Source organism: Acomys minous (assembly GCF_964271855.1).
Source record: "Acomys minous genome assembly, chromosome: 2".
Lineage (NCBI taxonomy): Eukaryota > Metazoa > Chordata > Mammalia > Rodentia > Muridae > Acomys > Acomys minous.
In genome coordinates, this window is record NC_140484.1 from 117,023,753 (window position 1) to 117,167,931 (window position 144,179).

Here is a 144,179-nt window from a genome sequence, read left to right on the forward strand (position 1 = left end):
AGCAGCTGCTCCGTGATCGCCCTTAGCAACACATTGGTGGCCAAGGATGGCTCAGTGAGTAAGGGCTTGTTCCTGCAGACTGCATAGATCTGGTTCCCAGCACAGCTGTAAGTCTAGCTCCGAGGGATCTCACATGCTCTTCTGGCTTCCATGGGCCTCTGTATGCACATGGTGCACAGAATTCACACAGGCCCACAGGCAAACATACACATTAAGTATTCATCAGGCCAGGTGAGATGGCTCAATGGATAAAGACACTCACCATCTGAGTTCAGTCCCTGGAACCACATGTGAGAGACCAAAACAGAAGAATGTACCTTGCAGGTTAGGGGCTCTGTTTGCAGGTAAGATAGTTAAGAATAAGTTCTTGTTTGTCCTGTGCTGGTCAAGGTTTCTGTTTGTAGTTAAAAGGATAAGTGCCTATGATAAGTCCTTGCAAGCTAAGGTTTCTATGTGAGATTAGTGAATTCCTGTTTCAGGGCCTGGAGAGATGGCTCAGAGGTTAATAGCTCTGGCTGTTCTTCCAAATGTCCTGAGTTCAATTCCCAGCACCCACATGTGGCTCACAACCATCTATAATGAGATCTGGTGCCCTCTGGTGTGCAGGCAGAATACTATATAAATAATAAATAAATAAATCTCTTTTAAAAAAATAACAAAATTCCTGTTTCTTAACTCTGGTGTAAACCACATGTTTCCAACCTACACTAAACTTGGGACCCAATCCATTTGATGACTATCCTTAATGTTGTTCCTCCCCTTTCATCCTACCTACCTAACAGTGTGTAACAGCCAACTCTGGCCCCTGGGAACACTTTCTCTCACATAGAAAAAGGGCATCAAGACACCAGCAGGGACTGCTTTCTCAAATTCTGACTTAGGTGAGACAGCCAGCTGGGAAGTCCCAAAATACATACCAAAATACAGCTTGCTTTAGTTGGACAACCATGGATTTGGTCTTTTTTTCCCTCACACGTCTTGGGTTTAACACATGGCAGAAGGGAAGAACCAACTGCGCCAAGTTGTCCTCTGACCTCCACATGGGCTCCATGCCATGTGTGGTCCATCCCACAAAAAGATAAAAACAGAGAGAATTAATAATAATAAAAAAAAATACGACCACCACCCATAGAAGTGAGGGGACTGAGGTTAAGGCCAGGCTGGGATACTCAAAACTCTCAAAACAAAATCCTGTTATGTGCAGTAAGTGTTAGAGAGTGGATTTTATGGGAATTTAGCCTGGGCCTAAGAGGAGGAGAGGATTGGAACAGAACATTCCAGGATTCAGGAACAACATGAATAAAGGACAGAGAAAATGCAACAGCCAGGCCTTTCCAGCATGAGCTTATGGTAAGGAAGAGCCTTAAGAGCTAGGACTGGAAGCGGATCTACTTCAGGGTTTTGAGAGAAATCTTGGGCAGCTCTGTGTAAGAGCATCCAGGAAATGGGAGGCGATCCTGGAGTGAGAGGACCGGGAGGAGGAAGGCAGGGATGGTGTGGTCACGGCAGCAGTGAGAGAGGGGATGGCAAAGTGTTAAGTAGAGGACCGCACCTCACTGTGTAAGCTGTGTAAGGGAGGCAGAGGGTGCTAGCGGGGCCAGCCTTGGAGTGAAGGTGGTCAGCATATACAAGTGAGGTGGGGCACCTACCTCAATGTGCCAGGTGCAAGCAGCCATTGAAAATTGCCTGGTGAGATCTCCAGGTTGCTTGGGGAGGAAGAACCAAAGGGCAGTGAGCTAGGACGGAGCGTCGGAGCCCCAATAAAAACGAACCAGAAGAAGGCTAGAGAAAGAGTCAAAGAGGCCCTACAAGAGCTGGGAAGGAAAACCAGTGTCTATCAGCTGACTGTGAAGGCCTGCTGCTGTCTCTCCGCAGACGTGGAGTTCTTGCCACGCCCCTCCCTGCAAACAACCCAGGGAAGACCTAACCTCCCCTCCCCCCAACCATCGAAGACTCACCTCAGGAGAAACACAGACCCAGTGAGCGTTGCATGAGCCCGGTGCAACAGGGCTTAAAATAGAAATTAAGTGAAGGCAGAACGGGTCGTATTTCTTCTATTCCTGAGCTGAGGGCTGGGATTCACACCTCCCACACATTTGGGGAAAGGTGGTTCTGTTCCTGGCACAGACTCTGCTGTGTGCAAGCCTGTTGAAATGCTTCTGGAAAGGTCTGCTCTAGCAGGATGTGGCTCTGAGGCTGGCTTTTTCTCCTGTATCCAGGCAACCGGTGTCCATTTTCACTGCCTCTCTCAGAAAGCTAGTCCCTGTGCCTACGGGGGAGAGGAGCCATGGTGTGGCCCATACTGGCAGATGTGGGGTAGCTATCCATCCCCTAAGCGCCCCTATGGACAAGGCTGGCCCCAAGCAGGAAGTGAAAATGTTTGCACGTTCAAAGGAACCTTTGTTGTGTTCTAAAGCTGGGGAGCCTCCCCCAACACTGGCCCCTTGGTCTGATCAGCTAGGACCTTGGCCTGCTGGGGGTCATCACACATTCCCAACACACTTCTCAAGGCACTAAGGCCTCCAAAATGTTTCTGTCAGCTTAAAAACACACAGAGAGAGTTTACTGAGCCGTGTATTTCTACAATAAACAGCTCTATTACAATAAAGCCAGATAAAACCAAGGGATACAAGTCTTTAAGGAAACAATTTTTCCCTTAAATATAAAAGGGTCATTTGTCTATGGCAAACAGAAACACACAAGCAGAAACTGTTAGGTACATAAGAGAAAAGGACAGACAGACAGTGGTAGTGAAAACAAGTCTTTCTTCAGTCTTTAACAAATCAAGAAAATAAAGTTGAAAAGTTCATAATAGTATATTTAGTAAGGTCAAATCAATACACATAGATCAAATATTGTTGCTTTCAAAGAATGTACCTTCTTCAACTTCCTGGGGATCTTATTAAAACTTAACAAAATGTTAATGAACTCCAAAATGCACAAATTGTACAGGCCACACCCTCTTTGACAACAAGGTAATAAAGCAGAGGTCTATAAGAAATGTTAAAAGCAACAGCAACACATATCAAATGATCTGGAAATCTAAAAGTATAATTTAAAATAAATCCTCAAAGGTAAACTGCAATCTGAAATGATAAATTATTTATAACAACCATATCATACATAAACATTTGTGCGATACAGATGTATTCAGAATAAAGGCCACAGGCCTACAACAGGAGTTACTGTGCCTTTCGCTGAGCAAGAAATCAAGATGGCCTTTAACTTGAAAAAGTGAAAAAAAGAAAAGAAAAAAGAAAAAAAACCCCACCCAACACTCATAAAATGATAAGACTGGAAATTTACATATACATTTCAAAGCTGATCCTTTAAAAAGATAAATAGAAATTGACTAATTATTGAAAAAATTAACCAGAATAAAAACAGAAACCACACACACAACATTAAGGCAAAGATAACCTAACCCCAGGTTAACAGGCCCCAGGAATCCTACAGACAACCATCATTTGGGAAAACTTAACGTGTCAAAGAATCCTGAAGAATAAGAAACTTTGAAGAGACCAATGAGCATGGAAAAAGTTTTAAAATTATCAAAGGATTATTTCTTTAAAAGGCACTGGACTTGGACAGTTCTATACGTGTTATAAAAACTTCAAAGATCAAGGACTTCTGAATATTATTTGAACTATATATTCCAGGGCATAGAAAAAGATATAGAAAGTGGCCCGATATATTTTGAAGGAAGTTCACATAAAAAAAAATACCTGACAAAGACAGCAGGAAAAAAAAAAACCCTACAATTACGCATCTTATTAATAAGATATGAAATTCCAAAATAAAAGGAACTGATAAAGTCAAGAAGAGCATTTTTCTCGTTGTAAAGCTCTTAGTTTTACTATACAAGTAATAGGCAACTTTTGTAGAAAAACCTGAAAGCACAAATAAGACAAAGTAAAAATGTACCAAAGACCAACCAATCATGAGTAACCACTGTTAACCTGGACAGGAGATGTGCATTAAAAGAGTAACAAACCATGACAATATCAGGGTTTTGGGGAAACGAGGGAGGGCTGAATTGATATTAGCAAACCCACTACACGGTGGTCATGATAGAGAAAAATCATTTGAACAGCTTGACGGAGGTTAAAACTTCATTCCTAAAATCTCAGTACCCCTTACTTGTAAAACTGCCAGCAAACTACAGACACGGGCATGACCTGAATACACAACACAGGGTCACACTCATACTTCTGTAAAGACACTAAAAATGTCCCCACCAAGGGGAAGGAGGTGTGTGGGGAAACGTGTCCAAGGCCAGCACAATCACAGACAAATCTGTCACTGTCGTAGGGGCGCTGGTCAATGTGGGAGGGCAGGAAAGTGAAAAAACTTGGACATAATATTATCACCAACCAAAACTAACACCTACAAGGAAGGCAAATGAACTTCGGGACAAAAGCATTAGAGTGAAAAGAATCAGTGACTGTCTGAATACAAATGATGAACTCGTTTGCCGACACACACTCTTCTCTGCAGATAAAAATGAGGTAGATTGATTGATGCTTCCTGATGGCCAAGATCTTCTGCCAAGAAAAGAATGCAAGTAGTAGAGGGCTGTATCAAACTGTCACATGATAAAACACGTGAGTGTGTGTGCGCGCGAGCGTATTTGTGTGTGTGTGTTTGTGTGTATTACATAATTGTTGAGTATCTTAGAGGGAATTTTGATTTTAGGAGACTTTGATTTTCTACAGTTTTTTTTTTCATGTCTAAATTTACATAACTTTTATTTGGTCTCCTCAATTGGAAAACCAAAGGGAAGGATTTTCATTAACGAAGAAGTGCTATACCTATACAACAGTAAACTGTTGGAAAAGATTTCATTTATAACAGTAGCCACAGTGAAAACCTTTATAAGAAAAAAATAGACCAAGGGACAGAAAACCGAACATTACAAATTTAGTGAAAGAGGTTATAAAGATGTTACTTCTCCTGCAATATAGAAATAGTATATAATCTAATTTCCAATTATTCCAAAATTTATAAAATGGTCCCTGAATTTCTTTTGGAAATATTAGTATATAAAATAGACTAGGAAATTTAAAAAAAATCATTAGTGGGACTTTTAAACCTAAAGTTAGGGTTACCAAACTGTACAGTCCCAACACAAGAATATACAGGCAGGTAACTAAGTTTAGCATCCTTACAGCCAAAGCAAGTGTTGGTGCAATTTAGAAATACACTAGGAATAGAACAGAAAGGCAGTTTTTGTTTTGTTGTTTTATTTTGTCTTGGAGACAGGGTCTCACTGTATAGCCCTGGCTGACCTGGGGTTTACTATGTAGACCAGGGTGGCCTTAAACTCACAGTCAGCTCCTGCCTGGTTCTTCAACTTGCTATGGAGCTCACCCGCCTGCCTCTACCTCCCAACTGTTGGGATTACAAGGATGCCCACCACGCCTGGCTTAGACCCGAGGCTCAAAAGCTGAATAAGAGACAGTGAACGCACAAGAATGATGTACTAATGGGCAGAATGTGCTGGAATTAGAATCTGGAAAGCCTTCACCATCACGTCAGCACAGGAGTGACTATAAAAGAAAAGACAGATTTGACTAAAAACGTTTCTTTTTAATGTGCAAGCCTTTTTTTTTTCTTTTTCTTTTTTCTTTTCTTTTCTTTTTTTCCAAGATAGATAGGGTTTCTTTGTATAACAGCCCTGGCTGTCTTGGACTCGCTTTGTAGACCAGGCTGGCTTGGACTCACAGAGATCCACCTGCCTCTGCTTTCTGAGTGTCTTCTTCTAAAAGCCATAATACACCTTTAACTTTTGTGATATATATATTTTTTAATTTGAAATCCATGTGGTATGTGGTGGAGCAAGCCTGTAATCTCAGCACTTGGAAGGCTGAGGCAGAAGGATTGCCACAAATTTAAGGCTAGTGTGGTCTATCCACATAAGAGGGTTACAGGCTAGCCACAGTAAAGGAAAGGGGACTGGGTGCTGGAGAGATGGCTCGGTGGTTAAGAGCACTGGCTGCTTTTTCAGGGGACCTTGGGTTTGACTCCCAGCGCCCACATGGCTGCTCACAACCACTACAGGCCTTATAAGAAAGCAGGCCAGAAGCCAGGTGGCGGTACATACCTTTAATCTCAGCACTTGGGGGCCAGGGGCAGGCAGATGGCATCTGCTAATGAGAATCATATTTTAATTAAAAAAAATGTAACTTTGTTAGCTCCTGCCTCCATGTTAGTGACAATGCTACTGCGGGAGCAGGGTCATCGGACACAATGCTGGTGAAGGCGTAGCTGGAGGGAAATATTCTAAAAGGCAGTTTAAAGTGATATGTTTAGTATACTAAAAATGTGCACGCCCTTTTTCCTACTAGTTGAGACAGGGCTATGTTATGCTGTAGTAAAACATCAGCCCTGAAATGCCCATGGTAAACCCCGTGAGGTCTGTCTCTATTCACGCTACATGTCCATCTGGCGGGTACGGTAGGGTAGGGTAAAGGAGCTGCCCCATACAGCCACTCAAGGACCCAGGCTGGGAGAAGCTATCAGAGACGCTGGAGTCAAGTGCGGGGCACTCTACAGTCCTGGCTCCGCCCGCTCACGTCTCATTGACCAGAATTACTCCCAGGGCCCTGAACAACCCACCACAAAGGGCCTGGTGAGTTGGAGTCTCTCACATGTCTGAAAGGGAAAGGAAAACGGGGTTTGGAGATCAGAAAAGCCTAAATTGGAAATGTATTCTAAGCAAATATTCTGAACAGTTTACAAAGATGTCGGAACAGTGCACAGAGATGATGACAAGAGTAGAAAACAGGAAGCAGCGCCACTCTCCCAGGTCTGACCTATACGGCTGTTAAAAAAGCGGTGGTCACACACTGACCGATAGAGAAATCCATTTGCCATATAGTGTTCAAAGGGGACCAGAGAGCTGTCACAAGAGTGTGCATCAAAGGAGGAGATTTCACGGAAAAGGATGAAAAGAGCTGTGTGGGGAAGGCCAAGGACCACGTGTGTTAACAGTGGTTACAATCAGACGGTGGAACAACAGGTGATTTTTTTTTGTTCCTTTTATATTTAGATTATTTTCTTTTTTTAAAAAGTATCTATTACTTATATCCCAAAAAAGCATTTAAAAAGAAAAAAAATGGTACTCATGAAGTAATTTGCTTATCCAATCCATACTTAGGATTATGTTCTTATGAAGACGTAAGAAACGTCCTCCTGCTGTCATATTGCGAGACATCACACAACAAACTGAGGAGTCAGGCCTTCCTATCAAAGGTGGTGCAGGAGGTTGGTGACAGAAACGTGTCCCCAACACCCGAGAAGCATCAGTTTTGCCAATCTCCTGACAGAGCGGGCAAGCGTGGACTCTGCTGTGGTCCACCTGGGTTTCCGCAGAGGTCCCTGGTGGCCCAGAGGCCGCTCTGCAGCCAGTGTCACACTGTCAAAGAGAGTCGGGCACTGTACAACTTCACAACACTGAAGCCCCACAAAGTCCTGGGAGCAGATTCCAGAACATTCAGCATCACCACCAGGAACATTCAGACTCCTCCTGGTTATGGTGCTGTGGTTGAACTCTTCCCAATCGCTCCTGCGGCTTTCCCTGATGTGTCCTCCCTCAACAGGCACACGCACACACTCACACCCACACGCACATGTCACACAGCTCAAAATTCCTACCAAAGTCGCCTTCTTTGCCAGAAGTTTTTAAAGAGGGATTTATAGTCTTCAGAAAGGTGTAGGGGAAAGACATGTAAATAACTCACACTTCTGTTTCGGACTCTGCCTCCACCCGTCACCCCCACTTGTCCCCAGAACATAGTCTATTTCTTTGGGAGAAGCCATGTCCTCAGAAGTCACGGTCTATGTAAGTCATGGCTACCATTCAAGACAGGTGTGGACGTTGATTTGAAAGCTTCTGGTTTGTGCTGCAAGTGCTTAAAAATCCAGTGATGTTCCCATGAATCAAAGGGTTGTAACTTCTATGACCCACCTTCAGTTATTAGCGAAGAGCTAAGGCTGGCGCTCCCTGAAGGGCAGCCTCCCTTGTGTCAGGCTGCCCTGTTTCCAAGCACGCACTTTGCTACATGTGTGGTCCAGGTTGGGTCTCATCCAGAGTTGCCCCTGGGGTCTTGCCTATAGAAAGAGAGGCCCTGAACAACGGGCTTGGTTTTCGGGCTGTGAGTGAACAGTAGCACGAGCCACAGTTTAAAAGGCAGGGCATGCACGCTGCTGAAGGCTGGGGCTGTGCTGTGAAACTTGCAGGCTGCAGCGTGTGTGGACCCATGTGGACAGCCCGCCATGCATGCGAACGGCTCTAAGCACTGGGTGAGTCTACACCTCCCCAGCTGTGTGTGGCTTATCTGGACCAGGCCATCTCTGGGCCAGAACACTGTTTCTGCCATCAAAGGCCTTCCCTCTCTTTAAAAAGATGGCCGAGCCTCCATTAAAGCCACCAGTAAAGAGTTTAAAGGCCCCTCTGAGCACAGAGAGGACTGAGGAGAGCCCTACAAAGCAGAACCAATCAGCAAGGACCTTGCCTTTTATGTTGAGCACAAGCATGGTTCTGCCTCAGCCCTCTGTCAGCCCTTCTTGCTGTGGGCACACACTGAAATGCTGTAGCTGCAACATGTTTTTAACAGGGCGTAAGAGTATCAATTATTTTTGCCATCTAAGGGACAGCAAGAGAACAATATAGCTCAAGGTCCAGGAGACCCACGAGTCTATGCTGCTGGTTATAGCCGGGTTGGGTCGCCCTGCGTGTGCCACTCTGCCTCCGCTGCCTTTGATACTCTGCCAAGTACTCTCATCCAATTAAGGTCTAAAGTGACACCTCCTGGGGAGATGTAACTGAAGGAAGTGATGGGAGGTCTAGCGCTGGGCTCCCTTTTTCTCTCCTAATCCGCCCCCCTAATGCTTTGACATTCCCTAGGCATGAGAGAAACATCTCTCCCCTATCACCCCCAAGTTAGAAACCACCAGGGTGGTGGCTGAAGGGTTCTGAGTTTCACTCGGCCTCTTTCAGGACCTGTGTGGATGGCTGCAGAAAGCGAGCTAAGCAAGGTGCAGATGCCAAGGCCAGGAGACCTCACGTGACACCAGGTTCTGTGGCCAGAGCTGCTGGGAGGGCCCACCCACCGGCACAGGGTCTGAGGTCCTGACAACAGTCTCAAGACTGGGCTGGCCGTCGTGATAAAGGAAGTAGCACTGTGAGTGGACACTGAACTATTTCAGCGGGTCGTTTTGCTCTGTAGAGTCTACCTTTTGCGGGACCAGAGGCTGCAGACAGGGATAGCCTCGTGTTGACTGGCCGTCCAGGCTGTTCCTGGGCCGAGATTGTTCTTTAAAAGGAAGCAAATGAAGAAATGCAAGGTCTTCAGAGGAAGCAGATCAAAGGGAAGTTCAGTTATAAGGTTCACGCTTTCACTGTGGAGCCTAAATTACCCTTGGCTGCGAGACTGCAGAGCTGTGGGGGAGGGGGTGTCCCTTGGCTGCGAGACTGCAGAGCTGTGGGGGAGGGGGTGTCCCTTGGCTGCGAGACTGCAGAGCTGTGGGGGAAGGGGTGTCCCTTGGCTCTGAGGCTGCAGGGCTGTGGGGGAGGGGGTACCCCTTGGCTCTGAGGCTGCAGGGATGTGGGGGAGGGGGCATCCTGAGGCTCTGAGGCTGCAGGGCTGTGGGGGAGGGGGGCATCCTGAGGCTCTTAGGCTGCAGGGTAGTGGTGGTTTGGGACTGCTTGAGTCTAACACCAGAAAATGTCTATTTTCCCCACCTACAGGTTACAAGAAGCTTGTCAAAGACTTCAGTGGCTAACCAGCCCTCTATGGTAATGATTTTAGCACCTCCATGGTGCTAGACCACACTCTAGCCAGCCAGGAGCGCCCCTTTCTATACAATGTCACCTGCAGAGAGAGGCCATCTGAACACTGAGCTGGGGAGACCCCAGCGTCTACTGCTCCTGTGAACCATGTGCCCAGGCTGCTGATAGACAAAAGGGCCAGGATGGCCTAAGAAAGAGTGCCCGGTACTCCATGCTGGCTCACAGCCAACCCAGCCTCTGTGTTCTTGCTTGGCGCACCAGTAGGAGCTGCTGATGGTGGAGAACTGTGCAGAGCTGTGGGGAATGCAGGGCCAGCAGGGCCTGCGCCGAGACACACCAGAGGGGCCACTCTGGTTGCGCAAGACACCTCAACTCGACGGGTCCCCCTCACATAGCTCAGCGTTCCGTGTCTCCACCTTTCCTCCCTTATTATCCTAGTTGACTTTCTTGCTCAGTGTCTCCTCAGCTAATGCAAGGAAAGATGAGGCCTTGGAAGTCACCGTTGGGCCTGTGACTTGAACATGGCAGCCCCACCCAGCCCCTTTCCTCAGGCTGTTTTCTCATTCACACAAGGTGAAGAGGAAGAATTTCTAAGCCCACGTGGACACAGATCTAGAGGGTTCCTAGAGGGGTAAGGAATACCAAAGTTTTCCTTGCCTCGGGCATTTAGAAGTGTTGGGGGCCTGGACTTAACGCATCTTTTCTCTATGTGCAGCACACATCTTAAGGAGAGATGCCTATGGCCCTGAATGCCCAGTGCCTCCACTAAGAAGTTCTCTGAGAGTGGAGAACTTTATAGCTCCAGGCCCTCCCTTAGCAGGAACTAAGAAAGGAAAGGCAGACCTGGGCGGAGCTTCTGTCACTACTGCCAAGGGATGCCTGAGGGGCTCTCACCCTCCTGGCTTGTAGGATAGCTCAACTGTTCAAAACCATTATAGGAGCCCAGCCTAGCTTCTGAGCCCAGGGTAGCTCTGATTCCCCGAGCCCCCAGTATCCGAAAAGCCTCAGACTACAGGCCCTCTGCCTGAAAGAGAAGATGGTCCTGAAGGCCATGCCCTCAGGGCATCCTGGCTGGGCTCCCCGCAGCAGGGCCTCTGAGCAGTCCAGGATGCACCCACTGCCACAGTCTGCGCCTCAGAGACAAGTCTGGGTCTGACTGCGGTAAACTGCATCCACTGCTCATCACTGCAGCACAACTAAGATGATGCAACAAGGGTCTGGACTCTGCTGAGGGGTTTGATTAAAACACTAAGTTCTGTTTGTATATTTAATTGAATAAATGTTTATTAAACACCTATTATGTGCCCAGACTGTGCTAGATACCTTCCCTGCACACTGTTCCCACAGCATAAGCATCTGTTCTGAAGTTAAAAACAAATAACCAAAAACCAAACAAACATACAAACAAACCAGGAACATAACAAATCAGGGGAAGATGGGATATGATGGGTACAAGTAATCCCGTCAGTAAGCACACCCCAAAACACCTGCGTTTCTTCCCTCTGGATAAGTCTCCACTACACAATTTGGTTTCTTTCAAGTCGGTCTGCCTGACCTACAGCCCCGAGGCCACACGCAGCTGAGGGTACTGTGAATATGCTCCAATACCAAATAGTAAATTTACTTTAAAAACATTGTTAATTTTTTTTGACAATTATTTCTTTTTGGGTAAGCCAATTGTGCAGTCTTTGAGTGTAAACTGTGTGGACGATGACATCATGTCACAACATCAAAAGGTTAGATATATCTGCTGACACAACAAAATGCATGCTTGGAAAAGATGTGCGCTCCCTCCGCGTGCCAGCGGACTGGAGTCTACTAGAGTCACACACTCTGAATGCTACTCAGTAGAAGGGCGCCCAATGGCCTGCTGTAAAGGACATCGATACTTGGATTAGAAAATACTCCCTATCCGCCCCCCCCCCCAGTTCATAGGGTTACAACAGCCCTTAAAGAAGGATATAAACACCCCAGCGCCGGCTGCGTACACGGCTAAGGTAGACCAAGTTCTGGATTCCTGAGTCAGAAGCTTTCAGCTGTCCACAACCTCACAGGGCCAGAGAAGGGAGAGATTTCCTGTTCTGGAGGAGTGAGGGGACGGCGCACCTGGTCTGGAGACAGATGCGCCTGCATTCACGGAAGCAATGCGAATGGAGGCCACCCTATGTGTCTACTTCATCTGTCACACACACACTTGCATCTCACGACCTAGGCTCCACCCACTTCATCTCTCTCTCTCTCTCTCTCTCTCTCTCTCTCTCTCTCTCACACACACACACACACACACACACACACACGAACGACACTGGCCATGCCTGGCCCTAGTTATCTGAGCCTAACTTGGAGAGTCCTCGGCGGAAGTCATGTAGGTCGTCGATCTTTCCATCCAGCACCTCAAGGAAGCTCTTCAGCTCGCTCTTCAGGTGGCGCTGCCGGAATTTACTCTCCTCAATGTCTGTCTTTAGAGACCGTACTTTGTCTTCCAAGTTCTGGTTGTCTCTTTCTGCGGCCTGACAAGACAAAAGGGAGAGGTCTAGAAGGCCAACACTGAAAACAGATGAACCCTGACCAAACATTTGCCACTGAGGTCAGAAAGGAGAACACCCTGTGGTCGCATTCCTCTCCTGAACACCCCAAGCGGCAACCAGAAACGGAGACAGTGGAGGCTCCAACAGAGATGTTCTGAAACCCGAGACGCAGCCCTAGCGGAGACCTTTCATTTATACCCTCAAAACCAGAGCAAAAGGGACAGTGAACACACTTGCTTCCTTGGCTTCTAGCCAACCTCTCTCTTGTCCTTCGTGAGGGAGGCCTCTTAACGCCCTGTAAGAGCTTTATTCTCCTTAGTATGGCTAAAAACTGGCACCAGTACGGTTCTAGGGTCGTGTAATTCAATAAAGCGCTCCTTGTGTTGGCCACGGGGCCTGAAGTGAGGAGAAGCGCTAGGGAGGAAGAAAATTCCTCATTTTGTAGATGCCAGTGAGGAAGGCCTGTCTAAAGTCAGCAACCAAAGTCAGGAGCTGGGAAGAGCCCAAGGGGGACTTGTCCTTAACCTTCTTCCCTCCCCCCCCCCCGCCCCCCAGGCCGCCCACGAGCCCCTTCCTTACTGGCTGGGGTTCTGCAAGGGGTTTTCTATAGGTGACCTACACTCTGGTTGTGCACAAGGTCCTTTGTGTAAGTGGGACACCCCAAACCCAACACTGTTGAGGCATCCCCCAGGGGTGCTCACAAAAGGCCATTGCTAACATTCCATAGGCAGACCCCCCCATCCCCCTCTCCCGTGAGCAGCCTAGGTGTAAACATGAGAGGCAGGAAAGAAGTGAGGGGCGTGCCGATCACCTTAGTATATCCCCAAACACGTGCTCTTACCTCCAACTTCTCAGAGACATATTCACACTCGGACATGAGCTGAGGTATGATTTCACTTTGTTTTCGAAGATCTTTCAACTCCTGGGGGAGACAGACATTTTATTTTATTATTTTTGTTGCTGTTGTTGTTTGGGACAGGGTTTCTCTGTGTAGCCATGGCTGTCCAGGCTGACCTCAAACTCATAGCGATCTGCCTGCCTTTGCCTGGGATTAAAGGTGTGTACCACCATGCCTGCCATGAGGCAGACCTTTTTAAAAAAAAAAAAAAAGACACACACTATACACACACACACACACACACACACAGTCAGATTAAAAACATACTCTTGAAAAGTGCTGCCTTGCACGTGCACTGGTGGGTGTTATTCTAGGAAGCTGCCTTGCTCACATGACACTAACGGTGCAGTATATCAGACGAATCATCTCATGAAATCTGAGGCCCAGGGAGGTTTCACTGACTTGCCCATGGCCCAGTGTCCTGGGCTTAACTTTCTCCTGCCCAGAACATAAACATCTGTGAGGATGAGGGCAGAACTCCTCTGTGGCTGGCAGCTGACCGGTCAGACTGTCCAGGGCTTTTGGGAAGTCTCCTCTGTTTTTTTTTGTTTTTGTTTTTGTTTGTTTGTTTGTTTGTTTTTCAGATAGCATCCTACATATCCCAGGCTGGCCTCAGTGAAGATGACCTTTGAACTCCTTATCCTCCTGCCTCTGGGATCACAGGTGTGTGCCACCACGGTGAGTTTACATGGAACTGGGGACCAAACCCCAGCGTTTCATGAATGCTGGCAAAGCATTCCACCCACCGAGCTACATCCACCCCCCCTCAGTTCACTCTAGGGTGTCATCAACACAGTGCTGCCGAGTCCTGATTCTGTCCTGGAGTCCAGGCGGTTGCCAGGGCCCTAGGTCGCCTGTCATATCTTTGAACAGAGGTCACCACACAAGGCCAAGAGGATCCAGGGCCCTGCTCAGAGGTCTTTACTCACCGTCTCCTTTTCTCGGAGCTCTGACTCCAGGTCCTCGATCCTCCTCTTGAGCTGCGTGTTGCTCTCCTTTTCCCTGTTTATCTCACTGCACTGCTCTTCCAGCTCCTCGATCTTAAGGAACACAGCCGTTAATGCTTTCTTTTCAAATAAGCCATAAACTGCCGCACTGCTATATACCCTCCCACAGACAGGCACCACGCGGCTCCCATGTGCTGCTTGCCCCTGCCTGCCTGACCTTCCTTCCTTAATCCCAGGAGGGCCAGTAAGTCATGAAGGACTCCCAGCCTACACGCCAGGCTTCTGGATTCCTTGTGTGGCCACGTGGGAGTAGGGTCTATCACAGGCCAGATGTCCCCTGAGTTGATCCGCTTTCCCCAAGAATGGCTTTTACATCGCTTTAATCATGTCCTGACTTACTTATCTAAAGGGTTTAAGATGGCTGAAGTAGAGATTTCAGCTGCGCTGCTGGGCAGGAGCTACCATGTGGAAATCAAAGACAACGATGCGCATTCGCCACGTACCAAGATGACCACCACCCATGGACGCACACAGAGGGGGCCTGGCTGGGGAGCAGTGTGAGTGGGGTACCGTCTTGGAGGCTGACTGGCAGTGCATCCTTTGCTGGGTCTGAACCCACGACAGGGCTAACCAGGCAGAGTGAGAGTGCAGAGCCCTCGTACACTGATGCTGTCCTCAGTTGCTCAGCATTTCTTGGAAGCCAAATGTGTGTGCAGCGTGGATGGCGGGAGTGGAGCCATTATGCCGCCCAGAAGCAGACGCAGTGCACAGGCACACTCAGACAACGCCTGCCTTTGACATGAGGCCTCGGGTCCTAAACCATCCACAGAACGACAGGACTATCCCAGCTCTACCTCCAGCCTGGAACTGGAGCACACAGAGCTCGTCCTGCGGAGGTCCAGCCCTCCCGGGGAGCCTACTCTGGTAATGCTCCGCTACCATGCTCAGACCAGAGGGAAGAATTCTGCTCTTTGCTTGAAAAGGAGCAATCGATCCCTGCAGTAGGACCAGCCAGGGCTCAGATAGGAACGCGAAGTCAGCAACTGGCCCAGTGCCCTGACTGTCCTCACAATTATCACAGAATGGAAAAGAAAAATAACACGGGGCAGCTCTGTGGGCAATTAGCACCTGAGTGGTGAGGTGGGGCTCTGCTACAGTGGCTCTGCCCAGGCCAGTCAGGGCAAGTGATAGACAGGGGTCAAGGGATAGGTCCCCTGAGATCCTGCACTCGCGGGGAGTGTTCTCCGAAGCCCCATGTGCTCAGACTTAGGGTTGATGGGCTCAGGCATAATATAGTCTAAACAGAAACCTGGGAACCTCTACTGGGGCATCTCTGAGCACCCCAAGGTACCAGAGTGGGGCTCGTTACAGGTAAACTGAGTAAAACCTAACCCCGAGTCATCAGAGTAGGGCAAGAGAGAGCACAGCACAGTGTTGGCAGCCACCTTTCTCCTCTTTAAACACTATTTCTCTTTTTGCTTCCAAGTTTACATTTGTAGAAGTATCGATTTGAATGGGAGCAGGGTTTCTGTAGAAACAGATGCCTCAGCAGTCCCCGGATCAATCTTTTCACTTATCCTTGGGTTCCGTCTCCTCCACTGGAGAGCCCAAGCCACAGAGGTGCCACGGGGACCCCGCCTACAGCAAAAGGCCGGTCAGGGAGGAGAACGGAGGACCCTTGAGAAGGGGTTTCTGGTATACTTATCTATTCCTTCCCTATAGGACCTCAAAGTCAGTAAGATAAAAGTGCTAAGAAAAGCAGGAAGATGGACCATTCAAGGAAGAAATGAAGATGGCTTTGTGCCGCCTGTGGAGCGGCCTTCGGGGGCCCATCTCCTGCTGCCCGCTCCAGCTGGCCGGGCCCTCTGCCCACCTTGCTGCGGAGCCGGTCATTCTCATCCCGGCAGATGGAGAACTGCCTCTTCCACTGCTCGACGCTGGCCGCCGACTCCTGCAGAGCCGTGGTCAGCCGGGCGTTGCTCTCCCGCAGCGTCTGCAGCTCGACCTCCCACTTCTTCACATTGGCAGCGCTGTAGGGGTGGCAGGTGATGGCAGAAGTTAGGGGTGCTGTCTGCCACATTGCACCCCCCTCTGCTGGGCAGTGGGAACTCTGCCACTCCTTGGCCGACCCCAAAGGGAGGCTCAAACTCTGCCAGCCAGCTCACTCGCGTCCGGTCTGTTTGCACCAACTGCCAAGAGGGACTGGAGTCTTTCTCTAGTGTGAACATGTCTATCACCTTACCAGTTATTTTCTTCAAGGGTGGCCCTGGAGGAGGGCCAGGGATGGATAGCTCCTTTCCTAAGGGCGCCGGCTGCCTCCTGTCTCACCTTTGATCTCTGTCCTCAGTGAGGAAGACCTTCCAAACAAACAGGAAGCAGGTTCCCTCGGTCATCACTCCCTTTTGTCCCCCTTTTCTTAGAGTCAGACAGTAGCAGCACGGAACATGATCTTAGCTGTGGAACACAGCTGGACGGGACAAACCCATGGAAAGTTCTCCTGACAGGTGGACTGATGGTTCGGTCTATAAAGGGTTTGTCATATGAGGACCTGAGTTTGATTTATAGCACCAATGTGAAAGCCCAGGGGCAGCGATGCATGCCTGTAAGCCCCATGCTGGGAGGCAGAGGCAGGCGGATCTCTGTACAGAGTGAGTTACAGAACAGCTAGGGATACAGGGAGACCCCATCTAATAAAAATGGGGCAGACAGATGGCTCCCTGGATGAGAGTGGATCTTGTGAAAGCAAAAGGGAGTTCAAATCCCCAGTACCCATGTAAAAGATGGGTGTGGCCACTTGCACCTGTAACCCCATCTTTGAGGGGAAGAGACAGACAGACCACAGAAACTGGATGGAGAGCCAGCCTGGCCAAATGGTGAGCAAGAAACCTTGGCTCAAAACATAAGGTGAGAAGTGATAAAGACATGAACATCTTCCTCTGGCTTCTGTATGTACACGGAGTTGCATGCAACCCCACACACGTGCACATATACTACACAGGCAGACACATGCAACAAGTCGGTCTCTATCTCTCGAAGGTAGAGTCCTGAGGAAAAACATATATAGTGGACTTTTGGCTTTCACATACATGCACACACACACACACACACACACACACGTATACACAAACACACACATACCACATACACACAAAGACACACACCACACATGCACACATATTCATTCAAGTTCACTCACACCTGCACACACAGGAACATGCACACTCATACACAAGGAAAATTCCTACCCAGCTGAGGGGTGTCCTTTCTCTAAGACAAAGGAAAACATCTAAATACATACAACTATATCTGAACAAAATGCTATCTTCCCACCCCACGAATCTATGATGTGATCGGGAAATGCCTGCTTGCAGTTTTAAATGCTTCATGCAGAATGAGAAACCCGGTAAAATGTTTTTATCTGATGAATTTTAGAGGTGACAACTGAGGATTAAGGTGATTTAGGGAAAATGGCTTCATGGCTGTTCCTCTGCCTCACTTTTCACTGAACCTGGATTTGAAAAAATTTATTTTTAGGATTGAAATATTTTCATTGGGGTATCCCACTGGGACTTAAGCAACCAAAAATAGCCCTCACAGTCACCTGGCAAGCAAAGAGACTGGTCAGTTTTTTTTTCTTTGAAGCATCTAAAAAAGACTCAGCATCCAGGCACAGGAGGTGGGGTCTCAAAGCCTGGGATTTCTAGGTCAGATCTTGGGAATTAAGTTCCATATAGCAGGCAGGCCGCTGAGCTGGGGCAGTGAATGGCTGTGCTCTGCGGGGCTCCAGGCTGAAGCTGTGGGTCTGTATCCCAAAGAGACTGTATCCACAGAGATAAAGCGCAAACAGGGCAGTGCTGGGACACGGAGACGATTGCTTTTCGTCATGTGACCTTGGGCAGGAGTCACTTTACTAACTGGGCCTAGTTTCCTCACTAGTCCAATGGGGGAATTTAGACTGGATAGGCCTGAAGGTGACACGGCTCCTATATGGCCAAAGCCCTCAGCCAGGGAAGCTGAGTAATTCTGACAGAGTCAAGGGCCAGCCCTGAAGGCCCAGAAACACATAGGATAGCTGGTGTTGTCATTTAAAATGGGAGTCTTCTTGATATCAGGGTGGGGCCTTGTTAACATACAGAACCTTAGAAGAGACTAAACCTTGCAGACCACCCTGGCTCCTTAGCACGTCTCAACGGAAGGCCGTGTGTGTGTGTGTGTGTGTGTGTGTGTGTGTGTGTGTGTGTGTATGTGTGTGTGTGTATGTGTGTGTATGTGTGTATGTGTGTGTGTATGTGTGTGTGTGCACGTGTGTGTATATGTGTGTATGTGTGTGTGTGTATGTGTGTGTGTGTATGTGTGTGTGTGTGTATGTGTGTGTATGTGTGTATGTGTGTGTGTGTGCGCGCGTGTATGTGTGTATGTGTGTGTGTGCACGTGTGTGTATATGTGTGTATGTGTGTGTGTGTATGTGTGTATGTATGTGTATGTGTGTGTAGGTGTGTGTGTGCGCGCGCGCGCGCGTGTGTATGTATGTGTATGTGTGTATGTGTGTATGCTGGGTCCGCTGCAGCTGGAATTACAGGCAGTTATGAGCCCCCACTGTGGGTTTGGCAATGGCACAAATGTCCTCTGCTAGAGCAGCAAAGACTCTTAACTGGTGAGCCATCTCTCTAGTCTCCATAATTTTTCCCCCTCTCTTTTTCCCCCATAAAAAAATTTAAAGGCAAGAAATAATATATTTATGTGTTAAGTTATTCACTTGCGACCCTCAAAAATCACGTTGGAGTAACGCACGCTTATGATCCCAGCACTTGGGAAGCAGAAGCAGGCACAGCGAGCTCAGACCATCGCCAGGCGCAGAACGAGCTCACTGCAGGGTATTTTAACACAGATCTGAACCACCGTGCCTAAGAGGCACGGGACACACGTGAGAGCGCAGCTGTGGGCTTCTCAAAGAGACAGCTGCCATTTCTGTGGCTTTTATATACTCGGATGTTTAAGACTCTTGTAAATGACAAGTGTTCCTCTTCAAAACCGAAACACAGCTAGAGACACAGCACGGACTCTCACACACATAACCGCACACGACTGTATCCTCCATACACGCTTCCTCACACTCACACACGCATACACGCTGACTGACACTGCCGGGGCTCGCTTCGGGTTGCTGAAAGCCTGCCCAGCGGGAAAGGCTTCTAGGAAAGGTGGGGGACAGAGCAGGGAGGGTGTGGGGTTTTTGAAGCGGCCTCACCTCTGCGTCAAAGCGATCTTCAGCTTGTCATTCTCGGACTTGAGGTGTGTGTCAGCTGGACTCGCATGTGAGGCCTTTTCGTCGTCCGTCCCGTTGACGCTGGATGCCTGAGTGGAAGATGGGGTGTCACACCCAGATTCCTGGCCAAAGTGAATTATCTCCACATGTTACAGCTTGTCCTTACATTGGCAGCAAATTAGGCATAATGAGGAAATATGTGTTTATGAGTCTGGACAAACCCACTCATTGAACCAGAGTGCAGTGTAGTCCAATCGGCGGAACGGCTGACCAAATAACCAATCACGCGGCCCAAGGGCCCTGAACCTCCACATAGAGTTTGTAAACTATGATTTGCTGACAAGATAATATCCGGGCCACCACTCACAGCTCTGCCATTCAACCTTTATATTCCTATTTTCTATTCAATTCCTGCCAAGCTTGGATACCCCAGGACAGAAGTTACTATCGACAAAGGGACAGCTACAACAACAGAGACTGAGAGGCAGCGAATTCTTGAGGGCACAGAAAGTGTCAGAGACAGCGTGAACAGACAGGTCCGGGGGGCTGTGCGGAGTTAGGAAATGCAGGAACCAGATATGGCGTTTGCTAGCTTCGATACTGCTTAGCATTGTTATCAATACCCTGAAGTGGTTTCTGTTAAAAGCCTAGACACAAGGGGGAGGAACCTCATCTGGTCTTGAATAAGACCTTAGACCTTACTCAGCCTCCAACAGGCATATAGGCAGTTTGAAGAGAATAATGTATAAATATGACTAACTTAAATTTCTGCATTACAGAACAGAAGTCAGAAACAAAATAAAAATGCGAACAGAAGCCTGGGGAAAATACATGCAGCAGATATTAAAACCTTTTCCATGATTATAGTCTCGAGTCGATTTTGAAAACTAAAATAAGGATTTTATTTATATGTAGTGTGTGTGTGTACGCGCGTGTGCGCGCACGCACACACACACATGCTTGCAGAAGCATGTATGTGGAGATCAGAGAACAACTTTGAGGAGTCCAGTCTCTTCTTCCACTGCAGGCTTCCTGGACTGGACGTAAGCTCTGAGGTGATCAGGCTCACACAGAAGTTCTCTTACCCGCTGAGCCATCTCCTGGCTCAAGAGGCCTCACTTTTTCTTGTTAGATCCTGAAATAGGTTTTAGATGGATTCAGATACCTTGTATTTCCTTTAAAACATGGGAGCAGAATTAGGGGCCATAATAAAACAACTGGTCACTGAGGTTCCTTATACAGTACACACCTAAGATTTTCACATCTGTTAAAAAGTACAAGCCAGGTGTGGTGGCGCACGCCTTTAATCCCAGCACTCGGGAGGCAAAGGCAGGTGGATCACTGTGAGTTTGAGGCCAGCATGGTCTACAAAGCGAGTCCAGGACAGCCAAGGCTACACAGAGAAACCCTGTCTTGAAAAAAAAAGTACATAAAACCAACAGCTGTGGTTGTCTGAACACGCTTTGCATACCTGATCAAGCTTGTCAATATTCCAGCAAGGAAGAATCAGTTTTCTTTAAAAATGTGGCCTCACTCTGGTGGGCAGTCTTACCTCCCAGAGTACAAGGGAAGCAAAAATTGGACTTGGTGTGTGGTTTTTGTTTTTTTGGAAAAAAAAAAAAAAGAACAATCTTTGGGGGGGGAGGAGGTGGGGGGTGGATATGGGAGGAATTAAGGGGTGAATGTGATCAAAATACATTGTATGGAATTCTGAAAGAATAATAAAACTATTGTTATTACATCTTCAATACTACATTAAAATTTGTAAAACCCTTAGAAATCAATATATGAATACTTTAATTCTTTTAGAAAGTTAAGAAAGACTATTGATAATTACAAAAGAAGAACTGCATATAACCAATAAGCATAAAAACATTTAATATCACTAGAAGTGGAAAAACCTAATGGAGATACACATTTCACCTGTGAAACCGACAAGTTTTCTTAGTGAGGTGTGGGAAGAAAAGGCCTTCCTCACTGCGTCAGCTAACAGCATGGAGCGCCTCAGTGCTTTAGATGCCCACACCTCGACCCATGCAGAGAAGTGATCAAATGCTCAAGGGTCAGCAGGGACGCTCATAACCATGGCACGTATGTGAGTGGGAAAAAACAGAAAAACCAAAGCTGTCCCAAATTATAAGAGGTCAAGGAACGAGTCGTGACAAAACTGGACATTAAAACAGTTTTGAAAGGGAGTACTGGGAACCAGGGAAAACGCTCATGACTTGCAGAGCCATTTATTAGAAGGCTAAAAAGAGCAATAAAAATGTGCTGGAAAGGAGTAATAAACGCCATTGACCAGCTCCAGTGGTGATGCAGCACATGGTTTTGTGCTTGCTTTCCAGTGCTGGGGCTTGAACCCAGGGCTTGTGCTCATTAGGCAAGGAGTCTACCACTGAGCTACAGCCCGAGCCTAAGGGCAAGAGGGCTTCATTTCCTTCTTGACAGTATGCTATGCTGTATTTCTTTCTTTTTAAAAATATTTATTTATTATTATGTATACAGTGTTCTGCCTGCATGTACACCTGCAGGCCAGAAGAGGGCACTAGATCTTATTTGAGATGGCTGTGAGCCACCATGTGGTTGCTGGGAATTGAACTCAGGACCTATGGAAAAACAGTCAGTGATCTTAACCTCTGAGCCATCTCTTAGCCCTGTATTTCTTTGGTATTACCCCTTCTCTCTCATTTCTACCCAATATCTATGAGGTACATTTATCCAACAAGATAATCTTTGGGGGTGGGGGAGGTGACACTGCTTGTTTCATTTTTAAGACAGGGTTTCTCTGTGTATCCTTGGGTGTCCTGGATTTGCTCTGTAGACCAGGCTTTCTAAATAGATCACAGAGATCTGCCAGCCTCTGCCTCCCTGAGTGCTGGGATTACAGGTCCTGCCAAAAAGAATATACTGTGACAAAACCTCTCTGATAAATGCAGATATTTAAGTATAAAGATACCATTATAAAATGTAGTATTCAGAAAGTACATTAGAACTTCCTACACCAGGCATCATTTCTGTAAGTGGACCCTTTTAAAATGCCCGTGGGGTGTGTGGGCCGGAGAGATGGATTAAGAATGAGAGTGCATATTTTAGCCAGGCAGTGGTGGCACACGCCTTTAATCCTGGCACATAGGACACAGAGCAGGCAGATCTCTGAATTGGAGGCCAGCCTGGTCTACAGAGCAAGTTCCAGGACAGCCAAGGCCACACAGAGAAACCCTGTCCTAAAGACAAACAAAAAGAAAGAATAAAAGCAACAACAAAAGGAGTGTACAGTACTCTCGCAGAAGACCAGGGTTCAATTTTCAGTATGCACATCAGGTGACTTATAACAGCCTACAACTCCAGCGCCAGTGAATCTGATGCTATTGGCTTGCTCTGGCACCATCCCCCAACACATGACACACAGACACACATACACACATGATTATATGTAAAACCACCCCTGAACATGTGATATAGACATATATATATATATATATATATATATATATGATTAAATGTAAAAGCACACATGTGACATACAGACATACACACACACAGACACATACACACACACATGACTAAGCATAAAACAGATAAAAAAGAGAGAGAGAAAAATGTCTGTAGTTTCTACCCACATTTCCTTTTCAAGAACTCAGTGCTTACTCAGTAATTACTATACTAAGTCAAACTGTCACTTGGATCGAGCACTATTTAGAAAGGTTCAGGGATATCCGCAGCCACCTGAAGCTTAGCACACACTCAATACATAACTCCTCCTGTAGCATCTTTTCTGTAACGAGCCCAAAACGGATATGTAACTCCAGACAGACCTGGGTTCTGCCTGTGCCAACCGTTCCAGCCAGCAGTCTGCCGGCAGACGCAGGGCCCTGGGGCTCTCTGCTCCACCTCTGGCCGGTGATGCTGAGGGCTCTCGCTCCTGACCTTCTCTTTCCCTTGCTTTCTAGGCATCAGCTGCTCTGCTTGGCTCACGGTCAAGTCCAGAGTGTTGAACGTGACTATCTCAGACGCCTCGCCCTCCTGGCTCTCTCCTTGGAGCTGTCCTCTTTCTCACTTGCATCACAGCTCCCAAGGCCAAGCTGGCCTTCCCCCAGCAGCCTTGTGCTACACGGCCGCCGTCTCAGAGCCTGCACATCTTCCTCACATCAACTCCCCATCAACAGTCAGTCAGGTGACAACTGACGGCAACTGGCCACAGAGTTAATGAGACGGACGATAAATAACCCAGAATTCCGCATCTCACAGGAGCTCCAGGCTTCTCTCTGTACCCAACGCACAGGTGCACGAGGCAGCCATCCAGGTTGTCCGTCTCAACCATCACTCTCTCAGGCCTGGCCCTGGAGTCTCTTTCCCTACCATATGATGATAGGTATACCAGGCAGGCTGGAATTTTTTTTTTATCTCAAGTTAAAAGCGAGCCCTTTACAGCCATTATTGTCATGCTTTTAAACAGACAGACTACGTAAATCCTGGCAAATAGCTGGATCTCCTTAGACGCAGGGGAGTACCATCTCCCCCCTGCCTTTCACAAAGACAGGGAGAGGCCTGGAGCTCTCTGGTATCAAGCACTTTCCCTAAGGAGCAGGAGGGGCCTGCGTTCACTGAAAAGCATCCTGCTGTGGACTTTGCACTGCCTTACCACTGACATTTAAACACGGCCTGTCCTCAAGCTTGCTAGAGCTCAAGACAGCACAGCACTGTCCTTGACCCAGCACTGCAGGCTTTGCGCACTGACCAAGCCCCGCCCCCTTTGCAATGCTGGGAACAAACCCTGGTCTTGAGTAAGCACTCTACCATCAGGCTGCGCCCTGACCTTTAAACACAGTGACTGCAGAAGCTCTTCACGGGCTGCAAACAGGCAGCTCTGAGTGTATCAACAGTTTCCTGTCAAAAATACACTACTGCACCTGAGACATTCCAAGGGCTCCTGGAAACCTGTCACTTTCATCTCACTGACAGCAGGCTAATAGTTGAAATCCGCCTTCAGAATGTCCTGCTGCTAAAATTACCTATTTCTTGCCAGGAGTGACAAGGAATAAGGAGTCTCAATTACTGACACACTCACATTTACTTCAGGGACAAATTACTTACTTGGGAATGATTACTGGAGGTCTCGGTTTTCTCCTGGGACTTGTCTCTGGCGAGCCTGGCAGCCTCCTTTACCTCCAGAAACTTCTCTGCAAACTGAACATGCAGAACAGTTATTAGGGGCTTACTTTAATCTTATTCATGGCCATTATCCAGCACCCACCTTTATTACTCTGCATCCATTTTAAGTGTATAAATTCTGTACAAATGGCAGAAAGTTTTCATCCGTCATTGAAAGGAAACAAAGATAAGACACTCCTTTGTCCAATAAACATCATTGGCCACAGTCAGACTGGAACCAGGTTCAAAGTTCCTGACGCTAGCTGGAGGGCAGTAACTAAGAGGAAGCCCAGGGGTAAAGTCCTATGGCGGACAACATGAGAAACACAGCCCCTCCACACAAGTCCCACGGGGAAGTCCATAAGTGCCATCTAAGGAATTCAGGAACTTATAAGTTAATGCCATGAACCAGGAAAACAAGGCTGGATGTGGTGATGCACACCTGTAGGCCCAGAACTTGGGAGGCTTCGGGGAGAGAATTGACAGTTCAAAGCCAGCTCATGCCACATAAAGAGGTGGAGGACAGCCTGGTGCATACACAATGAGATCCTGTCCTGCTGTGGCAGCAGCAGCAGCAACAGTAACAACAACAAGAAAAAACAAACAAACAAAACCCAAACAAACAAAAACAACAACAAACCCCTAGAAACCTAAAGTGTTAGGGGGGAATTTTAGGTTCAAAACAGTAAATTGCCTATGATCAGATCTTCAATTATCATGTAATTTGCTTTTAGATGTTTCAGCAAGAAAGACAAACATGTTAATTAACATGGCGATTAATCTTCACTGTCAGCTTGATTCGATTTGTAGCCACCTAGGAGACACACCTTTGTACGTCTGTGGGGGTGTCTCCCAAGAGGCTTAACCGAGGAAGGAAGACACACCCTGAATGTAGATCCTACGGCCTGGGATCTGGGGAAACATAGAGGTGGGGTCGTGGTGGTGGTGGTGGTGAGAACCCACATGCATCTCTCTGTTTCCTGTCTGCAGATGCAATGGGACCAGCCAGCCGCTTCTGGTCTTCCTTAACCCTGTACCCTGAAAGCAACCCTTCTTTAGGTGGCATTTGTTACCGGAAAAAAAAAAAGGCAAATAATGCAATTAAAACTGAAATCTAGCTGATATGCAGAGTTTATTAGTCTATGTTCTGTATATATTTTTAAAAACATGTTTTAATATTTCCATAATTTAAAAACCCTAAAGTGAGGGCTAGAGAGAGGGCTCAGCAGTTCAGAGGTGCTCCTGTAGGGGGCATGAGTTTGTTCCTGGTCCCTAGCACCCAGGGAGGGTGGCTCACAACCACCCGCAACTCCAACTCCACACACACACACACACACACACACACACACACACACACACATACAACTTAAAGTGAACACGTAGAGAATCTTAGGAAAAGATGCTGAAGCCACAGGGCGATCGATGGTGTCAGCACTGGCAGGCAAGGGAACTAAGCTTCCTTAGCAGTGTGCTGTTAGCCCAGAGGATGACCTACAGATAACGCGGGTATTACAAATCTAGAAAGAAAGGGTAAAACAGCGACCGAGGAACAGGAAAAACCAGCAGGCTGCCAGACCCCCAGGATTCTGGGTTTTGATGAGTGTTCCTTTATGGCTGAGCACAGGCTCTCTCCTCTGAGCCTGCTTCAGGAACACTGGCAAGCCCAGAGCCCCTGTGTGAGCAGAAAGGGCGTCCAGGCAGCGTCCCCGCCCCCCGCCCCCCCAATCCCCCAGGCCCACTAAGCAAACTTCAGACTTGACCACTTTAAAGCGGACAGAGGAAAATCATTACCTGCTGCTTAAGCACTCGGGTCTCACTGGGAATGGATGGCTTAATACTACTCCCTCTTTAGCATCTAAAAGCAGAAAACTGCCCCACCCTGCCCCAGGCAGGGAACGGGCACAGCTGTGCTAGGGGCTCCTGTCGTCTACTGAGAAAGTAAAAATCGCATCAAAGACTCGATCCCTCTCCACAAAGGAACTCTTTAAGTTTGCGCAGGATTTTGTTTACATTCTGACAGACACAAACTCAAAAGAAAATTTCAGCGGGTGTGGGGTGGGGGATGGGGAGTGCGGGGGTTGTATACCGAAAAGGTTTTAAAGTAACAAAATAGGAGAATGGGGCGGAGAGATGGCTTAGCTATTGGGAGCACTTGTTGACTTTGGCTCCCAGCACCCACATGGCAGGTCACAACCTCCAGTTCCAAGGGTTTCTGATGCCCTCTTCTGGCCTCCTCAGGTACTGCACGCATATGGCGCTCCTACATAATGTGCAGGCAAAACACTCATGCATAAAATAATAAAAACACATATTTGTAGGCAGGAGAAGTCCTATCAGACTCTTATTTAAAATGTATTATAGGCTGAGCATGGCGGCTCATGCCACAACCTCAGCACTGAGGCAAGAGGATCACTCAGAGTTCAAAGCCACCTAGCCTTGCCTGCACAATGAATTCTAAACCTGGACTGTAACGGTAGACCCTAGCTCAAAAAAACAAAAGCGAATCCCCAAAGCAACAACATCAAAAAACCCTAAACAAACACAACACATCTGGGAGCCACGAGTCAATACAGGAGAGAGCGGACAGAGCCGTGAGGACTGGACAAAAGTGAGCTTGTGGCCAAAGAGAGCAGTAACTTAGTGAGGAAGCTGACTCAGCTACGGTGAGCGGGAGACAAGTGTGCTCAGCTCCTGATGAATTAAAAGGCAGTTATGAAAAAGATCAACCTAAAAAAAAAAAAAAAAAAAAGAAGAAGAAAAGAAAAAAACCCGAGTGCAAACAGAATCGAACATTTATCAAACTGGTGCATGAGGGGTAGGCGAGTAATTTTGTAAACTTGGAAGACATGAAAGAAAATCACAGAAGTGACAGGTTTGACTGTATAACAATGCAGAGCTCTTGAATATAGAAAGAAAATAATAATAATAATAATAATAATAATAATAATAATAATAATAATAATAATAAAAAATCCAAACCCAAACCAAAAAATCCCTACTAACTCAGAAAGGAAACAACAGCCAGGGGAAATGTCCTCGGCCAGGACGGGACAACATAAAAAAGGAGCATTACTTTTTGACAGATTTCATACAACATAAAAGAAAAGTACAAAAATGCCAATAGAAAAAAAAAAAAAGGAGAAATTCCTGAGTAAAAATAAAGCGAATAAGCAATCTGTAAGGGGATTGTTCAGCCTAGCTGGAAATCTGAGGCAAAATAATGAGGAGCCATTCTTTGCCTGTAAAATTAGCACACGCTAAATGCAACCCTCAGGCCGGTGCTGGCCAGAGCTTTCTGCTTTGGTACGTGTTTTGGTACAGCCCCACTGAGAAGCAATTTGGAAGTACATATTGTGATTGACAAAAATATTCATACCTGCCGATGCAGTGGTATCGCTTCTGGGAAACCGCAGAGAAAATAATCGAGAATATGAAAAAAAAGGGGCCTTTAATATAATGATCATAATCCTAGCATTATCTGCAATAATGAAAGACTGGAACCAGCCCAAGGCCCTGTGAGGATGGTGGGAGATGGCTTCCTTTCATAGCTCCCGACTACTGGGAGAGTAGAGGCAGGCACGGAAGACCCCAAAAGTTATCATCTGTGGAGCTCGCCTCTGGGTCTAAAGCTTTCTAATATTTCTCCCTTGTTATATTACAAAGCACATAGGCTCGTGAACTTAGAAAAAAATATTGTTTTAATTTTTTTGTATTATTGTGTCTGGAGGGTAGTCTGTGGCGTCAGCTTTCCCTTTGCACTTTCATGTCAGCAGCCCCAGCAAGGGATGTTTTCAAAGCCGTGGCCTTGTCACCTAGAGGTGAGCAGTACCCACATAAGCCTCCGAGAGACTTCTTTGTGCACATAAGCATTCATCAATCCTCTTTAAAAAGGAAATGATACTGTATAATCTCATTTCATAACCACTTTTGAAATTAATAATGTGGCATTAACTGTTCTAAGCATTTATACGATCTTCTACTAAATTATTTTAACTGCTGCATGATATTATCCTGAAGGACACAAAGGGCTATTTAATCAATTTCCTTTTTTTTTCTTTCTTTTTTTAATTTATTTTATTTTAATATTTTTTATTTAATTTTAATTTAGTGTATTGGTGTTAGGGTGTCAGATCTTGGAGTTACAGACAGTTGTGAGTTTCCATGTGGGTGCTGGGAATTGAACCCAGGTCCTTTCAAAGAGCAGGCAGTGCTCTTAACCGCTGAGTCATCTCTCCAGCCCGTGTTTTTTCTTTTTTTAAATACAGGGTCTCACTATGTAGCCTTGGCTGGCCTGGAACTTACAGAGATCTGTCTGTCTCTGACTCCTGAGTGCTGGGACTAAAGACATGTGTCACCACACCTAGTTAACTAGTTTCCTTATGTTGGAGTTTTAGTTTATCTGTTTATTTCTTTCTCTGATCCTGCAAGAAAATCCTGGTAGTAGCTGTATCTTGCCACCAATATTTCCTTACAGTTCCCTATAGTGAAACTCGTGGATCAGGGGGTATTGAAAAAAAACAGAGTTTTCTGAAATATATTGCCAAGTACATTTTTTAAAAATTCTGAAGTCATTTTTTAAAGTTTCTAAAGTTACAATAATTTTAATAAAAAATTGCCATCACTTATGAAAAACTAGACTGCTGACCTCGTATATGGCTATTTTGGGGTGGGGCTGCTCTTGGAGACCTGAACCCTATTGCTTCTCTTTTTAAAAAAAATGACATTTTTGGGGCTGGAGAGATGGCTTAGAGGTTAAGAGCACTGACTGCTCTTCCAGAGGTCCTGAGTTCAATTCCCAGCAATCACATGGTGGCTCACAACCATCTATAATCTGATACCTTGTTCTGGCCTGCAGGTGTACATTCAGACAGAGCACTGTATACATAATAATAAATAAATCTTTTTTTAAATGACTATTTTCTTTCCTATTCGTTTAACAGAACCTCATAGCTGCCTGGAACAGTGACGAGGGATAAGAGCTGGTCTAGGTTGATCATGGCAACCTACTTTATCATTTAGTTGTTTAGTTTTGGAGTGATGGGCTGGGCACCACCCTCTGCTCCCTCCCATGAATGCAGGCGTGACAAGCAGAGCTTGAGAAGACAGACCAGGAAAAGGAGAAGCCAACACAGCAAAAGGCACCGAGCTCTCACAGCCGACAGCGTGGAGCTGCGCATCTCGGCCGCCGCCGTTCTGCTGCTGTGAGGGAGCACCGTGACCAAGGCAAGTCCTGTGAAAAAAGCATTTGCTCGAGCCCTCTTTTACAGTATGTCCTGAATCTGGTCAGTTTTGGACACTCCCACCTCTGTCCCGGTCTAAGCCACTGTCATCTCCAACCTGGGTTTGCACAATAGCTTCCTAACTCGTCACACTTCCAGTCTTGACTACCCCAGGATCTCTTCTCAATACTGCTGCCATAGCTATGCATGGTGTTGGACACCTCTAATCCCAGCACTCAGAAGGCAGAGGCAAGAGGATGACAAATTTGAGGCCAGCCTGAGCTACATAGTGAGACCTGTCTCAAACACACACACACACACACACACACACACACACACACACACACACACACACCTTAGTCATTGTTTATATTGCTGTGAAGAGGCACCATGACCAGGGCAACTCTTATAAAACCAAGCACTTGACTGGGGACTTGGTTAGTTTGGGAGGGTTAGTTCACTGTCAGCATGGTGGGGACCATGGTGGGGTGTACGGTGCTGCAGCAGTAGCTGAGACCTAGATCCTGATCCATAAGCAGAGAGAGAGAGACGTGGAGCCTGCTGTGGGCTTAGGACACCTCAAGGCCCACTCCCACTGACACCCTTCCTCCAGCAAGGCCACACCCCCTAATCTTTCTAATCCTTCTCAAATAGTGCCACTCTCTGAGGATTAAGCATTCAAATACATGAGCCTATAGGGGCTATTCTTATTCAAGTCAGCACACAGTCCAGCAACAGCCTGCCTCGGGGACTTCGCATAGTAAGAATAATCCCATACGGTTAAGCGCTGTGGTTCTATTTCCTGTTACTCAGCAGCCAAAAGCACTCTAACTAAAACACATCAAAAGGACGACTAACAGCCCCCAAGTAGAAGAAGGTTGGCCCTTAGATCAGATGACCAAGAGGAGACAGAGTTCTGGGTAATACTCTTACTATACCGAATAAATAAAGGGACTGGAAAAGGACATGTGGGTTATGGATTAATTTTTTTGTTATTCATTATTTATTTATTGTGTGTGTGTACACATACACCATGGCAAGCGTGTGGCGGTCATTAGGCATGGAGGCAGACGCCTTTGCCAACTGAGCGGCCAGCTCACTGGGCCCCTGCCCTAGTCTCATTTTTGTTGCTGAGGTTATATTCTGACAAAAAGCAGCTTATGGGAGAAAAGGTTTGTTTTAGATCACGTTTTCACGTTACAGTCTATCTCTGTGGGGAAGTCACAGCATCAGGGGCGCGAGGTAGCTGGTTCTATCCACAGTCACGAGCAGAGAGAAATGAATGCATGCATGCTCGCTCGCTCGCTCGTTTGTGCTTGTTTCCTGACTCTCACACAGTATTGGAGCCGCTGCCTAGGGAATGGTGCTGCCCACGGTGGACTGGGTCTTCCCACATCAATTATAATTAAGACGGTCCCTTACTGACAAACTCACAGGCCAACCCCATGTACACAATTCCTCATTTCACCCTTTTCAGGTGATTCTACATTGTGCCACGTTGACAATTAAGGTAAGCACCACACCCCAGATTAAATTATTGAAGCTGAAGGCAAATGCCATATATGCATGGGGGCTGAGATGCATCTGCTGTGGAGCAGAGAAGATTCTATTCTGGGCCATTCCCCCTAATGAAGGAGCGTGTTCCCTCTGTCTGCAGCAGAGGAGGAGGTAGCAGACTCAGAACACTGGGAATGTGATGCCAGAAATACTAAACTTTAGTGACCGTCTCACCCTTCCACCTGGTTCTAGCTCCTCTATTCTTTCCAGAACCTCATCTTAGCAGAGCCTGCCTGCTCCCATCCTCCGTTGTTCCTCAGTAGGCTGAGGCACCGTGTCTTCTCCAGTGGGTGGACACATGGATCTCCATTCGATTCCAGGAATATATAACTTGTATTATTTTTGGAAAGCCTGTCTAAAACGCAGAACGTTTCTGTGCGATACGTCCTGGCCCGTGGTTGTGGAGGGGTCCTCCCAATGAAGCTGCTAAGAGCAAGATGTCTATTGTCTTCCTGCGGTGTTGGGGGTGGGGGGTGGCGGTTAGAGAGAGAAACACGTATAGAGTGTTCTTAAGCGAAGGTGTTCACACTGGTGTTTCGTTCTCCAGCCCACAATGTCTGATTACCAATCCTGTAGGCCTGTGGGTGGCTGCACTGAGAAGTCAGGGATACTCGGTCACAGCTGCCCCTCAGCACAAACGCCTTAGGAGCCTTCAGACCCAGGTTCCCTCTGTGCTAGCTAATTGCTCCCTGTCGAGGCTGCTAGCCTCAATTCATGGCAATTTATCAGTGTGTGCCTAATCGCCCCCTTCAAAGAGAAAGGAAAAGCTGATCTGAAATACTCTGGAGGAAGGACATAGTCGAGAGCTGGTTTCAGAAACCTCTGTGAAGATGCAGGTCACAGTCGCAGGGCAGAGATGCCAGTGTGGTCCAGGACTCAGGAAGATGTGACACTCCTCCTAAATAATAGGACATTTTGAGAAACTGGAAGTAGCACAGACCAAGGTCTTTTCAATTCTCCAAGGCAGGAAGAACTGAACTTTCATAGTTTGTTCCAGTTTTTGTTTGCAGTTTTCCTTTGATTCTTTTCCACAGACAGCCTCCTTTGTCTGTTCTCACTACCCCCGTTTCTCTACAGAATGAAAGGATTGTACCAGGAAGCTAGGAGTGGTTCTCTAAGGCCAGGAACATCTACCTTGGAGATGGGCCAAGACACGACCCATGCTTACCCAGCAGTCTGAGCCTGCAGCATCATCTATGCAAATTGAAGAAGGTGTGGAGGTCAGCACTGGGTAAGATGGGGGCTCTCCAGCATCCCCCCTCCAGACCCGGCAGCTCTTGGGATTGGAAACCATACAAACGCCTGCTCCATTTCACACAGAGGTCCCGGCCTCATTCTCAGTCACCACAGCACTGCATGCTAGTCCTCTGTCACCACAGCACTGCATGCTAGTCCTCTGTGTCAGCACAGCACTGCATGCGAGTCCTCTGTGTCATCACAGCACTGCATGTGAGTCCTCTGTCACCACAGCACTGCATGCTAGTCCTCTGTCATCACAGTACTGCATGCTAGTCCTCTGTCAGCACAGCACTGCATGCGAGTCCTCTGTGTCAGCACAGCACTGCATGCGAGTCCTCTGTCAGCACAGCACTGCATGCGAGTCCTCTGTTACCACAGCACTGCATGCTAGTCCTCTGTCATCACAGCACTGCATGCTAGTTCTCTCTGTCACCACAGCACTGCATGCTAGTCCTCTCTGTTACCACAGCACTGCATGCTAGTCCTCTGTTATCACAGCACTGCAAGCTAGTCCTCTGTTATCACAGCACTGCAAGCTAGTCCTTTGTGTCATCCCAACACTGCATGCTAGTTCTCTCTGTCACTACAGCACTGTATGCTAGTCCTGTTATTACAGCACTGCATGCTAGTCCTCTCTGTCACCAAAGCACTGCATGTTAGTCCTCTCTGTCACCACAGCACTGCATGCTAGTCCTCTGTGACATCACAGCACTGCATGCTAGTCCTCTGTTATCACAGTACTGCATGCTAGTCCTCTGTCAGCACAGCACTGCATACTAGTCCTCTGTGACATCACAGCACTGCATGTGAGTCCTCTGTCACCACAGCACTGCATGCTAGTCCTCTGTCATCACAGCACTGCATGCTAGTCCTCTGTCAGCACAGCACTGCATGCGAATCCTCTGTGTCAGCACAGCACTGCATACTAGTTCTCTCTGTCACCACAGCACTGCATGCTAGTCCTCTCTGTTACCACAGCACTGCATGCTAGTCCTCTGTTATCACAGCACTGCAAGCTAGTCCTTTGTGTCATCCCAACACTGCATGCTAGTTCTGTTATTACAGCACTGCATGCTAGTCCTCTCTGTCACCACAGCACTGCATGTTAGTCCTCTCTGTCACCACAGCACTGCATGCTAGTTCTCTGTCAGCACAGCACTGCATACTAGTCCTCTGTCAGCACAGCACTGCATGCTAGTCCTCTGTGACATCACAGCACTGCATGCTAGTCCTCTGTCACTACAGTACTGCATGCTAGTCCTCTGTCAGCACAGAATTGCATGCTAGTCCTCTGTCACTACAGCACTGCATGCTAGTCCTCTGTCACTACAGCACTGCATGCTAGTCCTCTGTCACCACAGCACTGCATGCTAGTCCTCTGTGTCATCACAGCACTGCATGCTAGTCCTCTGTTATCACTGCACTGCATGCTAGTCCTCTGTCAGCACTGCACTGCATGCTAGTCCTCTGTCACCACAGCACTGCATGCTAGTCCTCTGTGTCACCACAGCACTGCATGCTAGTCCTCTCTGTCACCACAGCACTGCATGCTAGTCCTCTCTGTCACCACAGCACTGCATGCTAGTCCTCTGTCAGCACAGCACTGCATGCTAGTCCTCTCTGTCACCACAGCACTGCATGCTAGTCCTCTGTCAGCACAGCACTGCATGCTAGTCCTCTCTGTCACCACAGCACTGCATGCTAGTCCTCTGTGTCACCACAGGAATGCATGCTAGTCCTCTGTCACCACAGCACTGTACTGTCCCCTTCCTCATTTCAGAAGAGGATGTTGCCATCATCTACACATCGTCTTCGCAGGCTCTTGGCCTTCCTCATCCATCTAACAGAGTTCTGCCAATTTTTTAAAAATTCCTAAATATTCTTCATCTCTTCTTCAAATCTTCATCAGCTCTACCTTCAACTGAATTGACTTGCTTCCAGGGGAGAAACAACAACAACAACAATAATAACAACAGCAACAACAATAACAACCGCCACCAAAATCAACTTCTGAAATGTAAATCTGATCACTTTACTTTTGGGTTAAAAATCCTCCTAACATTGCAAGATAAAATTTAGAAATCCCAGCCCTACAAGACCGTCCGAAGGCTGGCTTCTAGCAGTCACACCAAATCCAGGAGGCCTTGGTGGCTTGTCTGAAGCTTCTCTCCACAGTACACAGCATGGTGCCAGCGCTGGAGGGGCTGTGATGCCACTGGAACGACAACAGGACCCCTGGGGGCACAGCTTGGAACCCCTACTGAGCCAAGTATACAAGAAAAGTAGCCTGGACTCAGACCTACAGTGGATCCCGGAAAACTGTCAAGGCCAGGGGTACATGGGAAGGAAAGAAACAGAGTTGGGAACTAGCAATATTACTGGGCTCAAGTCAACCAGACCCCAAAATAGTCATATTCCACATGAATGCTCCTCAGAAATCCCCACTCTTCAGATGGCAAGTCTTTTGGAGCCACACAGCAGGAAGGGCTCTGTGTGTGTGCCCAGGCAGAAGCTCCATAGGATCAAAAGACCTATGGGTAAACTGGCCTTGGTGGTGGTGGTGGGGAAGTGCCTAGTGGTCTATGCAAGTCACATTCTTGCTCTCCACAGTCACCCTGACCTCTGACCCCACAAAGTATCCAGCTATTAATGGTACAGTGAGGAACACTGAGGAGCAGAGTTAAGAGCTAGCTACTTAAGAGGAGCTGGTCACACTGGGCCCTTTTTCCAGAGATGCTGTAGCACTTCAACAGAGGCTGCACTGTCTGAGACGGCCACATGTCTGCCAGCCCTGCCACTCACACCTGGTGCCTCTCAACCTTCCTAATGCTTCAACCCCTAAATACAGCTCTTCATGTTAGGGTGACCCCCCCCAACCACAAAATGATCTTTGTTGCTACTTAATAACTGTACTTTTGCTATGGTTATGAACTGATTTTTGTTTTTGTTTTTAGAGATAGCATTTCTCTGTGTAGCGTTGGCTGCCCTGGATTCCCTTTGTAGATCCGGCTGGCCTTGAACTCACAGCAATCCACCTGCCTCTGCCTTCCTGAGTGCTGGGATTAAAGGTGTGTGCCACTACACTTGGCTCGTAATGTAATGTAAGTATCTGATATGTAGATGGCCTTAGGTGACCCTGTGAAAGGGTCAGTGGTCCCCAACGGGGCCTTGATCCACAGGTTGAGTCTAGTACCTTCTCTAAGCCATGCTGCTCCAGACCTAGGAAGGCTGTGGAGCCAGCAGTCTCTCTGAAGATGGCGACACCAGAGTCTGATAGCCGGAGGATCGTCAGGTGCCCTGAATGCTGTATCAAGCAGCACAGCAGACACAGGCTGAGCTCTCCTTGGGTACCCCACCTTCCAGAGTCACAGACTACAAGTCCAGCATAGGGACAGGGTGGAGGAGAGGCCCATCACGATAGCCAATGGCCTGGTAACTCAGGTACTCTTTCCTGCCAGGAACAAAACCTTCCAAAAACCAACTTAACGGAGGAAGGGTTCATAGCTTAAGAAGTGGGTGTGGCTCATCAACGTTGGGAAGGCACGGTGGGGGGAGGTCAAAGGTGGCCGCATGGAGAGTGGACAGGAAGTGAGGCCAAGCTACAAAAGCTCAAGGCTCGCTCCTCCAGGGAGGCCCCACATCTGAAGATTCCACAACCTCCCCAAACAGCATCAGCAGGACCAAAGCCGTGAGCCAGCAGGGACATTTCACATTCCAACTACACCTGACCCCAACCCTCCCTGACAACGGATGCTCAGAGAGCCCCCAGGCCAGCCGAGCTTCTCGGGGTGTCTAAGGAAACAGCATTTGTTGGACATGAACTTCCCCTCATGCACAGACTACTCAGCTTGTGAGGAGTCTGCTGTTTAAGGAAGGGCTTCCCCTCACCCGCAGGGCCACAGCTCCACAGCACAACGGTGCGGAAGGAAGGAGGGCATCCCATTCCACGGCAGGGAGGAGCACATACCTTCGTGAGCTGCTGCTCAGAGGAGAAGCCCAAACCAAACACCGTGTTGGCTCTGCTGTCAGCCCACTGCCCGAACTTCTGTGAGGTTTTGGTGAAAGTCATATTCGGGGTGATGGTACTGTTTATGATCACCTGCAGGGGACAAGCCGGAGGGAGAGTGTTAACTCCGAGCAGAACCTTCCAAATGTCTCCTCTTGGCAGAGCCAGTGGATACAAGGCGCTTCCTCTGTCCTGCGGTCCTTGTTCGGGAACTGTTCTTACAGTGCGGACACATAATCACGAGACAAGAAAGGGCAATTTCAGAGCCTTGGCAACAGAGGAGCCTAAAACAGGATCTTTCACATCACCAATAGAAAAACAACGCTCCCAAGAAAAGAGTGGTTTCCAAAACTGATGTTTTATTGCCCCCCAAATGCCAAGCATCAAAGCACCCTTAAAGGCCATGTGTACCTTCCCAGGGGGACTCCTCACCTCCCCCTGCTTTTGAGATCCATGGCCCTTTAATATCCGGCCAAAACCAGTAAATACTTCCGCCAGCAGAAGGGCTTCCCCAGGGGAAGGAGAAGACATATTTTGATCTGGAGAGCAGGGAGAGGGTTAATTGATAAATAGACTAGTCATACTGGTGAGAACAGGGAGACTGTAAGGATGGCACAGTAGCCTGGTGCTGGCTGATACCACCCATGGCCTCAGAGGGAAAAAAATGGAGAGGCCATAAGCCCCGGGAGGAAGGACCATGTGCAACATGTGTTTTCTAATCTTGTATTTCTGGTTAGGAGAATTGTTGCCACGAAATAAATGTCCCAAGTGAAAGAATGCTCCATGTGCCAGATGGGTCAGTCACATACACACCCGAAAGGGTCCCTTGAATGTCAGTAGAGAGAGGCTGAGCAGAATGCAGCACATATCTCCCAGACTTGCCCCTAAAAGGTTATTCCAGAGGCAGTCACAGTGCAATAATAAGAGGGACACTCTTATATTTCTTTAAAAAAAATTTTTGTTTATTATATGTATACAGTATTCTGCCTGCATGTACACCTATAGGCCAGAAGAGGGCACCAGATCTCATTATAGATTGTTGTGAGCCACCATGTGGTTGCTGGGAATTGAACTCAAGACCTTTGGGAGAGCAGTCAGTGCCCTTAACCTCTGAGCCATCTCTCCAGCCCCATATATATATACACCAAACAATTTCTAATTTTTTCATAAGGTATTTTATCTAATCTTATCTTTAAAGAAGGGGAAACTGAGGCCCAACAAGATCAAGTGACTTGTTCAAGGTCATAAACTAGCAAGAGGTTAAAAGGTTGTGTGTCGAACAGGGTCAAGAGAGTGATAAATACGTGGTGAGCGATGCCTTCTGGGAACTGTGAGGAGGCTCCAGGAGAGAGAGGCAGAGGGCCTTGTACCTCAGGTGCATTTGTCCTCTGGACTGTCCCTGCACATGATTTCATGCCTCCTGTGTTAAACCCTTGACATCCCACAAGGATAAGTATGTCTTATAAATTGAAGGTAACTCATAAGACGTGTTTATTCTTGTTGGATGTCAGAGCACAGCCATAGAGCCCAGTCTGCTCAGTGACCCCTGACTCTGGCCTTCTGCCTTGCCTTCATGCTTTACCAGATACAGTCCGTAGTAAGCGCCAGGCAACTGTGTTTAAGCTGGTCTGTCCTGAGAAAAGTTCTGGGGATGCTCTGTCAATACTTAGTACTTGCTTATTGGCTGGCACTTTATTTACGTTTCTCTGAATTCAAACAGCCTTTGTTGGCTCATTCTTCCTTTGTTCCGTTTGTACATAGATGTGCACTGGAACCGAAGCAAGGCTGCCTACAGTGTAGACCGCAGTCCGCCCATTCTTCCAGGTCCGCAGACCCCAGGCCCAGCAGACAAGATCTGCACAGGTCAATGACAGTGGACTAGTGACCTCAGGTAATTAATTTTATTCCTTCTCAAGTCTCTGATGGGGTTGGAGAACAGATAGTTTAGTTTTACAATTCAGCTTAGTTGTGTAGGGGGTAAGTCATTTTTAGGTTTAGATAGATGTTTTAAGTTGATAGAGATGAGATATGCTATATATTGATTTACATTTAGAATTTTAGACTCACCAAGATAGGAAAGATGTTTTCAAGATTGCCAAATACAAACAGCCAAAACACTATGAATGTATCATTAATGTAATTTTTGTGGTTTTTCTTGCGGTAGTTTGTTTTTATGTGTGTAATAATATAAATGGATACATAAAAATATTTTAAAAAAGAAAGTGGACCAGAGCCGGGCGTGGTGGCGCACGCCTTTAATCCTAGCACTCAGGAGGCAGAAGCAGGCGGATCACTGTGAGTTCAAGGCCAGCCTGAGTGCAGGACAGCCAAGGCTACACAGAGAAACCCTGTCTTGAAAAACAAACAAACAAACAAAGTGTACCAGTGTGTATGGCGAATGTATTGCTTACAGAGCAATGGTTAATGCGCATGCATTGCTTACTAAGCAGTGGTTAATTGATTTCAAGAGCAAAGACCTAGCCATCCTGCTTGGGGGAGGGGTCACTTCAGCTTCCTTGACCTATGAGCTCACCAGCTTTGGAAAATCCTCAGGCATTCTTTCCACAGATAGCCTCTGTGTCATCTCTCTTTCCCCAACACCACGTACACATACGCTAGAGCTTCTGGGGGTGTCTAACACGGTTTACGCTCATCAGTTTCCATCAACCTTCTCATGCTTGGTTCCCTCCGGTTGAATCTGGGCATTTTAAAAAGATTTTATTTTTAATTTTTATTTATGTATATGTGTTGGGGAGAGTGTGAGTGTAGGTGCCTAGGGAGGTTAAAGGTGTCAGATTCACTGAGGCTGGGCATATAGGTGGTCGTGAGCCACCCAACACAGGTGCTGGAATTGGAATCAAGTCCTGAGGAAGAACACTATGTGTTTTTTGTTTATTTGTTTTTTTCAGTACATGTTCTTAAGCACTGAGACATTCTCCAGTCCCCAGTCTGGGAGGTTTTTTTCTTTCTTTCTTTTTCTTTTCTTTTTTTTTTTTTTGAGACAGGGTTTCTCTGTGTAGCCTTGACTGTCCTGGACTTGCTTTGTAGACCAGGTTGGCCTCGAACTCACAGCGATCCGCTTGCCTCTGCCTCCCGAGTGCTGGGATTAAATGCCGGCGTGCAGCTTAGTCTTGTAGTTTTCAATTCATCTGCTTTCTAGGTGACTGATCTTTGTGACTGACACAGTCCATATGCTGTTAAATCTATCCGCTCAGTGCATTGTGTGTATGCAGGGCGTGGGAGAGCAAAGACAGAGTTGTTTTGCTATGTGGCCCAGACCAGCCTTGAACACATGAGCTTCCTTCTTTAGCCTTCCCAGTTCTGGGGTTCACCACCATTCCTGCCTCCACTGAGTTATTTCTTTTTAGAGTCTAGCATATTTGATATTTTAAAAATATACTGTAGGACCAGGAATGGTGGAACTTACCCTTAAGCCCAGCAATTGGGAGGCAGAGGCAGACAGACCTCTGTTGTTTTGAGGACAGCCTGGTTTACAGAGTGAGTGCCAGGCTAGTTAGGGTCTACTTAGTGAGACCTTGCCTCATGATTGATCGATTGATCAATCAACCAGTCAATATTCGAAATCATGAAGATGGTCTTCCCTTTGCCTGTTTTGTTCATTTCCCCTCTATTTTTTTTAATATATTGATTGTACTTATTGTAAAATCCTTGATGCAAATGTAACATCTGGACCATCTCTGAATCTTTCATTATCTGGATTTTCCCTTCCTCACTCCAGGCAAATGGTCCTGCCTTTCTGCAGGCTGAGACATTTTTGTTTTGTTTTTGTTTTTTTGTTTTGTTTTGTTTTTTAAATCTCATGCTGAAAATGCAAAGATTCCATAGAATGTGGTCATCTGCCAGAGGACGCTCTCCTTCTTCTCAGGGCTGCCCTGGGCCAGGCTGGGGTTCAGCTCCCGTGAGAGACTGATCTACCTTGGTTCCCTCCTGGACTTGGGGGAGGCCCTTTAAGGAGGTCAACAGAGATATGGGCCGATCTTCATGTCCCCGCCCTCAAGGACTGTGGAGACTCAGGACTGCCCTTGAGAAGAATTCAGCTACTTTTATAACTCGTCACATCCACATGTCTTCTTCGCTCCTTAGCTGGCCTCGTACCCTGGCTTCAGATCTGTATGTGGCTGAGCGTGAACTTAAACTCCTCATGCCCCTGCCTCTACTTACTACACTCTGGGACCACAGACAGGTGTCACCACCCAACTAGCAAGGCCACGTGTTTGTGGTTCCCTGTCTCCCCTCACGCCATTTAAGCAATGAGGTCATCAAGATCTCCACTGGTTTCTCCACCAGTAGCTGCCTTTCTGCAGGTCCTACTCAGCTCTGTGTTCAGCCTTGAGCTGCCCCTAGTCAGTAAATACCCAAGTGACAGAGAGCATAGGAGCCCAGTGTCCGTCCCTAACGCTCTCTCTGGGGCTTTCACACTTTTGTGTATTGTAGATTCTAGGCAGGGGTGTGGTTTCTATATACTGTAAATTAAGAAAATGTCTTGGGTTGGGGAGGAGACAGTTGGCCATGTTGGAACTGCTCCATGTTGAGTTTCATCTCTTTTGGCCACCACTAAAAGTGCTCTGCTGACGCCCCTCCCCCAGCAGTATCTCTGCCAAGAGCCAAGCCCCAGCCGTCAGCCTGTAGCCAGAATTGGCAAGTATTTACAACAGAGAGCCTGCCCATCTGGCCTCTGAATGGTCCCTTCTCTCTGGAAGTTGGGTCTCTTTGGCCCTCATCATTCTATATCTCTTTGATGGCCCTAAGTCATATTTATGGGACCTGGGATGCAGCTCAACAGGGCTTGCTTCACACGGGCAAGGTCCCAGGTTCAAGCCCTGAAGTTGCCCTCAAAGTCGCAAATTACCTACTTGTAATCAGAGAGAACACTGACCCACTAGAAGCTATAAACTGCGCTTAGAAGCAACGTGCAGAATCAGCACAAATTCTGACACACACTTCACTATGTGCTTGGACAATATTCTGCAGTTTATGGGAAATGTGCAGCCTCTCGTAAGGTTGCTGCTCATGTCAAATTAAGCAAAAAAGGTCTCAGGCAAGCCAGGCTAGCTTGTTGGCATGGGATTGTGTTCAGCTGCTCTCCGAGCCCTGTAACATTCCCTGTATTCACTCAAAGTAGGGATTCCAGACCACTCACCGCCTGCTCATCTCTTTCCTCCGCCGTGTGTGGCACGCAATGGGAAGCAAGCAAGGAGCCGTCAAGACCACAGTGCATAACCCACAGAATCATCCTGTCCTTTTCCCTTCTGTCTCCCAAGGAAAGGGTCCAGCCACTCAGCCAGAACCAAGCTTGCCCTGCTGAGCTCTGCCGGGAAGGTCAAAGTCTGGTGTTTCTGCATAGCCAGCTGAGCCCAGTCTATTACAACGGACTCCCTTTCTCGGTGGGGCTCTCTCTTCACCTGGTCTCGGGAACCCCAGGTTTTGTAAGGAATGTCACATAGCCCTCAGGGAAGATTACAGGCCGGACACTTTCCGGATACAACCTGTTCTGTAATCACCTGGGGATTCCGGGAGGTACCCCACCTTGTGCTAAGGAGACCCTAGCCTTCAGCAAACGACTTTTAATCAGACCTGGAAGTTCTTTCCCCCATCCATAAGTAATTAAGTACTGTTCTCCTTCTTGTGACAGGACACTGTGCTACTGCATGTAAATCAAGTATCCTGGCACCCCTAGCCCTAGCAAATCAGATACATTCACCCACAAACCCCTCCCTACTGACCAAGGTTTATAAATAAAGTTTGCCTGGTTGGCTTGCTCTCTCGTGCTTGAGCCATTACCTCCTCCGTGACCATCTGAGACTCAGTTTATTCTACGGAAAAAATCGCCACTGGACACGTGGGGCTTGACTGCCAGTCAAGGAAAGGATAGTGAAACTGCCGAGGTAGCTGCTGGAACCTGGTCGGTTGCGGCTAGCTCAGTGGTGACAGCTCGGTGCTGACTGCTGATGAGGCACTGGCCCTGGGTCTCACCAGACCCGCTCGCCAGCTGGTTTTGAGCATCTTATCTGCTTCCTCTGCTACCCTTAGCATGGCAGCTAGACAAAGAACTGTGACACTTTGGTATCAGCACGGGCTTGTGGAACCCCCAAGTCTCCACTGCTGATAGCAGCAATTTCATTCTAAAAGAGCCAAATTGTAACACATGGCGGAAAACTCATTTTCCAGCTCCGTCCTCCCCCAAGACAGGGAGCCTCGCCTAGCACACAGGCCTCACCCTAAAGCTATTTAGCCATTCCTGAGAGAAATGGGACCTTTGATTTGAGGTCCATTGGTTCTTGTCCAGAAGCAAGAAGCAGCACCTGGACTGACCCACTGGAAGTGGAGCCCAGGCCACCTGCTGGACGCTGACCGACATCGCCCCAGTCTCCTGGGCCCTGCGCTTTGTTTCCAGCCTCAGGCCATTCCTCTCACCCATACAGTTGTGCTGTGTTACTCCCCACCACGGGTAACAAAATGTTTGTTTGTCCTTGGGACACTGAGATGCTGACCTTGCAGCGCCCTCCGCATTCCTCACGGAAAGGTCTACTTTGTAGTTACCACTCCCTGTCATCAGCGTCAAAGTGCAGGGCCCTTATCTACAACTGGACATCAGCCAGGAGGGAGAAAAGTGAAAGCCACATTTGCCATACTGCCCTTGTAATTCCTCACGCTGGCTCCCTGCAGGCTCCACACACACTGACTGGTTCCTAACCGCTCAGCAGCAGTTCTGTGACTTCCTAGATCCAGAAGGAAGGAAGAAAGGGGAGGAGAGAAAAAGAAATGGTGGCAAAGAAGGCCGCTGTTCAGCACTGTGCATTCTTTTACCCTATCTTAACTACCCAAAGTAGTTACTGGTATTCTGGTGTATAAGACGATTGGTGTATAAAACGACCCCTAACTTTTCCACTTCAAATACAGAGTTTGGAATATACTCCCCATAAAGACTACCCCTCCTCCAATGCACACCCTGTGCAGCAGACTCAGGCACGTGTCTATTTTCAGACAGGGCACGGACAGCCAGGTGTTAAACAATTAAAACATCACAGCCAGATCTATGTAAGCAAGACAGCTGATCATTGTCCTCCCAGAAAACCCAGAGCCTCGGCTCTCACAAGAACAGCAAGAACGACACCTCCAGTGAGCATGCTGTCAAAATATCCCAGCCCTGGAATCTTCTTCCCTTTCTTGAGTCTAACAATGGGAACGGCCCCTATGCTATACCTGGCTTATCCACTGAGACTAAGTCCTTCAGACAAGCTGGGCAGCAGCTCCTCCCATGTCTGCCCTTCTCAGGCTCTGTCCACCCCTCCCAGCTAACTGTGTTTGCTCCTGGAAGGACTGTGTTTCTCCCAGAGACTCTAACTTAGACTTGGCTCACACTCTCTTCAGGCATGAAGGAAGGAAAGAAAGTGAACACATATTAAAAAGAGCTTTTTAAAAACAATGTTTCTAGTTTCTGAAAAAGTGCCTTGCTGTAGCCCAGGCTGGCTTTGATTTCAAGACCCTCCTGACTTAGCTCTCCCCAAGCGTTAGATTGTGGACGTGCACCTGCAAACCCAGCTGGGAAGACCTTTTAATCTGCTGTGGTTCTGCAATGGGGAAGTGCTCTGTGCAGTTAAGTGGGCAGGAGGAACAGCATGAGGTTCAGGATAAAGAGATGATTAAGGGACTGAGGGAAGCTTAGCTCTGAGTGAATGGCCCACTCCTGGGAGGACTACAGAGCATGAGGCAGGGCAGGTTGATGGGCAGCACTTACCAGCTCAAATTTTACTAGAAAAGTGGAAATGGCCTTATATACCGGTTACCACTATTGTAATGATCGCCATGTTCAAGATAAGTCAGATACCACCAAGGGTTTGGGCAGGAGTATGGTACAATGGGAGCTGCCACAAGTCAGCAGAACTATTAAAAAAAAAAAAAAAGTAATGTGGGCCGGGCAGTGGTGGCCCATGCCTTCAAACCCAGCACTCTTGGGAGGCAGAGACAGGCAGATCACTGTGAGTTCAAGGTCAGCCTGGTCTACAAAGCAAGTTCTAAGACAGCCAGGGCTACACAGAGAAATCCTGTCTCAAAACAAACATACAAAAAAATATGGCTTCTCAACATTTAATAATCGCCCTTCAGAACACGTGCCTATGAGACGCCTTTGCATGGAGTGTGGGAAACATTGCCCGCAGTGGCAGTGTTGAAAAGCAGGCCTGACACCAGCAGAGCGTGTAAGAAGCTGTAGCACACTCATAATAAAATGTCCTCTGGCAGGAAAATTAACCAAGGTGGGGGCATCAGCATAGATGAGTCACAAAACATAGTATTAATACTTTTTTTTTTAATAAAAAAAGAATATCATGGAAGAATATGTATGAGATGTCTATTTTAAAAATAGTCAAAACTAGGTAAAATAAATAACACACCATTTGAGGCAGGGATCAACACACTATAATCCTCGGGCCAAATCCAACAGACAGCCTGCGTTTTTATCAAGTTTTGCTGCACTACAGCTGACTACTTACATACAGTCTATAGGTCTATGACCATTTTCTTGACACAAAGGGAAAAACAGGAAAGCTGCAAGAGATCACAAAATAAATTACTCCCTGGCTTGTTGAGAAGAAGCTTGCCAATCTCTGGCTTAGGGATTCTCAATCTCTCTCTGTCTCTGTCTCTGTCTGTCTCCCTCCCTCCCTCTCTTCTCTCTCTCTCTCTCTCTTTCTCTCTCTCTCACACACACACACACACACACACACACACACACACACACACACACACGTACACACACAAATGAATGGGAAAACTTCCAAGGAATGCCTGCTACAGTTCACACACACACACACACACACGTACACATACACGTACACGTACACATACAAATGAATGGGAAAACTTCCAAGTAATGCCTGCTACAGTTTCAGGAGAGGAGAATCTTAGTTGATGGCTGGAGGGCCATGTAATTAGGGAGAGGCCCACACACACTTCTGGAATATGGAATATGACCACGGTGTGAAAGTGATTCATATTCATTAGAAATCGTGCTTCACGTTTTCTTTTATTTCTTTTTTTGCAGTGCTGTGGCTGAAATGCAGGGCACTGGCCTTGCAGTTGAGAGCTGTAATACGGCCTTGAAACTTCCATCTTCCCCACTGCAGTCCTCTGCTAGACAAAGCAGCAGTGTGCCACAGTCAGCCATGTGGTCACCAGGGTGAGCGCCAGCACTGTGCAGCACCTGTGTGGCTGAGCTGGGCCTGTCAATGAGCTCACTGAGCCATGGATTAGGGCCTTTGTAGTAACGGACCTACTTCAACTGAGTAGGAGATGCACGAGGGTTCAGTTTAGTAATACATTAAAAAATAACTGTTAGCCGGATGTGGTGGCGCACACCTTTAATCCCAGCACTCAGGAGGCAGAGGCAGGTGGATCGCTGTGACTTGGAAGCCAGCCTGGTCTACAAAGCTACTCCAGGGCAGCCAAGGCTGACACACAGAGAGACCCTGTCTCGAAAAAAACAAAAGAAACCTGTTACACAGCCTCTCACAGAGTTGTTCCGGAGGCTCACCTTCAGGGTGAGAAGAGGCTACACCCTGAGACACTGGCAAGTCTCGCTGGGGAAAGGGGAGGGGCTGGACTTAAGAGTTTAACACCTTAAGAGAAGACGTGGGTTGTTGGTAGGGTTTTTGGTTGATATGTAAACATGTTTTCATTTAATCCCAGGTGTGGGATATGGGGGCTACACCAGTTTGTCCACAGCTGGTAACAGCCTCGTGAGAGGGCGCGTGATCTTTGTCAGCTGGGAACTACCTTGCGTAGGGGGGTGGTCCTCGCCAGTGGGGTTGAAGCAGACTGCGGGGCAAACAAGGAAGGGGTCACAGAAGTGGGGGTGCTTACAGAGGAAGGGAACAAGGAACTCAGGGCAGGAGACCACCACCAGGATACAAGCAAGGAAGAATGAGTGACAAGCACAGAGGCCGAGGTAGAGGCCTGGAGGAAGAATGGAGAGAGCGAGAGGACAAAGGGGTCATGCTGACAGAGCAGGGGGGAAAAGACTGCGGGAGAAAGCAGAGCCCAGTGGGGAGAGGGTCTGTTTTGTAAAGCACCAGGCACAGATGTTAATGTGGACTGCCAACGCTTCCATACACAGTAACTGAGTTCGCTCTGTAACGTCCACAGGAAAAGTTGTCCTGATAAAAGATCTAGTCCCTGTGGTCACTGGATGCACAAAACACGGTGACATTGCCTTGGGAGAAGGCCAGCGGAAAGGGACATTACCAAGGCTCAGGAGGCTGGAGCCTGGAGGCAGAACTTAGCAGTTTTCCACAAGAAGCTTTGAGGTCCAGCAGCCAGAAGATGGGCTGCCTGCTCCCAGGGCAGGTTAGCAAGATGCTCCCTCCCCAGCCCTTGTCTTCTTTGTGCCTCAGAAATGGAAGAAAAGAATCTGAGATTCACTGAAAACCTGCTGTGTGGAAGGAACATTCCAGAAACTCAATCTCTTAACAGAGGGGCTCTACATTTTTTTCAAAAGAGGAAATGACAAGGGTGGATGGAAAATGTGGACTTGTGTTCTTTATATTTTTTAAATATTCCATTTATTTGTGGGGGGAAGGGGAAGGAGAGAGAGAGAGAGAGAGAGAGAGAGAGAGAGAGAGAGAGAGAGAGAGAGAGAGAATATGAATATGACACACACACACACACACACACACACACACGGGAGTTGGTTCTTGCCTTCCAGGGACCCAGACTCAGATTCTGAATATTGGCAGCAAGCACCTTACCTGCTAAGCCACCTCACTGGCTCCTGGTTGTGTTTCTGAAAGCAGCTTTGCACTCCGAGGATACCCTAAGTATTCCAAGGCTTCAGCTCTTTCTATCCTTTGAACCACTATGATCAGGCAGAACTCTAAGCACAGTGAGCACCGCTAAATATTTGTAGAACAGTTGACCTCTCATGTCTCTGCTAATGTAGGTTTTCTGTGATCCTATAAATAACCAAGAGCCAAGGGCAGGAGAGTCATCCAGAGCACCTGGGAGAAGCACCTGCTTCACGCAAGCCCCGCCCACAGGCACAGGCAGCTTCCCATAAGGATGACAGTGATGAACTCGGTCCACAAAGAGTGCCAAAAGCACAGTGGAATCAAGGCTGCAAATGGCTCAATTAACAGATGCTTTGGAAATGGAGCTTCTTTATAACGGAGCTGGCCATTCTGTGCAAAGCTCCCCGTAAATCATGCGGCTGTGGCTGTTGTTATAGCCAAAGGCTCACAGCAGCACTCTAAGAAGCTAGGAGTCGGGGGCTAAACTTCCCCAGTCCCCATGCGTCCATCATCTGTGGACACCCTGGCTCACCCTTGGCACTGGCCCTGCCCCTGCCCACTCTCCTTCTGTGCACACAGTATATCTGCTGCAACCCTGGAGAGGGGCTAGCCAGGCCTGACCCCATCAGAGCTTACTCCCACAGCGTAACTTACTCTCCATCACGTCATGGTGCTACCCACTCTGGCTTGGCTCTGAGACAAGAGAACAAGCCAGGCGTACCTCTGCCCGACTCTGTATGCAAAGAGCTGAGTATCAGGGCAGTCCTATACACAGGCATGGGACCCACATCACCTCCTAGGGCTTGGATAATGCGGAGGTGCCAGACAGCAGGGTTCTCTTCAGGCCACGTCTTTAGGCCGCAGGTGGAAAGGATACATGCTATACTGTCTCTGAACAAAGGAAATATGTTCATGTTTCAAGAAAAATAAAGAGCAGGGTGGATTAGATGTCTCCAAGCAGCCTGTTTGCTGTCGGGTAGGTGAGGCCCTCTGAGCCCTTTTCCTCTAGGAGAACAAGACAGGGAAGAGGTCCTTGCAGTGCCTGGCATGGGATGACAGCAGCTGAGCTCTGGCTCCAGCATCTCCCTCTGGAAGAGTCCGTGCTCTTCTAGCAGCTGAATTTACACAGCTGCTGTGTCTGCTGTGACCTTAGCTCAAAAAATGGCCTTTCAGTCTCTTCCATCTCAGCAACTTGTGACTGAAGCACACCTACTTTATCCCAGAGGGACACGTTTGCTTTTCCAGAAAGCAGCACCCTGTGCTTTGGAGACACGGTCAGCCTCCAGATGCCAAGCGGAAGCCTGACGATGTAGGTTTGATGTGACTAGGCCAAGGAGAAGCAGCTCGAAGGCCTGCCTCAGGTGATGAGGGGACGGCCACGAGCTGAGGCATGGGTCCCAGTTCAGACCAAAATTTACACCCAAAGGCCTTAAAGAAAAAAAAAAGTGTCATTCTCATGTGGACAGCAAATACAACGGCCTGCTCTCCCCATACCTCGCCAACACTTCAGCCTTTTAACCCCTGCCGCTGCCCCAGTGTCAGCAGGAGGCAGTTATAGACGATTGATTTCTTCACCCCCTTATCTGTGTATTATCAACAAAAGGCTGGAAAGGCGTGCTCCAGACAAACAATCCAGGTTCTTCCAGCGTTCCTCGGTCTCTACCTTCTACAGGGCATGAACCTACATTTACATACCTTAACCTACCTTGCATGAAAAGCAATCCAATGTCCTAATTTTTTTTAATTATAGGAAAAGGGAGGAATGTTAGCATATCTGCCCCCAGTCTGCCTAGCAACCTATGATGACATCACCTGCCTGCCGCTAGGTCGGCCAGCTGCCCAGGATATAAAAAGGGCAAACCTACCTGTCTCCTTCTCTTCCTCTTCTGCTCTCTTCCTTTCTCTTCCTCTTCCTCTCTTATCCCTCTCTTCCTCTTCCTCTCTCTTCTTCTCTCTGTATGTCTCTCTCACTCTCTCTGTCTCTGTCCCTCTCTCCCTTTGGGGTGGCCCCCTCCCTTTTCCATATAATATCTGTTGCCTGGCATCTCATTTTTCATCATTACAGTGGAGACTACAGTGACTGACGGAGAGGAGACGAGGTAGCCATCCTTGCCCGGTGCATGGGTGCAGCCACGCTTGAGTGCTCAGCCCACAGGAAGGCATCTGGGGCTTGGTTGTAAGGCTTGAGGGACGTAAGGCCTAAGTAAATATGACCCACAACAGACATTCAGAAACAAGGAGAAACAAGCCACACTGACTGCACAGAGATGTTGAGGGGAGACCGCAGACTCTGCAGAGCCCAGGAGTGGAGGCCTCATTCACCACAGGTGTCTAGCGATCAGCTCAGCACACTACAGTTATTGCAGCCATAGGAAGGAAGGCAGGGAGGCAAGGAATCTGGAGTATTCAGATGGGACAGAAGCTGGGGTTTGAGACATCAAGACTTCAGTATCGGGCAAAGAAGGGCCACCTGGGTGGCAACAGCCACTGTGGTCTGAGGTCTTCTCTCCATGCCCCACTAACTATGATGCTGGAACATAGGTTTACTAGAGCTGTTTCCTGCCCGTCTTGCTTGCTGCTGTCAAGGCGGGTCCAGCAGGACTGTGGCCATGTTGGATCATCTGGTACTGCTGACACAAGAGCTCTTCCCTTGGCCCCGGCTCCTGGCTACAAGGGATAATAGCGCAACTAGTAAGTCTAACCCAACCCCACATTCCCTGGCCTTCTGCTCCCTTAGCCAAACAAGACTCTGCCATGGTTCTCAGCATAGCAGGGTTAAAGCTGGAACTCTATGTGGACTTCAAGAACATGAGGTGGCCAGGGACAGAGCGTGAGGGAAGCCTGAGGGGCTCTGGCCTAGCCTCTGAATGTTGGTGGCACGTCACAGTCCACATTTCCAACTCTTACTTCCTAGGTGCCTCTTTAACTCAATGGACACCCAACATGAGGCCGGCGTTACCTCTACGACACAACTCACGTTGTGCACCCATCACGTTGGGCACTCACCTTCCTGCCACCATCTGACTCCTGAGAGCCATCGCAGCTGGCGTGGGCTCCACCACACTGCCACAGCTTGCAAGAACTGCAGAGGCATAATGACACAGGGGCTGACAGTTTGACAAAGTACTAAAAGCCTGGCTAACAACCAACACACTTGCTGTGAGGACACTGTTTTATCTATAGTTAAGCCCAATAAGTCCTTGGTTAACTGACAAAAGCGCAAACCCATGTAAGGATGGCGGATGTACTGACGGAACCTACAGATGAAAGACAGCAGGTCAGCTCAACTCTCCACCCCTGTCAGAACTTCCACGGAAAGCGACCAAGCAGTCCCAGCTCCAAAGCGCGAAGTGGTCATTACAACTGCAGCCCAACTGTGCCTCTCAGAAGTTAAAATAAAATGAGCCTTTAAAATCAAGGTGTACCTCAGGTAGATCTTCATTACAAACGAGCCGCCTACTATGTGCCAGGTGTTGTCATGCTTCCTGGCTACTGGGCACCCCTTAGATGATAAACGTTACCTTCAAACACACTGAATTTCAGGTGACACTATAAGAAAATACCCAGCACAGTGGACACAGACTAGAGAGAGAGAAACTATAATGCAAAGGGTTTAAAAAAAAAAGATGTGTTTATTATGTATACAGTGTGCATTAGATCACATTATAGATGGTTGTGAGCCACATGTGGGTTGTGGGAGTTGAACTCAGGACCTTTAGAAGAGCAGTCAGTGTTCTAACCTCTGAGCCATCTCTCCAGTCCGCAACAGGCTTTTTGTTGTTGTTGTTTTGTTTTTTGTTTTAATTATTTTTTATTTTTATTTTTTAAAAGACCTGGCAGTGCTTTTGCTGGCATCCATTCGTTCTCCTTCCACAAATAATGTAGAAAAAATGCAGAGAGGGGCAGCAGAACAAAGCCCTGCTCTAAAGCAAGAAAAGAGAAGAAATACTCCCAAAGCACTTAATAAAATTAATTCTCAAGTCTAATAATACCAGATCTAGAGATAATACCCATTGATTGCAAGGACGCAATAAACTAGCATCCTCACTCAGGCTGCAAGAAAGCGCCCTCAGAAAGCACTCTGCCTGCATGCATCCAGACCATAAAGTGTTAATAATGTGACCCATAATATTACCTGTCGGGATCTACCCCGAGGAAATAGTCAAAGGGAAGCAACGGGTATATAATGAACAACAGAGGCTATTCGCTACACGGGGAATGCTTAACATTTACAGCAGCAAGAAACTGAAGCCAGTCGTAAAGAAATTAAGATCACTATAGGCCCTTAATGTAATCACTGCATGGGCATCAAAACGCTAATTATGAAGACAGTGAGGTAACAGGGAAATCTGTTTTGCACTCACTTGCCATGATTTTAGGTGGAAAAGAAAGAGCAAGACATGTGATTATGCAGACATTATGGCAAGCTCTGTGATCAGAAGGCAGGGTCTGGGATTCAGCTTCCCCCTCCTCTTTCAAATGTACCATATTGCTTTGGAATAAAAATAAGCGAGGATGTCAAAATCGTCTGGCAGGCCAGTACCTTGGCTCCATCAACACTGATGATTCGATAGCTGTTCCTGGTGACATCGTAGAAGTAGGAAACGGTGACGGCCTGCTTGCTGGCAGGCACCCAGTTCTTCTTGGTGCTGGGGTCAATCTGGAAGACGTGCGCTCGAGTGGTGAAGATGGGCTGCTCTCTGCAACAGGACAGATGTGTGTGTGTGAATTCATGGAACTTGACCTAATGTATAATTTATGATTTCTAGGCCACCCACTGTCTCATGTGATTTTAAATAGCTTATTGGCAAAGATACATATGCATGAGAACAATTAAAATGAGGAGAAGGAGGAACAGGAGGAAGAGTAGGAGGAAGAGGAAGAGCAGGAGGAAGAGGAGGAGGAGGAGCTGGAGGAGGAGGAAGAGGAGGAGGAGGAGGAGCTGGAGGAGGAGGAAGAGCAGGAGGAAGAGGAAGAGCAGGAGGAAGAGGAGGGGAGGAGCAAGAGGAGGAGGAAGAGCAGGAGGAAGACAAGGAACAGGAGGAGGAGCAGCAGGAGGAGGAGGAGGAAGAGGAGGAGGAGGAGGAGGAGAGTGACCCTGTGAGTAGTTCCTGCAACCCACGCTCCATTTATCGGCAACTACCTGGAGGCTTCTGAGCAACTGGCCTAATGAGCAATTTGCTTAAAATGAAACTCTTCCTTGAGAGTTTTTACATTGTTGTCAAGTATCCCATTTTTTTTTTCTGACACTCAGTTGTGTTTGGAGATTCTGCATCAATTTTAGGATTTTGTAACCCATTCTTAACCCATGCTTCCTTTATTTTAAGTGTTTCTCAGATTTGAGGAGCCATTTTGAACAGTGGGAGTATTTTACAGCCTTGAACGAATCGCCAGTTTGCCGCCTTCGAGGCCCGTGAGGACTCTACAACTCGACAGGCCGCATTTCGGTTAGACCTTCGTCCTAGCTTTATGCTTTATAGACTCCCTTCCCTTCTGGAGACACCCTGAGCTGCTGGCTTCTTCATCCCACGTGCCTGTGAACTGACTGATAAAAAAAATTAGCCAAACCAACACATCATCTACGCTTCTTTCTGTTTAGCAAGGAATTGATGAGGCCCTGACAATAGGCCCTGATGACTAAGCCAGATTTTAAAGCTGCACAGTCATGCTTTGAGGCGAGAGCTGACTAACCAAGTAACAAAACGGAAGACACAGACTCATCACAAAAATCTGATTCCTGAAGAAAAGCTTTGTGGGCAAACTCTCAGAAATTCTTTTAAGTGTTCAAAATAAGGCAAAGACGGGGAGAGGACCACCAGAATGCAAAAATAAAGTCACGAAACGCTACAGATTACTAAGCATTGATCAGAGACGCCAATTTAGATCTGAAGGTTTGACTTGGGTTTAGCCGAATTAAATTTCAAAATCCCGACAACGTGGAAAGGGACTGATAAAGAACAGGACTCCCGAGGGGGACACAGAAAAGTCTCAAGGGCGCTGGGCAGTCGTCTCTGAGTCGCACCGCTCCCCACAACAGAACCTGCAGAAGACTCAGGGAGAAGGAGACGTTATTCTAGGAAAGCAATTTATTTATTCCTTGAGCCTCACACAAGGTCTGTTGGGTAATACCATGGAAGTCGGAGCGGGGTTGGAGGAACGCAGAAACTTCTGGAAGAATATGCTAAGAATATAATGCCAATATAGCTGCTGCTGAAGCTGGCATGCCAGAAGAAGAACAGCCAGAGGCTGGCGTTTCTGCTCCTCTCAGGGCCCAGGGAACGGGATGAGTAACAGTCACACAGAGCGTGGGCTCCTCGGGCATTTCCTTCAATAATCTTCAGTCATTTGCTTCAACCCCCCCACTTCCAGCAGCTAGCTGACAGCTGTAGAGAGAAAAGGAAGAGTCTTGCCGTAACGTTTCACAGCTGTTGTCAAGAGGCCGAGCTGTGCGGAGCACATATTCGTGAACAGGATGTGGGGAAATCTGACGGCTGGATGGCCCAGCTGTGCCACTCACAAGCCAGCACTGTAGTTTTCTAATCACCCAAATACACTACGAAGAAAAACCGGCTCTCTCGTGCGATGGCCCGCGCATGCTGGAGGAAGGAGGGGTGTGAGCGGCTGCCACCACAGAGAATTTGGTGTGTGTGTGGGGGTGGATTGTACTGAGTCTCTCTCACAACACAGAACAGTAGCTGTGGGAACATAGGTCAAAGCTGGAGGCCTTTGGCCCTCTGCTCCTGCTCCCTCAGTGAGGAAGAGGAGCTGGGCCTGAGCATGAGCATGCACAATGTCAACACTAGTTTCCTACATCTTCATGACAGCCATTAGCCATGACTACTCAAACGACTAGCTCCCAAGCCTGCCCCAGCCCCTGGCACCTGACTCTAGTGAAAGGACCTGGGGCCTCTCTGATAACAAGAGCTCTAGGTGACTGGGGGAAAACAACAGAGGGCATGGTCCCCACGGCCAACGGCTCATCTAGAATGACACGGCTGACTGTTAGTGACTCGGTTGGTTTTTTCCTGAGAGGTCTTCTACAGCTTGGGGAGTCAACAGGTGGACCAAGAACTGATTCTCTGGATGCAAGGGGGTCAGGAGAGGGGCTTGAAAGGAAGGCAGAAGTGTTCCTGTCAGAGGAGGAGGCTGAGGAGGCAGTGCTCTGACCAGGGAGCAGGGGAGAAAAGGTAGGTAGCCCGGCTGTGCTCCAGCAAGGACTTTCTATATGTATTCTGTGTCCTTAAAGCCTGCAGGAGTGAGTTAGTGAGGCAATCCTTCAAGGTGAAGAGAGAGGCTGGGAGGAAGACGGGAAGGCAAGGTAAGATGGTGGAGCTTTGTGATGTATGACACGGCCGGCTGTCTGCCTGGCGGGACTTGGGTCAGGCGAGCACTCAAAACCAAGGCCCCCATCTCTCAACTCTGGGATCTGAAAGCCTTGAGTTGCCTTCAGAATCTCTACCATAAATGCATGGAGGTGGCGGGGGGGGGGGGGGCGGTACAGTGGGTTCATCTGGACACGCCCTTGGTCACCAGAGGCAGGCCTTCTACAAGGAGAGGCCTACGAGGGGCACTGTTGGGATTCCTACCACACCCATCCATCGGAAAGTGGTCACTATACCAGAAACCTCTAGCCCTGAGGGGGAGGGGGGGCAGTAGGGGAGTAGGGATGGGGCCACGGATGGATGGACAGGACCCGGACCTGCATGCCAGTCTGACAGCAGTTCTGCACCCCAGCAAGCCACCCACGGGACTGGGATTTCCACATGAATAACCCAACTTCAGAGTACTGGGGAGTTTCAAGCTCCTCTTCTGATATTCAAAAAGTCTAATGTTATTTCAAGGAGGGAAAGAAAAAAAAAAAAGATCAGGATGAAAAGAACAGCCAGGCGGTGACATTTACCAACTGCTTAGCATTCTGCATGTGGATTTCTCATTTAAGATCATACTAATCCTGTGGGAAAGTGCTGTACAGGTGAGGGAGACAGGCCCAGACCGGCCAGCAGACCTGCCTGCCACACAGTGTGGCATTGCTGAAAACTTGAACTCTGTCTTAACCATGCCCCATAAGAATAGGTAAAACAGTAGCCGTGGGCACAGTGCCATAGACTACGGCTTCTCGGGTGGCTCCCAATGCAATCCCCTCCCCTTGCACGCAGCCGAGACTTGTTTGCCCTTGTTTGTTTGTTTGGGGCCCAGGGTTTCTTTTTTAGGCAGTTAGTCCCCACGGACTCCAATCTGTGATCCTCTTACCTTGACATCCTGTGGGATTGTAGCTACGCACTACCTAGTCTGACTCTGGCTTTCTCTTTGTCAACAGAACACAGCAAAGGTCATAGGTTGTCACTTGTGTGATTAAACTATACACAACTGTGACTTGTCTTCCACAGACTTTCCCTTTCTGGATTTCAGGAATATTAAGAGCCCCCACACTGTAAGGCACTAAGGGGACTCTAGCCAACAACTGGAGAGGAACGGAGGCCCTTGCTCCAATACCCCTGGGAGCCAGCTTTCCACCAACAACCATGCGAGTTCTAAACCAGATCCTTGGGCAATCAAGCCTTTGCATGAGGCTTCCACAGCACTGAACCCACGGACATTCAAACTCCCGCCAGACAGAAACATGGTTAAGCAGCTAAATCTATACTTTATTACAGTGAGACAGATAACTCATGCACTGTCCGTCACAGAAAGCTTACAGCGCACCAAACAGATGCCAATATCCTCATTTGACCCTCCTAACAGCTGTGCGTGGACAGCGCCCTCCACACGGCGAGCTCAGTGTGGCAAGATGACGCTGAGCAACCAAGGGAGCGGAACCGGAGCACTTTAAATTCAGAGAGACAGACCTCCACTTTGGAAAGCTAATTTCGCCTCACCCGAGAAGGTAAAATAGGACAGCGCTGTCAGGTCCCGCATGTGTGCAAATCAGAATAAGGAAACTCAACAGAATCAGAACCTCCCAAGCCAGGAGGCCACAGGTCCCAACGTAGCAGCAGGGACCAGCGGAGGAGCGTGGATCAGAGAGCAGAAACCACCTTCAGATCCAATTTCATTCCCCTTTCGTTGGTGTTCGGCGGGGCTCAGGGAGAACATCTGAAATACACTCCCATTCCTTCTCCACGGCTTTAAATAGAAAGCAGATGTTTCCGGGTGGCAAAATGCTCCTTCAGGCAGACAATATAACCTACTGTTCCCTTGCATAGTCTTTTAAAAGCTGAATAAACACCAATTGCTGCTCATTGAGCATATTTTGGAACCTGACAGTAATTGTCCCAGAGAATAATTAGACACTCTGTGCAACACATGTACTTTTGGAACATGAAAACTGCTCGGCAGAGCCACCACTTCGGCTTTGAACGGTTTCTGGCTCTGCGTGAAGTAATGCTGCAAAGAACTGGCATGCCCACTTTTTTTTTTCCTTTTTCTTTTTTGCAGAAAAGAAAGAAAAATGAGGTTTTTAACTTGTCATAGTCTTTCACTTGCTCAGTGCCAGGCTGTTATCTGACATAAATCTATAAAGCCTCACGGCTCTTACTTCCCTGCCTCTATTTGATTTGAATTGCAAAAATAAGTGATTCAGAAATTATTTCTGCAGCTACCTCAACACTTCAAAGTCTCCTAGCCTTCCCCTATGTAGTCTTGGCTCTTGAGCTCCTTCAAATAAGCATCCCTGTACTGTCCAGAGGAGAGTCTCCGCAGCCTAGATGGCCAGTCCCTCACGGGGCCAGCTTTGGGAATACTCACCAGCGTCGGGCCCCGGCCCTGCTCTGTCGTATCACCAAACTGACTTCGTGTGTGTGTGTGTGTACAGGTATACACATGCATATATGTGTGCGTGTTGCTTTAGAAGTCAGAGGATAACCTCAGTGGCCTTTCCTCCGGTACTCCCACCTTATATTTGACACAAGAGTCGCTCACCTTCACCACATAGGCTAGGCTAGGTAGCCAGCTGGCTCTAGGGTTCTGCCTAACTCTGCCCGCCTCCCATCTCATCATTGCTGGGGTTACAGAAGCACGTCCCCAAGCCTGGCTTTCCACATTGGTTTGGGGAATGTAAACTCAGGTCCTCAATCTTGTGCGGCAAGCACGCCGTCTCCCCAGTTCTTCTGCTCTCTTCCTTTAGGACATCCATTGCCTGGGAGCACTGTGGACCATGCACAGGGCCTCACACATGCTAGGCAAGCACTCTGTAACTGAACAAGCCCCAGCTCTTCTAGCAGTTTTGAAGCTATACTTTCCTATGTCTGGACCAACCCCCAGGGCCATTTCTGGACCTAAAATCTTCTTTCTGGCCAGAAGAGCCAAGTCTATCCACAGCAACTCGTGAGGTCTGATGTGTAATCCATTTTTACTTTGTTTGTTTTGTTTGCATAGTGCCTAAGGCCTTGTAAATGCCAGTCAATGCTGCATTACCATGTTACTCTCCTCACTCTCTCAGGATACAAGCCAAGACCAGAAGCATTGCTTACCTGGCCCCTGGCCAACATTCCAGATGGCTGACAGACCCCACACCAGTGAGGCCGAATACCCAGAGCCCAGACAGAGAGCTACAAGGGGCGGGGGATGCAGACAGACATTCTCACATATTCTCTCAAGCAGAAAATCTAATTCACAAGCGCACTGGAGTTCTACTGTCATATAAAATCCAAATAGTAAGGTTACCACTGTTTGCAGAAGTGACCACGTTCATGAATAGTAATCTCAGTGAGGTGGTCAGGTATAAAATCACTAATTAAAAAAAAAATAAACCAATGTAATAAACCAATGTACAAAAAATAACCAGACAGAAATTATGATGAATTTTTTAAAAGTCCATTCACAATATCAACCAAAAGAATACAGTGTCTAGGAATCTATTTAAGAAGTATGCAAAATCTGGGGGCTGGAGAGATGGCTCAGCGGTTAAGAGCACTCACTGGCTGCTCTTCCAGAGGACTCCAGTTCAATTTCCAGCACCCACATGGCAGCTCACAACTGTCTGTAACTCCAGTTCCAAGGGATCTGACACTCCCATACATATATATATATGTAAACAACAACGCCTATAAAATAAAATAAATAAATAAAAAGAAGTATGCAGAATCTATATTAAAAATAAAACTCCCCCAAAATAAAAATAATAAAAATTAAAGATATGTATATAGATATTACAAACCCCATTCCTTCATAAGAAAATCAATACGAAGATGTTAATTGCCTCTAAAATAATATGTAAGGAAAATATCAGGATTGTTTTTAGAATTAGACAAGGTCATCTGTATAGGAAACTCATTGTGTGAACAAAGTTCGAAAGACAAAAAATGAAGATAAATAGGAGATACTGTATCAGCTAAATACCTGTATCAGATATTGAAACGGTATTGTTATAAAGTTGACAGCAAACAAAAAGGGAAATGTTAGCAGCCAAGCAGACACATGCACGGAAGAGAACAAAACCCATATACAAGCCTAAGGAGCCGAGTGTATGATACAGGCAGGCAGGCAGTTCTGCCCACTTTCAGGGACAAGGAATTATTCCACACATCTTGTTCCAAGAATGCACAACTACTTGGGGTACTTGACCCAGGCAGGCATGAACCCGAAGCCCACCTCCCCGCCCCGACTGACCCCCTTCAAGTGGACCGCCGCTGCCTCACTGTGTTAAATTATTTCCACACACCACCAGATGCTTAATTACCGCACCTGGTAAATCAGAGACCGCAGAGCAAAAGCACTGGCCATAAATCCTCCTCATCCAGTGGCGGGGGACTTTCCCTGTACGTCCCATTTACACCAGAGAGTAGAGGAGCCCGATGACGGGCTTGATTAATGATGCTGCTTATTCCTCGGAGTGTCTGGCAGTTTTTAAAGAGCATTCGGCACACACTCTCCTGCTGTGGTGTGGGGCTAATTAAGTTCCACAGGCCACGGGTTGCCCTAGGGAGGACATCTGATCCCTGCCCGTGTACGAAGGGTCCAGCTGGATAGTTAGCGCTAGAGAATGAAACAGGAAAGCCAGTGCTTCGTGGGTGGAAGTGAGGCTTCTGTGAGGAGGCAAGGTAACAAAGAGCTTATGCAGAGGGCAAGAAGGTGAGGCTTGATTGTGGACAGAGATGGGAGAGGAAACAGAACTCATTACAAGGCTGCCATGCAAATACCTGCACGTACGCCCCCCCTCCCCTCCCCTCCCGCCACACACATCTCCCTCACTCCTAGCCAGAGGTCAGGACGTCATTCACTGGGACCCCTGGGAAGCTGCGGGAAGGGACATTAGGAGATGAAGCCCAGCACAGGATATGGCCAGCCATGGATTCTGAACTCCATGCCAAGGAAATCAGTCTTTATCTCAGGGCCAGCATCTGTCGACTGGGCTCCGTGGACAGTTTTTTATTTACCACAGCAATTTTCTCTTCCAAATGCATTCCAAAAAAATATATATATAGGAAAAACGTTATATCCTTTCAGATAGTTGTTCTCATAATTGTGCAATTACAACTTTAAGAAGTGGCATTCTCAACCCAATACTGCTAGAAACTAACATGGGTGCTACATGATACACACATGTCTGTCACATATGCTGTGTACCATGCACGTATAGACGACCTTGGGCACACATGGGCCATTCTGGTCACCTTATGCTGTCTATAGAAAGCATCTTGGGACTTCAGTATAGACTCATCGTTTTATTCTGTAGAAAGCATACTGAATATCTAAACCATTATATTAAAACAACTCGTTCCTGGGCTGAGGGTATGGCTGAGCTGATGGAGTGCTTGCCCAGCATCCACGAAGTCCTGGGTTCAATCCAGTACTAAGTAAGACAGTACGACTGGCACACGCCTGTAATCACAAGGCTCAGGAGTCATTCTTTGACGACATAGTGAACGTGAGGCCAATGTAGGCTACATGAGACTCTATCTTAAAAAAAAAAAAGTATCACGGTGAGCAAAACAAGTTTTTAACTTTTTTTTTTTAATTAGAATTCTCCCGTTCACATACCGTGGACCGCACAGCCAAGCACTGGAAACCATCCAAGTGATCGTTTCTGGAAAAGCACGTGGTGAACTGCCAGACTCACTGCGATTAATGATCTCTGGGACAGTCTAATTCGAGCAAGTGAAAAATCTTGCTGAGGGAACAGTTTGTGTTCTTCCTCTTGCTACAACACATCTGTGCATACAGATTTTCACACTAAACTACAATGTGACACAATATAGCTGACTTTACACTACACAAGGCTGTGACTTGGTAACACATTAACTAAGGAGGATTTCTTTAAAGACTAGGAAAACAGCCAGGTGGTGGTGGCGCACACCTTTAATCCTAGCACTCAGGAGGCAGAGACGGATCACTGTGAGTTCAAGGCCAGCCTGGTCTACAAAGCGAGTCCAGGACAGCCAAGGCTACACAGAGAAACCCTGTCTCAGAAAAAAAGAAAAAAACAAAAACAAGACTAGGAAAACAAATGTTCTCAGTTTTAAATGTGGAGGCGTCCTATATTCACCTATAATAAAAAGTAAATTAGATGCTTGACTAAGTACTCTCTCTTAGTAAGCTAGAATTTTCTTTGATGTGTTATCCTGACACTGTTAAAAAGCATTTACAAATAAGTGCAACCAATCAGTAGCAATGGCTCCATTTGCTGTCCCTTACCCACTACACCTAGGAGTGTGCCAAATCTTCCCATCTGCTGCTTTCCCATTAATATACCAAAATGGGTCAGTGTGGCAGCACATTCCTGTATTCCCAGCACTGGGAAAGCAGAGGCAGGAGGATTGCCTTAAGTTTGAGACCAGTCTTGTCTACATGGCAAGTTTTAAGCTAGCAGGGACTATATAGTAAGATTCTGCCTCAAAACGATGTTTAATAAGCGGGTGTGGTGGCACAAAACTTTAATTCCAGTACTCAGAAGGCAGAGGCAGGTGGATCTCTGTGAGTTCGAAGCCAGCCTGGTCTACAGAGTGAGTTTCAGGAAAGCCAGGGCTACACAGAGAAACAAACAAAAAGATGTCAATAAATAAATTTAAAATTAAAAATGAAAATTGGTATATCATTTCATGATAACTGAGAAATGCTGAGCTTGGAGCAAAGACGTCGCAGAGTCAGAAATGTAATGCAGACGGGTGCCTGGCACCTGCATTGAGAACAAACGGAGGAAGAAAGAGACTGAAAGCCACTCCTGAGGCACTGTACAACCCCCCCCCCCCACCGCAGAATGGTGAAGTGAGTGCCTAGTCACGAGCTATGAGAATGGGCCACCAGGAACAGGCCACTGAAACTTAAGAAGTGGCACCTGGAGATGTCTGGTTTCCACCACAGCAGGTAAACAACTGCATCCTAACTAATAAAGAGACCATCAGAGCTTCATTCTGTCACAGGAGTGAGGATATAGTAAGCCACGGCCCCGTCAGCTCGGCACAGAGACACCCAACTCCCCAGAGCAGAAACCCTGCGCCAATGTGGCCTGAGAATCTGGACCCCAGCTGGAGAATTGCTGAGTCTCACCGTGGACAAGTCTGATGGTTGAAAACTGTGGGAATCCAGTCACAGAGTTGCTGTGGCCAACAGTGATGTTTTGGGGTGTTGACTGGGAAGGATGGAGGTATAGTGGTTAATCTTCGCTCTCAATTAGACTGGACTTGAAATCCCTATAGGAGAAATGCCTCTTGGGCATGCCTGGGAGGGTGCCCCCTGTAGAGGAAGGCCCACACCGAGTGCTGGTGACACCACTCCAAAGACTAAGGACACAGGCTAAACACAATAGGAAAAGGGGGAGCAAGCTGAGCACAGTCCCAACTCCTTGCTTCCTGACTGTGGACGCAACGTGGCCAGCCACCTCATGCTCCTGTAGCTTGCCTCTTCCCACCAGGGTGGTCTGCACCCTTTGCCAAACTGTAAACACAAAGAAAGCCCTCCTTCCTTTAGACATCTTTGTTACGCCAATGAGAAAAGTGGCGGATATAGGAGACTTCTTGTTTAAATGTTTAGTTTACTTCCAGGAGCCCCACCAAGTTCTGGCAATGAAGATGCAAGAAAAAACCAAAGTATGCTTCTAGCAAGTGGAGAGACAGGTAGCCTTTAAGGACACCAGCAGAGTGCTCTGCTCTTACAAGGCTCACCTCGGAGGAAACCAGTGTGCTACGGGCATTATCAGAACCTAAGTGACCTGGGAGACTGGAAATCCCTGACTCCATCCCTCAGCCATCTAGTCCTCCGTGAGCAGTCGGATGCTGGACCACCAAAGGACTAAGAGCCCACTGTGAGACTGTTAGGGTCCTCTCCATCCACCAGCACCGTACCACCACCCTGCTGAAGGCCAACGCACGGCAGGTCCTCTCAGCGTGCGTGTCGTGTCTGCCCTTCAACAAAAAATTATGTGGAAAGACTATTGCAACAGTCGGATCAGGATTTTCAAAACTGTGGTTAATAAGGTAAAAGATTTCATGGGAAAAGTTGACAACCTGTAAAAAGTGATAGCAGAGAGATGGAAATTCTAAGCAAGGATTAGGCAAGAACACTGGAGACACAAACACAAACAAACAAACAAACAACTACAGTGGCCAGCAGTGGTTCAGTGGGTAAAGGCTTATTGTGTCAGTGTAATGACCTAAGTTTGATCCTCAGAATATGAGTAAAAGTGGGAGTAGAGAAGTAATGCCACAAAATTGTATTTTGACCTTTGTATATATGTGGTAGAAAGTGGGTGCCCACCACAGTCATGCACCATACACACATATTAATAAAGATGGTGGTGGTGGTAGTGGTGGTGGTGGTGATGGTGATGATGGTGGTGATGGTGGTGATAGTGATGATGGTGGTGGAGGTGATGATGATGGTGGCAGTGGTGATGATGGTAGCGGTGGTGATGATGATGGTGGTGGTGGTGATGATAGTGATAGTGATGATGGTGGTGGTGATGATGATGGTGGCAGTGGTGATGATGGTAGTGGTGGTGATGATGATGGTGGTGGTGGTGATGATAGTGATAGTGATAGTGATAGTGATGATGGTGGTGGTGATGATGATGGTGATGGTGGTGGTGATGATAGTGATAGTGATGATGGTGGAGGTGATGATGATGGTGGCAGTGGTGATGATGGTAGTGGTGGTGATGATGATGGTGGTGGTGGTGATGATAGTGATAGTGATAGTGATAGTGATGATGGTGGTGGTGATGATGATGGTGATGGTGGTGGTGATGATAGTGATAGTGATGATGGTGGTGGTGATGATGATGATGGTGGCAGTGGTGATGATGATGGTGGCAGTGGTGATGATGGTAGTGGTGGTGATGATGATGGTGGTGGTGGTGGTGGTGGTGGTGGTGCCAATGATAGTGATAGTGATGATGGTGGTGGTGGTGATGATGATGATGGTGGCAGTGGTGATGATAGTGATAGTGATAGTGATGATGGTGGTGGTGATGATGATGGTGGTGGTGGTGATGGTGGTGGTGGTGGTGATGATAGTGATAGTGATGATGGTGGTGGTGATGATGATGATGGTGGCAGTGGTGATGATGGTAGTGGTGGTGATGATGATGGTGGTGGTGGTGATGATAGTGATAGTGATGATGGTGGTGGTGATGATGATGGTGGTGGTGATGATGATGGTGGTGGTGGTGGTGTTGCCAATGATAGTGATAGTGATGATGGTGGTGGTGATGATGATGATGGTGGCAGTGGTGATGATGGTAGTGGTGATGATGATGATGGTGGCAGTGGTGATAATAGTGATAGTGATAGTGATGATGGTGGTGGTGGTGATGATGATGGTGGTGGTGATGATGATGGTGGTGGTGGTGATGATGATGACGACAACAGTGATAATCAACCATTGTAATAAAACTAAATAATGTGTTTGGTGGACTCACAAACAAACTGCTTGGAGGCTGAGGATAGGATGTCCAAGCTTAAGGATATGACAATAAAAGTTTCAAAGCTGAAAAGCAAAGAGTAAATGGAGGGGGTGGCCCACAAATCCAGGAACTGAGGGAAAACTATGAAAGGTATAACACACATACTAGAGCTACCAGAAGAGAGAAACGAAGTCCATTTAAAGCAATGCTGACAGAAAATGTCATCCAAGCTCCTGTCAGACACCAAACCGCAGATCAAGGATGCCAGAGAACACCAAATAAACAGTAAAGAAACCATAACTAAATTAAACAGTAAAGAAACCATAAATAAATTAAACAGTAAAGAAACCATAAGTTCTAGTTTTGTCTTCTGATGCTATGAAAAAACACTGAGCTCAATCACCAATCACTGAAGGAAGCCAGGACAGGAGCTCAAGGCAGGAACTAACTAGAACAGAGACTAAGGCAGAAACCAGGGGAGCCGCTGCTTGCTGCCCACCCCTGTGGCTTGCTCAGTTCCCTTTCTTATACAACCAAGGACCACCTGCCCAGGGTGGCCCTGCCCAGTGAGCGGGGCTGCCCACAGCAATCATCAACCAATATAAAGCTCCCACAGACCTGCCCACAGCCAATCTGATGGAAGTAACTCCTCAACCGAGGCTCCCTCTTCTCAGGGGATGCTACTTCCTGTTAAGTTGACCAAAACAAAAAATAAATAATAATAATAATAATAATAATAATAATAATAATAATAATAATATAATAATAATAATAATAAAAAGGACCAGCACATCATACCAATACTTACCACATTAAAACTTCAGAATAAAAAAAAAAACTTTAAAGAGAAGTTAGGCCAGGGAGGAACAACCTATTTTACTAATAAAGGAGTAAATATAAAAATGGCTTCGCTTCAAAAACCACTCAAGCAAGACAAGGGTGGGGTGCAGTATTTGATGTGTTGAGGGAGAAACAAACAACCAGTCTAAAATTCTGTACTCGGTGAAATTATCCTTTGGGAGCGAAGGAGAGACAGGGAGTCTCAGATGAAGATTGACGGAGCTTGTTGACAGCCAGGCTGCCTTGCAAAAAGCGTTGAAGGAAGCTTGAAAGAAGGAACAGGATGTGTGTCAGAGACTTAGATGTACAAATAGAGACAGGCTTAGTCAGTGAAAGGTAAAATCAAACCGTTCCTTACTCTCGGCTGCAGGGAGCAGGTAGCAGGACGTTCAGGCAGGCAGCTATGCAGTGCGCCCAGCTATGCATGCACATGTGATACTTTTATATGTAAGTGTGAAAGTGAGAGGCGGGGGCGGCACAGGTTGAGGGGAGGAACGAGGGTTGTGCTGTTGCTGTAAGACACCATGGTACTTAAGTGGAAATGGCCCCCATAGGTCCATAGGGAGTGGTGGGAGTGGCAGGAGGTGTGGTCTTGTTGTATGAAGTGTGTCACTGGCGGGTGGCGCTTTGAGGTTTCAGAAGCTCAAGCCAGGCTGCCTGCCAGTCCAGATGTAGAGCTCTCAGCTCCCTCTCCAGCGCCATGTCTGCCTGCCTGCCGCCATGCTTCCCACCATGATGCTAATGGACTAAACCCCTGAGCTGTAAGCCAGCCCCACGTAGGCGTTGTCCTTTGTGAGAGTTGGCATGGTTGTGTTGTCTCTTAATAGTAATGAAACCCTGACTAAGACAGGCACTTCTGTCTCTGAAGCAGGGTGCTGCTACTGAAAAGTGGGTTTGGGCTGAGAATCCAGCTTGGTGGTAAAGCCCTCAGAACCACAAGACATCAGAGGCAAGAAAAGTGTAGAGCTAAAAAAAAATGTGTGTGGGAGGGGGCGGGTGGTTGGGGGGGGTGGGAGAGTTGGGGAGGTGGGGGGTGTGGGGGGCAGGGGGCATAGAGAACAAAACGCAGCTCAAAGAAGAAATAAAAAGTTAACATATCTGGCAGACATCAACCCAATTATATCACTAATCACCTTAAATGTCAATGTTTTAAATTTCTCAGTTGAAAGGTCAGACTAGATTAAAAAGCAGACCTGAACATATGTTATCGATAAGAACTCCACTTTAAATATAAAGGCAAAGACAGATTAAAAAGGGAAAATACAACATGCCCATAACTCATCAATAGATAGAAAAGGCAGCTAGACTAAGTTCATATGGAGCAAATTTAGAAGCAAGAAAAGTTATCAAGGCTAAAAGGAGGGCACTCTTGAGGGGTACTCAAGGAAGACAGGGGACGTTTGGTAGGCACACACTTCACAGTGCCATAAAAACACACAAGAGAAAACTAACAGAACTTAGAGCAAAAGCAAACCCACTAGTGTTGGAGACTTCAGCAAGGCCCCGGACAGATGGACAGATCCAGAGGCAAAGGCGTCAGTAAGGACACAGCTGGAAGGGATTGACGGCCGCCGCTTGCTTCAAGGAAAAACGAGATTCCACATAGCTCAGAGGGTATTCACCAAGACAGACTACATTCTGGGACACAAAACATACCTTAACAATGTGAAAGAATTAAAGTCACATCATGTCTGTTCTTAGAGTGGAACTGAAGTAGAGAATTAATTGTATAAACTGAAGATATGACTGCTCCTCAGTATGGTTAAGGGGAAGGTTCTTGTTGTGTATACGACAGAGAGAACAGCCAGAGACACCTGGAAGAGCCCATAGCGGAGAGAGAAAGAAGTAGACTGAACATGGCCAGCAGACTGGACATGACTAGTGCTATCTGTGAGTGAGGGGAGAATAGCAGGGAATAGAGAAAAGAAAGAGAAGCAGGAGGGAGGGAGGGATGGAGGGAGGGAGGGAGGGAGGGAGAGACAGAGACAGAGACAGAGAATGTTGAAAATAGCAGGGTTATAAGGAGGATGAGTACCTGGAGGGAGGGAAGCCCATTAGCTGGAGGGAGTTGAGGGTAGGGGAGGAGGTGAGCAGGGCTAGGATGCTAGCACGGACTTTGAAATGTGTAACAAGTGCTTCGATACTGAAGGAGCCTGGAGGCCAGCACGTGCTTTGCTGTACTCCTGTCAGCAGAGAGGAAGCAAGTTCACAAGTTCCCGAGGGATGCTGGCTTTTACCTAACCCCCAGAACTCCTCCTATAGTCTAAGTTGAGCAGATTATTAGATACCTGGACTGTCTTTTGGAGTCTGGGGAGTTGGTATCTCTTTGGACCTGACATTAATAATAAGACAGATGGGCTAGTTTGCTTATCTGTTAAAACACTGGCCAAAACCAACCTGGAGAAGGAAAGGGTTTATTCTGCTTAAACTTCCATACCACAGCCCATTATCAGTGAGGGAAATCAGAGCGGGAACTGACGCAGGAGCACGGAGGCAGGAACTGAGGCAGGAATGTGGAGACAGGCACTGAAACAGAGGCAATGAAGCCATGCTGCCTACTGGCTTGCTGTCCACGCCTTACTCTTCATGCTTTCTGATACGACCACAGACCAAGCCCAGGGGTGGCACCATCAGCCATTAATCAAGAAATTGTCTCACAGACACACCCACAGGCCAATGCGATAGAGGCAGTTTCTCAACTGAGAGTCCTCTTCCCAGGTAAGTCTACGTGTGTGTCGAGTTGACGAAAGCTATCCAGCACAACGGTGCTGTAGCTTGCTTGGGAGACTGCTTATCTGCCATGCAGGAGACCATGGGTTCCCTGCCCAGATAGAGAGACAGAGAAAGGAAAGGGGCAGAGCAAATCAATAACAAAAAGAGCTGGAAATGACAGAATCTTTGAGCTATCCACTAGCACACTTTCAAATAGTACATGAGCCAAAGAAGAAACAACATGATAATTTAGAAAGATGTAGCTATATGAAAATAAAAATATAACTCATCAGAGTGTGTGGGGTGAAACAAAAGCAAGAGAGGGAAACTTTACAGAATTAGAAGATCAGGGCTGGTGAGATGGGTCAGTCGGTAAAGTGCTTGACCTGTGAGCATGAGGACCAGGAGGATGCCCGGCAGCCTTGTGGAAAAGCAGGGCATGTCAGCATAAATCTATGATGATGCGCTGTGGGGACAGAGGCAGGTGGAGAGTCAGGGGAGGCTCCCTGGCCAGCTGGTCAAGCCAGCTGCTGAGTTCCAGGTTCACGGAGAGACTCTGTCTCAAAAAACTCAGGTGGAGAATGAAGAAGGTGCTTAACACTGACCTCTGGCCAGCACTGACCACATGTACTTGCACACACACACATGCATGCACACTCACATTCTCTCTCTCTCTCTCTCTCTCTCTCTCTCTCTCTCTCTCTCTCTCTCTCTCTCTCTCCCCACCTCTCTCTCACACACACACACACAAACACACACACAGTGAATTTTTCATTTATAACCAGCCTATAATCTAAGCACTTCAAGGTCAAGGCCAGCCTAGAATCTGTGAAGAAATCCTGTCATAAACAATAAAAGAAAAAAAGAAAGAAAGAAAAAAAGGCAAGAAAGACCCAAACTATTGTCCAAGCATCCATCTTAGAAAACTAGGAAAGGAAATTAAATACAGAGTAAACATAAGAAAATAAATAATGTCAATTAGTTCAGAAATCAGTGACAAAGGAAACAGGAAGTCAATGGGGTATGTGGCAAAGGCTCATTCTTTGAAAGGGATCACCATTACCAGTAACTGCAGTCCAGGACAACTAAAGAAAACAGAGAAAATTACTAATATTAGAAATGAAAAAGAACACCAGCACACATGCAATGGCATTAAGAAGACAGAGAAAAAGTATGAGCTCATTGCCGCTGACTTAGATAACAGTTGACAATGGACCAAGAGGCAGTCGCTATGAGGACAGGGTCTACTGCTGTGACGTAAGCAGTGAGTGGTAATAGGAGCTCCAGGGTTAGGGGGAGCCACTGGGGAATCCTGCCCAAGAGTTATGGACGGAATCAACCAGAGCTTTCAAATCTCTTTCAGGAACAGGAGCAGGGACAGTATGATTGATATCCCTCAGAGCACAAATTGAAAAATTCACTAATAAAATACTATCAAATACAATTCAACAAAATCAAAAGAATTATGCTTCACAACCAAGAGAAATGGCCCCTAGGGTATAGAACCAAGCATGCAATCCATCACATCAATAGGGTAGTGAAGGGTACTGATACACATTACCGTATCAGTAAGAAAAAGTGTTTCACAAAGTCCAAAGCTCATTCACGTGAAAGAAAAATATTCTATCAGTCAACTATGACGGCGGGGGCTGGGGGGACTTTCTCACTCAGCCTTGTAAGGGATAGTTACAGAAAACTTGGCAACTGACATAACAATTAATGGTGAGAAACTCAACATTTTACTATTTCTCTCTCTCTCTCTCTCTCTCTCTCTCTCTCTCTCTCTCTCTCTCTCTCTCTCTTTCCTTCAGCACTATGCTGAAAGCCCCATCTAATGCAGTAAGACGAGAAAAGGAAATAAAAGCACGTAAGGAAGGAAGGAAGGAACAGGTGAAAGTTCCTTTGCTCACCCGTCAGATCATAGTCTTGTAGAAAACCCAAAGGACAGACATCCAGACCGAGTGAGTGCCGAGAGCACATAGGTCTAAACTGAACAAGAGAGTGGACGATCCTCAGCGCTCTGGTAAGAAATGGTGGGGAGTAGGCGAAGACACACTGGGCTGGTTCTACTGTGGAAACAGGGCTGGAACCAGCTTTGTTCTGAGGAGAGGTCCAGTGTCTGGATCTCACAGTGGACGGTGTCGTTAGTGCTTACGTGGAAGAAGCGATCATGTGATGAGAAAGGATGCTGGGCAGCGCTGCAGGAGACAGGCTTGCCCTCCTACAACACATCTCCTCCTGGGCAGCGCTGCAGGAGACAGGCTTGCCCTCTTACAACGCATCTCCTCCTGGGCAGCGCTGCAGGAGACAGGAATGCCCTCTTACAACGCATCTCCTCCTGGGCAGCGCTGCAGGAGACAGGCTTGCCCTCTTACAACGCATCTCCTCCTGGGCAGCGCTGCAGGAGACAGGCTTGCCCTCTTACAACGCATCTCCTCCTGGGCAGCGCTGCAGGAGACAGGCTTGCCCTCTTACAATGCATCTCCTCCTGGGCAGCGCTGCAGGAGACAGGAATGCCCTCTTACAACGCATCTCCTCCTGGGCAGCGCTGCAGGAGACAGGCTTGCCCTCTTACAACGCATCTCCTCCTGGGCAGCGCTGCAGGAGATAGGCTTGCCCTCTTACAACGCATCTCCTCCTGGGCAGCACTGCAGGAGATAGGCTTGCCCTCTTACAACGCATCTCCTCCTGGGCAGCGCTGCAGGAGACAGGAATGCCCTCTTACAACGCATCTCCTCCTGGGCAGCGCTGCAGGAGACAGGCATGCCCTCTTACAACGCATCTCCTCCTGGGCAGCGCTGCAGGAGACAGGAATGCCCTCTTACAACGCATCTCCTCCTGGGCAGCGCTGCAGGAGATAGGCTTGCCCTCTTACAACGCATCTCCTCCTGGGCAGTGCTGCAGGAGACAGGCTTGCCCTCTTACAACGCATCTCCTCCACGCGCACCAATCCTTTGACGGCCGTGTCTCCAATGGCCAGGTCACCTCTCACTACGTCCCACCTCCTAGAAGGTTCTGCCACTTAAAAAAAAAAAAAAGATTTACTTATTTATTTTATGTACATGAGTGCTGTTTTTTCATGCACACCAGAAGAGGGAATCAGATTCCATTGTAGGTGTTTGCGAGCCACCGTGTGGTTGCTGGGAATTGAACCCAGGACCTCTGGAAGAGCAGCCAGGGCTCTTGACCACTGAGCCATCTCTCCAGCCCTCTACCACTTCTTACGTCACAATGTAAACCATATCCAAGATATAGCAGAGATAGACCACGTATGCATGGACAAGAAGAGTCAACATTGCCAGGATATCAGTTCCTCACAGCTGTATCAATAGATCTAATGCAATCCAATCAAGATGCCAGCAAGTTGTTTTATAGATATTGAGAAAGTGAATGGATACTGGGGCAGAGAGAGGCAAAAGACTCTTGGTGGTTTTTTGTTTTGTTTTGTTTTGGTTTAGTTTGGTTTTTTTGAGACAGGGTTTCCCTGTGTAGCCTTGGCTATCCTGGACTCACTTTGTAGACCAGGCTGGCCTCAAACTCACAGAGCTCCACCTGCCTCTGCTTCCCGAGTGCTGGTATTAAAGGAGTGTGCCACCACGCCCGGGTTGACTCTTGGTGTCTTTAAGAACCACCAGAGACAGGGGGTGCAGGTCAGCAATGGGGTGCTTGCCTAGCATTCAGGAGACTATGAGTTCAATGCTCACCCTATCCCAGAAGTAAAGTAAAGAGAGGGGAGGGGGAGGGAAGGAGAGAAAGAGAGACTGACTTAACACACAGAATAATCAAGTGTGAAATTTGGGTCAGGGGAGTAAAAGACAGGTCAATGGAATAGAATACTGAACCCCGGAAATAATCCCACATAAAATATCAACAGATTTTTGCCAAGGGTCAAAAAGCATTAAAGATGCACAAAGTTAATCTTTCCAACAAATGGTGCCAGAACAACTGTACATTCAGATATGGAAAATAATCCAGACACAGATCTTACACCAGTCAGAAAAATGAACTAAAAGTGATCACAGACTGAAATGTAAAATGCATAGCTATAAAACCCTAGGTTAAGATAACAGAAGAAGATGTAGAGAGACAGAGGTAGGATGACGACTGGCTGAAGCACAGCACCAGAGCCACAGTCTGTGAAAGAAACAGCTGATGATCTTGGTTTCATTAAACTTTAAAACTTTCAGCCAGACATGGTGGTACATGTCTGTAATTTTAACGCATGGCAGGCTGGGCAGGTGTATCATGAGCTCAAAGCCTGTACTACAGAAAGATCTTTAAAAATTTAAAACTTTTGCTGCGTGAAAGACTGTGGTTAGCAAAAAACAATTGAAAAAAACAATGAGAAAATACTTCCAAAAGGCACATGTGAGAAAGGATTGTCATTTAAAAATATATATATACATGAATATATATATATATATATATATATATATATATATATATATATATATATATATATATATATATATGAGTGAGCTGGGCATGGTGGTGCACGCCCTTAATCCCAGCACTCGGGAGGCAGAGACAGGTGGATTGCTATGAGTTCAAGGCCAGCCTGGTCTACAAAGCAACTCCAGGACAGCCAAGGCTAACAGAGAGAGACCCTGTCTTAAAAACAAAACAAACAAACAAACAATACACACACACACACACACACACACACACACACACACACACACACACACACAGTGGATGCTTAAGCCTCAACAGTAAGAACCCAGAAAACCAACTAAAAAGGAATTGGGGCCGTGGTGCAACCTTCTTTCTAGTCATCGATGTAGAAGGGAGAAGAAGAAAAAAGTTGCTTAAGCTCAGAAGTTCCAGGACAGACTGGACATCACAGTGTGTTGGCACAATGTTCCTGTCGACTGTGTACAGTTTACCCTTGTTCATTCAAATGCTAATTTCTCTACCTCACTATTTGGTTTCAATCCAGACATTGCATTGTGATGTTTATTCTAAGTATCTCCTGCCTCAAGTTTGTATAAACATGTCACCATTTGTTCTGTGTTGCCGATAAAAGCCAACTAGCCACTGCTGAGCAATACAGAGAATAGGGTAGGACATCCTGGTCTAGTGAGGGGAGGAGAAAGAGGAAGAAGAACAAGAGGGATGCACATGGAAAGAACTGGGAAACACCAGGAGGAATGAGCCGGACCTAGGATATGAATAAAAAGCAAATATAATGAGGGAAATCTGAATGGGAGGAAATGACACTAGTTTAGAGGTTTAGGATGGAGTAATTATTGTGCAGCATTGTGCTCTAGGCTAATTAAATAGATCCTAGTCTCTCTGTGTGGCTATTTGGGTATAAACCTGGTTAAAGAGTAACTTGATTTATTAGAAGAATAAATCAATATTAATTGTTAATAATAATTCAACAATAGTGTGACCCCCCCCCCCAAACACACACGCACATCTTTTGTAAGTGGTCAGACACAGAATACCTAACAACTGATGATGCTCAGGACACTTCAATGAAAAGGACATAGAGTTGATATTGCTCAGACCTTTCTGTTCTGTATAATAAAATACCATAGACTGGACTATTTAAAAAACATAAAAGTATGCTCACTGCAGCAGCACATAACTAAAAATTGGAACAATACAGTGAAAATTAGCCTGGACCCATGCAAGGATGGCATGCAAATCTATGAAGTGTTCCATGTATTTAAATGGCAAAAACAAAAACCAACAACCCAGAAAATTATTCTTGACAGGTTTAAAGGTCAGGGAAGCCAAGGACCAAGGCAGTGGCAGGTTTATTGTCTGACAAGGGTACAATATCTGATGCCAAGGTGTAATGAACACCCATGGAAGAAGAGAACAGGGGCAAACCACCCCCCACAACCCCTACATAAGGGTTCCTAATCCCACTTAGGAAAACACAGCCTTCATGACCCAGCCATCTCCCAAAACCAAACTCTTCCCCCAACACCACTGCATTAGGGTGAAGTTTCAACAAGACATAAATATTCAAATCACAGCAGCCAGTAAACAAGCCTACAAGAGGACAGTCAGCATCATACGTCATCAGAGAAATGCAAATGAAAATAACGATATACTTTGGCATACTTGTTAGGGTAGCCCAAATCCCAAACACTAATTACACCAAATGTGGATCGCCAGAACCAGTGCTGGTGAAAACGCAGCTAACCCGAAAAACAGCTTTGCTGAACACTCTGTTAGCATATGATTCAGTAACCGCACTTCTCGGTACCTACCCAAATGAGTGGAAAACCACCCACACGAAAACCTGAATGTGGATGTTTATTGCAGTTTCATTTGTCAAGACATGGGCCGGGTGTGATGGCACACACCTGTAATCCCAGCACTCAGGACTCAGAGACAGGTGGATCTCTGTGAGTTCGAGGCCAGCCTGGTCTACTAAGTGAGCTCAGGACAGCCAGGGATACATAGAGAAACCCTGTCTTGGAATAGATAGATAGATAGACAGACAGACAGACAGACAAGTAAAAGACACGGATGCAACTAAGATAGCCTTCCCGGGTGAGTGGACAAACTGTAGGTATATCCAGAATGAAAGTAACCGAAGGGCAAGCCATGGAAAGCTATAGACTGTGGGATCCCAACTGTTCAACAGTCTATAAAATGCAAACCTGTAGAGACCTACGGAGACCTTCTAAAAAGATCAGTGACTGCCTGTGCAGGGGGAGGAGTCGGGGATGATGAGGCAGGGAACAGGGGGCCTTTGGGTAGTGAACCGACTCCGCATGAGTCTGCAATCACAGTGAACGCCTGCCATTACTCACCTATTCAAACCCACAGAGTGTTCCACTCCGGGAGGGAAGTTGGATGTGCACGGCAGACACACGGTCACAGTGGTGTGCAGTGTGGCTTCAGGGATTGTAGCAAATGCGCGCACTGTGGCACAGGAAGCCGGCAGTGTGTGTGCTGGTTAGTTTCTTACCGCTGTGACCAAGTAATCTGCCAAAAGCAACTGAGAGAAGGAAAGGTCTGTTCTGGCTCACGGAGTGAGGACCCAGTCCACTGTGGCAGGGGCGACGTGGCTACTGCCAATGCTGAGGGTGCGAATTCCCTCCTCAGTTAGACTCTCAGGACATACCTGAACACAGACACCCAGGGGCTCGTCTTCAAAGTTACTCTAAATCCCCTAAATCTTCAAGCTGACAACAGAGATTAACTGTCCCACAATATGGGCGGTGACATGAGAACTTTTTTTTTCTCTCTCTCTCAGTTTTGCTGAGAAAATAAACGCCGATGCTTGGATAATGACTGCTCCCCAGAAGCCCATGTGTTAAAGCATTGTTTGCACCCAGGTGGTGCTTTTGGGAGATGGAAGCTTAGAAGGTGGAGCCTAGGAAGTCTTTAGCCCACTCCACAGGATGGAACCTATGTCCTGGTATCAATACTTGTAGCTGGATAGGACACGGCCCCGAGGGAAAAATCTAATACTATAGTCCTGTTCAATGGACCTAGCAATAAACTGCCTCCTAAGTTTATATCCGCAGACTAGAACATCTGCCAACCCTCATCGGAGAAGTTGCCTTCTGTCATAGATACGGGTCAGCAAACGGAGACCCATAACGACTTAACATGCAGAGAATAATACTGTGGAATGCTCAGCTCCTGGTGTGACATCTATACCATGCACCCCACCCCCACAAACACACAAGACTCAGGAAGCATAACAGAGAAGGCATAGAAAGAACGTAAGAGCCAGAGAGTAGGTGTCTGCAGTAAAACAGTATTTGCTGCACAGGTTGGTGCATGCGGTTGCGCACAGGAATTCACAGTGGCTGAGGTTACCTACGTGCACAAGACTGTCATGTTTATGAAATTATACAAGAATAGAAAATTAAAATCAAACTTAAAAATAAAACTGGATTCAACGTGACAGTGTGTAATGCCTTTTTGGTATGGAGGGCAACCTGCTAAAGGAATATTATAAAATGTTAATTAAAGCCAGAAAGTGCTACTGCAGAGAATCCCTTTTTTTTAATTTTACCTTAGACAGTTGAGCCCGCCCAAAGAACTTGTAATGGTCTCTTCTCCCTATTGTCACCAGAAGTTAAACAGAGAAGTCTTCAAAAGGAATTAACAGTGCGCTTTCATAATTTAATTTCCCCCCCTAAGTTTAAAAATGTAGAATTCTGGCACGTTTTTTTCTTTGACTGGAAAATTAGGATGAGTTTTAACGAGCTGTTTTTAGGAGCTCTTTGTACCTGTTAGGGTCCTGTCCTGCATGGCAGCCACAAAGCAGAGTCTAGTCCCAGCTCTGGAAGACAAGTCTTGTGGGGAGTGGCTACCACCCTGGGGGAGAGGGGGTCGGGAAACGCTATTTTTATTTTCTGAGGAATCACACTTGTTTAAAATTAGAATGTACGGTGTGAGGAGTCTGGCAGCCTGCCAAGTCAATTACAAAAGGTGTAAAACACAAAAGCAAAGGTGCAGGCGTGCCTCGAGAACACTTACGATGTTCCCATTTCCGCTACCACTTGGTCTCTCCGGCAAATGCTTATTTTATGCGTGTGTGCTCAAATAAAGCTTTGTTCATGAAATAAATGGCACATTTGGTAGATTTAAAAATATAGGGTGTCTGGCCACATTTGCATTTTAGATAAATAATGAGTGTTTTAAAAACTTTTTATCGAGCTATAACTTGGATGGTATTAGCTCCACCCTTTCGGCTTCCGGGGACTGTGCGGCTCGGCGCCCGCCTTCACCAGCACTCCTTCTGTGACAACACTGACCTGCGTTCTGACTATGAAACTGCCTACTGTGGGCATTTCAAATAAACAGTGTGAAGTGTGCTGCATTGGAAAAGTGTCGTGTGCTGTTGGAGCTCAGTGAGGAGCTGGCTCTGAACGTGTGGCCCTCTCCCCCAGCCTCTGCTTTTCAGACCTATGCATATTTGTCTCCAAGTATCCTCCAAGGCTCCTTGTCTGGGGACAGGCTGCCAAACTCCCAATTCAGTGACAATGCAGGTGAGGGTAGAGGCAAAACAGCCCCAGAGTGAAGAACGCTGTGTCCTTGAGAACAGTTGGAAGGCACAGCGTTTCCAACGGATGCTACTGTTGTTTATCCAGTGGTACGAAAATGTCCGCAGTGAGAAAGAGCTTGGCCAGGTAACATATTCGTCCATGGAGAAAAAACTCATTTGGGGTCTTCAGCTGACTTCCTCGACTTCCCCAACTGGTTTCTGCTGGGTGACTTAAAGCTCTCAATTTGGTGACGCTGTCTCCACCAGCTGTGTTTTGTTCCCTTACTCTACACACAAGGAGCTACTGCCTCACTTGGCACTCCATCAGGAACTCTAGCTGTCTGCCTCAGTGCGGCATCCCTGGGGCATTTCTCCTGGATGCTTTGAGCACCCGGTTAGATGATTTTTTTTATCCTATCATCTTTCTATCTCTTGGTATTTATCATTTTACTCTGGATTGCTACATACTTAATAAAATCACTCCCTCAAAACCAAAGTATGGCTATGATAGATCATTCTCTGAATTATATAAAACAAATGGAACTATATATCACATGGTTCTTTGTTTTTTTTTCCCTCTAGTGAGCATATTTTCAAAGCTCATTTACAATATAGCATTTATTAGTACTTTGTTTTTTAAAAAAATTTTTAATTATAAGGGGTGTGTTTTGGGGTGTGTGTGTGTGTGTGTGTGTGTGTGTCTCCAGGTACTCATAGATGTCAGAGGCGCTGGATTTGTCTGGAGCTGAACTTACAGATGGTTGTGAGCCTCTGGACATGGGAGCTGGGAACTCGACTGCTCTGAACTCTACAGAGCAATTCGCACTCGTTTGTTTGTTTGTTTGTTTCAAGACAAGGTTTCTCTGTGTGGTCCTGGCTGTCCTAGACTCGCTTTGTAGACCATGCTGGCCTCAAACCCACAGAGACCTGCCTGCCTCTGCCTCCCTGAGCGCTGGGATTACAGTGTGTGCCACCGTGTCCATCCGGCTGCAGCAGGCACTCTTGACTGCTGAGCCCTCTCGCCAGCCCAAGTGTTTCTTTCTTTTTATGGTTGAGTAATTTTCCATTGTGTGTGTATATTACGCTTTGCTTATCACTCTTTCAGTCGATAGATACTTGGGCTGATAGAAGATGCTATGAATATTCACGTACAAGGTTTATAGAGACAAAATGCTTTCTTGGCTGTTGGATATGTATCTAGGAGTGGAAGCTGTGGGCGATTTAGTAACTCGATGCTTAACTTCCTGAGGCGCCAAAGTAGCTGCACCATTTTGTCTTCCCACCAGCAACGTATTGGGTTCCAATTTGTCCACCTTCTCGTCAACGCTTGTTACTGTCTGGCTTTTAGATTCAGTCCTCCTGCTGTGCGGGGGTGAGAAAAGGGTACTTAGCACACCTCTGAGGGAAGTCACGTTGAAGAAAACCTGCGGCCCAGCCAGGCAGTTAGTGTGTTACTCTGTCCTGCATCTTCACCGCCACTCCTGGGCAGCTCCTGCACTAGGAGTGAACTCACCTCACACTGCACTGCTCACTGCAGGGTCTCTTATTAACACAAGCAAAAAAAATAAATAAATAAAAAATCGACACCTTGGAAGATACTGAAAACTTAGAGAACTGGGGATGGAGAGGAAAGAAGGTGTCAGAAATCAGTGTAAAAAATTATTTATATGCAGTGCAACCTTGGGAGACATGCCTGCAGGTGGCACACAGGCCAGATCAAAGACCAGGTCTGCATGCCCCATATGTGAGGGGATGACTACAAGAGCCCAGAGTGCCAAGGACAACCTCATCTGAGTTACTGTCAAGAAGGCCTAAGCTATGTGGAAAAGCAAGCTTTGGATTGCTCAGGAACTTCCCCAGTGCAGATCGGACCCCTCATGTGGCTCTTTATGTTGCCCGTAGCAACAGCCCTCTCCAGCCCTGAGCTCCTCCCCACCTTGTTTCTGTCACTTTATCCCATCCTCCTTAAAGCAGCAGAGAGCGGTGCTCAGGAAGGGACTGACTGACAGGTGGGCCTGCCACACAGTCACGGCCCTGCACTCCACACAGGGCAGAGCCTCTCCCCTGTCTGACTGTAAACTCCCTCTGGTGTCATCTCTTCTCAGGCTGTTTGTCCAAAACCTGTGCCTAAGACCGTGGAAAACAGTTTGATAAGGGCACAGAAATGCCACATGGCCTTGCGGTTCCACTTCTAATCCAGACCCAGAGAACGGGGAGTGGAAACACAAAAAGGTAACTTGTAAACCCAAGTTAACAGTGGCACTAAGCACAATGGCTGAGGGACAGAAAGGACCCAGATGGCCACCAGGAGATAGAATAAACAAAAACATGGTGTACATGTTCCTTAAAAATAAATACCTGCTACATCCCACAAACATAGGAAAGCCTTCAAAAGACGATTAAGTGAAGCAAACCAGCCATAAAAGAATAAATATTGTGGGTCCAAATTTCAAGATTCACAGAGACAGAAAGAATTCTGAGCGATTACTAGGTTGGGTCTGGGGGGGGGTAATTGCTTAATAGGTACAAAGTGTCTCCATGGGATGAAGAAGTTCTCGAATGGGGACTGCTGACAGCCAAGCCGTGAAGGGATTTAATGCCACTGGCACGGACTGGAAATGACTAAACAGTAACTTTACATGGCACATATTTAGTAGAACAAAGTGATGGTTGGTCGCTGACTCCTGGTGAGGTTGGGGATGGGATGCGTCCTTAAGGGGAAGGCGGAAGGCGTGGGGAGTGACCTTAAACAGCTCATTTCCACCAGAGGAAGACTGGTTGGTCAGCAGTGGAAACTACGTAAGCAAGAACATGGCGCTATGCAAGTGCATTCTGGGAAGTCATGGAAGCTCAGGTTTTGAGAGGGAATGGGGAGGAGGATTTATGGGAGGCAGGAGGGATGAGGGCTGGAGAGCTCCCAAGAAACAAAACTGGCTACAGGCACTCGACAGAAAGTCACATCTGCTCGGGCTCTCAGAAAGTGGCTCAGTGTGGAGAGCCTGCCTGGCACACACAAGGCATTGAGTTCCATTCCCCCAAACTGGAAAAAAAAAATTACACCTCAGGGGGAAAAAAATGTGAGCTAAGATAATGAGGTCCTTTTTAGCATCAAATTGTAGAAGTTGAGAAGAAAAAAAAATTACCAGACACTCTGGAGCTGGTGCCTGGAGTGGCACAGTGGCGTGCATATATACTCAGCTCTCTGAGCTGTACCCTCAAAACACTAAAACGGTCCCATGTTGGGTACATTTTACCACAATTAAAAAAAAAAAAAGATTGGAAAACCCTGCTGTTTGCCCGTCTCTTCACCACTATTGACCAAGTGCTATGTGACAGGAGTCTGTTGACTGTCACATGTCAAAAGCCTTAAGGCTGCATGCTCTTTAACCCAGCAATCTTATCTCTAAGAATCTGCTTAATACCAATAAAAAAGTATACTTCAGAGATCTCCTGTAAAACTCGTACCACTGAAAAGCTGCTTATTAAAACCACCATGGAGGCTGCAGAGCCGGCTCAGCAGTTAAGAGTGCACACTCATCTCACAGGAAGCCAGGGCTCAGTTCCCAGCACACACATTAGCTCACAACCACCTGCAGCTCCAGCTCCACGGACATACAAAACACCCCAACACATGAGTGCACACAATTAAAAATAGTAAAAGTAAATCTCTAAGAACAAAAATAAGTAAGAATAAACCCAAAAGAACCAACACACCGAGGGCAATGACTAAAGTACATGTTCATGAAAAAAAAAAAAAGTCCCTGTTCTAAAATGATGACGGATCCTAATGAGTATTTCCCCACATGGAAACACACGCTTCTCACCTTCACCCACTATGGGGCTTCTTTAGTTTCATCTAGTTTTTAGTTGTTGTTTTTTAAATCAAAGTCTCATATAACACAGGCTGGTCTTGAACTTAACATGTAACAGAGGATGCTCTTGAACTCTGATCCTCTTGCCTGTACCTCCTAAGTGCTGAGGTTACAGGCTTATACCGCCGACTCCCGCCCATTATGCCTTATTCTCTACTTCACAGTTACAAAATGAGAAAGCCACCAACTTCTGCTGAGTCTAAGACTAGCTGCACCCTTCGCTGTCCCTTTGTCGTGTGTGTGTGTGTGTGTGTGTGTGTGTGTGTGTGTGTGTGTGTGTGTAGTTTGCGGATAGGGGGCAAGTGTGAATGCACGTGCATATGTGTGCCTTCTTGTACAGGCCCTAAGTTGATGCTGGATATCTTATTTGATGGCTCTCGTTTTGTTTTATATTTTGGGTGTGACAAGGTTTCTCAGCAGAACTCAGAGATCACCAGCTAGTCAAGCTAGGCATCTTGCCCTGGGGAATCCCTCATCTGCCTCAAAACGTAGGGATTATAGGCACCTGGAGCCCTGGGGATCTGAACTCTGGTCCTCACACTTGCTTGGCAAGGGCTTTGCCCACTGAGCCATCTGCCCTGTCCTCTGGACCTCCCTCTACCAAGCATAGCTCACCAGACTTTGGAGAATTTGAATGCCGCTTCTTCACTTGATATCCGTTGCCTCAAGAACAACAACTACCACACACACAGACACATACACACACACACACACACACACACACACACACACACACACACACACACACACACACACACACCAAACCAGAACTCACAGGTTCCAGAACTCCAACAACCGCAAGTCAACACTAGGACTCAGATTATAGTGCAAAGGGCAGGTTACAAAATAGCATTACTCTATGGCAAGCATCATAAATATGTTTACTAATACTTAAACAAGTATTTAGGCTACAGCTGTAAAGGAAATGAGAGACAGTAATAGCCTTTGCTTAAGAATCCAGGCCACCTAACAACTGTCTGTGTGAGCACCTGTGTGCATGGGACGGCACACCAATGCTGACCACAGCACTGGGGTTTTCCCTGAAAAGAATCGCGAATCAGTGTGTTGAATGCATGCAAGGCCCAAACAAGGAGCTCTCTGAGGGTAAAACTGCGTCCAGGTAAGAGCGGGCGCATCTCTTGCTTCCCAAGTAAAGGTCAAGCACAGGACCACTTGGACTGCAGAGCACAGGAGTGAGCCAGACAACCAGAGCAGCCGAGGGGAACACCGCAAAGAACTGTAGATGGCAGGAGAGGAGCAAGGACACGGCACCTGAGGAGCTGAGTCCTCAAGCATCTGGGTGCTACACTCAGTAGGTCCACACCACACACCACCCCGGGAAGAACCAGGGTCCTGTGTTTAGTTCTCACATGCTGCAGTTTCCGGTTTCCAGGGAATGTACTGGTTTCCAACCTGCCGACTAAGAAGTACCTGTTTATCACCTACCCTTTTCCCTGGGGATCCCATTACCGAAAGATTTTGGTCTTTCGGGCAACATTTATGAAAGAGAGTTTGTTCTCACATCTATTGGTCCAAGTCACATGTGGCTGCCATACAGCGTGCTAATCTCCAGGAACCCACCAACGTGGCCTCAGGAATGCAGGTGTGCTGGTTTCCAGCTCAAGCCGCCTGAAAGCAGGACAGCTGCCCTTTGTCTGCTGTGAAGAATGGTGTCGCCCTGTGGGCACCTGTCCCCTCTCCCAGGCTCCCGGGTGTGGCCTGCCGAGGCAGCCAACCTTTCTTTCACACCCAAACACACAGCTCATGACACTGAAGGCAGGACAGTGAACCGAGGCAGATCTGCTCACGGGGACAGCAACAAGTTCTGGGGTTTACACAAAGAAGTGATGATGTGCTGAGAACGCAGCATCCTAGGAGAAGGTTGAAACACTACAGGATGTCTTCTAGGAAGAAGGCCTACTCAGTAAAAAAACAAGCCATTCTAAAGCAAGTTTATTGTGATGCAAAGACAGTATGCTACCCACCAGCCTTTTATTTGCTATAGCCCTAAGCACACAGTAGGTCCAAAATATCCACTGAGCTAATAATATAGCCAGGCACAATGGTGCATTTCTGCAATCTCAGAAGCTTTCAGGCCTGCAGCAGGAGGATTGCCATGAGTTCAAGACCCAAAGGCAAACAAACCTAATTACTTGGCTTTAACATAATCGAGAAGCCACGCTGCATGTTTCCAGGAAGGCAAGACTCTGCTCTATTACTTTCCGTATTGTCAAGGCTAGAAGCAAAACCAGTCCTATCTTGGACAAGCAATGGCGGCCTCAGACCACACATCCTTCCATGTTTCAGGGACAGCTACTGTGGCGGGACAGGAAGTGGGTAGGTATAGAAGGATCCCAGGCAGATCCTAAGGCTCATGGGAAGCCACAGCATATCACTGTGCGCAGACTCCTCTCCAGCTGGGACCCAGATTCCCTCTTTTACCCAAGCATCAGAACCTATCTTAGCAGACAAGTCTTGGTGGTCTGCACCTGTTTCCCAGATTCTTGTCTGTGGAATTTCTTCACCATTCCACAGCTTGAAGCATCATCTTTACATGGTAATACCTGCATACGTATCTCCAGCTCACCCGTCTCTCCTGAACCCCAAGTATGCACCTCATCTTCTGGCATGGTGACTCACACCATGTGATTTGTCCCCATAGAAGCATCCTAGGAGTTTCCTATCAAGCAAGTGACAGAAATGCTTCCTCTGTGACTGTCCTCTCCATCAGCCCAGGCTCTCAGGTTCCCTTTAAGTAGTTTCTTCCCATAGGTCATGGATGTGTTTTTTTTAAAAAAAAAACTGCTAATGGCCGAACAGTGCACAGCTTGGAGTGTAAGCTCAATTTTCTTAACAACTATATTTTATTATGAACTTATTAAACGAGCCTGCCTTCCTTACAGCCCAACTAACCCAAACTACAGGAAAGGGACATTAAAGAACACAATAATGAAACCTTAAGGATATCAGTTCCGAGGAACGATTCTCCTGGCATAGTCAGCAGGACCTCAGCAAACCAGCAATCCCACCAAAGTTGCTGCTGGAACCTGAAGCCTCAGCTGGAGTCCAAAGCCTTGAAGCTTTCCCTGGAGCAGTTCTCTCTAGGAGCATCTCTCCAAGTGCAGGGATGAACGGCCAAAACAACCCCAGGTCCTCTCTCCCAAGTCTCTTGCATGCATGTATGTATGTATGTATGTATGTATGTATGTATGTATGTATGTGTGTATGTATGTATACATACATACACACACACACACACACAGCCTCTCAGAGTATCTACTGGGATGTTTTCAGCTGGCAACATCCAAGCTCCCCCACGAAGTGTTTCGACTTCTAAGTGGAAAAACATCCTGCTCTCTCAACAAGTCTGTTCCCCATCCCGTACTTGGGATCAACACAAAAACATGTTTATCTCTCCTACATCTCCTCATTTCTATCAAATATAATAAACTATATACAATAAAAATAATTATGAGAATTATTCAGTAAAAGTCACACATACAGTCCACTTGTATTTGACAATACTGGAGAAATTATTCCACTATCTACTCCTATCCTATTGAGTCTTATCCTAGTGTGAAGCGTTTTTCAAAAATAGTAACACTGTGGCTATCTGGTCTTCAACCCCATCAGAGACCCCAGAAGGAAGGAAGTGCAGGCAAGCAACTTCCAAAAGTATAGACAGAACAGAGAGAGCTGACTGCCTGGACAGTCACAGGTTCCTCTCCATCGTCAGGGCATCCAGTCTTCAGCCCACTGGCCCAAAGCCATCTGACAGACTGCTCTGAAGCAGGAATGCGGAAGGACTGGCCCACCTGGTCTCTGCAAGGCTGGGCAGCCAATTTCTCAGTATCAGGCTTGATCATTGTGGACAGTCAGTCTGTCATCAGCAGTAGAGATAAGAACAGTTCCTCAGTCCAGTGGCTATCTGCCACTATCGTTTCTTGATGCCCTCATAATTAAGACTGGGGGTGCTGCCAGGAGTGGATGTATCTCTCTGTCATAAAAGCCCTTTATTACTAAATGTCATATTCTGTGCATCTCTGAAGTGTTTGAAGACCATCTATCTAATTATCCTATGCATCATCTATCTATTACTTTTAAAAACATATACAAGAAACCAAATAAAGCTTAATATATAATTAAGTAATTTAGTATCTAATAAGATTTATAAGTAACCAACTACCATCCTAAACAAGTTATAACAGTTAGCTTTCATAAGACTAGAACTGTACATCACCTTTCTAAATGAGGTGTACATGTATAATACATTAAGTAAATGTCAAACAAAATCTTAAGTTTCAAGCAACATACAAAAGACAGTTTTAAATTTCTATCAACATACAATATACAACACATAAAGCAAAAGTTGAATAAAATAGTCTTAAATTTTCATCAATCTACAATACCAATGTAAAATATTTGAATACCAATGTAAAATATTTGAGGCTAGTAGATTCAATAATCTACTTTTTATTCCTTAAATCTATATCCTCCCTTATATCCTTCCCTTATTCCCCACTTTTTTCTCTAATGCTAGATAGTATAGAAAGATAAGAGAGAAAGGGTAGAAGAAAGAAATCCCTAAACGAAACTCTTATTAACTTATAACTAACCACTCTAGGCAAAAATGAACATTGATAACTCACCAAAAACAGACATTTCACCTATTGGGAATGGGGGCATCGTTCTCTCAAAATTACTTTTTGGTGTTTAAAAGGAAAAACATCTTTGGGTACCCTTAGAAAAATAAGATAGTGGCCAAATGCTGTCTAGTCTTTTTAGGATCGGTCCTTTCGGCTAGCCCTTTTTAATTGATATGCATGCAGTTTCTTGAGGGATCAGTAGCTGAAGCAGTCTTTAATGTTGAATCACCCGGGCTACCTGCTTTGTCTTCATAATTATCTGTTGTTTTGGTTTTTTTTTTTCTGAAAATAAGCAAACTTTTACAAGTATTAGTACAAGTGCATATATATATATACATATATATGGAATATGCAAGGTGCACAGATTATCTAAAGATAAACATCTGCCCATTCAACCCAAAAACATGTTTATCTCTCCTACATCGGGGTACCAAGCACAGTATGCTAGTAAAAGATGTGCACACCTTTTATGCCAGTCAACTGCCTGGAAAGTAACACATATCCGGAAGGGGTCCTGAGGAAACAGTTAAGTGGCTTTTTCCAGTTTGTAGGAAGATGCCATACGGGCTGGAAGTGGCCTGTTGGAAAGGGACTGTCCTAACCCTGAAGGGGTGGGGTGGGGCTGCGTGCCGTGGACTGCCTTGTCTGCTTGCCTAGTTGTTCTACAAATATTGCCCCTGTGTCTATGGCACTAGAAGACGGGGAAACACGGAACAGACCACAATAGCCTCTCTGTTTCTAGTTCTTCTCTGTTGGCAGATAAGCAAGCTTCAGTCTCTCCCCCTTGCACCTCTAAGTCAGCACGCATGCCCCACCCAATATCCTCCTTGGCAGCGTCACTACAGGCTGCTCGTCAATACAGGACCAGGGACAGGCTGGTCTATTGGCCAGATGCCCAGCACAAACGGCTCTGCCCACTGAAGGACCAGTCATTAGATACGCCAATCAGCCACCTCCTTTCAGACTTCCGCTGGCATGGGTGCAGCCGGGGCCCCTCCCACCACATATAATTATACACTGGGAACACAATCCAGCTCTCCTGCTGCAGTTCCAACTCACGTCACTAGCAAACTGAGCTCAAAAAATCCTGCATTATCTACGAAAGGTCAACCAGATATTAACTGTTAAGCCCAAGAAGGGTCAAGTCAGACAACAAACACAATTGAGCACTCTGGAACCGTTTTAAAAGAGACCATCATTAGACTAGACAAACCCTGCTCCCTTTAGAGCAGGGGTCCTCAGCCTTCCTAACGCTGCGAACCTTTAACACAGTTCCTCATGCTGTGTGACGCCCCCCCAAACCAGAGAATTATTTTTGTTGCTACCGCGTAACCGAAATTTTGCTACTGCTAGGAATTGTAATGTGTATATACAACTGCGATGAAGGCACCACCCACGGGGCTGAGAACCGCTGCTCTAGCGGGCGACTCTGCCCGTTCCTTCCAACTCCTGGAATGAGCTCAGTGGCTCCTGGTCTTTTCTTCCATCTTTACTACCTTCCACAAAGTTATCTCCAAATTTTCCTCTGCAAAGGGTCTCCCGTCCCTGACATCTTCGGTCTGTTGGTAGGAGGAAATTCTCCCTTATCCACGACTGTATTGAGCTGGGTAATTCAGGATAATCTCCCATCACAGAGCCCTTTGTGTACTCGCCTCTGCAAAGACTTTTACCACCACATGTGGGAGATGTCCAGGCTCCACAGGTTAGGACTGCTATCTCTGGGGAATACTCTTCAGCCTGCCACAAGGGGAATAAAAATCTTTGGGCTGAGGATGTAGCTCAGTTGGGAGGGGGATGGCCTAGAGTGCAAGAGGACATGGGTTCGATCCCCCGCGTCGCATAAGATCCTATGATTTCAACAAGGCAAAGACAGAAGCTTGAGCCTGGCAACAACAGCAAAATGGCAAGAGCCACTGTCTCTCACACGCTGGAGGGTAAAAACCAACACCCGAGGTTGTCCTCCGACCTCCACACTCAAGCTCCAGCATACACACAGCTGCACTCACACAAAGATTCAGATAATAACGAAAACGAATCATAGGAATTTCTTCAATGGGTTTGACTCTTACTTTCAGGAAGAGTTTATAGCAGGCTTTGCAGAACTCTTCACACACCCATCTTCTCTAGGCGAGGTTTACGGTATTGGCGCCTCCTCTCCCTGACTCCCCAGTGATGAACATTCTGTGCCGATGGACCAAGGCTTTATTCTAGAATGCTCCCCTCCCCACTTCCAGCCTTGGCTGATTCAGTGATACCTCCTTGTCAATGTCCCCTCTGATAAGCACAGTGCTCCTGAGGCCTCCAAAGGAAGGCCCTGCTACAGCCCCACTCCCTGCTTCCATTCTATCTGTCGGGTGGGCTCAGCTGAGAGAACACCTGGGGATCTGCAGGCCGGCCTGGCTGCTTCTTGCTTTCTCTGACATTGCCTTTTCTTCCCTTGCTCTTTGCCATCCAGAAATCTGCTACGATCTCTCAATTGTTGTTAATTCCCTCTTATTCACTTGGCTACCCTAGGATTATATTTTCCTAATCTCTTTATTATCATTTTAATGGGTTCTGGATAGAGAAGGTATAAATATGGCCAAGATGAATCTCCCATCTTGAACTCTAAGCTAATCTTTAATATTTCAGTTATAACTTTCATATGGTTAAAAGATAACAGACAATCTAGTCTAAGTCTGCTGGCTCCTGTCAGTGCTGATCATGGAGACTGGCAGGTTCAGACGTGCATCCAGTTTGCCAACTGGCCCTGCCTCCAGCACGGAGCCCTCCCACGGATGAGCACCACTGCCTGCCACAGATCAGTCAGCACATGTGGCCAACCACATGAGGGCTTCCTCTTTCCAGGATTTGTTTTCAAGCAAATTAGTTCTTCCTTCTAATGCCAGAGACAGCCATTTGCCACTGCACGACTCAGGAACACCTCCCGCAGGTCCCATCGTCCTCAGAGAACCTCTTTACTCAAAAGCAAAGAAGCAAAGACTGACTGCACACGATGCAGCCCTGCTTTACAAAGGCTCGAGTATAAAAATAAACATGGGTGTTTGAAGGAACACAAAAATAGTTTGTGCCCTCAGCTCTACAGAGCCCAATAGCACTAGGTATGCGCTGGCTCGCAGGACACCCAGAGAGGCCAAATCCAACACAAAGCCCTCATGGACCTCAAAAAACGCGAGAAACCAGGGAAGAGGGCCTTTGTTGTGTGCTTGGCTCCTTTGTGTTATCCAGGGCCATCCATGCCCAATTCCCTCCAGCCACAGGCGTCCACCCTGTCGCTCTATTCATCAGCCAGTTGTAAAGGCAGTCCCTGACCCGAAACCCTAGTCATCGCCCACATCCGTTTCCACCTGCCTTTGAGGTCGCCTCTTCTTCAATCTCTATATCAGCCAACAGGGTTAACACAGTGGAAGCTCCTAGCAGGCTACACCTCTCTTTCCATGAGCTATGCCCTCCCCGGGAATGCCTTTCTTACCCCACCCCCACCCCCACTCAACCCAGCCCACTCCCCCTGGGGAAAGCCCTACCATCCTTCAAGGCTACTACAAATGAGTCACTTCTTCCACCAGTCTGAGTTCCCTCACTGAAGCTTAGTTTCTTCTGTGCTTTTTCTGTGCCCCTGGTACAGTGTTGAGCCTCGTCGGAGAGCAGCTCCAGGTGTATCCCTTCAATAATCCTTCAGTAATCCTATAAACCCCCTTGGGCAGGGATCAGATCTTCTCTTCTGCGGACCCTGGAGTACCTCAGGAGAGGAAGTACGGGGCTAGAGAGATGGCCCATCAGATAAGAGTGTTTACTGCTCTTGCAGAGGACCCAAGTTCTCAGCACCCACCCGAGGCAGCTCACCACTACCTGTAACCCTAGCTTCTGAGAGAGCCAATGCCCCTGGCCTCCATGGGTCCCTGCAGTCAGGTGGGCATGCTGGAGTGCCCCGACCCTCTGTGCTCCAAGCATCTGGAGCCCTAGCTTAAGCTTTCCCACTGGAAACCCTGCGTCCTGCACGGGTGGCCTTTCCCACTGTCCCCTACCTCGTCTGAAAGGAAGGCGAAAAGCACAGTTTACCGGGTAAGCCCACAGGCTACCTCTGCGTCTTATGCTGTTTCACAGCTAGATTCAAGATGGCCTGGCCACCCAAAGCTTGTGTCAACAGAGAGGCAAGAGGGAAAGGGGGGGGGCGGAGAATGAGAGGAGATGGCCACAAACACCTACCAAGGCTCTGTTCCCATCTCTGGAATATCTAAAGGACCCTAAAGTAAAGAGTCACATGGTTTCCTGTCACCCTGTGGATGCACTGACTGATGAGTAGATGACGGGTCACAATTTCCATACTGACTCTTCTAGAATGCCTTTTTTCTTTTGGAAAAGCCTGAGGGCTCTACTGCCCAGCAGGGAGGTCCAGTCAGCTGGGGCTTGCATGTCCTGGCTGCAGTCCTGCTCAGAACAGCCTGTTCTTGTCCCCTTGAACTAAGGGCATGTCACCCAGCTCCTCCACAGGGCAGATGGTCTGCTTGTGCCAACATGTTCCCACTTCACCTTACCTTCTCGGAGCACACTTGAAATGTCGATTCTCAGATGTGCCTGTTCCCAAGCACAGTTTATCTTGGGTTTCAGGGCACCTCTATTCTTCTCATAAGGAATTTGTTTTCTAGTAGAAAAGGCTTTCCTGTGGGCCTAGAGCAATGCTGAGATCCATCCTACCAAGGTCTCAGCAGTGTTTGGGAAGTGACAGCTTCTGGAGACTGCAATGGTTACCAGTCACTTCTTACACAGTAGGCATCATGCTGGCCACTGGCATGCACTTGGCCTCTCCTAATCTTCCAGACAGACTGGTACTGTTGTTTGGCTTGCAGAGGAAATCAGTTGAGGGAAAAGATTAACTTGTTCAAGTTGGGCGGTGGTGGCGCACGCCTTTAATCCCAGTACTCAAGAGGCAGAGGCAGGTGAATCTCTGAATTTGAGGCTAGCCTGGTCTATAGAGTTAGTTCCAGGACAGATAAGGCTGCACAGAGAAACCTTGTTTAAAAAAAAAAAAAAAAAGAGGGAGCGGGCATGGTGACGCACGCCTTTAATCCCAGCCCTCGGGAGGCAGAGGCAGGTGGATCGCTGTGAGTTTGAGGCCAGCCTGGTCTACAAAGGGAGTCTAGGACAGCCAAGGCTACACAGAGAGACCTTGTCTCTCGAAAAACTAAAAATAAATAAATAAATAAATAAAAATAAAAGGAATTTGCTCAAGTCCACATACACTCATTACGTAACGGTCCCTGTGCCACCCCGTTCCCTCTGGTGCTTCAGGCTTCCTCTATACCTGTTCCCCTGTGTGTACCTCACTGTGGCCACACCCCTGTCCTACCTAGACCCTCCTTCCAGACCCCTCTGCTCTTGCGCTCCTGCACGTTCAGGAAGAAGTGCTCTGGAGATGTTCATCTGGTTTCTGAGGAACCAGGTTCGTCCTCGCGCATCTTTCCAGGTCAAAGGGAACGATCCCGAGTCCTGAGTCATCCTGGGACTGTCGTGCGGAAGCTCCATGCTACAACGCTACCAACTCCCCTGTTCCTCCCCCTGTTGCTTGGTGCTCTGGGCGCCTGGACCACCATTTCCCTCCCTCACCATCTTTCTCTTGACTCTGGGTGATTTCTGCGCACACGTAGATGACCCTTCCAACGGGCCTTTTAGACTTGAACTTCCTCCTGTCTCCTCAGCCTCTCTTATCTCCCTGTCTTAACCTGCCATGACCAGTAACTCCAACCCATCTTCGATCTTCCTTCATCCCTCTCTCTGAAGCCAGTGCATCGACTCCCAGTCCATTCCACGGCTATAACAACGCACAATGAGGCCGGGAGGCTTATAAAGAATGTTAATGCAGTTCTCACGGTTCTGTAAACTGGGAAGTTCAAGGTGGAGGTGCCCACAGATTTGGTGTCTACAGAGGATTTGCTTTCTAGCTAATAGATGGCACCTTCTAGTTATGGTCCCTTATAGTGAAGCAAGGCAGTTCTTTCAGGGCACCCATTGCATCCCTGACAGTCCCGTGTTTCACAAATGCTCCACCTCCTGACACCATCACACTGGTGATGGGGTTTGAAGACAAGAGCTTTGCAGAGATACAGCAGGTGACTCAGAACTCAGCATCCACAGCTGTCCTGTCAGCTCCGCCATACTCCTGGTCACTTGTACCTGCCTCTTGTTCCTGCCCACATTTACATCATACGATTTGCCCTTCGATGTTTTCCCTTACTGTGTGCTTCATTAGCATGCCTGTCCCATGAAGGCAAGAGTTCTGATATGTGTGGACAACACAGAGAACAAAACCCAGTGAAGGGGTTAACTACAATCAAGTAGCTACTTTGTAATACTCTCCAGCGGCTCCCTGCTGTCCTGCAAGGCAGGGGTTCTCAGCCTGTGGGTCATAACCTCCTTGGGGGTGGCATATCAGATAGCCTGCACATCAGATAGTTACATTACCATTACAGTTCATAGCAGTAGCAAAATTACAGTTATGAAGTAGCAACAAAATAATTTCATGGTTGGGGTGCCACCACAAGATGAGGAACTGAATTAAAGGGTCGCAGCACTGGGAAGGCTGAGAACCATCGTGAGGTCCACAAAGGCAGGGCAAGCCTATCTCCGCCAACACTAAAGGTACACAGTAAGCATCAACTAACTAAACGGGTAGCTGGAGTGTCTAAGAAGGGCACTGCTGGACCCAATCTGCTGGTGTCGCCAGGCCCAACCTCCTGCTGGGTGGCTCAAGGGCAGCTGCTCTCACTGGCCGCCACTTGAATACAGGCAACAGAAATGAAGCCATTGACTCAGATAAGACCAAGTACAAACCACCAGAGACCTCTGGATCATCCAAGGTGTGAGCACAGGCCTGCCTCAGCCATGCAAATATTGGATCCCAAGGATATAGGAGAAACTAATTCTACCAAGAACGTAGAGGCTACCCAGAACTTCCCTTCTAAACACAGCGGGGAAGGCCTCGACTGTGAAGTCTCCCAGCAACACGCACTCAGTGAGATCCTGTTGAGCCACCAGGTAACGTGAGTTCAGTGTTTTGAGTTCCTCACCAGCTGCACTCATGAGCCACTGGGTTAATTTACCCTTCGGTGGATAAAGGACTCACTCTGGGAGAAAGAGCCTATGGAGGACTAAATAATGCTTGCAAGCTGTGCAAAGAGAAGCTAATGTGACCCCCAAACCCCCAACTTCTATGAAAGGTTAAGGACTAACTCCTGAAACCTATGCGGCCACAGGTTCCTTCCAGCTCAACAGCAGAGGTGAGGACAGACAGGACGGACAGCTTTCGCGCATCTCGGGCATGAATAACGAAGGAAACCACGGAATGTGGAGTGGAGACACACAGGAGGGATTCTGAGTCATAGCCCAGAGCAAGCAAGCAAGCAAGCAGTGTGGGCTCTGCAGGGCCCGCGACCACACTCGGTGTCAGGGCCCAGATCAATTCAATCGATGCGCAGATCCAGCCCAGCGCGCTTACTTATTTGACATTTGGATTCCTCCTGCATCACCTGCACTAACGCCTTAATGAGTGTGGCTGTAAGAAGCCATACTACAGGACGGAAGTCCAGTCATCCTGAGAATCGCTACGGAAATCTGGAGTAAGGACCAGGGAAAAGCTGGGAGACAGAGGGATGATGGGAAGGGGAGAGACCCGGGCTGTCAGAGGTGCCGGATAGATGACGTCTGCAGCCCACTGACTCACATCACAGAAGCTCTGCATGGTCAGCCTCTGCCCTCTTTAAGCTCTGGGGCCACAGCTCCCTGGAGGCACGTGTCTGCCTTTAGACCTCTAGCTGTACTCTTGAAATAAGGTTTTTGTTTTTGTTTTTGTTTTTCCTCATGGAACTGTGAAAGTCTTACGAAATATGGACTTTAGAAAGATGCGCCTTTGCGTAGGACAGCATGTGAAACCTGCGCCTTGGCTGTGTGACTTGAATCACATGGCTTGGTGCCGCTGAGCTCCAATTTCTTCACTTTTGAACCATGGGAGCTCAGGTGACGTAACGCATATGAGTGACCAAGGAAGAGCATTCCTTGTCCTGATAGGACTCATTCTGACCCAGAGGGCAAGCGAGGCCCCCCAGAGTGACCGGGTGGCCAACCCTATGTGTAAATACCATGTTTCCCTGTGGCCTCTGAGACAAAGCCTGTGGATGGGCAGCCAGCCAAGAAACGATGGGCTAATCCTAAATGCCACCGCTGCTGTGGAAGGAAGGACTGTCAGGGAGAAAAGAAAGAGAAGAGGCCTTCTTCTCCCTTCTGAGCTTCTCCAGAAATTTCCAGCAAGTACGTGGGGAAGCCAGTGCCCGCATTAGAGTGGTAGAGAAGACAGAGACCTGGTCTGAGGCCACTGTCATCTCACATGGCAGTAGAGATGTAGATAAGACCAGCTACGAGGTCACGGCTCTGATACAGGTGATGCTGCTCAGAGGAAGCTCTCGTTGTAACACATGCCACCTCCCCCTCTTCTGTGACACTTCCACAGTCGGACCAATTTTGCCAAATGCTTAGCAGGCAGCATTTGAAGCTGATCGATTTTTTTTTTCCAACCTCCTTCGGTCCCCCAGTTGGCTTTACCCTTGAGAGAGAGGCTCCTGGAGACCACAGAGTGACTGGCCTGGGTCGATATTGCCATGCTCAGTGTTCTCCATTTAATTATTTAAGGCCACGAGGCATTGTTTTCTTCGTGGGGCAAAGCTTTCAGAGCATTTAAAATTCATGGGAGAAGCCAAGGAGTAGCTTTTTTTAGCTCCCTCCCTTGAAGCAAATGATATGTCTTTCAGTCAGGCCTCAATTCCAGTTTTCCAGAATATTCTACCCTTGATAAAGCACTCTTGCTTAAAGAAAAAAAAAAAAAAGAAAAGAAAAGAAAGAAAGAAAAGAAAAGAAAACCAAGCTAGGAGCAGGTAGCAGATCAGGCCTGTGATCCCAGCACTTGAAGCTGAGGCAGAAAGATTATGGCAAGTTCAAGGCCAGCCTGAGACATACAGCAAAACCACAAGTCAAAAACAAACAAACAAACAACAAAATGGAACAAAACAAAAACCTAATAAAAAGCAAATGAGGGTGGGTGGAGGAAGACCAAAGTGAAAAAGCTTAAGAAGGAAGCTCAACGAAGCCAATGTAATAATCAGTTTGATCCCAGGGGAGCCACCTTTAAATTTAGCAAAACAGATTCTGCTGGTGCTGTAACTGTCACTGTGAATGCACTGAGTGCAGGATGTTAGGGTGGGGTGCGTGAAGAGACGAAAGCCTGCTTACTCTCCGCTTTGTGATCCTAACTCCAGATCACAGAAAGAGCCTGGTGAGTGGGTGGCTGAGATGTCAAGGAGCTATTCACACCTAAAGGTGCTGTCTAAAACATTTCCCACTGCAGAGCAGACGCTGAGGACCACGGGCTAAGGCGGGATTTAACAAGCTGTCTCAAGGAAGGCAACATGGGCAGATGTTCATGGCCTTGGTGCCGTAGCTGCACACCTGAGAGTCTACAGAGCTCTGGCTGCCAAGGGAGCTCAGCCCTCTGCCCCCTGAGGACCAGAAAAAGCTGGCCACACTCAAACTTGCTTATTCCTTCCCACAAAGCATTTGCCAGCTTCAGGGGCTAGCTGCTTCTGCCTTCTGCCCATGCACACCCACGGCAGCAGGTGCTCTCAGGCTCCGTGGATGACCTGCATCCCGCCAGCAGGGGAAACACAGAGCAAGGCCCTAGCTCCTCAGCAGCTATAGCGATAGCTCTCTCCTACCCCTCTCCTCACCTCTGGGTCCAAGATTTCCTTTCTTTAGATCATTATACACCCAAGTTCTTTAATTAAGCAGTGTCGATCTCTTTTGAGTCAAGGACCCCAGAAGGGTACATATATATCTACAACTCTTTGTTGGGGGAGGGGGCCCAGTACTCCTGTTTTTATCACACACACCCCTCACTTCGCTTCCTCCCCCCCCTGCCCCCCCCACACACAAGGTGCAGGAACCAGCGTGGAAGAGGGAGTGGAAAGATTGTAAGGGCCAGAGCTCGGCACCAGAAGACCCCTGCTTTCATGAACTCACAGCAGCTGTGGGCAGCTGCACACGATCACGTCAGTCAGTGGTCTAGCATGGAGTGGGGAGGGGTTCATAAGCTTAACTGAAGAGCTGACTGACAGGTGACAGCGGCTGTGAGAGGAAGCATCAGCTTTCTTTGAGGGTGTGGTCCCTGGTAGTCTGACTAAGCCCCGGTGGATGGCCCCACACCCAAGAGCATATGGGCAGCACAAATTGGACTTGATGAGTGATTTAATAACAGCAATGACAAAAGGCATGAAGCTCGGGTGGGAGGAGAGAGAAATGGGGAGGCTCAAATATGACTTAAATATATTGTATGAACGTTTCAACGAATGAATAAAATATTTTAAAACATTAAAGAAGAGTCTTTCTCATGCAAAGTATGTATTTAAAGACAAGAAAGCAGAGGGAAATGTTTTTGGATAAAGTGGGGAATAGGGGGGGGGGCAAGAGAGGGCTAAAGGGAATGAATATGAGCAAAGTAGCTCATACACATGTGAAAATGTTGCAACGAAGCCCGTAATGTGGTACAAATAATATACACTAGCAATTAAAAGATTGTTCACACATATTTATCCAAGTAGACAAGGGAAAAACTATAACAGAAGAGATCAGAATCATAAAGGGGAAATCCTGTGGTGGAACTCTGTCCTCCAGCCACAGCACAGCTGGCGCCACCTTTAAGTCAGACTGCTTCAACTATCCAACGAAATCTTGTCAAGAAGAGCCCACCAGGCTGCCCCTCCCAGAGGACATATCAAAGGGTCTGTAAGTGCTAATGTTGGAGGTGCTCTCTTCAGTGATGGGGCCACCAGTAAGTTGTCCTGGAGGTAAGCCCCACCCATACTCCTGGAGGTAACCCACCCTTGCTCCTGGAGGTGACCCCCTACCCACATTCCTGGAGGTGACCCCCACCATGCTCCTGGAAGTGACCCCACCTGTGCCTCTGGAGGTGACCCCCCACCCACATTCCTGGAGGTGACCCCCACCAGTGCTCCTGGAGGTGACCATGCTCCGGGAGGTGACCCCCACCCGTGCCCCTGAAGGTGACCCCCACCCATGCCCCAGGAGGTGACCCCTTCTGTGCCCTTGGAGGTGACCCCCACCCATGACCCTGGAGGTGACCCATATTAAATTCACTGGCTCACCAAGCTAGGCTTGGGTGGAATTGTTTCTTTCTTCAGTCCATCACTGATGATCTGAGAAAAACAGACATTTGTTCATCTCAAGAAAAGTCCCACAACAGAACCCTTTTCCCTAAGCATCCGTGTAGAACGTATGCCCAGGCCCTCTCACTCTGCTCCTCCTCAAAGACTCCTGGCACCGTCTGCATTTGAATGACCTTGGGCACCCATCCAGAACCAAAATGTAGCCTTGCTTTCTGCCTCCTCCCTCACAGGCACTTCATACTTTAGCCAAAGCCTTCAGGGTTTTACTCAACACTTCCCGGAGCTAATTCAGGGAGAACTTGCCCTTTTTGGAAATCCCCAGGTCTCTCTCTCTCACGTCCACACACCACCTCAGGGAGAAAGCACCAGTGTCGATGGTCACCCATCCATCACCCACGGGCCCCTGCTCAGAGAATTTCCAAGTCTGGGTGTGTCTCCCTTCCTTTATTCTCCAAAGCCCTCGTGGGCTCTTTGAAAACATTGGAGTTCAGTCAGGACCAGCTGTCCTTGCTCAAATAGCCCCCTCCGCTTCACCCCTGAACTGAAACCAGCTGACTCTGAGGACAAGCCCGCCAAAACCACAAGCTGTTCTGTCCCCCTCACACCAGCATGCAGAGGACAAAGAGAGGCGGTTGGTGTCCTTGCAGCTCGCTCCAAGCGCTGGGAGGCCAGGCCATCGCAGACCCCTGCTTCCTATGCACCTGCCTCTAAGTCACCGTCCTTGATCAAGAGCTGCAGCTTCTCCCACCAGTCCTGTGTCATGTCACCATCCCACAGAAGACCCAAGCATGCTGTTCTAGCCTCCTTGGCCTCTTCCACACCAGTGCCTTCTTCCACTTGCTCCTTCAGGGACCCTTGCCCACAGCCACGCCCCTGGACCCATTCCTCTTGGAATCCGAACTTGTCCACGCCCTATCTTCTCATGGCCCATGCCCCCAGCCAACCACTCCAACATCGCCAGCCGCAGAGCTCGCCAATCCAGACTCAACCCTGTCTCCACCAGCCATGGCCTAGCCTCACATTCTTCACTGGCCACCCCACACCCACCCATGGGCCGTCGCTGTTAACGATCCTAGGAGAAACCCTGCCTCCCAATCTGCCAGCGCCCTGACCTACAAATGTAGGCAGCCCACACCCAAGCCACTGGGCAAACTGGGTGGGTGAGTTTCACTTTAAATTCATGGTCTCTGACCTCAAACTGTCATTCTCCAGTGGCTCACAGGCTTTTCTTTCTTTGGTAGGCTTGCTGTCCACTCCCAGACCCAAAAAAAAAAAGTATCATCATCATCATCATCTGCTCCTGATTCTCACGCCAGCCTGTCCTCCACCCCTGCCCTCAGCTGATGACCCAGCCTCCCCATCAGGATTCCTGTATCTTTCCACCACACCCAAGCCTCACAGTGGCCTCCTTTTTAAGAGAAAGATGTCTCCCCTGCCTTCTCCCCGTCCCTGTTGCTCTGAACCAAGCTCGTCAGCTCAAGGATGAGGCTCCTCTGTTGCGCGTGCCTTCTCTTGTAGCAGCCATTCCGTTCAGCACCTATGTTCGCTGGAGCTCCCCCCACAGGGAAAACCTCCTACTTCTCCCTTCGGCCCCAAGCTACTATTTGATTTTTCTTTCTTTTTTTAAATTTTTTCTTCCTTAAGGTCAATGTCAAAATGGAGGTCCACCCATCTCCATACAAGTCTCCTTCCCTGCTTCCCGTGTGCCCTCCAACCCACCCGGCTCCTACCCTGCCTTGACACTGACTTAGGATGTTTTCCCACTAGCTGCTACTCTAGGTTTCCTCTTCCCAGCCAACCACGCCTCCATCTTCTTTGCTAGCTCCTTCTCCTATCTGGGTGCCTGATAAAGGCTGGGTGCTCCAGGCCCACCCTTGTCCTCTCCTTCAGTGACACTGCCCAGGGCTTTTCCTTTAGCTTCTCTGCTGAGCCCCAGTCATGTGATCAACCGCCCCCTCCCCAGTTATCCTGGTGCTCCCCAAGGGAACCTCTTGTCTCCTGTCTGTGCGCTGGCTTCTCCTTCTGCCCGGGGCACTGCTCCCTGCTTCACAAGCAATGGCCGCTTCAGGGGTGCATCGCCCACGCACACATTCTGAAGTTGGTCTCAGCCTTCACGCCCTTCCCTCTGATGAACAACTTGCTGAGATTTTACTAGTGGGCTCATTTATAGGATTTAGGGTCTTTGGGGGGGGTGACTGTAGGGGCTTGTTCATAGGAGTAGGCAGAGTCTGTCCCACTCGCTAAAATGCAAATTCCAAGGGACAGGGGCCGCATCTGTTTTACCCACCACTGATTCCATGTTGAAATAGTATATTGGACATAGTGGATTAAAATACATTAAAATTTTACCTTCACCTGTCTCTCCTTTTTTTTTTTAATGTGATGTTAGAAAATATATAATTAGCAATGCAGCTGTAATGTTTCTATTGGGGGGGTGCTGGCTTGGTTAGCAGGGTGGTATCGTGCCAGATAATGGTACTGGTGACATAATTTCAAATGATAATGATATACGATAAACAACACAGAAGGGCACCAAGTGTTGCAGGGTACAGAGAGGCCAGGTAGGTTGGGCTAGGTGAGACATACTGGAAATGACAAACTAACGAGGCTGAACTCAGGAGTCATCGCCGCATCACCAGATGCCTCCCCGCCCAAGGAGCTTATGTCGAGTATGCACACGTGTGAAGACTTGAAGGCCGTCATCGGGGTGACAGAGGACGCGCTCCAACATGGTCATACAGGCCAGCGTGAACGGACTGCCATCTAGATGGTCCTGTCTGCTCATGACTGTGACTCGGTCCCCCAGTGTCTACATTCTCCTTCTCATGCTCAGGGAACTGGGGCTGCTGGAAGACACAAGGGTTTCTCCCCACCCCCCCCACCCCCACCCCCGCCATCTCAGCTAGGGGCTTCCGGGTGTGCTGAGGGCCAGCGATATGGGGGGGGGGGAGGGAGGGAGAAAGGGAGCCCAGGCTGGCCCTGGAAAAAGAAGTAAGCCAGGTCCACATCAGGTGTGACTGTAGAAAGTGTCAGGGACAGGTGTCTGAACAAGACAGGTTGACTCGGTAGGTAAAGGTGCGTGCCGTTGAGCCTCATAGCTTAAATTCAGTCCCTGAAAACCCACGAGAAGGAGAGAACGGACTCCTATAGACTGTCCTCTATCAATCAAGCTCTGTCTGTCTGCCTCCCTCTGTCCCCTTGCCCCGTGTGTGTGTGTGTGTGTGTGTGTGTGTGTGTGTGTGTGTGTAAAAACCTGAGTAATATTGAAGACCTTCAACAAAATCCAAGATGACAGTGGCACTCTGGAATACAAGTTGCAAAGTTGAAGCAAGGTGACTCTGTAGGTCAGAGTGGACGCTGAGGCTAGAAGGGCCACATACGGGATGGTTTCCGTATGGATCTGTTAGGCGTTCCACAGGATGACGTGTAGCATATGGGGTCAAGAAGAGAGAGGAAGTAAAGGACTTTGGCATTTGCTGCTCGTAGAGGTGAAGGATCCTGGAAGGCAAGGAAGCCTTTGTTCACGAGGCACGTGCTAAGTCACACAGTGCAGGGAGAGGGCAGACACCCCGTAGCCACCCCCTTCTGCTCCCAGCGAGCCCTTCGAGTCTGTACAGTAATGTTCACTCTCTCCAGGAGATTATCCGCTCCCATGGAGCAAGGAAAGCCACTTCTCAGAGAGGTTAATAAACTTACAGATCTCATTACTCGAAGAGGTCATGCTGGTGAGAATTTTAATGCATTTTTTTTTTTTAAAAAAAGAAAATGTCTGGAAGAATATTAACAACAGAACAATGCTACTGTGAGATGCGAGGGCAGACGGGTGACCCATGGGTTGGAGCTGGTGCTCCTTCCTCACATGGGGTCCCCAACCTATGGACGGCAAGAAACTTAGAATCTGACCAGGGTGGGCGCCATCACGGACCATGGGACCTATGGCTGCCTGCCTCTGCTCCCACACCTACATCTCTCAGCATGTTGGCAAGTTGCCTAGCTGTGGTGGCCTCTAAAATACTCTTCTTGATTCATCAAGAGACCCCCGAAGGCTAGTGGTAAATCTGTAACTGCTTCAGCTAACTTGCGGCCCCAGTCCACTGCAGCAGCTGACCAGTTCACCCCCTTTCTTCTTGCTCTAGCCCCCAGCTCCTAGGCAATCCCCAGATCACAGTGAGAGGGCACAATCAAGGGATCCAGCCCTCTCCTGCCCCCTCCTGCCAGCGTAATGATGCTTTTGGGGATGGAGGTGCAGTGCATGGTGGAGCCCTTACCCACGTGTGTAGCCCTAGGTCCCATCTCCAGGAAAACACACAAGTGGATAAAAAGTTCCGCAGTGCACACCTGCTCTGAGCTCTTCCTGGGTCTCCTATGGAGGCTTTACACTGTGTTCCCATGGCCTCCAACCTCACCGCCTCTTTCACTAACGTTTCCAATACCCCGCTTCGCTTTGCTCTCTCAGCCCCTTAGCGCCGCCGTCCACTTACAAAACAAAAACCACCCTTCCTTTGACCCTGCCTCATCCTCACCTTCACCTTCATCTCCAATCGTTTTTGTTGGTTGGTTGGTTGGTTGGTCTTTGTTTTGTTTGTTTGTTTGTTTGTTTGTTTGTTTCAAGACAGAGTTTCTCTGTGTAGCCTTTGCTATCCTGGACTTGCTTTATAGACCAGGTTGGCTTTGAACTCACAAGAGACCCGCCTGCCTCTGCCTGGGATTACAGTCGTGAATCACCCAGCCTGGCTCCAATCACTTTCTACTCCCTCCCAACGCTCACTCCTTGAGTTTCTCCTGTGAGTGGATCTGTGTTTCCCCACTTAACTGAATCTGCTCTCCAACTCATCAGTGCCCTGACACTCCCGCTGCCACAGCATTCAGCAGTAGATGCCTTCTGGGTCTCACCCTCCTCCTCTGAGCATCAGGAGGTCACTGGCCTTTTTGAGGATAACCAAGATAAAGCCTATTGCCCACAGCTTCTAGAGTCTCCTCCACTTCCATGTGGTCTCCTCACCTCTCGCCCCCTTCTTCCCTTCAAGTGTGGTTCTTTCTTTTTTTTTTTCTTTTTGAGACAGGGTTTCTTTGTGTAGCCCTGGCTGTCCTGGACTCTTTGTGGACCAGGCTGGCCTTGAACTCACAGAGATCTGCCTGCCTCTGCCTCCCAGAGTGCTGAGATGACAGGCATGCGCCACCACACCTGGCTCAAGGGTGGTTCTGTGTCTACCTTTCCTTTTAACTTGCTCTCTCCCTGGGCTGGCTGATCAATCCGCCTCAGTGCGTCTGTTTCCAAGTCCATCCCAACTGCTGAGTTTGTACTTCTAGAGGGCAACAGTGTACAGACGCCACACACCTGACACTAAACTCCCAGCCGTTCCTCCAAGAGAGCTACCTCTCCACTTCCACTCCCAGACGGAGCCAGGGTCACCACTATCAGCCCCAGACCCTGGAGAGAGCCACACTGCGGGCAACTCAGCCTGTTTTTCTCACTTCAGCAACTCCATTATGAGGGCATGGCCTCCAGCAACTACACCTGAAGAACGTGAATTTTATTCTCTACCAGGCTCAAGTCACTTCCTGCCTAAGAGCTTGAACAGGCTACTGAATCCCTCAGACCCAGTTTCAACTATGAAAGTGAGGATGCCCTCAAGAATGAAGTGAGATGTAAGAGTGCAGACACCACGGTCTCATCGAGCGAGCTTACGTGTGCCTCAATGAGACAAGTACACAAGAAAGCCCTTCGTCATCCCAGTGAGCCTCTCACATGCACGCTTACTGCGCAGTCCTGGAGGAGGCTTTGGACCCATCCCAAGGCTCACATGATGTCATCTGTGCCGGGTCTGCTCTCTTCTCTCTCTCTGTCTCCATCACTTCTTGCCTAGACTGCGGCTGTTTGCTGTAAGGCAGTAGTAGTTCCCAACCTTTCACAGGGGTCACCTCAGACCGTCAGAAAACACAGATATTTACTTGACGATTCATAGCAGCAACAAAATTACAGTTACAAAGTGGCAATGGAAGTGAGTTTATGGATGGGGTCAATATGACGAATTGCATTAAAGGGCCGCAGCCTGAGGACCACTGCTGTAAGGTCTATTTCTTTCTAATCTCTTAACTCTCCGTGCCACCCTTCATCACTAGCTCTAGAATAAGTTCCCTAAAATAATAACTATTCTTCCCTTCAAAATGCGCACAGACTGAAGTCCAGTGATAGCATGCCTCTCCCTTCTGCCCTTTTATCTCCAACCCAGTGTCCCCACCCCCCAGGCCAGGCCTCACCTGACAGCAGATCAGCTGCTCCTGACCGGCTCAATCACTGAACAGGTGAAATACAGTGAGTCTGAGAATCTAGTGTAACTCAGTGGAATGTGATGAGAGGAGGGAGGAGGGAAGGAGGGAGGGAAGGAGGGAGGGGATAGAAGGAGGGAGGGAGGGATGGAGAGAGGAAGGGACAGAGAGATGGAAGGAGGGAGGGACAGAGGGATGGAAGGAGGGAGGGAGAGAGGGAAGGAGGGAGGGAGGGAAGGAAGGAGAGAGGGAGGGATGGAAGGAGGAAGGGATGGAGGGAGGGATGGAGGGAGGGGATAGAAGGAAGGAGGGAGGGATGGAGGGAGGAAGGGACAGAGAGATGGAAGGAGGGAGGGACAGAGGGATGGAGGGAGGAAGGGACAGAGAGATGGAAGGAGGGAGGGACAGAGGGATGGAAGGAGGGAGGGAGAGAGGGAGGAGCTTTTTACTGAGATGAAAGGGCCCATCTAAGCTCACAAAGCCCAGAGGGCTGGGGTTTGGTCTGCCCACCCTTACCCTCTCTAGCTCCACTGACAGACACCCCTGCAGGAGGACAAACTGACCAGCGGGTGAAACAGTCAGACCCGTCTCGAGTCGCTCTGGAGGAGCCACAGACCACTTCTTCACACCATCTGAGCTAACATGCCTCGGTGCCACCTTCACCAGCAGCTTCTTGTCTTGCCCTTTGGAACACCCCGGAACAGGCAGCATCCCTTTCCCCACGAGGGAACCCTTCTCGGTTACCCTTCACTCCCAGGACAACAGAAGCCAAAGCAACTCTCTTTTCTCCATTTATCTGAACAACTCCAATTAAACACTTTCCCAATTAAAGATCCCAGAAGGGCTCCGGAGCGCAGGCTTCGGGGTTTGCAGTGTTCCTCACTAATTAGGTCCCTATAGACTGCCCCACCCCGTGACCTAGACAGGATGCCTCAGAGCTACCAAGGGCCTGGCTGGGCTCTCCTACTCCCACAGAGGACCCAGACTCAGGCTTCCCCACCAAGAACAAACAGCAGAGGCTGCCTAAGCCCACCCCCCAGCACAATGAGAAGCCTTCAGCAGCCCCCCTTGGCCCGGAAGCACCCAGGTACCAGCAGGCTCCTCAGACAGAGTCCATAGTCTCCAATTTCTCCAAGGGATAAGAAGACGACTATCAAGTTTGTGAATAAAGTGTTGAAAAAAAAATCTTTTTCGCCTTTGACAAATGTCTAAATGTATTCCCCACAAGTGTATTTTTATTCTAACAAGCTAATTTGAAATATAATTTAAATAATTTCTACCAGAATGATACCATATGACTAACAGCGCCTCGGCGGCAGAAGATCTGGAGACATCATAGTGCTTTCAAAGAGGCTCCCATCCTGCCTCTTCCCACACAGAACACACCCTGCTAGGAGACTGGTGCGCGATGCCAGCTCTCACCTCCAAACTTATAAATATGCCCGAGGCCGCCTGCACACCCAATACCTAGAAGATGCAGGAACACAGCAAAGCGGTGCTCAAGAGGCTAAGGCCTCAGAAACAACACCCCGGGCTTTCTGCCCCAGGTTCTCGTCATGGTTCCCTTTGCTCAGCTCATCAAGGGAAACGCACCTCAAGCCCTGTGAGGTCCGGGCTTGTACACCAGGGAGTCCGGTGTTCTGAGAACCCTTTTCTCCGCTGTAAATGCGCCGTGCGGACGCTTTTTTGCTTCACATTTGACAAAGCTGAAGGAAGACCTTTTCTTACCAAACAAAAGTTTCTGTGCCTAAACTGTCGGCTGGCAGCTCTAAATGTTTCCTGCGGAGCGCACAGCGTTGAATTTACCTGTGGGTTTACCCTTAGGTGCGCATGTGTGTTCTGCGGCACTGGGGATAGTACCCAGCGTCCTGTGCATGCCGGGAAAGTATGCTATCGCTGAACTAACACCCCAGCCCTGGTGCTTGTTTTTTATGTTAAGAAATTTTGTCTTATATAGTGTCCCTCCTGCACACCAATCCTTTCCTTAGGGGGATTTTCCTTGAAGAGGAAGAGGACAATGGTCCTTTGAAGCACAAAGAGGATTTCTAAATGGGACACGGGTGCTTTTGCTCATAAAAAAATATCCCTTCTGAGTCTTCAAGCAGAATTACTCTGCCCATCACAGTGCCTAGGAAGAGCAGTGGGCCTCAGTCCATCCCTCTCCCGCCGCATACGCCCCTTAGCAATGATGGCGCCTCCTTAATGTTCTCACCACGATCACTACGGAGCAGTGACTCACCCAAAATTACACAGCCCCCTCCCCAAATTACCCAACGCTAATTGTGGTCTTGGTCTTCTTGGGCAATTCATTTAAAGCCAACAACCGCCTTAAGGAATTGTCAAAAAGTCTTAAAAAAAAAAACAAACTCTGCCTTGTACTTAACAGGTTTACAAAAAATGTACCAAATTTGGCAAAAACAACTTAGAATTAGGTGCAGATTTAAATGATGGTGTATTTTTATAATTATTGGCAGGAGAAGTTGTCCACTCAGGGCACTTTTTTTTTTTGGTTGTAAAAATTATGTTACAAAACAGATACATAGGATGATTTCATCTTGTTAAAAATATATTTCCCTTTGTAGACATACATCTAGACACTCAGTCACACACACATGGAAAAGAGTCTGCAAAGACAGATAAGCAGCTGCTGGTGATGGTTAGCCTAAGACGTGGGATGTAAAGTCGCTTCCGCTTCCTTCCTTCCACTCTTATTTTCTCGTACGAACATGCCATGTTTTTATAATTAGAAAGAAAAAAAAAAACCAAAGCTATTTTCATTTTGTTTAAAAACAAAATCAAGAACCGAACAGTACACAAGAAAGGGCAGAGGCAACACAAGCACGGGGCCACGACTGCGTCAGAAGGCTGTGGAGGTGGTCAAGTGCCGGCTGCAGAAGCAACGGGATGCAGGAGAGTGACAAGATCCCAAAACCCACATCAAAGTTGGGTGGGGTGGCATCTCTACAATGTGGAGGTGGACACAGGTGGATCCCAGGGGTCCCCTGACCAGACGGTCTAACTGAACCGGTGAGCTCTGGACTCAGTGAGAGACCCTGTCTCAAAACACCAAAGAGACAGAGACAGACGCAGACACACACCCAATGCCAACCTTTTGCCTCTCCCCACACTGGTCAGCACGTGTGTGTGCCCGCCAAGAAACTAAACACGATGCGCGAACTCTGGTAAGTGTGCTGAGGGTGACCACACACTGGACCCTAAGTCCCCCAGAGGCATTCCGGAGAAGAGACGCGATAGTGTCCACAAACCACGAGTCCTTTAAGAAAAGCAAACGACGTGCTCTGCTCCGAGTCCCTCTTCAGGGGACTGTGCACACGCTACAAACGGGACCTCGACTCAGGCCTAGTAACTCTCAAGGTTCAGACCGGCAAGAAGCTTCCAGAATCAATGATGACATTTCCCAAGACAGAAGTGACCCCAGACACTTGGTCCAGCGCCAGCTACTCGCTGACCTCTGACCTCTTTCCCACCGCTCTTCCTCCTATTCCGCTCTTGCCACTTGCCCTGCCCACTAACATGCTGGGCATGCTCCTGTCTCAGGGCCTTTGCACTTGCTGCTGACTCCACCGCGAATCTGATTCTCTCAAACCCTGCAGTTGCGCCTGCTTCCCTCCCTGTACACCTGCAGGCCTCCTCCTCAGTGAGGCCTTCTCACGGGCTACCTAAAACCGATTGTGCTTCAGCGTCTTCGAGCCCATTTCCTTACCTTTTAGGGTGTCTATAAGCTGAATTTTATAAGCAAAACGAAAACAACGCAGAGAATATTTATCCATACTTGTTTACCTTTTCAGCTGGTATCTCTGCATCTGGCATCGAGTCCCTTCCAAACTCTGTGGCTTTTCCCAGTACAGACAGTGGGGGAGATTGCTACTTAAATGAGCTAGAGTGACCCTACGTACCAGCAGTCCTTGGGATGTCTCCAGTGAGACATCTTCCCTAGACTCCCCAAATTCATGGACATTGCCACCATCACCTTGTGTGACACCTTCAGATGACAATATTTTGTTTACACTCATAGCTCTTAAACACAAAGCGAATACCGGCATATGAGGCTTACGTCCCCTTTTAAGTTCGCATACCTGACAGAGGCAGGAATTAACTAGTGGGTCTGTTCACCTCTGGGTCCCCAGCAGCATTAGACAACTGTCTCACAGACTTGAATTAACTTTAAGCAAAGTTAAACAACAGCAGCAAAAGTGGGCCCAGAGAAGACAAGCTCATTTTAAAATATTTTTCAATTTTATTTTAATGTGATGGGTGTTTTGGCTGTATTTTTATCTATGCACCATAGATACACAGACCCATGGAGGCTGGAAGAGAGTGTCAGATCCCCCTGGGACTGATGGTTGTGAGCCATCCCATCAGTACCAGGAATTAAACCTGAATCCTCCGGAAGAGTGGCCAGTGCTAACCACTGAGCCACCTCTCCAGTCCCGGAAAGACTCAAAACCCAAAGCAAAGCCCTGTAGTTTGTAAAAGAACACAGTGTGGTCCCAAGGTGGGAAAAGAGCATCAGAAGAAAGTTAAGCAGTAGAGATTCCTGAAAGGCAGCCAGCCGCCTCAGGTAACTGTGGCACTCGTCCACTGCAACACAAGCAAGTACACAGTAATACAGTAGATCTTATTTGTAAACACTGACAAAATCAGCTGAAGTGACAACAGCTGACAAGCTGCCTTTTCTGTTGGCCTTCTATAGATAAGATGGTAATTTACAGCTCCAATCCTCGGATGAAGCACACAGGCTGAAAAGTAGCCTACATCACAATGAAAACCCAATGCCTCACTTGAGCATGAAAACAAAAACCACATCAAAACGTGATCCCTTTCTCTCCTGGCCCTTGTGCCTCCCTCTTAAGAAAATCATTCAGAAGGTAATCCAAAAAAAAAAAAAATCGCACCTTTCTGGTATCCAAGCAAGGCTCCCATGCAAACAGTAACTTGATCATAAAACATTCACGGCAAGTCTATGATGTCAGCCGCTGCTGTATCACTTGTTGTGACACAGTGGTGAAAAGGGAGTCCGGTCTTTGTGGAATGGATGGAGCAGGATGGAATAGAAATGAGGTCAAAGGAAGCCCAGGTGATGACTGCTGTGCAGTGGCCAGGTACTGTAGGCGACACAGGCGGGGCTGTGTGAGAGTTACAGGAGCCAGTGCACTGGCTCTGGTGGCTGGAAAGGCTGATCCCGCTGTCAACCCACGAATGAAGGGGAGAGGGTGTCTGGGAAGCCAAGGTACAAGGATTTCAGGCATCCAAAGGCCCCAGGAACACAGCTTAGCACAATCCCAGCATGGCAGAGAGTCCTACCAGACAGTGCTGGGCTAGACTGTATGTGCTCTTGCACTGGTGCTGAGAAGAAGTTAAGAAAGTGGTCCTCAGGAGAGGTGGGAGGAGATGGACGGGAGGGGTCTTCTGGAAAGGATGTCAAGACTCTTCAGAATGCAGTAGGTGGCACTGCAGAGTGGCTGGTGACACTAGCGATCAGGGAGAGGCGCCATGCCTTTGTCTGCTGAAGGGTGTTTAGACAGGAGAGTGACAAGATCTGATTTGCAATCTTAAAAGTCCCTCAGCTCCCAAGGGGGAAAAGATAGATTGGCAGCAACCCAGAGTAAAAGCTGGGGTGGGGGGGGGGGGAAGGGGACAGGGGCTGGTGGGGGTGGGGGGGGCGGGGGAAGGTTTGAAAAGTTTGTCCATCCAAGAAGGAGGCAATGGGGCCCAGGAGTAGAGTCAGCACTGTGTTACAGGAGAGTGAGCACTCGAGATGTATCTGAGTGAGAAAGAGAATTCACAGGACCAACGGCAGCCTGGACATGGGATGGGGCGAACCAAGGATGACCCTTGGCTAATTATCAGAAAGATGCTGAGGCTACTGATTGGGATGGGATGACAGAGGGAGGGCGGAAAGCCGGGGCAGCAGCAAGAGCTCCAGGAATGGCTGAATTAGAAGCGCAGACCTCTCTCAGAAACGAAGATGGAGGGCTGCCAGCAGATAGGCAGTAATACCTAAGGCCATGCGGGCGATGGGGTGAGCTGAGGAATTGGGGAAGATGACCTGGGAAGAAAGGATTCACTGACAGAGAAGGGGGAAGCAGGACCAGGTCCTAAGCATATCTACCATTCAGAGTCAGACAAAGGAGCAACTAGTAGGAAGGCTGAACCTCAGAACCATCAGGTGAAAAGAAAGACAGAAGGCTGCAGTATAAGGGGAGCTGAGGCGGGGGTGGGAGGGGCTGCTTCAAGGAGGAAGGGCAACCTGTGAGGAACACTGGCGAGGGTGAGAGAAGATAAGGGCAGACATCTAGCAGTTTCTATGCTAAAGTGAAGGCAGAAGCCGGACTAGAGTGTGGAAGTCAAAGAAGTGGTAGGGGAAAAAAATGGTGACAGCGGGTTTGCCCTGTGTTTGAGATACCTTCAGAAGGACGAGAGGGTGGCACAGAAGCAGGGCAGGTTCACAGGATGGGGAGAGGGAGCTCTTTAAAACAGAAAAGGCCAGCCGGGCATGGTGGCCCACGCCTTTAGTCCCAGCACTCGGGAGGCAGAAGCAGGCAGATTGCTGTGAGTTCGAGGCCAGCCTGGTCTACTAAGCGAGTCCAGGACAGCCAAGGCTAGCACAGAGAAACCTTGTCTCGAAAAACCAAAACAAACAAACAAGCAAACAGAAAAGGCCAAACTGTGCTGCCCAATACAGCAGCCGTCAGCCACACGTCTCTACTTAAGTCAAGTGCCCAGTAGCCCCGAGTGGCTGATGGCTGCTGTAACTGACCATAAGACAGATAGAGGACACTCCCAGCACTGCGGGAGTTCCATCGGACAGTGCTGCTCAAGGGACATTAAGAAACAGAGAGTGGTCCTCCGAGAAGGTGGAAGGGGACAGGGCAGTCGACATCAGTAGAGAGCTGTGGGCCATCAAGAAAGACTGGCCATTCAGCCAACAGGCAGGAAGGAGGGAGGCAGCTGCATTCCTGCTGTAGGAAGGGCAGGAAGATGGAGAGGTCCCTTCGCTTTACGGCTGCTACTTTGTCCAAGAAAAAGGAGACAAGGAGTATACAAGGAAAGGGTGAGGGACGTCTAAGAGGAGTCAGTTCAACACAGCTGCCTCAGGGAACGAGAGCACAAACACCGGAGACAGCACATACTGACCACAGAACACATCACAGGAGTGAAAGGGCAGTGAACACCTAAGGCGGGGGCAGGGGCCGGGGCCGCAGCCACAGCCAGGGAGCACACGCAGGCAGTCGGTTTTTAGTTCCTTACATCTTTGTCCTGTCTATACTCTAGAGTCTGATGATGCTCTGACAAGGGCTGCAGCCATGGGCTGCTCTTAGTGGGTCTCAGTGGGTGACGGGAGTATACATACACACACATATATAACCTACATTAGAAAATATACTTTAAAACAGCACCGAGGGGTAAGAGCTACAAACCAGCTACTGGCTACAAGAAGTGAGTAATGCACATTTATTGAGTGCTATTAAAATTACATGAAAGACACGCTCAGTGTTTAAACAAAATGCCCAAGCTACTCCTCCCTTCTTTTCCACAAACAAAACAAAACAAAACAATTTGTTTTCTGGTATTTTCTTTTAAGCTTTTGTGAGTAAACGTTTTCATTTCCACAGACCTATTTCAACCAACAGAGTTTCCATGTTTGTTTCTGATAGGCAAGTGGGCCCCCCTACCCCCCACCCCCCACCCCCCTCCTGGTTTGTGTCATCTGAGGGGGGGAGGGGCGGAGGAAGAGTTAAAATTAAGAGGTCCTTTTATCTTCCATCTTGAGACCTACATTTACTAACTCCTTCCCAAAGATTTTGTTTTTAAGTATGAAACCTAAGAGCCTCAAGGACTCCCACTGCTCAACAATCGCCTCTTTCCTATCTGCGGTGCCTGAAAAAACGATACGAAAAAAATCTGCCTGGGGGAGGATGACTCTGTCTATCACGCCTGGGACCCCCAGTTGCCCAACGTGTTACATCTCTTAGATAGGCATCAATATTCCTAAGCGAACTTCTGCTGGGCCCCTCTGCGCCCCATGTCCCTGTTGTCCACAACGGTCTACCCTCCTTCCCCCAAGCTCTCCCTCGCTTGCCTCTACTTTCTCCAAGATTCTACCGGACACATTATGCCTGGAGCTAAGTACAGTAAAGCCACTGACCCATAGGGACCGGCCAGGCCACCAGGGCAATCTTGTCTCTTTCCACTGCACCCGTGCCTTCCCACGCTAACTCGTCCCCAGAGGGAAGCAAGCTCTCTAGACCTACACAGCAGAGGCCCCTGGGTCCCTTGAAGGGCTGTTTGAAGGACGCTGGGCTCAGCAGCAGAGGACATAGATTCAAGACCTCTGGTTCACTTAGCCACCCTCACCGCCCCTTTCCACGCGGTGGCCTAGCCTCTGCCCATGAGCAACCACGCACTAGGTGCTCCCTTTTTTACAAATGTTATCAGCTGTGCAAGCTGGGAGAAGTCACCAAACTACACCTGCCTCCGTTTCTTCATGCCGAGAGCAAGCACAATCACCATTCCCTGCATAGAGAAGGAACACCGTGAGTGTGCGCTCACATCGGTGAGCAGATGTAAGGAGTTAATGTGTTATTAGCACGGTGGCTCCTGACTCACAGCGCCTACTGCTCAGAGAGACGCCGCCGAAGAGAAATCAATCCTGCTTTTAAAATTACTTTATATACTCAGAAGCATTAGTCACTTCAACTGAGTGCTCCAACTTCCCCTCCCAAGCATCTGGAGCCTCACCTAGGTTCCTAACAGATTCCCACCACTCTCAGCCATCTCAATGCTGCCTGTAAGTCCACTATTGCTACGCTGAAGGGTTATTATTGGGTGTGTTTCCTTTCCAGGAAAACTTCGATTTCCACGTCGCTGGCTGTAAATGCAGCCGTGAAGAATGGCAAACTGCTTTTCCCACTCACAAACCCAGGCCCTGGAGTTGCCCGCGCCAGGGGCAAGGAGACCGCGGAATGGCCGAAGCGCCTAGACCAGCCCTGGTGCAGGTCCCCGCCAGGTGTCTCCGCGCGCGGCTAGCTGAGAGGGGAAGGGCCGTGGGTTCCCCGGGGCAAAGTCCGCACCCAGGCCGGGGCTCCCCAAGCTCCCGTCGCTGCACGCGACCGGCGGCCCGAAGCCCCTCGCGGGCGCTCCGAGGGCTCACTCACCCCATCTCCGGCGCTTCTCCTGCGGCCGCTCCGACGGGGCCCCTGGCGTTCGCTCTCCGCCCGCTCGGCAGCTGCTCCCCGCGCGGCACATGCGGCGGCCCGAGTGCGCCCGGCTCAGCCCCGGCGCCGCTCCATTCTGCCGGCTGCGCGGCTGCTCTGCCGGTGTCGGGGCCGCCGCCAGGCGCGGGCGGGCGGGAGGGCGGGGGCTGGGCGGCCGGGGGCTGGGCGGCCGCGCTCGGGCGGAGCCGCCGGTCCCTCCCGCCCGCTCCTTACGTAACCTCGTGGCCCCCGGGCCGCCGCCGCCGCCGCCGCCCGCCTGGAGCCGGGGGCGCGGCAGCGTATGCAGCGTCCCCCGCGCGGCCGCGCAGTCGCTGCTTCTTCCCGCAGCCCCCTCCTCTCCTGAGTTCGACCCCCGCACCCGCGCTCCCTGCCAGGCTTGGCACTGCGCCTCGGGCGGGATGTCCTGCCTGCTGGACTTGAAGTCGCAGCTGGCAGGGACTTTTTTTGGCCACCTTTAGTTTGAGGATGAGGGAACCCAAGCCCCCAAGAGAGGAGAAATGTGACCAAGGTCATATACCCAGTTTAGAGCTCAGGTCCCCAGAGTCCGAGATAGACAGGACCAGTACTTGCTTTCCCTCCCTCTTTAAAGCCCACCTTTGTCTTCCTGCCAGTCTCTGGCTGGGTGGCCTTAGGGTAGCAACCTGGTTAAAATACTGGAGGCTAACATGTCAGGGAGGACCCTGTAGCCCAAAGCAGGCGCCCTGACCTCTTCCCTAGGTAAAGAGAGTCGCACACCCTGAGCATAGCAGGTTGGCAAACATAGTAAGAGGCTTTGTTACGCTTGGCTAAAGGCAGTACCTTCGTCCCCCATCCACACAGGTCCTGATTCCTTACCAAAGGCCAGCACTGACGTCAACCTAACAATCACCCCACTCCGGGCCTTCCACGGAGTTGTCTTCTGATGAGCGTACATTGCACACAGAAGCCTAGCATCTCTGGACAGGGACAAGCAACTGGAATAAGGCCACCACCCTGGCCAGGCCCTCTGGGTAACTGTTAACCTGCTGGCCAGCTTCCTCACCTGACGGAAGCAGCAGCCCCACTTCTAAAGCTGCGGTCAGTAACTTCTTAGGTACAAGTTAATGAGTGGCTTCTCTCCAGCCATCCCTGGGATGAGCCTGTCCGGTCCACTAGCATCTCCAGCCTTTTCTCCTCTCACTTTGCCCTTACTCGCTGCACTCCAGTCAGCTGGCCCGTTCGTCCAGCCTTCCCACGTACTGTTCTCTCTGTCTGAGAAGATTTTCTCCTCTTAATTCCTGCTTGTGCTTCAGCTCTTGGTTAAATCGTCACTTCCTTTAGAGGCTTTACCTAAGGCCGTGCGTGGCATTGTACGCGTGCATTTTTCTTCCTTGCTCTTATTGTTAGTATATCCGGTGTAAGATCATTGGCTTACTATTCCAGACACATCTGCAAACTCTTAGAAAGACATGGCTATTTGCCCACCGCTGCAACCCCACTACCTACAATGGGAATTCAAGGTCTCCCACAAATATTTGTTGAATGAATAAGCAAATAGACCAAGCCCTATCTACACAAAATTGGTCAGGGTCTGTGCACCCAGGTGACGCTGTTTAGGGCCCCGGCTAATGAGCAGGCAGCCCTAGAGGAAGCTCGTCTAACGCAAGCTAAATTCCAAAGACCAGAACTGTGCCAACGGTGCTGAAGGGGAGGGTGTCACTAGTATTGGGCCCAAGAAAGAAGCCAGCAGAGGGGAAGAATGGAAAACAGGAGCTAGCTCCTATGTAGGGTATGGAAGTCAAGGATCTCTGAGTGAAGGAGCCAAGTAGTGCCTCAAGCCCCGGCTGGGAGTTCCCTGCTCTCCACTGACGGAGAGGGCACACCCACGTCACCTTGGCGAGATGCAACGAGGCTGAACAGGTGCGGTGGTGAATCACACCGGCTGCTTCGCAGCCCATGGGAGACGTCAGGACCATCTTGGAGGTCAAATGCTCTGCGGTTCAACTGCCTGTCCTCTGGGCAGAAGGCTCTGACGGGGAGAAAAGGTGGGATAGACTCGGGGTTTGGGAAGGGGTGTGCTTTCTTTACCTTCTCCAAGCTACTCCAGGAGGTGGGGCATGGGGAAAGTGGCCTCTCCTCCTCTCCTCTGGAGTGTTCTCGCTGCTGGCGCTGCACTCATTCTTTGGAATAGTCCTGCCGGCACTCTTCCATCATCTTGCGTTTCCCTATTGGAGGCCTTCCACGGAAGCCAATGCAGGCAGAATCTACTGTGGAGCACCCCTATCCCGCCCCCAATATGAGCTCGGTTGCCCTGGTTGACAATGGAGATGATGGGTGAGACCTACTATTTGGAGAAGGCGGAAGTGACGAGAAAGATTCTGTGCTGGCTGTGTGGTTGAGGCCAGGCCAAAGAGAGCCTGCATAGGCCTATTAACTGGGTATAAGAGGAGCCGCTGATGGGGGCAAAGGTGAAGATGGGAGAAGGAGGCGTGGTCTTGGACAAAGCAGGAGAGGATGAGATCTGGGCCCAGTAGAGTGGATAGTCCTAGAGAAGGGAAGAGGGGCTGCCTCAGCAGGCAGGAAAGGCTAAGGGAATGCTGGCCCGGAGGGCATCTGAGGGAGCAAGGACACCTAGTGAGTTTGCAGGAGAGAACAGATAGGAGGAGAGAAGTCAAATTAGAAAGAGAGGAGGTACAGCCAAAGGCTAGGCAGAGCCAAGGGGACCCTGCAGAAGAGGGGGGCGGGGGAAGGATTGCAGGAGCCAGGGGAGTCAAGAACAGCCAGGAGAGCACGGCTCACAGAGTCAGCTAAGCAGGCGTCACGGGAACTCACAGAGGCTGAAGCAGCAATCAGACCTTGGATGGGCTCTCTGCACACATGTTACGGTTGTGTCATTTGCTGTTCTTGTGTGACTCCTATCACTGGGAGTAGGGATATCTCTGACTCTTTTACTTACTCTTTGGACCCCCTTTTTTCCTATTGGTTGCTTCATGAAGCCTTGATGTGAGGGTTTGTGCCTAGTCCTATTCTAACCTGTTAGGCTATGTTCCGTTGATATAGCTGGGAGGCCTGCTCTATTTTTTTTTTTTTTTAAAGAGAACCAGAGGAGAAGTGGATGAGGGGAATGAAGGGAAGTGGAGCAGGAACTGGGAGGAATAGAGAGAGAGGGGAAATGTAATGCGTGAGAGAAGAATAAGAAGAAAAAAAGAAAGAAAAAAAAGAAAGAAACGGGAGGTTGAAATAAAAGTTAGTGTTAGGATAGAGCCGTGGTTGGACATAAGGCGGGCGAGTGATGCTTTCGAAGGCTAGGGCCCACACTTTGGCCACCACAAGCTCAAGGACTCAGAACCCTTGTCATTCTATGCAGATATCAGAGGCTTCCTTATCTGATCGCTAGGCACAAATGTTGGACCGCTAGATCTTGCATTCTAACTGGACCACATCAGATAACACTGGGGAGCTCATCGGCAAGCTATAGCCAAGCCAATAATGAAATGAAGGGATGGGGCTGTAGCTCAGTGGTCCAGTGCTTGCCTGCCTCGCATTAAGCCCTGGGCTCCACCACGACTGTTGCAATGAAAGGAAACAGAGCAGCTCTCTTGTGCCCCCTGATTCACCAAAGCCCCCTGAATACTCTGTGTCTAGTAAGCCAGCACTCCACAGCTCTCTGGCTTCTTGCCCTCAAAAGCTATCTCCTAGAGAGATGGCTGAAGGGAGGCAGGAAGAAGACAAGCTGAGCCCTGAGATGTCCTTGAAGTTATTGTTAGTATTATGATTTAGTGTGTGTGCATGACCTGGGTGAGTCAGGCATACATGATACATGCTATGGTGCACGTTAGGGGGTCCTCCCCTTCCGCTGTGAGCTCTGGATATTGAACTTAGCCACTGAGCCATCTTGCTAGCTTCACCTACAGCATCTTGTCATCCCCCAAATAAGAAGACAGCTTCCAAACTACAGCATGTAGCTGAACACTCCCATCTGTGACCCCAGCACTAAAGAGGCTGAGGCAGGAGAATCACTGCAAGTCTAAGGTTAGCCTGGACTATGCCATGAGACAGTCTCTCTAAACAAACAAACCTACACCATGTCAAAGGGTACAAGGATTCCACTGAAAGCGCCCCCAATGACCAGAGTGGCACCTGGAGAGGGTGGATAGGTTTGTATACAATTATAGCACCAAATACAGATATGCAGTTCAGAGGCAGAGACAGGAAGAGCCAGCCTAATCAGGGCTAAATAGTGAGGCTTTGACTCCACACACACATACCCAAAAAGGATATAAAACAAGTTAATAGTGAGATATATAAAATAAGTATGTGTTGGGTGGTTTAATTTAAACAAACCATCATCACCATCCCCAAACCCCTGCTGCATTTAAGGACAGGCAGGCCTTAGTGACTTGATTCCAAGGAACAGAGTGCATACAATGGAACAGTTCCCTTAAAGTGAAAGCTCCTGGCAGCTGCTGTCTTAGCCACAGGACTGACCAAGGTTATCCACGTCAGTGATGCCTCCAGAAGGCTATATACTTCTGAGACAGTGTGACAAGGAAGGGCTTCACTTACACCATATCTCCCTCCAAAGTCATAACACCAGTCCACTCATGAGAAAGGCTACAGGCAGAGTAAGCACCTGACCAACCCTCATGGCTGTCACAGCCGTCAAACACAAGGAAAGATGGAAGAACTTCCAAGACTGGAGGAGACTAAGGAATGTGGCAACCACCAACATGGTGCCTAGATTGGATCCTGAAACCAGAGAAACACTGATTAAATCTTGGGCTGACCAGATGGCTCACTGGGTAAAGTTGCTTGCCAAACAGGCCTGGCAACTAATGTTTAATCCCCAGAAACACGTAAACAGAAGAGAACCTCCTCCAGAGATGTGCCCTGACCTCCAGATGTGCACCATGGCATGCAAGCCCTCCCTGCCCCCACAAACCATAAATAAAAGTTTTTGAGATTAAAAAATATTTTGACAAAATCTAGAGTTTGGTAATAATGTGCCCATGTTGGTCCCTTATAATAAACATTCCATGGTAATATAAGATGTTGAAAAGGGAAACTAGACCAGCCACAGCACATTACACATTTTAATCCCTGCACTCAGGAGACAGGCAATCAGATCTGAGTTCAAGGCCAGCGTGATCTACATAGTGAGTTCCTGAATAGCCAGAGCTACATAGTTAACAAAAAATAAATAAAAGAGGGTGGTTGGGAGAAAGGATCATGGGAAAGCTCTCTACTATGGGGGGAGGGTTGTTTTGTTTGTTTGGTTGGTTGTTGTTTGTTTTTGCGGTGGCATCTCACTATGCAGACCTGGCTGAACAGGAGCTCACTCGTTAGACCAGGCTGGCCTCGGCTTCCCAAGTGCTGAGATGAAAGGTGTATGCAACCACATTTGGCTTTCTGTACTATTTTTGAAACTTTCCCCAAAGTTGAAAAGTATCTGAAATAAACATTTATTTTAAAAATAGTCAGGAATGATAAGAAAGCTCTGCAGGTAAGGGTATTTTCTGCCGCTCCTGAGGGCCTGAGTTCAATCCCTGGAACAGGGTGGAAAAGAACTGACTAATAAATTGTCCTCTGCCTCTCTCTCTCTCTCTCTCTCTCTCTCTCTCTCTCTCTCTCTCTCTGTCTTTCTCTGTCTCTCTCTCTCTCCCTCTCCCCTCCCCCCCCCCGCCTCCTCCTTACACACATACACACACACACACAACTATCAATAGTAACTGTAAAAAGAAAAGAAAATTTTCGAGACTCTCCTGAGCTCTCAGTCCTACAAATACGGTAGCCAGCTGCAATACCAGAAAGATGAGCGTGCAGAACACATTATTTTATCATGGCAAGACCTGAGGATTTAAAAATGTTTGCATGACCGACTCCTACATCAGGCCATTGAAATCAACAAATTTCAATTTTTTTGAACTGAAACCAAATAAAAAAATATATTTTATCTGCAATTGGATATATCCACTCTCTGTGGCTGTATCTACATCAAATGGAAACAAGTTAGAATGCACCCTCAGTGCATGTGGACAGTTTTCATTCTGGGCCATCTCTAAAGCAGTCCTACTCACAGCCTACTAATTTGATGTTGAAACCTGTAATATACACTAATATATGTGTATATATGATATATAACAAATATGTATATATTTTAATGTACTATATACATATATAATTTCTTTCAATAACAAGATTAAGCTGGTGTGCATAGATATAATGTTATCATTAGTGAGCTGGGTCTCTGCTGTGACTGACACAGAGACTGGACATTGATTCTAACCATAAGACAGTCCAATTCTCTCAATTACGCTTGAAACAAATATCTTATTAAAGTCATGAATTAATGGATAACAATTATTATAAAAGCTATTAGATCATTTGTGTAAAGATAGAAAAACAATTATCCCTTCTACAAATATTGATCATTTACTATGTCCCTGGTCCTGTGAATCAGGGTATTGGGGATAAAGTTCTGAGGAAGAAAAGCCAAGTCCTCCTGTCGCAGAACAGAAGACTGTATGGAATACACTAGCCAAATGACCACACAGATACCAAGTTGCGGCTGTGTGGCTACAGGGCTCTAGTCTAAGTCAGGGAGGAATGGCCTCTTTAAAGAGGTACTTAGGAAGTCAGTCAGGAAAAGGTCCCAGGCAGAGAAGCTGCAAAGGCTCCAGAGTGACAGAGGATTAGACAGGTGAAAAATATAAAGGTCATTAGCCAGTGTGGCTGGAATGAGGAAAGTCTAGCAAAGCAGGAGATGGCAAGGGAGGTGTGCAGGACCCGAGGGAGGTGTGCTGAGGAAGCTGTGCAGGCCCTGGGGCTAGGCTGAGGATGTGTGATTCATCCAAACTCAGTGAGAAGCCACTGATGGGCTGGAAATGCCATGATCTGGTTTTTGTTTTTAAAAGGTCATTCTGTCTCCTGGGAGAAGGACAAGAAGGGAACAAGCTATTGGGAGAGGGAGCGTCAGAGTTTTTCAGACACGGGGTTTCCAGTTGGGTGTCCGTGCTCTCTAGTCATGAGGGTCCAGTGCATGGACACCAGTAGGTGGTCACCCCTTCCCTTGTGAGTCCAGGTACCACTAAATTGGACTCAGCGAGTTTTTTTTTAAAAAAGCAAACAGGATATGAAGTTTGGAGGGGGAGTGGGGGAGGGGAGCCTTAGAAGGAGTTGGAGGGAAGTGGATGCAACCAAAACACATTGTATACGTGTATGAAATTCTCTAAGAGTAAATGAAACATACTAAAAAGGGAATTTTAGCTAAGGCTTGGTTTAAGGAAAAGAGAAAAGAAAAGAGTGAGAGCACAGAGATCGTTTAAAGACTCTAGGTGAGAGAAGCAAGGGAGAACGGGGAAATAGAAGGATCCAGAGGGTCCTAGAACGTACAAGAAGAATATTATGATGGGTGGATCTGGGCCCAGGGGTCCTGCTCAAACTATGGTGCCAGCCAAGGACAATATGTACAATAAATTTAAAGCCCCTACCCAGATCTAGCCAATGGATAGGACATTCTCCACAGTTGAGTGAAGAGTGGGGACTGACTCTCACACAAACTCTGGCGCCCCATATTTGACTACGTCCCCTTGATGGGGAGGCCTGGTGGCACTCAGAAGAAGGATAGCAGGGTTACCAAGAACAGACTTGATACCCTATGAACATATGCAGGGGGAGGAGGTCCCCCTCAGTCACAGACAAAGGGGAGGGGAGTAGGGGGAAAGCGGGAGGGAGGGAGGAATGAGAGGATACAAGGGATGGGATAACCGCTGAAATGTAATATGAATAAATTAATAAAATATTTTTAAAGAAGAGGCTCCAGGCTCCAGCCCCTGTCTAAGGGTAAATAAAGATGGACCACAGGCTGGAGAACTGCCGCAAAGGGAAACTCACCAGGACCTAGTGATGTGTCCGCTGTGTATAAAGTTGATAAAATAATCCAAGTCACAGTGTCTCTATAATTAGGGTGCACATGGACAGGGCAGCAAGGGTCACAGCAGAGGGACGGCAAGGGCAGGAACCGCATCACACCTGGCACAGCACTGAGTCTGGCTCAGCCATTGTCTATGTCTGTGGCCTTGGATGAGGCCTTCCCTCTCTCAGACTCATTTCTCTCGTTGCTGAGGTGGGGCTCTGTCGCTGACACCAGCAAGTGTGGAAAGAGAACTGTAGAGTGCAGAGGCCAGTCTCTGTGATGGCACATAATCAATACAGGATTGGCGTTATTGTCGTGCTGCCTTTGGTGGCAGGACGAGGTGAAGTTTCTGTTTTCTTGGTGTGGTTGATTTAATATTGTCATAACGATCCACATTTTAACTGGAAGCTGATTCTTGTGTGTAATCCCAACCTCTGGGAAGTAGCGGCAGGAGGATCAGGAATCAAGGTCATCCTGAGCGACATCGTGCGTCTGAGCATGCAGAACTATATGAGACCCTGTCTAAGAAAATCAAATTGGGATGGAGAGATGGCTCAGCAATTAAGAGCACTGACTGCTTTTCCTGAGGTCCTGAGTTCGATTTCCAGCAACCACATGGTGGCTCACAACCATCTACAATGTGGTCTGATGCCCTCTTCTGGCCTGCAGGTGTACATGCAGATAGAACACTCATATAAATAAAATAAATAAATAAATCTTTTTTTTTTTTAATTGCCTGGAGTTGGTTAGAGGGTCCTGGAGGCCATGCCCTTAGTGAAGCAGCCCATGCCCTTCCTGCCCCTTACTTCTGCTCGCCTGTGTGGAGAACCTTCCATGGTAGTCAGAGAGGAGTGTGGACCCTGCCTCTTTGAGGTGATACTAGATCAACTCAGACTGCCAACCTCCAACCCTGCCGTTTCCAAACTACCCGAGTACCTTCCCTTAAAAAAGTGAGCTAGCCAGGCATGGTGGTACACACCCATGCACTCGGGAGGCAGAGACAGGTGGATTGCTGTGAATTTGAGGCCAGCCTGGTCTACAAAGCAAGTCCAGGACAGCCAAGTCTACACAGAGAAACCCTGTCTCGAAAAACCAAAACCAAAAAAGAAAAAGAAAAGAAAAAAGAAAAGAAAAGAAAAAGAAAAAGAAAAGGAAGAAAGAAAAGAAAAGAAAAATGAGCTATACACCTGGTACTATACGCTTTCTCAGCACTGGGGAGGCAGAGGCAGACGGATCTCTGTGAGTTCAAGGCCAGCCTGGTCTACAGAGTGAGTTCTAGGACGGCCAGGGCTACAAAGAAAAAAAACTCTGTTTTGAAAAGCAAACAAACAAACAACAAAAAAGAAAGGAAAAGAAAAGTGAGCTATAAGCAGCTCTCCATGTTCCTACTGTCCTGCACCTGTCTCAAAGCCCCCCAGGCTCTTGACAGCACTTACCCATTTATCTAACCTTGCTGAGCACCTATTCTGAGCAGGTCTGGGGCCTCAGACAACTTAGCCAGCAGAAGAGAACAAATAAAGTCCACGATCCGCTCCTCTGCCTGAACAAGGCTGCAGACGAGGAATCGATGGTCTTATAGGACATTTGGGAGGGAAAGCAAACACACAGGGAGAGACATGGGGCATTACAGCGCATTACACAAACGTACATTGGTGACAGAGATGCCCACATGGCTGGCTCAGCGGTGCATGGTGGGGAGTGGCGGGGGTGGGGGTGAGGGGGTAAGGGGTGGGTCGGGGGATGGGGACTCAAACTTGATTCTATCCACCGCAGAGAGCAACTAGCGTAAGTCTGATGTAGGGAGACAGCATTCTCAGATCTGTGTCTTGGGTCCTCTTGGCATTAGTGGAGAGACTGATCTAGAAGGGCAGTTAGAAAGCCCCACGAGACGCCGGCTTTAGTCACACCCAGGCAAGGCGGGAAGGGGTCTGCACCAGCTTGAAGTTCAGGTGTGAGCAGGGGAAGAGGGCTGCCAGGAGAGGGCCCGGTCCTCTCACAGCCCCACAACCTTGAGTTCCCTCACTGGCTGACTCCCAGCAGAATCCAACCCTCTGGGGCGAAAATAGCAATGGCTGTGGCTTCCTAGCCAGCTGCAAGTGCCTGCAGGGGCACAGGAGCGTCCAGGTCGTACTGCCCACGTGCCTGAGCTGTCCCATTCGTCTTTCCCGTCACCTTTTCTGTTCCTTTCACCAGCTTATTTCCTCTACTAGGCTGTGGTCCTCATGGATAGGATGCCTCCCTGGACTAGGTTTGTTTGGTTTTCTCTATTTGGGCCCATACTCAGACAAGTTCTCCTTGGAGTCCCTGTCTCATGTTCCAGTCTAGCAAGAAATGCAGGCCAACTCAAAATGTTAGAATTGGGTCTCATTGTGACTGACAGGCCTGCTTTGGGGACAGGCCCACCCTTGACCCTTCACTGTGCTTAGGGGAAGGGATTGTTTAACAAGCCGGCCTGGGGTGAGGTGTGGAGGCAGCTTCTCTCAAACTTTTATTTTTACTTTAGTTACAGACAGTTGTGAGCTGCCATGTGGGTGCTGGGAATTGAACCTGGGTCCTTTGGAAGAACAGCTAGTGCTCTTAACCTCTGAGCTATCTCTCCAGCCCCGAGGTAGCTTCTCAAGACAGCCATTGTCTGAGACCGAGACTAAAGCAGAAATCTCGAAGAAAACGGAGTAATGGATTTGGGGTGGTGGCAAACACATATCCAATGCTAGCGTAAGTGTATAGTTACATTTGTTTCCCGGTTCCAGTTACAGAATAGACAGATGAATTCCTGGATGAAAGACAGGACAGAGTCAAGCATTCCTGAACTTGTAAGGGGCAATCTGGAGGGCGGACATAGTGCCGAGGCTCTCAGGCAGAGTGGAAATAGATCCTTCAAACAGGTTATTCTCAACTTTGGTTAAACATTAAAATCACCTGGAAAGCCTTGACAAGGGACTCACGCCAGGGCCCCACCTCCACAGAGCATTGCTGGTCTGAGAGGTGTCCAGATACTAGTAATCCTTTAAACTTCCCAGTGGATTTCTCTAAGCCCACTGGTTTCCAAAGAGAAGCGGACTGTAGCCCCAGAACTCAAGGCATTTGGAAGTTGGTGGGAACAAAAAGGAACACACCCTAGCTCATTGGCTGGGCCACCTGGAGAGTTAGGGCTCTGCAAAAGAAACAAAAAATCCAAGGGCCCTGGGAAACCAAACAAGTGGGCCCAGGACAGGGAATTAAAAAAAAAAAAATCTAAATTCAGTCTGTTCTCTCTAGGACACACTGGTGCTGTGTGGATTGTTTGTATTTAGTTGGTAGCAACAGAACAGACAGGCACCTGTTTTTAAATCAGGACTAGCTGGGATGGGTCGGGTTCAAACAGGCCAGGCCTAAGTTATGGGAGCAGCTTTGGTGTCCATCAATAGATGAAGAAACAAAATGAGACACATATGGGGGGGGGGCGGGGTGTTAGTCAACCATGAATGAGATCACAACACTGCAGGAAAATGGATGGAACTGGCAATCATGATGTTGAGCAGAATAAATCAGAGCAATACAAACACTATGTGTTTTCTCACGTGTGGAGGTTACACTATATAGCGTGCATGCGTCCTAGCACACATGTTAGAATAGGTAAGTAGAAATGGGACTGCGTCAGAGAGGAAGAGGCTTTGAAGGGAGAAAGGAGAGAGAACATATGTAAGAGCAATGTGACATGGGTGACATGAAAGCAAAGTGGGGACGACTTGGGTTGAAGAGGACTGGCAATAGTGAGAGAGGATGGGGGGGGGATGGGGAGACAGACAAGAACACAGTATGTGCTTTAGGAAACCCGTCACTTTGTGTGCTAACTATGCTGGTTGGTTTTGGACAACTTGACTCAAGCTAGAATCACCTGGGAGGGGACCTTAACTGAGGAATTGGCATCATCAGATTGGCCTGTGGGCATGTCTGTAATACATTTTTTTTTTTTAGGTTAATGATTGCTGTGGGAGGGAGGGCCCAGCCCACGGTAGGTGGGACTACTTCTGGGCAGATGGTCCTGGGTTGTGTAAGCAAGCAAGCAAGGAAGCAAGCAAGGAAGCAAGCAAGCAAGCAAGCAAGCAGGCAGGCAGAACCAGCCATGGAGAGCAAGCCAGTAAGCAACATTCCTCGGTGGGCTCTGCGTCAGTTCCTCCCTCCAGCTTCCAGCTTTGAGCTGCTTCACTGATTTCCCTCAGTGAAGGATTGTCACTTGTAAGATGAAGATTGGTTTGGGTCAGTATTTTATCAGAGCACTAACAACAAATTGTAGGCCATTAACTAAAAATAATCACAATAATTAAAATACACACACACACACACACACACACACAAGGCTGAACTCCAGAGCCACATCTAAGGCTGAGCCAACAAGATGAGAGCTGCACCGTCCAGAAGACCCTGGAGTCAGGTGAGGCACAGAATTATTTGACTGGAGATGCTAGGGCGGTTCAGGCATGTGGACATGGATATGGAATCCAGGAGGGAAAGAGGCACTAGCAAGTCAGAGAATCAACGTGGTGAGGGAAATATTAGACATGCCGGGACGCAGGAATCCGAGCAACAAACAAAAGGAGGCATCCTTGGACAGGGCGCTCAGGGATAGGGCGCTTTCCTAGCATCCCCCAGGCCCCGGGAAAGAGAAAAAGGAGATGCCAGCAGACAGTTAGATATCATAAGTAAACTGCTTAGAAGAGAGACTTGGGAGCCATGGACAAGTCTGAAGACAGGAGAGTGTGTTAAGTGAACACAAGCAGTGGGGAGGAAGGCGTGGGTGGAATTCCCAGACAGGGAAGTCTGGGGATGAAAGGGTGGTCTCAGGACCTACAGTGCCATCCTATTCTAGATATAGATAAATCTCCCATCAGCCCAACTTATCATCATCAAATGCCAACTATTAAAATATGAGAAGATCCTTTGTCAGTAAAGTGAAAACATAGAAAACAAACAAATAACACCAGACAAACCCCAAATATTACAAAACAAGACACATGTAGGCTTACCATCCATTTCAATGTAGCCAATATTTACCGAACGCCTACTAAGTGCCAGATTGACCACAGATGGTTTGGCTGGCATGGTTAATTTATCAGGCAGGCACACAGTCCACTCCCACACTCTTCCCAGCCCCAGCTGGGAGACCTTGGTGGTTCTGGCTCCCAGAACCTGCCTCTAATACACCAGTTCCAAGCAAAGTCTCCTGGCAAATCTCGGGCCTCACAGTAGGTAACGTCTTTTCTGGAAACCACTTGCTTCACATTGCTGCTCAGTGGTGAGCTTCCTGGCTGCCACACAAAACCCTTGCCTATGCTGCTCCCCCCAACCCTTGCTTATGCTGGGTGCCCCCCCAAATCCTTAGCTTTTGTTGTGAGGCCCACCTGTGGTTCTTTCTACCTCCTGTGCAAGGCAGAGACTCATGGTCTGGCCATTGGCTGGGGAAGAAAGACAGCAAGGAGATGGTCATTCTAGTGACCTCTCGGACGGCTGAGTCTGTTGCTGTCCTTACCCACTGCCATGTCAGGGATGACACAACAGAACATCACTTTGAATCAAGACAGTACTGCTCTAGTCACCCCGCACCCACAGAGACTTCTTCCCTTCTCACCATTTTCTCTGCCGTTCCCTGTCCCATCATGCACTGGGCAAATCTATGCCACCCCTAGGTTGGTCTGTATCATGAGGGTTGCCCCATCGCATATTTTTGCTCTGCTCTGTACGATTTCTTGTTCTCTTTGCACAGGACAGCTCTTCTTTTTGTACGCTTCTTCAATCTATCGACTCTTAGCCTCCTTCCAAGCCGCCATAAAGCTGCGGTCTGCCCTGCCTTACTGAGAGCTCCCCTTAAGTTACGTGCTCATTGCGTTTACTGGCTTACCATTTTGTGTTCTTCTGAACAAATTGATTTTTTTTTTATAATTGGGGCAAAACGTATAAAATTGACCAATTTAACCAGTTAAGCGATGCTGAGTATATTCAAAGTATTATATAACCCTCAAGACTGTCCAACTTCAGGACTTTTTCAGTATTCCCAAATCAAAATAAGTTTTTTTTTTTAATACTCAGAAAGTAGGGACATATTAACCTAGTTTTTCGTGTTAGTTCTGCATGTAGCATGTTACTTTTTAAAGGCTGCTTTCTGTTGATATAACAAAGTACCCAAAACTTGGAACTTTATTTTTTAAAAAAGATGTATTTAGCTTAGATGTTGATTGGCTGGGCATGATGGTTTATGCCTTTAATCCCGGTACTCAAGAAGCAAAGGCAGGGAGATCGCTATGAATTCAAGGCCAGACTGGCCTACACAATGAGATACTATCTCAAAAACAAAACAAAACAAAACAACCCCCCCAAAAAAACTGAAATCAAACAACAAAAAGGTCTAAGAGCATGGGACAGGCACGTTGGCAAAGATTCCTGGGGCTGCTCAGACCACAAGGCTGTAGCTCCAAGCCTGTCTGCAAAGCAGCTCTGTAGAGAAGCCGAAAAAGATCTGTAAAGTCAAAGTCATAAGAAGCCAAGAGACTGGAGCGCTCTCTCTCTCTCTCTCTCTCTCTCTCTCTCTCTCTCTCTCTCTCTCTCTCTCCCTTCCTCTTCCCCTCCCTCTTGTCTTCCTTATTTCCTCTTCCTGTCTTTCCCTCCCTCTCTTTTTTTCTCTTAGTGCTTGCACACATTACATGGTGGTCACGTGGCTTCCCTTCCTAACAATACGCCTCAGAAGAACTAACTCACTTGAGATAACGTCCTGTGACCAAATTACCTTCTCCTAGGCTCTTCTCTTACAGGACCCACTACATCTCAACATTGTCATACTCCCCAAATATCTAGAACATGACCTGTGCAGCATGAAGTCAAACTTTATCGAAACTGCAGCAGTGTCCCATAAGTAATTTTGGCCGAAGCTGAGCTCATGGGACACCTCTGTAGGCCTGGCTATTTAAACAGCGGAGGCAGAAGGATTGCCGATACCACAGGTCCCAGAGCAACCTGGGAAACAGCAAAAGTAAACACACAAACGAGCCCCTGTGTAGCCAGAGTCGAGGAGTAGTTTAATATAAAAGATGCCAAGTGGAACTAATATCAGCTCTTCAAGCTCCTCTTCTAAAATGTCCTGCTAAAACAACAAAGAAGAGTCGGCTCTACAGAGAAGGAAGAAAAGATTTATGATCTTATTCAAGCTGGATCTAAATCGGACTAAGCCCTGACCTTGGCCATGGAGTCTAAGAGCCTCCCAAGCCCTAAGAGGGTGAAGGCGAGGCCCTGACTGCCAAAGAGCCCCCAACAACTACAGCAGTGTTCCCCCGACTCTCCTCACCCCCTGATTCAGCCCTCCTGGGGCAGGGTATGAGAACCTGCTTATTTCCCAGCGGCCTGAAGTGATTCTTAATAAAAGCAAGTTTAGGAAAGAATGAAGGGAGGTGTTGTGTTAGCAAGGAGGGGCTGAGTATGCTTCCTAGGGCCGCAGGGCAAAGGCTCTTTAGCCAGACTCACTACAGGTTCCCGGGAGCTGCCAGGGCCACTGTGCTGCAGGTACAAACCCTTGCAGGGTCCTTGGAGCCTCCGACTTCGATGTGGCTTCGGGTGCTCCTCCCACATAACACCTGGATTCCATTGCCTCTTGCTGCCACCTCTGCTGCCAAGGCCTCGGATGATCCCATGTTCTGGCAGCCCATCCCAGTCTGGACTCCCCGCAGTGGAGGCATGGCAGTGAGACATAGTCCTGATTTAGAACAAAAGAGCCATGTATTCTTCGGCCAGGTATTAATTAGAGAATGGCTACAGGCAGCTGGTGACATCATAGTCCACCTTTGGATCCAGTTGGATCGTTTCATGGAAATCTATCTGCTGAATCTGATGTAGTGTTTACAGGAGGAGACACTGGACACCAACAATAGTTGCTGACGCTCAAATTCCACCGCGTAACCCCCTGATACAAGTCAGCAGTGTGGAGCTAGGAGGCTCATTTGGTCAGATTCTCCCAGTGTTTCCTGCACCCACCTGCAGCACAGACACAAGATAACCACTGATGGCCACAGCTACCTTGGTGTGCAGCAGTTAGAAGGAAAATCAGACCGATGAAAGCTGCTTGCCCAGAGAGCCTGCTTCCTCCTTTAGTTGGGGGAAAGATTGTGTCTTTACAACAAATTGTGGAACCAGGCCATAGCTGTTATACAGAGAAACCCTGTCTCAGAAATGGAAGAAGAAGGAGGAGGAAGAGGAGGAGGAGGAAGAAGAGGAGGAGGAGGAGGTGGTGGTGGTGGTGGTGAAGAAGTCATCCAAGGACCCACTAAAGGGCATGCTGGGCTACACTGAGGACCAGGGCATCTCCTGCGACTTTAACAGTGACTCCCACTCTTCCACCTTTGATGCTGGGGCTGGCATTGCTCTCAATGACAACTCTGTAAAGCTCATTTTCTAGAATGACAATAAATACAGCAACAGGGTTGTGGACTTTATGGCCTACATGGCCTCCAGGGAGTAAGAAGCCCTGGACCACCCACTCCAACAAGGTCATGAGAACAAGAGGGGGGGGGCACACACACACGAAGAAACCGACCCACTTTCCCCAGAGCAGACCACTGAGTTCATCCTTAGCCATTGCGGGAGTTTGAGTAAGTTGATCTCTAATCTGAAGATGTCTGCAGAGTGGGGCAAGTGCCCTAACATTTTCTTTCTACTTAAACCTTTTCTGAAGTGTCCCCCAGGAGCCCCTTTGCCTGCAGTGGCCCCCACTGATGAATAATAGTGGATGCCCATCATGAAATGTCAGGGAGACCATTGAGATTCAAAAGGGAAGTTACCTCTCATGGGGCTCTGCACAGTTTGCACATCGCCCAGAATAGTGCCACTGGATGTCAACCTCCTAAGACAGTCGAGGAGCAATGGGCGTCCCTTAGACACCACAGGTGACAAACAGTGCTGTCTGAGAGAAACTGTGGGATCCAACTCTCTCTCTCTCTCTCTCTCTCTCTCTCTCTCTCTCTCTCTCTCTCTCTCCTTCCCTCCCTCCCTCCCTCCCTCCTTCCCTCTCCCTCCCTCCCCTTCCCCATGTGTGTGTGTGTGTGTGTATGTATTTATAACACATTTAATGACCCACATAAATATCTATTTCTATTTTCCCCCCAATATCAGATACAGAGCCCATAAACTGGTGCATGCTAGCCACTCTACTTCTGAGCTTTATAAATATGAATTTCTATCTAACTTGTTCTAAGGGTGACTTCATTTTTCTTTCCATGATACTTTAGTGAACTTTCTCCTCTACCATGGGCCTGTTTTCTTGGCCTGCACCAGATGCTGTGTCCCCAGATGGTCTGAGCATAGTGACACACTCTTCACTTTATTCTTACTCTTTTGTTTACTCCCAAAGTCAAGTTCACTGTGCCCACAACAGCATCTACCTGCTTATCTCCTGAGAGATCAAGCCGGAACCAGGATAGACTCACCTCCTGTCAGGAGACAGTGCTGCTGTGGCTTCACAATAACTCAGCATGAGCCCTTTATCTAATCTTCCCACAGCCTTTTACAGCCAGGCATCTTCAGGCATGGAACAGATAGATAAAATGTCTGCAGTTAATAAGTATGAGACCCCAGATAAAAATCCAGGCATCTTGCACAATTTAGCCATTGCCCTCTACACTTAACCCCCAAAGGACATGTTCCTGCGAGGCGAGGCAACAAAGGACAAGTGAAGTGGCAACTGCTTGTTTCTTTGGAGCCAGTGTCCTTTCTCTTGGCACTCCCTGAAGTGTCTTCTCTGCGAAGCTACGTAAGGCTTTATTGCTAATACATTCCCTTAACTTAGGAAATGCCATACATTATATCCATTTTGAATTAAAAATCACATCAACATGTTAAAAGTTTGCTGCAAACAAGCAGTGAAGAGCCTATGTGACACTTTGAGCCAGTGTTTCCCACATCTATCAAGCGTGAGACCTTTCGCTGGTACCCATGCAGACTCCACTCTGTTCCACAAGTTGTTTTGTTTTGTTTTGTTTTTGAGGCAAAGTTTCTCTGTGTAGCCTTGGCTGTCCTATACTCGCTTTGTAGACCACGCTGGCTTCGAACTCTCAGAGATCCCACCTGCCTATGCCTCCTGAATGCTGGGATTAAAGGTGTGCTCCGCCACCGCCTGGCCCTCGCCACCTTCTTAACATCATCATATTTGACGGGTTTTTCCAAGAGCATGTCAGATCCATGATGGACACATTGAGGTAGGAACACAGAAGGCCATGCCAGGGAGCTTCCCGTTCAGCTCTGGGATGACCTTGGGCACAGCCTGGGCAGCACCAAGTGGATGCAGGGATCGTGTTCTGGGCAGCCCCATGGCCATGACGCCACAGCTTTCCAGAGGGGTCATCCATGGTGTTCTAGGTAGCAGTGATGGTGTGAACTGTGGTCGTGAGCCCTTCCACAATGCCAGAGTTGTCGTGGCTGACCTTGGCCAGGATGGGTAAACAGTTGGTGGTGCAGGAAGCATTGCTGATGATCTTGACTGATTTGTCATACTTCTGGTTCACGCCCATCACTAACATGCGGGCATCAGCAGAACGGGCAGAGATGATGACCCTTTTGGCCCCACCCTTCAAGTGGGCCTCAGCCCTTTCCCTGGTGATGAAGGCACCCGTAGACACCACAGCATACTCATCACCAGCATCACCCCATTTGACGTTAGCAGGATCTCACTCCTGAAAGATGGTAATGGCCTTCCCGTTGATTGCAAAATTCCCGTTCCCAGCCTTGACTAAGCAGTTGAACTTGCCGTGGGTAGAATCATACTGGAACATGTAGACCATGTAGTTGAGGTCAATGAAGGGGTCATTGATGGCGACATTCTCCATTTTGCCAGATGAGCGGGCATCCCTGGTCACCAGGTGCCCAATACGGCCAGATCCATTCACTCCAACCTTAACCATTGTGTCTAAGGGTCAAGGCTGGCACTGCGCAAGAAGATGCAGCTGTGTCTGGGACAGGGAGGAGCAGAGAACCACGGTTTGGTTTCTTTACAAATCACGAAGTCAGTCTAGAAATGTCTGTGAAGTAGTCTGGGAAATTTTAATGCGGTGCCTTGGTGATCTTAAGGAGTAACTCAACTTTTAGGAGTGACAGTGTATTGGCGATATGTGCAGAATGACCCTGTTTTCAGAATTACTGAGCATCTACAGTTTGTTTCGAGGCCGTCCAACAGGTGCCGGAGAGAAGTGGATTAGGGTAGGAGTGACGTTGGAGGGGACTTTGAGAGGCTAACTGTCGAAGCTTCGGGTGAACACGGCATGGGTTATCGTTCCAGTTCTATAGGCGATAAGTGGAATACATGGAGTTTTCCATTAAAAACTGGAAAAACAGAGAACTCAAACCGAGTGGGCAAGTCATCTAACACAAACCTGTAAATATAACGTGTGTTTTAGTCTTTCATCCATTCATTTACACTATGGGCACATATGCATGATCATTGTAACATTGATATAATTTTTTTTGTTTTGGTTTTTTGAGACAGGGTCTCTCTGCGTTAGCCTTGGCTGTCCTGGACTTGCTTTGTAGACCAGGCTGGGCTTGAACTCACAGCGATCCACCTGCCTCTGCCTCCCGAGTGCTGGGATTAAAAGTGTATGCCCCCCACACCCAGCTATATAACATAAATTTAAAAATATTATTTGAACATTTATATTTTGTGTATGGGGGGGCATGCCATGATGTATATGTGGAGGTCAGAGGACACCTCGAGGGAGTGGGTTCTGGCCATCAATTCAGGTCATCGTGGTTGGCATCAAGTGCTTGTACCTCCTATGTACGCCCAGATTCTGTATTCTAAAGCATGCAGCCTCGCGGCCAGGATTTTACACACTGTTCTGCAGTTGCTTAGCTTTTCATTTATATCTTGGAGATGGTTCTATAACAACAAAAGAACTTTTCTTTTTTTAAAAAGGTCTATTTCATCTTATCGATGTGTATCTGTCTGTGAATTATATGGCACATGGGTACAGGTGCCCTCAGGGGCCAGAAAGGGGCTTTGGATCCCCAGGATCTGGGTTAGAGGCCATTATGGGTCACCCAACATGGGTGTTAGGAACAAGACTCTGCAAGAGCAGCGAGTGTTCTTAACCTCTGAGGGATCTCTCTGGCCCCTGAGCTTTACCTTTGCACAGCTACACGGTATTTTATTATTTCGCCCTGTGCTCTACAGTACTCTGGGCCTACAGAAGTGAACACGATAAGGAAGGTCCCTTTCCCCGGCAGAGGCTGGAAATGGCTTTCTTTTGAGAGGAGGATAATGAATGAGACCTTTAGCTTCAGAGTTAAGCATAATCTCTGACACCCCTGTAGCCAGGCCGTGTGGAAGGGAAAGTGGTGTCTAAAATGCGGGGCTTCATCTGGGTGTAACTGTTGTGGTGTATGTGTGCTGGGCACATGGAAAACACGAGCTTCAATCTCCGGCACTGGGGCTCAGAAACCGAATCCAGCTAAGCATGCCGGGCAAGAAAAAACCCACAAGCTGCTTCGCTTCCTCTCTACCTCTTGACCCACAGCGTCGCTTGTTTCTTCTCTTACTTTCTTCCAGATTATCGAAGTCTTTCTTACTGCAGGAAAAAAAAAATCCATAAACGGTTGTGAGCATTTTCAGGAGCTGCTAAAAGTGTCGTGGACGCTGTGGCTGACTACAGGGTCTCCCCACCCTGCCCATGCATCGTAGAAATCAGAGGCTGAAGCTGTGATAAATGCTTGTGTTAAGCAGACAAGGAAACATCTTAGTGCATAGGGTGAAGGAGGCAGGTTAAGGCATGGCACCTGACGTGCGTATTTGAAAATTAGCCGTATGAGATTGTAGCCACAGCGATGAACAAGTTTAGAGAGAGTACAGGAAGAGGAAGAACGGTGGCCAACAGCTAAGGCGTCTGGGACTCCAGCAAGTACTGGAGAGCAAACGCCGAAATCAAAAGCCCTGTAGATTAATTAGAGGAAGGATACAGCAGGACTTCTGTTGCTGTTAATAAATTGTTTTGGGTTTTTTTTTTCCAAGACAGAGTTTCTCTGTGTAGCCTTGGTTGTCTTGCACTCGCTTTGTAGACCAGGCTGGTCTCCAACTCCGAGAGATCCTCCTGCCTCTGCCTCCCTGAGTGCTGGGATTACAGGCGTGCGCCACTGCACCTGGCTTAACGGGTTGTTTTGTTTTGAGGCAGGGTCACACTGTGCATTCCAGGTTAGCCCGGAACTCACTATGTAGCTTAGATTGACCTCAAAAATCACAGCTCTCTTCCTGCTCCGGCCTCCCAGATGGTAGGGTTACAGAAAGGAGCCACCACCCCTGGCTAGAATAGAAAATCTCTGGATCCTCTAAACCCGCAAAGGATCCTGTCAAGCCTGTGAAACAGATATTCGTCGAGCTGGATGAAGAGGGACCTAGGGCGTCTGAAAACAGTGAAAGAGACTGCCCAGTGGGATCGACCTGCTGGACCCCCAGGACCTCCAGAATATGTAGGTGCGGGCTGAAGCTGCAGGTAGAGGCATGGTTTCCTAGGTGACACTGTGGGATGAGACGAGGCAGGGCAGCATCGAGCACCCTGAATTCCTCTTCAACCTCTGACTAGGACTTCTTCCTGCCTAATGGATAGCAGGATGGCGATTCCATGTGGGTTTGGGTTTAGGGAAATTTAGGATCTCCAGTTCAGCAAATGATTCGAGAGGGTCCAGGAGAGGCCTGTGGCTTTGGAGCCTGAGAAGCGAGCGGTTCCTTATGAGCCAAGGGCCTCATCGCTAGGGCTCTGACAAACAGACAGGACATTTCCTTTACAAACAATGTAATTTTCACTGAAAATGGACCTAATAGCATGTCTCATACTACCCCAAGGCTAAATCGGAGGCTGCTGACTCACACGTCTTTTTTTGTCTTCAGTTCCGATCGTTGTTTCCCATACAACTCGGAGAATGACAGCACCGTTGTTCTTTCTCCTGGAGAATCTATTTCAGGGACAGGCAGTGGACAGTCTGTAGTTGTGTGCGCTATTATTACCCAAGGCGCAGTGCAACCCTTTATAGCTTTCATTTCAAAGGCAAAGAGAACAAATGACCTAGAGTGACATCTTGCCAGGTGACTCCTCCAAACTGAATAATACCCTTTCTAAAGAAAATGGCAGTGTAAGAAAAGGAACCCAAACAACATTCCTCATTGCCAGTTTTGCCAAGCATCTTTGCATGCAGTGGTGGATTAAAATACCCCAGCTCCTTTCCAGTCAAGAGTGATTGACATACAAAGTCTTGGCTCTGGCGATACTAGATTCCACTTGGCACATATTTATTGAGCACCAACTATTTTCCAGAGTCTGTTGGAAATTTAGTCTATGGGCCCCAGTAGCACCCAGATACCCAGATTTGGGCAGGTGTGTGTGTGTGGGGGGGGGGAAGGGTTTCACCCTGGATCACTGGTGAGAAGTAGGTCACTCAACAAGAATGTATGTCTCTCATTTTAAATTAATAAACTGACGTCTGGTTTATTAAGAGTATTAAGAGTTTGGTTTGCAAAAGGCAGTTCTTGATCATGAGCACCACTGGGTTTCTGGAAATTTCCATCTTACACCTGGGTGCTAGGCCATGCCCAGCTGTGGGTAACTTAAGTCCTTTGATGGGAGTGGATCATTAAAAAAAAAAAAAGCCCACATCTCCCCCTGTAGTCCTAAGCTCCCAAGGATACTGGGATGGTTTTGTTTCACACACATCAGTAACTCCTGTCCCCTCTCTCTCAAGAATTCTGAAGCATGAGGAAGAGGAAGAGAGACAGACAGAGAGAAAAGGATAGACACTAATGAAGAAGTATATAGTCAGGAGGGCACCACTTTCTGACACTGTTTCCTCTCCCCATCCCCAGGTGTTGGATTTATAAATTTATTCATGCATATATATGAAAAAGAATAGAAGAATAATAGGACATAAACTTGGAAGGGAGTTAGAGGAAAACATAGGAGAGTTTGGAGGGAGGAAAGAAAGGTGAGGAAATGATGTACTTAAATAAAAAGTAAGTTAAAACCAGCAACAAAAGAAACGTTTAGAAAATAAACTTTGTGTGTCTACCATCTTCTATTTCCCTGCAGCATATAGGAGGTTTATATAACAAAACAGATCTTTCTTGATTTAAAAAAGTCCAAACAAGCCGGGTGTGGTGGCACACACTTTTAATCTCAGCACTCAGGAGGCAGAGGCAGGTGGATCCCTGTGAGTTTGAGGCCAGCCTGGTCTACAAAGTGAGTTCAGGACAGCCAGGGCTATACAGAGAAACCCTGTCTCAAAAAAACAAGCAAACAAACAAACAAACAAACAAAAAGTCCAAACAAGGGGCTGGAGAGATTGCTCAGTGGTTAAGAGCAGTGGTTTCCAAAGGACCCGAGTTCAAATCCCAGCATCCACATGAAAGCTGACAACTGTCTGTAATTCCAGTTCTATGGGATCTGACACCCTTACACAGACACACATAGAAGCAGAATATCAGTATAAATAATAATAATAATAATAATAATAATAATAATAATAATAATAATAAAACAACTTTTTAAAAAGTCCAAACAAGATGAGTAGTGGTGGGCACACACCTTTAACCCCAGTACTTGGGAGGTGGAGACAGACAACCCAGTCTGGTGTGCAGAGTAAGTTCCAGGACAGCCAGGGCTACATACACAGAGAAACCCAAGAGAGATCCAAACAGTACCATCTGCATTTGTACAATTGTTGCCTCTTAGGTTGTCTTTTGTCTTTTCTCACTTCAGTATGTGATCCGTGTTGTTCAAAACTAGAAAATATAATTAAAGGCAAGGTACCATTTATGATTGCATGGGAGTGCCATTCTTGTTACCATAGGCTTTGTTTATGTTTGGGGCAGTGGATGAGGAGCATCTATATAACATAGTCATTAACATAGGCCCAATTGCTGTCATTCATTCAGCCTCATCTTTCTGTAAGAAGAAACAAAAACACAGAGCTGACATCACTTTCAAATAAAGTTTGCCGGTCACAGCACTGAGGTAGGCTGCTGTGGAAGTTTTGATTTATATGTAAACATGTTTCTGTTTTAATCCCAGGTGTGGGGGACACGGGGACTGCTCCAGTTTGCCAACAGCTGATAGTTGCTTCCTGAAAGGGCACTTGATGTCTGTAAGCTGTGAAGTGCCTCATGAGGGCGCGTGGTCTTTGCCTGTGGGACTAAAAGCCAGGCTCAAAGAGAAAGTGGGGGCTCCAAGAAAGAACAAGGCTGCTGGTGCTCCCCACCTGCTGCTCCTGGGTGCTGTGTGCAGAGAAGTCGGGGATATCCTGAAACTAGGATTGGACTTGCCTTAAGAAACCCAACCACCCTAAATAGCAGGAAGCAGCTAAGGAAAACTACATCCCATCTCCCCATTAATCTTTTTTCTCTATCTGGTGTTGAGCTGTTGTAAGAGATTGGGGTGGAGTATGGAAAAAGAGATTAAGGAACCCAAAATAAAAATAGTTATTTAAAAGTACACCAACAGTAGGCAGATAGGGGTATAGTCTGGTTGGCCAGCCAGCTTCAGTCTGCCGCTGCTCTGTAGATTCAATTATTTGACTGTGAAATAATTTTAAAATACCAATAGATTTCAGAGAATTCCTGGAAGCAAGCAAGGACAGCGCTTGCTACCAGTCTCTGACTGTCAAATCAGGCCGCTTGCTGTGGAGGAAGGTAACGGATACGGGAACTGCCCATTTCTGCCACAGCCATTGTTGATGTTATGACTGTCATCTTTCCAAAGTATTCACTGGGAACTGGGCCGACTTAGAGTTAGGAGTCCACACCCTGGCTTTCAGTATGGACTCCAGAGGCCATCATCCTGGGGCTTCCCCCCCCCCCCGCCCCCAGGCTCAAGCTCATGGTTTGGCTCTCCAGTCAACAGTTTTCTTCCTTTCTGGCCCTTTCTCTTCCTTTTGTTTCTTTTCCCCCTCTCCAAGGTGTTAACTACAGACCAGAGAATTCACTGTGCATGGGCTAATGAGGCGTAGTGAGCTTATGGACTTGTGTGGTGTGTTTTAGAACATTTCTATCACTCCTCAGATGGTCCCCATATTCATCTGTAGTTGACCCTCCTCCTGCATCTTACCCCCTGTCAATCATGGGTCTGCTTTCAGTCTCTCTCGGTTTCTTCTGTGAACAAAATCTGGGTGTTAGCTAGTTTCCTTCCTGTTGCTGTGACAAACGGGATGACCAAAAGCAACTTAAGGGAAGAAGCATTCATTTCATCTTGCACTTCCAGATCACTGTCCATCACTGAGGGAAGTGAGGGCAGGAACCTGGCGCCCAAAACCATGGAGGGATGCTGCTCTCTGGCTCATGCCTAGCTTTTATACACGTCCTAGGACTGCGTGCCCAAGAATGGTGCCACCCACAGTGATGTGGGCCCTCACACATCAATTAATAATCAAGAGAATCCTTCCTATACATTCCCACAACATTCCTCACTCATGGCTTCTCCACTCAGGTGCGAGGCTGTGTGAGGACTACATTTTATTAGGATACTACGCAAGAACTCTTCTAGCCCAACCTCAGGGTGTAGTGGTCCCTAGCTATGAATGTGAGAAGGTGCATTCCTCGGTTCTCAGCGTTTCATGTGTGCATACCTTAGGAAGGTGTGGGCAGGCCCCTCACCGAAAGCACCAAGTGGACGTAAGGCGAGAAATCCTTAGGCCACCAGGCAAGGTGCAGGGACATGGCGGCTACCCCCAGACCTACAGAGCTGCTACAGCACAATTCAGGGCCTCTGGTAGAGGTGTTCAGCCCAGGTGAGGTGGCTTCCTGAGGCTGGTTTAAATGGCGGTATGAATTATGCTGGGGCACAGAGAAGCGAACACAGTTCTATGTGCTTTGAGCCTAGTAGACATCTTGCTCTGAGTGGGTGGCCATGACACATCAGTCTTTGGGTACACAGCCACAGGTAGGAAAGAGGCAGACAACGGGAGGCTCCTCCTCCTTGTCTCACTTGCTTTTCTTTTGCTTCAGGGATAACAAAAGCAACCATGAACATGTCACTTGGACTCCAGGCAGATAACCAAGTTCTGGCTCAAATAGTCTAAAATGAAAGCAAACGTGACATTGCGTCACCCAGTGCCAAGCACGTCTGCGTTCTAATCTCTTACCACAGGACAATCTGAACCAACCTGCCATGCAGCTCCTGGTTCCCAGAGCTGCAGCTCCAGTGTGCGCCGTAGGGCCCTTCACTGTAGGACACAAACTTAAGAGAGATGGACAAGCTCAAACCCCATTTTTCCTGTTGGCTTAGATGACCCCCAGGAAAATGACCCATCAATATTTGTTAATTTTTATAATTTGGACCACAGGAAACAATAGTCTCATTTAAGAACTAGGGAAACTATGCCTCAGAAAAATACGTTTTTCCGAGTCACTCAGGTTGTCTGCTTGAAGTCAATGTCATTTTCACCTAGAAACACTAGGGTCTCCGCAAAGCACGAGCTCTGCACCAGCCTGACGGGGTGGGGGTGGGGTGGGGTGGGGTGGGGGGAAATCCATGCTCGGCAATGTCAAATCAAACTGCATGAAATCTGAGAAGTGCAGATGAGCCTGGATCACAGCTCATATTCCAGATATGGAATATGACAGGATCACACGGGGGGGCGGGGGGGAACGCAGGAGAAGGACTAGCCGGGAGCTCTGTGGAGGGGTCTGTGGAGAAACGGAGCAGCAGCCCGCGGCACTCTCTAACCCGTTCTGCTGGCAGAAGAGTGGCCATTCTCCACCCCACTCCATTGCGTTTCTCTTACATCTTTTCTCATCTGGAATGAAGAGCTGCTTTGTTCATGGATCTGGCAGGACTTACCCTTTCCTGGGCCCTGTTAAGCTGTCATGGGCTAGTTTACAACAATGCAGATGTGCAGATGTTACATCGTGTCTACCTTACGGTTGGTCCAATTAATCTTAAGGTTTGTGTTACACATTTTTTTTTCTTCTGTTCATGCCCCCAAGACACTAGGCCTAAAAATAAAGTGAGTACCAATAAATGTTTGTAGAATTAAACCTAGGTGAAGTCGCAATCTTAAGAATATTTAGATTAGCTGGAGAGATGGCTCAGAGGTTAATGGCACTGATTGCTCCTCTAGAGGTCCTGAGTTCAAATCCCAGCAACCACATGGTGGCTCACAACCATCTATAATGTGACCTGATGCCCACTTCTGGCCTACAGATGTGTGCAGGCAGAGTACTGTACACATAATAAATGAATAATGAAATCTTTTTTAAAAACCTATGAGAATATTTAGATTAGAGGCTTTTTCCTAGAGTTCCATCAGAATAGAAAGAAAGCTGTAAATGAATGACATGACTGTGTTTAGTTTACAAGAATGAGCAAATTATGATGAAACAAGAAGGGGGAAAGGCCTATTTTTCCTCTCTCTGTACAGAAATGGACCTACAGCTCATTTCTTGCCAGTGGGGTTTAGTCACAGGACGGCTGTTAAACAACTGCCTATGAAGGGCTCACGGCCCACGTGTTTTCATAGGGAGCATATGGAATTCACCATCGGGTGCAGGGGGTACCTGTGACGCTGACACCCAGCTTTGCTTATGTCCCCATGCCATCAGGTGCAGGGGGTGCTTGTGATGCTGACACCCGGCTTTGCTTATGTCCCCATGCCATCAGGTGCAGGGGGTGCTTGTGACGCTGACACCCAGCTTTGTTTATGTCCCCATGCCATCGGGTGCAGGGGGTGCCTGTGACGCTGACACTCAGCTTTGCTTATGTCCCCATGCCATCAGGTGCAGGGGGTGCTTGTGACGCTGACACCCAGCTTTGCTTATGTCCCCATGCCATCGGGTGCAGGGGGTGCCTGTGACACTGACACTCAGCTTTGCTTATGTCCCTATGCCATCGGGTGCAGGGGGTGCCTGTGACACTGACACTCAGCTTTGCTTATGTCCCCATGCCATCGGGTGCAGGGGGTGCCTGTGACACTGACACTCAGCTTTGCTTATGTCCCCATGCCATCGGGTGCAGGGGGTGCCTGTGACACTGACACCCAGCTTTGCTTATGTCCCCATGCCATCAGGTGCAGGGGGTGCCTGTGACACTGACACTCAGCTTTGCTTATGTCCCCATGCCATCGGGTGCAGGGGGTGCCTGTGACGCTGACACCCAGCTTTGCTTATGTCCCCATGCCATCGGGTGCAGGGGGTGCCTGTGACACTGACACTCAGCTTTGCTTATGTCCCCATGCCATCAGGTGCAGGGGGTGCCTGTGACACTGACACCCGGAGTTCCTTATGTCCCCATGCCATTAGGTGCAGGGGGTGCTTGTGATGCTGACACCCGGCTTTGCTTATGTCCCCATGCCATCAGGTGCAGGGGGTGCCTGTGACACTGATACCTGGCGTTGCTCATGTCCCCATGCCTGTTGGATGCCTCGCCTTCATTCTGACTCACTTTCTTAAATGTTTACTTTGATGTCTGCCAGCCACTTGAATCGGTGCATCAACTGTTCAGACCATCTGCTAAGGGAGAACTTTCAGATTATGTCACAGTTTTTGGAATCACAAATAATACAGTTTGGGATTTGGAAGAGACCGAAGCCTTCCATTCATATGCTCACAAATGGTGCTCTGCACCCCTGTACAGCAGCTTCTGAACTAGGTGCTAGGGTGTCAGGATGACCATCCCATGTGGCCCTGGGCTCCTCTGAACTGGGTGCTGGGGTGTCAGGATGACCATCCCATGTGGCCCCGGGCTCCTCTGAACTGGGTGCTGGGGTGTCAGGATAACCATCCCATGTGGCCCTGGGCTCCTCTGAACTGGGTGCTGGGGTGTCAGGATGACCATCCCATGTGGCCCCGGGCTCCTCTGAACTGGGTGCTGGGGTGTCAGGATAACCATCCCATGTGGCCCTGGGCTCCTCTGAACTGGGTGCTGGGGTGTCAGGATGACCATCCCATGTGGCCCCGGGCTCCTCTGAACTGGGTGCTGGGGTGTCAGGATGACCATCCCATGTGGCCCCGGGCTCCTCTGAACTGGGTGCTGGGGTGTCAGGATGACCATCCCATGTGGCCCCGGGCTCCTCTGAACTGGGTGCTGGGGTGTCAGGATGACCATCCCATGTGGCCCCGGGCTCCCCTGAACTGGGTGCCGGGGTGTCAGGATGACCATCCCATGTGGCCCCGGGCTCCTCTGAACTGGGTGCTGGGGTGTCAGGATGACCATCCCATGTGGCCCCGGGCTCCCCTGAACTGGGTGCCGGGGTGTCAGGATGACCATCCCATGTGGCCCCGGGCTCCTCTGAACTGGGTGCCGGGGTGTCAGGATGACCATCCCATGTGGCCCCGGGCTCCTCTGAACTGGGTGCTGGGGTGTCAGGATGACCATCACACGTGGCCCCGGGCTCCTGGCATTTATGTTCTAGCAGGGAAGATGGATTTTAAAATGTCATTGACAACTGGAAATGCATCTGGATACTGCTAGCAGTGCAGCCAGAATCTTGACTTGCAACACAGGAAAGACTTTCAGGACAAGTCAGAGTGGAACAAAACTGGTAAGTTAATTGATTAAACAGAAGAGCAAGTCACACTTGAAGAGACCTGAGGGTGAGTGTTAGGAAAGAAAGCCCCTACATGCCTCAGCTGAAGTCATGCCTGTGACTGGCAGCTCTGAGGCTTAGTCTCACCACATCTACATATTAAGAGACACATGTGGTGGTACTAATTTTGTATTCACAGAATTCTGTCCTTAAAGGGGAGTCTTACATGCTGTTATAGCCTTTACCTAGAGAGGGGGGGGTACAGTGGTTAAAAACAGCAATCATATCCTAGGTGACTGGAGGTCTGGACTTAAGACATGGTTCTTTGGCCCTTTTTAACAACCCCGTTGGTGGTATCTCTCAGAGAGTGTGGTACTTTAATGGGTAGCCTGGTTAGTGATGTTGAAATTCTGGGATGTCAGCCAGGCATGGTAGCATATGCTTTTAATCCCAACACTTGGGAGGCAGAGGTAGGTGGATTGCTGTGCATTCAAGGCCAGCCTGGTCTACAAAGTAAGTCCAGGACAGCCAAAGCTATACAGAGAAACCCTGTCTTGAAAAAAAAAAAAACAATTTTTTTTTTCTGGAATGTCAGCCAACAGGGTCTAGAGGTCAGAACCAGAAGGGTGAGGAAACTTTTTTTTCATGCTCCCTCCAACTCTAACTAGCCACTGCCTACCTCCTACCTCAAAACTAGATTCAAATAAAATAAAACGGACACATAAAGGATACGCTTTAGATACGTTGCTAAGGATGCTAAAGATATAGGCTCAACTCAACAAGTTTATAGTTTTAGGTGGATGTGAATGAATCACAGGTAATTGTGGCAAAGTTATAACTACATATGTGAAAGACACAAAGGGGGAAATAATCCACTCTGCTTGGAGATAGGGCCAGGGGCGGGGGTTGTAGAAGATGTCCCAGAACCAATGAGTGTAAAGTTTACAGGAAGCGTGAGGACAGACTGGCCCCAGGAGGAACAGCACATGTGAAGCACAGCGTGCACTCGGCCAGGAGCCTCACACAGCTCTACATGGATGCACATCTGTTCTTTAAGGAGAGTGGCAGAAGATGAGAGTGAAGGAGCAGGACAGAGACAGACTTTATTTACGGTGCTTAGGACTGAAACCCCACCCCTCCCCTGGGCTGTGTACACACTAGGCCAGGGTTCTACCAGTGAGTGGTATCCAAGCACTAGCTACATCTTGATAGGTGATGCGTTATACTTGAAGGAGTTTGAGCTGTATCCTAGAAGCAATTAATTGCCTGTCAAAGGGGCTAGAGGTAGAGATAGTGGAGTACTCATCTAGCAGGTGTGACGGCCTAGGTGAGGGAAGAAGTCACTAAAAATATAGATCGAGGCATAGATATAATTAATTCTTCTAGAAAAACCCTACTCTGAACTGGCAGGTGGATAGACATCCAGTCTGCATATCTTATAATAATAAAGTAAGAATGTTGGTGCAGTGCAGAGGAGGGTCTGGAGGGAAGCAAGGATGGATACACGGATCAGTTAGATGCTATCACGTTCTGCGTGGGAAATAATGGGGGCAAGAATTAAGAGTGCCACGAAGAAAAGAAGAGGAATGGGCCAACAGAACAGATGCCCAGGGGCCAAAGGCCGCAGCAGTTGAGGAAGCGGGTGTGTAGTGAGAAAAAGGGAAGAATCAGGAGCTCCCAGGGCCTCTGGCATTGGTGACTGGAAGGAGGAATTCCTTATGAACCGGAATAGAAGCAGATAAACAGGTTCCAGAAGACAGATGAATGCTCACTTAGACATATCCTCCAGATGCCTGCTGGAGATCCAGATGGAAATTTCTGGTACACAGGAGTATGTATGAGCCTGGAGCGCAGATGTGATGGATGACTGGAGATACCCAACACTGAGTCATCAGCACAGAGATGGAAGCTGTCCCACTTGGGGACAGAGCGCACGGAGACACTAGCATTTAAGGGTGTTGTGTGGCTGTTTCCTTGAGGCTGGATGTGGTCACGGCCATCTTGGTTCAGAGCAGCTGTGATCACTCACACGAGACCCTTGCAAGACCAAGCTCACTGCCATGACATCATGGAAGTTAGGGGCCAGGCATATATTCCAAGAATATACAAGCCGGTGACAATTTCTTGGAGAGAGGAAACACTCTTTAGTTGTGTGGCTACACGCAAGTTTCCCATATTCTTGTAAGTAACCACTCACACATGCTCTCTTGTAAGTAACCCCAGAAAATCCACTGGCTCCCCAGCTAGATGGGTGGAATTGTTTCTCTGCCATTGTTTGACTTTTCTACCTCAAGTGAGTAGAAGTAGATTCCCCCACCCCCACCCCAGTAAAGTCACTAAACAAGGACAGGCAGAGGAATGGACTCTTCCAAGAACATAGAGACATGTGCTGTGTGCAAATGATTAATTATGACCTATTATGATAGTATGATAATTATGATGATATTACGATAGTAAACTTTTCTCATTGCTGTAGAAAAATACTTGTCAAAGGCAACTTTAAGAAGGAATGGTTTATGTGGGTTCACAGTTTGGTAGCACTGTCCATCCCAGCAGGGAAAGGCGTGACTGTAGAAGTAAAGCAGTGAATGTGGATGCTCAGTTTCCCTCTCTTATTATCCAGTCTAGGAGCCCAGCTGTAGAATGGAGCTCCCTACAACCGTCAAAGCTCCTTGGAAACACCCTCACAGGCATATCCAGAGGTGGGTCTCAGAGATGATTCCAAACCCTTTTGAGTTGACAATTAGGATTAATCATCACAACTTTTTTTTTCTTCTC

At 48.0% G+C, this 144,179-nt stretch overlaps 1 protein-coding gene across 1 annotated transcript; it reads right to left on the reverse strand.

Annotated features, from left to right (window-relative positions):
* Window positions 1–2,797: 2,797 nt before the first annotated feature.
* Window positions 2,798–112,145, reverse strand: HOMER2 (homer scaffold protein 2). Its single transcript, XM_084756285.1, is given in 11 exon segments — window positions 2,798–12,303; window positions 13,163–13,243; window positions 14,149–14,259; window positions 16,040–16,196; window positions 19,415–19,554; window positions 24,527–24,619; window positions 36,566–36,697; window positions 51,953–52,109; window positions 111,959–112,002; window positions 112,004–112,021; window positions 112,023–112,145. Coding segments are annotated over 11 exon segments (1,149 nt in total). The 5' UTR covers window positions 112,050–112,145; the 3' UTR covers window positions 2,798–12,114.
* Window positions 112,146–144,179: the final 32,034 nt, after the last annotated feature.